General features: G+C 45.5%; 1 protein-coding gene and 1 long non-coding RNA gene across 3 annotated transcripts; both read left to right on the top strand.

Moving 5' to 3' along the window:
- Positions 1-18,569: 18,569 nt before the first annotated feature.
- On the top strand, positions 18,570-83,455 carry PITPNB (phosphatidylinositol transfer protein beta). 2 transcript variants are annotated; one of them, XM_040463940.1, is made up of 12 exons: positions 18,570-18,668; positions 23,393-23,423; positions 26,436-26,581; positions 37,974-38,065; positions 38,709-38,716; positions 39,223-39,297; positions 40,904-40,987; positions 61,654-61,731; positions 74,946-75,056; positions 76,669-76,791; positions 80,110-80,195; positions 81,408-83,455. In XM_040463940.1, the coding sequence occupies exons 1-11, from the start codon at positions 18,649-18,651 to the stop codon at positions 80,155-80,157; spliced, it is 816 nt and encodes a 271-aa protein (XP_040319874.1). In that variant the 5' UTR covers positions 18,570-18,648; the 3' UTR covers positions 80,158-80,195; positions 81,408-83,455. The 2 variants fall into 2 exon arrangements, with proteins under 2 accessions (XP_040319874.1, XP_040319872.1); XM_040463938.1 differs by lacking the exon at positions 80,110-80,195.
- A 1,901-nt stretch (positions 83,456-85,356) lies between these two features.
- Positions 85,357-91,653, top strand: LOC121022613 (uncharacterized). Its single transcript, XR_005787018.1, has 3 exons — positions 85,357-87,658; positions 89,066-89,320; positions 90,694-91,653. It is a non-coding gene; the product is annotated as an uncharacterized LOC121022613 (long non-coding RNA).
- The last annotated feature ends 29,768 nt before the right edge of the window (positions 91,654-121,421 follow it).

The following is a 121,421-nucleotide window of genomic DNA, read 5'->3' on the forward strand; positions in this document are numbered from 1 at the left end:
GGTTTCTATTCTATTCCATTGGTCTATGTGTCTGTTTTTGTGCCATAAAAGACATTAACTTATAAGAAATTCAGAAACCCCCAACAAAGATAAATATAAAGAAAAATATGCCTAGTCACAAATGATGAACACCAAAATTAAATAGAAAAATCTTGAAAGCAGCCAGAGGAAAATACATTATACATAAGGGAATAATGAATGATTCAAAATGCTGATTTCTTATCAGAAACAATAAAGATGGGAAGAGAATCAAGAGAGCAGGATAAGAGAATCCTGAGCTCACCTCCTTCCACAGACACACCAAGACTACAACTATATAGAGAGCAACTCTCTCTGAGGTCAGCCTAAAGACTGGCAGAACAGCTCTCCCACAGCTAGAGATATAAAGTAAATGACACATCGAAAGAGGTATGAAGGGCAGAGACATGGTCTGCTCAGAACCAACAACCCAAGTGGGAGGGATACCCCAGGTACAAAAGCCTTCCCTGCAGAGTGAAGTGTTCAAGCCCCACACTAGGCACCCCTGTCTGGCTTTGAAAATCAGTGGGTCTTAACAGTGGGAGAGCTGGACGTCTACAGGAAACAGAGACTCTGCTCTTAAAGTATCCCACACAAATTCACTAGCTCCGAGACCTAGCACAGAGGCAGCAGTTTGAAAAGCACCTGAGCCTACGTGATGATCTAGTAAGTTTAGGGCATGTGCAGGTGGGACAGGGATCTGTAGGATACCTTTTCTGGGAACAAAAGTGCTGGTGAGAACCATTTTCATTACCCTCCTTCTACCTAGCTGGTCTAGCAATGGTGGGTGCTATTTCTAACACTTTCCATTTACCCGGCTAGAACTGCTCTCCTGCCCTGGTGTCCTCCTGTGGACCCGTGCAGCCAACCCATGCACCCTAGCAGGTGCCCCTCCAATGTGTTCCCATGCTGCTGCACAGTAGGGAGCCTTGGCTGAGACTGCTTCACCCCCCAAGTGGCTCTCACCCACCAGCACACCTGCAATAATTGTGGCGGGCCCTGCGGTCAGCCACACCAGGGGCTAGCCCTGCACACCAATATACCCACAGTAACTGAGGCTGGGCCCCTCAGCCAGCTGTGCCAAGAGCACCCGCCCCCCACTGCCCCCCACCGCCGCAGTGTGCTTGCAGCAGTTGTTGCTGGGCACTGCAGCCAGCAGGACGGTGCACAGAGCCCACACAAGGGCCACTCTTGGAGTACCTGGTTCCGGTGGCCAAAGGGAATTGTCCTTTCGGGCTCCACGGGACACCTTCTATATAGGACCACTCCTTCAAGACCTGGAGTTGTAACTGATCTACCTAACAGATATAATAACAGTAATGGACCAGCCACTTAAAGGGCTAGCATGAAAATTAAAAACTGCAGTAGTAAAAACAACTATAATAATGTATTCACAAATAAAAAAGATGTAAAATGATATAAAAAACATAAGATGGAAGATTAAAATGTAGCACTTTCAGAATGTGTTTGAACTTAAGTGACCATCAAAAAATAGACTGCTGGGGTGCCTGGGTGGCTCAGTCAGTTGAGTGTCTGACTTCTGCTCAGGTCATGATCGCCCGGTTCGTGAGTTCGAGCCCCACATCGGGCTCTGTGCTGACAGCTCAGAGCCTGGAGCCTGCTTCGGATTCTGTGACTCCCTTTCTCTCTCTGCCCCGCCCCTGCTCATGCTCTGTCTCTGTCTGTCTGTCTCTCTCTCTCTCTGTCAAAAACAAACAAACATTTAAAAAATTAAAAAAAAATAGACTGCTATATAGGAGGGTATTATAGATGAACCTTATGGTAACCACAAACCAAAAACCTATAACTGCATGCACGTGCACACACACACAAAGGAATCCAAACATAACACAAAGTCACCAAATCACAAGGAAAGAGAGAAAGAAAAGAACAGAGAAGAGGTACAAAAACAACCAGAAAACAACACAATGGGGAAAGAACAGTCTCTTCAATAAATGGTGCTAGGAAAATTGGACAGCCAAAGCACAAAAGAATGAAACTGGACCACTGCCTTATATATACCAAACACAAAAAATTAACTCAAAATAGATCAAAGCTTTGAAAACAACATCTGAAACCATAAAATTCCTAGAAAAAAACATGCAAGCTCCTTGACTTTGGTCTTGGCAATGATTTTTTGTGTTTGACACCAAAAGCAAAGGCAACAAAAGTGAGACTAAATCAAACGAAAAAGCTTCTGGAGAGCAAAGGAAACCAACAGTGAAATAAAAAGGCAACATACCAAATAGGAGAAATTATTTGTAAATCATATATCTGACAAAGGGTTAATATCCAAAATAAAGAACTCATGGGGCACCTGGGTAGCTCAGTCGGTCAAGCATCTGACTCTGGATTTCAGCTCAGATCATGATCTTCCGGTTAGTGAATTCTAGCCGCACATTGGGCTCTGCGCGGACAACCCAGAGCCAGCTTGAGATTCTCTCTCTCCCTCTCTCTCTGCTCCTCCCCAGCTCACATTCTTTAGCTCTTTCTCTCAAAATAAGTAAATAAATGTTAAAAAAATAAAATAAAATAATTATCTATCCCCATTAACCTCTAAAAAACAAAGAACTCATGCAAAAAACCAAAAAACTTTATTGAAAAACGGGCAGAGGATTTGGGCACCTGGTTGGCTCAGTCAAATAGACATTTTTATAAAGACAACACAGAGATGACTAACAAGTATATGAAAACATGCTCAACATCACTAATCACCAGGGAAATGCAAATCAAAACCACAATGAGGTATCTCCTCACATGTTAGAATGGCTATTATATTAAAAAGACAAGAAATAACAAGCATTGGCAAAGATGTGGAGAAAAGGGAACCCTTGTACAGTTAGTAGCAAAGTAAACTGGTGCAGTCCCTATGGAGGACAATATGGCAGTTCCTCAAAAAATTAAAAACAGAACTATCACATGACCCAGTAACTCTCCTTCTGGGCATTTACCATAGAAAATGAAAACACTGACTCAAAAACACATATGTACCCCCAGGTTTACTGCCAGCATTGTTTACAATAGCCAAGGTTACAATGGAAGCAAACTAAGGGTCTATCGATGGACAAAGAAAATATGGTGTATATATACACAAAGAACTATTACTTGGCTATAAAAATAATGACATCCTGCCATTTGCAACAACATGGATGGATGGATCCTGAGGGCACTATGTTAAGTGAAGGAAGCAAGAGAAAGACAAACAAACATCATATGATCTCTCTTATATGTGGAATCTTAAAAAAATAACAAACAAAAAAACCTAGTTCATGGATACAGAGGACAGACTGGTGGTTGCCAGAGGCAGGGGAAAGAGGGGGAGTCAAACTGGCAAAGGGGATTGAAAAGTACAAACTTCCAGAGGCACCTGGGTGGCTCAGATGATTAAGCATCCAACTCTTGATTTTAGTTCATGGGGTTGGAGCCCCACATTGGGCTCTATGGTGACAGTGAGGGCTTGCTTGGGATTCTCCCTCCCTCCCTCCCTCTCTCTCTCTACCCCTTCCCTGCTCACATATGCTCTTTCTCTCAAAATAAACTTTAAAAAAAAGTACAAACTTCCAGTTATAAAATAAATAAGTCATGGAGATATACAGCATGGTAACTACAGCTAATAGCACTGTATAGCATATTCAAAAGGTGCTAAGACCGTAGATCTTAAAAGTTCTCATCACAAGAAAAAAAAGTTGTTACTGTATATATGGTGACAGATGTTAACTAGAATTACTGTGGTGATCATTTTGCAATCTATACAAATGTCAAATTATTATGTTGTATACCTCAAATTACTATGTTATATGTTGCTGTACCTCAATAAAAAATGGGTAAGAAATTTGAACAGATGCTTCACGAATGAAGATATATGAATGGCCAACAAGCACATTAGTCATCAGAGAAATTCAAATTAAAGCCACAGGGAGATAACATTATCCATCCACCACAATAACTAAGATTAAAAAGATTGAGAACACCGATGCTGATGAGTTTACGGAGCAAGCAGAACTTTCGTATATTTCTGTTAGGAGCATAAAATGACACAACCACTTTTGAAAATAATTTGGCAGTTTCTTACTACAGTAAGCAATTCTATCTATGTATATATACAATAGAATTAGTACAAATGTCACTAAAGAATAGTGTCACTATTTGTAATAGTCAAAAACTGAAAACAACTCAAATGACTATTAACAGTTAAATGGCTAAATGGTATATATTCCTATAATGGAATATTTTACAGCAATGGGAATGAACAGTGGTAGAGGAATCTCACACAGTGCTAAGCCAGACAGACACAAAAGAAAGCTTCTTTTATTATTCCATCTATGTAAAAGTTCAAAATAAGGAAAAACTAATCTATCACGATAAAAGATGAGAGTGATTACCTCTGGATGGTAAATCCTGGGAAGGACTGCAAGAGGGACTTTGGGGCTCTGTTCGATCTAGCTGTGTTTATGTGAGTGGTTGTTAATTATTAAAAACTCACCAAGAGATAGATTTATGATTTTTTGTACTTTTTTGATGCAAGTTACATTTTAATAAAACTTTCCTTAAAAAACTAGAGGGGAAAGGGGCAGCTGGGTGGCTCAGTTGGTTGAGCATCTGACTTCAGCTCAGGTCATGATCTCACGGTTGTGAGTTCAAGCCCCACATCAGACTCGTTTCTGTCAACGTGTAGCCTGCTTCGGATCCTCTGTCCTCCTCTCCCTCAGCCCCTTCCCCGCTTGGGCTCTCTCTCTCCAATAAATAAACATTTCAAAAAATTGAAAAAAAAAAAAAACTAGAGAGGAAAGATGAACCACCTACAAAGGATCAGGAGTTAGATGACAAACATCTTTTACCTCAATAATGAGAGCTAGAGACAGGGCCGTGGTATCTGAAACAAGCCAAAAAAAGGAAAACCAAACTTCCCCCCCAAAACAACAACAAAACTCTGAAATCTCAACCTAGAATTCTACATCAAAGTATTAAGAATGAAGATAGACTATTTTCATTTCAAATACTGTCATTTTCAAGCCAAAAATATGTAATTTACCACCAAGAGATCCTTTAGAACATGACTTTCAGGGAAAAGTAAAATCATCCAAGATTGGGGCACCTGGGTGGCTCAGTGGGTTAAGCGTCCAACTTCAGCTCAGGCCATGATCTCGCGGTCTGTGGGTTCAAGCCCTGCATCGGGCTCTGTGCTGACAGCTCAGAGCCTGAAGCCTGCTTCAGATTCTGTGTCTCCGTCTCTCTGCCCCTCTCCCACTCATGCTCTGTCTCTCAAAAATAAATAAATGTTAGGGGCGCCTGGGTGGTGCGGTCGGTTGGGCGTCCGACTTCAGCCAGGTCATGATCTCGCGGTCCGTGAGTTCGAGCCCCGCGTCAGGCTCTGGGCTGATGGCTCAGAGCCTGGAGCCTGTTTCCGATTCTGTGTCTCCCTCTCTCTCTGACCCTCCCCCGTTCATGCTCTGTCTCTCCCTGTCTCAAAAATAAATAAAACCGTTAAAAAGAAAAAAATTAAAAAAATAAATAAAAAATAAATAAATGTTAAAGAAAAAAATTTTAAATTATCCAAGATAGTAGGGCTGGGATGCAAAAGGAATGACGAGCAGACATACTGATAAATATATAAGCAAATCCAAATAAATGTTGATTGTATGACATGGGTACAAAAATGTTTGATTTGTAAGAGAAAAGAAGGATGGGACCAATATAAAGTCCAGTATAATTGTTCAAACTCTTGTTCAAAGTTAAACTATTCTAAGGTCCTTGTATTATTCATGAGGAGAGTAAAAATACTGCTTAATTTTACTGCTCTCGCTCTCCCTCTCGCTCTCTCCTCTCTCTCTCCCTCGCTTCAAACATTCATGTCATAAAAGCTAGGATAAAAATTGAAATAGACAAAAACATATAAATTCCAAAAAAGTTGGCTGAACAAAACCGAGTAAGAAAAAGGGCAGAAAACTCCTTCAATCCAAAAGATGACAGGGAATACAAAGAGAGAGTAAAATGGAAAAATCCACCATTTGAAAGAGTATTAGAATGTATTAAAAAAAAAATCACAAAATAAAGGCTAACCCAATAATCTGGCTATAATCTGTCAACAAGAGCCACATAGAAGGTAAGGATGAACAGTCAGGAAATGGAAAACAATAACACTTGTAGGAAAAGTACATGATAGCTTGGATTTGCTTTAAAATATCACCGAAGTGTGGGGTGCCTGGGTGGCTCAGTCGGTTAAGCGGCCGACTTCAGCTCAGGTCATGATCTCGCGGTCCTTGAGTTTGAGCCCTGCGTCGGGCTCTGTGCTGACAGCTCAGAGCCTGGAGCCTGTTTCAGATTCTCCGTCTCTCTCTCTCTCTCTTTCTGACCCTCCCCCGTTCATGCTCTGTCTCTCTCTGTCTCAAAAATAAATAAACGTTAAAAAATTAAAATTAAAATTAAAAAAAAATCACCAAAATGAACTGGGGAGGGAGAGTAGATGAAACAAGAATGCCAAATTGATAATTGTTGAAGGTAGGTGATGCACACATGAGAATTCATTCCAGTCTTCCAACTTGGATATTACAAAATTGCTTTTGTAATAACAAACAAGTTTAAAAAGGCACAGAAAAAGATATTCCAAAAGAATGCTAACCTAAAGTAACTTGGCATAGCTATATAAGCATCAGATGAAAGGTAAAAGCATTGCTAGAGGGGTATCACAGATCGTAAGAACATCAATTCACCTAAGAGATGTAAACGTTCTACTTTTTATGCACCTAATCATATGGGCTCAAAAATATATGGAAAAAATTGAAAGAACTACAAGGAAAGAAAAATACATCAATCACTATATTGGGGAAATTTTAACACATCTCTGTCAGCAGTTGTATCTCTCTCTCACACACACACACACACACACACACACACACACACACACACGAGTTAGAAAATATGAACAACACAATGAATAAGTTTAGCCTAATATAGTCCAAAAACTGGAGAAAACCTATTTTTCAAGAATAGTCACACATTTTACAAAAATGTCACACATAAAGAGATCTCGGGAAAAGTTTGATATACATCAGAGTTAGCATATATATTGGAGGAAAGACTATAAATTATGGTAAGATTGTTATCCATGTGGGGAAAGAAAATATTGGATCCTTATACCTCACACCATACACAAAAAATAAGTCCAGGTAGGGCCACCTGGGGGGCTCAGTCAGTTAAATGTCTGATTCTTGGTTTTGGCTCAGGTCGTGATCTCATGGTTTGTGGGTTTGAGCCCCGCATCGGGCTCTGTGCTGACTGTGCGGATCCTGCTTGGGATTCTGTTCTTCCCTCTCTCTACACCTCCCCTGCTTGCTTGCTCATTCTCTCGCTCTTAAAATAAATAAATAAGTAAACATTAAAAAAAAAAAGTCCCAGGTAGATTAATGACCCAAATACAAAATGTGAAGCTTTAAAACTTTTAGAATATCTTTATCATCTCTGGATAGAGAAATGTGGTATTTTTGAATCTATAATAATTCAGGATGGTGACTCTTTGGGTAGAAGGCAAGAAATAAGAAAGGGAGATACAATCATATAGATATACATGAGGGCTTGAACTTTACTGGCAATGATTGCTTCAGTAGCTGGTAGGCATATATTCATTAGATTAGTCTTTTATCTTCATGTCAGAAGTATTTTACAAAGAATTCTTTAAAAAAATTTTTTTAATGCTTATTTCTGAGAGAGACAGAGCATGAGCAGGGAAGGGGCAGAGAGAGAGGGAGACACAGAATCCAAAGCAGGCTCCAGGCTCTGAGCTGTCAGCACAGAGCCTGACACAGGGTTCAAACTCATGAACCACGAGATCATGACCTGAGGTGAAAGTCGGATGCTTAACCGACTGAGCCACCCAGGCACCCATACGAGGAATTCTTAAATGTAAAACAAACACCCTTGTACACCAAGCAAAAGATACTAACCAGTTCAATCATGAGACTAAGGTGAATTAGATAGTATCCATGTAAATGGAAAAGAAAATAATGTGAAAAACTTAAAGGAAATCCTAGTTAGAAGGTAGAGGAAATGGGAGTAATTAAGAACATCTCTTCAGATATGGAGACCAAGAGAATGAGTGGAAATTCAGTCTTTGAATACTGTCCACTCTATTTACTTAAAAAAAAAATCTTCCATTTACCATTTCAAATTATGTATTATTACTATATTACAGATAGGACTAAGATACTATAAATGGTGCAGTTTTCTTGGCTCCAAAGCCAATATTCCCTTCCATTATAACACACTGGCATTAACAGAAATGGTCCAGAGGGGAAGCTAGCACACATGCACATATATGCACGATCATTAAATAGTCTTCAAAAGATGTTTGCATAGAACAAAAATTATATGGTCTTTGAGTACGGTAGTGTTAGTTGCCTCACTGGGATCTAGTTATAGAACCAGCCTCAACGAAACATTCACAAGATTTTGGAGGCTATTCAACCTAGCATAGTTCTAAATGGAAAAAAAATAAAACTTCTCAAGATACACCTTTAGGTATCATTTGCCCCTCTTTCTAAAGTACTGCCTGAATATCATACTACTACTAGTTGTCTTAAACCACATTCTGCCATAAAATATGAAATAGGGAAAATTCAGCATCTGTTTCAATAGTTACGAATATTTCCTTCAATAGAATATTGAGGCATCTGAATCCTTTTTCATGGATATTTGACTATGTCAATAAGTACCGTCAGCTACATGAGGGCCTTAATAAGTGTTAACTCAATGAAAGAATAAAACAGAGCCTGGGTGGCTCAGTCAGTTGAGTGTCTGACTCCTGATTTTGGCTCAGGTCGTGATCCCAGGGCTGTGGGATGGAACTCCACGTTGGGCTCCGTGCTGAGTGTATAGACCGCTTCAGATTCTCTCCCTCTCTCCCCCTCTGCCCCCTCCCCTGCTTGCATGTTCGTTCTTGCTCTCTAAAATAAAAAGGTAAATAAATAAAACAGAAAATGAATGAATGCACATAAAACATCAAAACTGGCCTTCCCACTTTCATTCTAGTTCGCCAAGGTTCCCAGGTAATTCTCAGTGGTACCACTCTTCTACACTGGGAAAACCTTGGGTATGCTCAAGGTCCACTAAAGCTTTTTAAATTCTATGGTTTCTTTTTAAGTCAGTATACCTCAAAATATACACTTAAATCAAATAATTTAGTGACAAAAATTCTGAATCCTTTAAATCATAAAAGTAATAAAACTGAAAGCTAATAGAATTTGGTGGAAGAGAACTGTAAGCAGAACGGGAATGGAGAAATAGAAGATAGTAAGTTCTTCAGTGGGAACCAGGATTTTCAGTGTTGAGGAGATAAAGATACAAAAGAGGTTAAGTAAAAACTCTATAGTCCTGGATTTTAATTAGTATCAAATCATAAGGTACTTTATCTTCAAAAAGCTATTTTCATATTTATATAATTTATAGTTTGTACGCTTGGAAATTCTATCACTTATACATAATACCTATTCCTAACAAAATATGTTAAATTATATTTAGATGATATACAAATCTTATTTACATAATTGCACTAACAAGAATTCATGTTCTATTTTTCTGATTCATACATTTATATGTTATCTATGCTTTCAAATGTACAAAGTCTTTTAGCTATACCTATCAAAAAGGCCAAAAAACAATTACTAGCCCATTAGCCATGACTTACCCAAGCAAAAAGATTACATTCTGGAAATACTATTTGCCATCAAAAGAAACCAAAGTTTCTTGGCAAAATGGGAGATTCCAGTCTGGGGCAGCAGAAAATGTACAAGATTGGTCTTTTCATACCAGATCCTTCCATATGAGATACAGAGAAAGTTATCAAGGACTACCCGGAACACTCAAAAGGACTCAGAGACGACTTGAAGAGGCTCAGCTGGCCCAAGATAGGACAGTGTGGGCAACAATAAAAATAGTATAGAAAGCAGTACTTCAAATGTGTTTAAATCTACACTAAAAAATAGTAATTGATCACTTTTAGGGGAAGATAGAACACAAATTCTCATTTTGAAAAGTGGTTAAAAAAATGGGCAAAAATCAAAGGTTTCTTTCCTGCCTTTCCTACATAAATTGTACCTACCACTAGATGGCCAGTTTCTCTTTATAGAAGCATTCCAGCCAACACATCAAGAAATGATTGAATAAAAAAATCACCATTTTGCAATCCCTGATAAATTAGTGGATCTAAGCATTTAGCAATAATGGAAACGCCTACTATCACTGCAAAAAGAGAAAATATCCATGTTCTTTTAATGGAAGAACACACTACCACCTATGAAGTAAGTTTGCCAAAAAATATCGCAGCTGAACCTGGTCAGCTCTCAGTTTGCCGAGAACAGCAAAATCCAGAGTGGGGGAAATTCTACAGATCAAACACGATTTCCTGAACAAACTGCATGGGGGGGGGAAACAGGATAGGATTACATGCAGATTAAAAGAAGCAATTATTAGACAACAGAATTTGAGGGATGCATACTAAGGTGAGCAAAACTATAAACAAAGGCAAAGAAGTGATTCCTGTAAAAGTCAAGGAGGGAGAAGGGAGTTGTAGCTGGAACAGGTACATGGAGAACTTATGAAGAGACTGGCAAAGTTCTATTTCTTGGTCTGGCAGACATAACCAAGTGTTGTTCTCCTTACAATTTGTAATTAATCTGTTTTGTGTAAAAATTTTTATCTGTACTCTATTTTACAATTAAAAGTTTTTTAAAATGTTTAAAAATACATTGGGAAAATTTGAGGAAATGGGTACTCTCATACACTCCTGGTAGGAGCATAAATTGGTAGTCTTTATGGAGAACTTTTTGGCAGATTCTGTAAAAATTACAAAAGTACATACTCTTGACTTAATTCCACTTTCAGGAATATACCTTACAGTTACTATTCTACATGTGTGATGTTAAAGGCAATTTATTGCAGGACTCTTGTAAAGGGAAACTACTGGATACAACCCAGTGAGGCCAGGTAAGAAATTATAGTGCACTATACAATGGAATTATCATGTACCCACCCATAAAATGAAGCAACCCAAGGTCACCTACACACCCAGTGCAATCTCTATCAAAATGCCAATGCAGAAAAGGAAAAACCTATCCTAAAATTCATACAGAGGGATCCCAAATAGCCAAAACTTGCTACAAAGCTACAGTAATCAAAACAGTGTATTACTGGCATAAAGACAGATAGATGGATGAACAGAAAAGAGCCCAGAAATAAGCCCCTGCATATATGGTCAAATGACTTTTGACAAGGGTACATGACCATCCCATGGAAAAAGGAGTTTTTACAAAAAATGTTGCTGGGAAAATTGGATGCCCACATGGAAAAGAATGAAGTCAGAACTTACTTAACATATAGCAATTAACTCAAAATGAATCAAATATCTAAAGATAAGAGTTAAAACTTAAAAACTCTTAGAAGAAAACACAGGGCAAAAGCCTCATTACCTTGTATTTAGCAATGATTTCTCAGATATGACACCAAAGATACAGGCAATTAAAGAAAAAAAAAGATAAACTGGACATCATGAAAACAAAACTTTGGGCACATGCAGACAATATCAACAAAGTAAAAATGCAGCCCATATTGGGAGAAAATATTTGTAAGTCTTCTATCTGATACGGAATTAATATCCAGAGTATATAAGGAACTCCTAAAACTTAACAGTAATGACAAAAAAACCCAATTTGAAAATAAAGGATGTGAGTAGACATTTCTCAAAAGAGATTCAAATGGTCAACACATACATGGAAAGATGCTCAACATCACTGATCACTAGGGAAATGCAAACCAAAATTACAATGAGATAGCACCTCATACCCATTATAATGGTTACTGTCTAAAAACCCGAAAATAACAAGAGTTGGAGAGGATTGGAATCTTAACACACTAGTGTTGGAAACACACACTAGCACAGCAGCTATGAAAACCAGGACGGTGATTCCTCAAAAAATTAAAAACAGAATTACCATATGATCCAGTAATTTCACTTCTGGGTATATACCCAACAGAATCGAAAACAGGGTCTCTAAGAGGTACTTGTACACCCATGTTCATACTAGCATTATCTACAATAGCCAGAAAGTGAAAGTGACTCAAGTGCCCATCAACAGAAGGATGAATAACCAAAACATGGTCTATACATACAAACATGGAATGTTATTCAGCCTTAGGAAGGAAATTCTGATACATGTTACAATACGAACCTTTTTTCTGTGAAATAACCCAGTCACAAAAGGACAAATACTGAATGATTCCATTTATATGCTATTTACAGTAGTCAAAATCATAGAGACAGAAAGCAGAATGACGGCTGCCAGGGACTAGGGAGAGGGAAGAATGGAGTTATTTAATGGGAATAGAATTTCAGTTTTACAGGATGAAAAGAGCTAAGGGGATGGATGTGTAACATTATGAATGTATTTAATATTACTGAACTGTACCCTTAAAAGTGGTTAAGATGGTAAATTTTATGTGTATTTCACAATAAAAAAATTGAATGAGAAAAACGTGAAATGTATCACAGACCTAAATGTAAAAGACTTTAAAACTTCTAGAAGAAAACATAGTAACATAAAGCCTTTGGGACTTTGGGGGTAGGATAAACAATGATTTCTTCGGCAGGATACAGAAAGCACGGATAATAAAATAAAAAACTTGATTGGGGTACCTGGGTGACTTGGTTGGTTAAGTGCCGCACTTGGGCTCAGGTCATGATCTCATGGTTTGTGAGTTCAAGCCCTGCGTCAGACTCTGCTGTCAGCGCCAGTCTGCTTTGGAACCTCTGTCCCCACTCGCTCTGCCCCTCCCCCCAAAAAATAAACATTAAAAAATGCTTAAAAGAAAAAACAACAAAAAAACTTGATAACCTAGACTTCCCCAAAATTTAAAACTTCTGCTGTTTGAAATATGCCGACAAGAAAATGAAAAGGCAAGCTGCGGACTGGGAGAAACTCTTTGCAACACCTACGTCTGAGAAAGTACTTCTATCTAGAATATGTTAAGAACTATTATGACTCAACAATAAAAAGAAAAACCAATTTAAAAATGGGCAGGGGTACCTGGGTGGCTCAGTCAGTTGAGTGTCCAACTGTTGGTTTTGGCTTAGGTCATGATCTCACGGTTTCATGAGTTCAAGCCCCTCTTCGGGCTCTGAGCTGACCACACAGAGCCTGCTTGGTATTCTCTCTTCCCTGTCTCTCTGCCCCTCCCCCACTTGTGCTGTCTCTCTCTCTCTCTCAAAATAAACTTAAAAAAAATGGGCAAAAGATCTGAACAGATGCTTCACACAGAAGCTACACAAATGACCAATAAGCACACAAAAAAGTGCTCAATGTCATTAGTTTTCAGGGGGATGCAAATTAAACTACAATGAGATACCACAACACATCCACTAGAATGCCTAAAATGTGTTGGTGGGGATGTGGAGGAATCAGACTCATACATTGCTTGTGGGAATGTAAAATAGCACCACCACTTTGCAAATCAATTTGGCAGTTTCTGCTAGAATTAAACATATACTTCCCTTATGATCCAAGAAAAACTTTCCCAAGAGAAATGAAAACCTATCTACAGAAAGACTTCTGCACAAATATTCATAGCAACTTTATTTATAATGGCCAAACACTAGGAAGAACTCTAAAGTCCAACAACAAGTAAATGGATAAACCAAATCTGATCTATCTATACAGAGGAGTATCACTCAGCTGTGCTAAGTAGTGAACTACACACTATGTGATTCAATGATAGGATATGCTAAAAAATGTCTAATTTACAGCAACTGAAAGCAGTTCTACGCATGCCTGGGGCTGCAATTGTGGGGTGACTGACAGGAAAAAGACAAGAGGAAACCTTTTATACAGACTCAAATGTCTTGCACCTTGATTGCCTTAAGGATTATGAAAGCAATTGACAGAATTCTTGAAACTGTGTATTCAAAATGGATGCGTCTTATTGTATGTAAATTACAGCCTAGTATAGTTGGTTAACATTTTCTGCACATTAGAAGACATAAACAAGGTTTCTCCTTTTTAAAATAGGGGTAATAAGAGTACCTATTTTATATATGTGCGACGATGAGTAAACAGGTTAGGGTTAGGTCATGTGAAACATGTAGGGCCTGGAATATAAAAACTCAAAAAAAAATGTTAGTGAGATAAACTTTTGTTAAAGATAAATAACTGCACAAGAGTCACTATAAACCAGTGGTTTTCAACTCGGGCAATTTTGCCCCCTCCCCCCAGATACTGGGCAATGTCTGGAGAAATATTTAATTGTCATGACTGGAGAGGTGCTACCAGCATCTAGTGGATAGAGGCCAGGGATGCTGCTAAACATCCTACAAGGCACAGAACAGTCTCCACAGCAAGGTATAATCTGACCCAAAATGTCAATACTGCAGAGGTTGAGAAGCCCTGCTGTAAACAAAGTGATACAACAAACCCCAGATAGAAAAAGTATATATAAAATGCACCTAATCAACACAAAATTCAAATGCAAAATGACTGTGTATATGAGTATACACACATACACACAAATATATATATCCTCTACAAATCAAGAAGAAAAAAATAGGAAAACAAAAAAAACCCATGAACATGTATAGTAAACAGTGAGATCCACACCCTGCAGGGAATTGCCAAGTGAATAGGTGAGATGGCATTCTAAAACCAATAAAGTGGCAAAAATGAAAAATTCTGACAATGCCAAATGTCTGTGATGATACAGAAATCTGTAGTATGCATTGCAGGTGAAAAGGTTAGAACGACATATGAATATGCAGTGAAAGGGTTATAGCCATATATGAATGTATAAGAATGCATGTATACATACATGCATTTTTATTCATGCATTAGGATCAATAGTGATTAATGATAGTAGCTACCTCCAGGGATGAAAGGAGATGGTTGGGAGGAACTCACAACAAATTACTCCCCACAACAAACCTATGTTGTAGATTTTCCTTTTATAGTATCTCCGAACAATTGAATAATACGCTCAAGGTACAGACACAGCAGCAGAGCCTGGATTCAGGTCAAGGGTTTTCTACTGCAAAGCTCAATCCTGTCACCAACAGTGGTAAAATATTATGACCAATGCCCTAAGGTTTGACAAAATTAAGGCATTCTTGGAAATATTTCTAGTTTTCATAGAGAGTCTCAATCAAGAGAAATCTAAAATGGGAGGGCAGCAAAATGGGACAGACCCAATGCAGAGTAGGCAAGGCGAATGTAAGCTACAGACCTCTCCCCCAGAAAAAAGATGTGAAATTACATATATATTATCAGTGGTTCACAAATTCCCTGAGCACCCGCTAAAAAGCCTTTGGTTAAGAACATCTGGTTTAGGAAGAAAAAAAAAAAAAAAAGAGGGGAAATTCAATTATAATATTTGAAAGACCAAATTTCTTTGACCAGAATTGTACTTTATCAACTACTGCAGAAGTGTTCCAAACATTGCTCATGGTCAGAAATCTGATTTGCCTCAATAAAATCTACCATTATTCTTACTATAATGAGCTCTTTGCTCCAGAACAATACAAGAAATGAGACTGGTGATTATAGGAGGCTTGTACAATTGAATTTAACTAATTCTACATCTTGTGTGTAAAGGTTACCTTTGTTGAGGGCTGAAAGAACAAAGAACAAGAGACATCAGGCTTAAGTTGGATTTTTTTTTCTACATCCAATTAGAAGTTATATCCCGTATCACGCCCATATTTGCAAAATGCATAAGATCTAACATCTTTAGTTTTAAAATAAGACTATGCCACGCAATCTGTTGTTTATTTGTAACATCCTTTTTATTTGTAATTTCTCTGTATGTCCTTTTTCATTTTGGGGTAATGGTTCATGTCTTTGCTGCTTTCTAGTTCTCTTCAATATTCCCTCATTCTCCCACTTTTATCTCTAAAGCAGATATAAAGCACAATATCTTGATTTCATGTATTGTCAACCTAATTTTAATTAGTATGTTTCTTTCCCTCAATAAATACATCTAAACTGGTTACTTTCTTAATTTATCCTTGTGGTCTGTAATTGAATGTTTTAATAGAATCTGAAACAATATGCATAGGATATACTGGTTCAAAGTTATGCTCCATCCAGCACACTTTTACAAACATTTGAGTGCTAACTATGAGCAGCAATTGTGCTAAGCAGACAATAATGGAATTAGCACACACTTGTGGGAAGACTCCAAGAGTTATGCAACATCCTAATTTTCTTAATGATTGATAAAAGCAGGTCAACCACAAATTCATCCACAATTTTTTTTTCAAATATTTATTTTTGAGAGAGAGCGCACAAGTGGGGGAACCGAGAGGGAGGGGGACCGAGAATCCCAAGGTCACACAGACAGCAGTGAGCCCGATGCAGGGCTGGAACCCACAAACTGTGAGATTGAGACCTGAGTCAAAACTAAGAGCTGTAGGCTTAACTGACTGAGCCACCCAGGTGCCCCTCATCCAAATATTTTAAAGCTGTTATGCATATTTTCAGCATGCATAACATTTGGGGAGAAATTACTACATAAAATGATTACTTACAAGTTTGGCAATTAATATTTATCTCCTTGGACATTTTCTAACATATTTCTGTGTGTGTTTGTGTGTAACTCTAATACATATATGTATATATATGTACAGGAGCATACTGTTCAAATTTGTACTTTATTATCATCTCTAAGTATCTTCTAGATTTGGTAACTTTCTTTTTTCCATAACTGAGAACAATGATTTGTTATAAAGATTGTCTGCATGCCCCAACCTCTTACTTTTTTCAAAAAAAAAAAAAAAAAAGAAAAAGAAAAAGTGCAGTGGAAAGACCAGACTTTGAAGGTTTTAACACCTGGATTTGAAAACTAGTTCTGTAAACAAGCTGGCTGAGTGATTTTTGCACAGTTCACTTAATTTGGCGCTCTGTACCTCATTTTCTTTCCTTTCTTAAGCATGCTAAAATACCTATCTTATAACGTTGCTCTAAGGAGGAAATGAGATAAAGCATCTCCATCATCTCGCACAATACTTAGCATATAATAGGTGCGCAATCGATGGAAGCTACTCCCAACTTCTGAACTCCCTGAAAAGGGCAGGTTTCCGTGAACCTTCGCAATCATAGTAACTAGCAAAGGGCTTCATACATCACGAAAATGATCCCCAGATACTGCTTTAGGAGGAAATCTCTAGCTTTTTGGTAAATATTTCACTTCTATTACTTTCAAGACAGCCCTAACTCCATTGAGTGTATTCCAGTATCAGATACTATACTATCCGACATCTATCATATAGATAATAGAACAGTTTTAACGTTCATGTAATTCTTTTGATAACCTTTTAACAGCTTCCCGTGGTTCTTACAATACAATTAAAATTCTTTACTATGGTCCAGTGACCTATTTAGTCCCAGCTTATTTCTGCCCCCTCATTTAAGATGTTCTAGCCACACCTACCCTCCACCAGCCCTGAAATACTCCAAGCTTATTCCAGCCTCAGGGACTTTCTTTCTCCAACTGGAGTGTCTCCTCCACTATCTTCACAGGCTAGGCTATTTATACCATTAGGCTCAACCATAGCCTCCCCAGAGTCCTTCCCTTGATGAGCCTGCCTCCTCCATTACCCTATTTTAGCTTATTTATAGGAAGCCAAATTCTCTCATTTGTTTCCAAGGGAGGTCAGGGGGCGTGTCCTCTGATTTTGTTTCCAGGTGTATCCCCAGCGCCTAGATCAGTGCCTGGCGCGAATGACTCCTGGGGCCACCACTCCTCCTAGGCTTTCGGGCAGAAGGGCGCCTGGGGGGTAGGGGGGGAAGGGGTCACGTGGGCGTTCCCTATGGCCGCGCGACTGTCCTCCCAGCCCAAGTCCCTTTCCTGGGTCTTAAGGGCGAGCACCTCTATTCCCCGCGGGGGCCCTCGCTGCGAGTGGTGGGCACTCCTCCCATCGGGTCACTGGATTCGGGGGTGGATTCGGGCGTTGGGGAGCTCTGTGGCCACACCTGCTGGCCCTGGCTGCACTCACGAAGCTGCTCGTACATGCACGTGAGCAGTGAGCCAGGTGAGCCTCTGTGTGTCCCGCGCAATCCGACGGGGCCCGCGACGGGAACAGAACGCGGTGGCGTCGGCCTCCCCACCGCGTCAGCAAGACTTTCCTGTAGACGTCGGAACGACATGCCAGTCAAGGACAGGGCCTCTTCTCAAAAGCAGCGAGAGAAAGCTTAGCGCTGGTTACCAGAACACGACTTCCAGGGAACTGACTAGAAAACTCACCAGAAACCGTAGGCTGCACACACGACCGGAGGAAACTAGACTGTAGGGAGGAGTGGCACCTAAGGGACGTGCGAGCGCGAGCCCAGTTTGCGCAACCGCAGTAGAAGGTGCACGCTTTCCGACTAGCCGCGCAGCCGCAGTGGAGGCTCCGTGAGCCTAGGGTGGGGCGCGGGACTGGGGCGGAGCTAGCCCCTCGCGCGCGCTGACGCGACGAGTCGCGGCGGAAGGGTGTGGACGCGCAGGCGCCGCAGTGGTTCGGGTGGGGGCAAGGAGGCGGGGCCGCGCAGGCGCCGTGAGGGGCGGTAGCGGCGGCGGCGGCGGCGGTAGCGGCGGCAGCTGTGAGGGGGTTCCGGGAAGATGGTGCTGATCAAGGAATTGTGAGTGGGTCGGTGGGCGCGTGCGGGGCTACGGGACCTCGGTGGTGGGAGACTCATTGACTGAGGAGTGGCGGAAGCGGAATATTCCTAGAAAGGAACGAACCTCGAGGTGGCCGCTCCCTCCCCCCGGCCCGCGCCCCCGGCCCCACTGAAGGCCTTTCCACTGCGCGCCCCCAGACCCGCTCCCTTGAGGTTGCCGTGATAACACCGCCGCCTTCTCCTCTGGGGCGGAGGCGCCTGGGTTCCCGGCCGGAGCGCGTGGCTCGGGAAGGCGAGGCCGGGAGTTTCCGCTGGGACCCGCCTTCTTCCCACCCCCCCACCCCAGTCTCAGTCTGGGCCCACCCGCAGGCCCGCCAGTGGGATCGGGCCGGACCCCGAGGATGGGGAGGCGCGGTGGGTCTGACAGTGATTTGTCGTCTGGGATGGAGCCTACCTGTAACCCGCGGGAGACAGGTCTGCCAGGTGAAGACAGCCCTGGTGCCGCGACTCGAGGTGGGACGTAGGCACCCTGAAGTTCAAGCAGGAGCTGGGAGTTGGCAAAAGTGCGCTCCCCAGGGCAGCTGTGTTGACTTACCAGGAGAGCCATCTCTCTGCTCTGAGTCTCAGTTTTCACATCTTTAAGATGGGGTGATACTCTGGGTTCCACCTACTTCACGGGGTTTAGACGAGGAGTTAACACGTGGTCTGTCAAATGGAATGATTTTCAGGTGCATCAGGACGGGCAAAGTGATTTTGCTGAAAAGTTACGGCATTTCCCACCGACAAGGGCTGTGACTATCACAGGAAATCTGGTTAGGCATGATTGTTGAGCTGTCACAGCTGGTTCGTATCGTCAGCATCCTGTGGGCAACTAGGGATTTCGAGTGTGGCCCGTTCCTTGGCTTTTCAATTGCTCTTCTCTTTATAAATTCTTAAACAAATTTCAGCTTAATTTAGCCATCTCCAGACACTTTATTTTTAATGTTCTCAAACTTCTTTTAAAAAGTCACTCCTGTCATTTCTTTACTTACCCCCCCCCCCCCCCCCCCCATTTCACTGTGTATAAAAAACAAAGCCCTTACAATAGCGCACGGAAGTCTTACACTATTTTCTTTTCTGCTCTCATCACATTTACTACCCTTCCTGTGCCCATTCCAAGCTCGCAAGCGTCCTTATCATTTTCATTAGTTCAGGGAAAACGCTTGGTTCAGGGCCTTTCTGCTTGCTGTTCTCTCTGCCTGAAGTGCTCTTCCCTCATCTCATTAACTAACTTGCCTCCTTCAGGTCTTTGCTTAAGTATCACCTTCTTAGGGAGTCTCTCTCTGAAAACCTAATTGCAATCCCCACCATTTGGTATTTGCTTTTCCTGTGTAATTGTTGTCAGTAGCAATTCTCACTGTCTAACGTGCAACATACTTTTCTAAAATCTATTTTACTACACGTGTTCTTTTACTATATGTAAGCTCCATGAATTTTTCCTTTTTGCTCACTTCCACATCCCCAGCTCTTAGAATAGTCCTTGGAACATAGTAAGGGCTCAATAGTACTTGTTAAATTAATGAAAAATTACAACTTTAATCAGTGACGGGGTCCTGAGAAAAGACACATTTTCACTTAAAGTTTATAGTATTGAATTTTGGATTTATATAAACCTTTTCTTCCAAGTCATTTATACACTGTATCATGAAAGTTTTATTTATTACTCTGACATCTTTGTAATGTAGGTAGGTGGCAGAAATTAAGACAAATGGAGGGAACAAGACAGAAGGAAATTGACTTGGCCCAAGTCACATAGCAAGTGGGTTGCCGAACTGATCTTAGATCACCGATCTCGTCATTTTTATTAGAGTTATTTCCTCTTTCCTAAAATATGAATTAAGTGTTCAGTAGATCCCTTTGACAGTTATGTGAGGAGTATCCACCTAACTCATGGAAAGCAGTTCCCACTGGGAATCTGCACAATACGCTTTTTGTGAACCATTACTTCCATTATAAAAGTTTAAATGCACCGAGGTAATGAATGCTGTAATGTGCCCAAGTGTAATTTTTTTCCTGCGGAGTTATAAATTACATTTGATGTTCACTCTTCATGTGTGTCTCCCTAGACTTTTTTTTTCCTCTTAAACTTTTTGAGAGCAGAGACTGTTCTAAGTATTCCTGGTATCCAGCATAGCATCTAGGCTAGCATACTGTAAGTGCTCAGTGCTGTTAGACGAAGAAAAAATGATTCTTCCTGCTTCCAAGTCAACTTTCTAAAATTGTTTTTGGTCAGGAGCAATGGATAGGTCATTCCTATGTGAAGATGTTGGTAAACCGTAAAATACTTTGGCGAATGTTTGTTTTCTTAAAAAAAATGTCATCTATTTTTGACATGGATTAAAAGTTTAAAAATGACTTCTCAGGGTGGGGAGTTCCCTTCAAGTTGTTACTTGAGCAATGGATGAAGTTGCCGTTCGCGGAAAGGCCTGATTTTAAAGAACTAGTTGTTAGTTTTATTTGGAGTATTATTTTCCTGATGATTTTCAGAGAATTTGGAAATTTCCAAATCACTCTAAGTTTGAATACTACTTTGAGAAGAAGAGAAAATCAGAGCCTATCTATTCCTTTCACTTTTCATTAAGCAAATGTTGAAGAATTTATTTGACTCATCATTCATCCAGAATGTCTTGATCAGTCAACTTAGATTTTGTGAAATAAGTCCCTGAAAGTGCTGTTGTATAAAAATAGGGATCTTCCTACCAGTGAGTAGTTGTTAAAATTACTCAGCAGTGATTCTTTGGTTTTGTGGAAGTTCAGGGAAGTCTTTAACTCTTTCCTCTCTATTCCTTTAATTTCCTCTGCAGCCCATCTTCTTGGTTCAGGCCTTTGTACACCCTTGCCCAGCTTTCCCAAAGATGGCTTTTCCCCCACATCCTGCTTCTTAATGGTTTTTAATTACCTACAGATGGCTTCTTCAGATTAACTGTAGTCATGTCACTTCTCTTTTGGAGCAACCTTCCTGGATTCCTTGTTGCCTAATAAATGTAATAGATTTCTTACCATTGTATTCCAGGTCCTGAAAATATGCTCCCAACCTGTATCTTTGTATTTTTCTCTATCTTTCGAAATATACTCTCCATCTGTATCTTATTTCCCCTCTGACCACTGCACCCGCTTGGCCCTAGTTTATTTTGCGTGACTGAGATAGCAAGCTAGTGTGTACTCTGAAGAGACAGTTAAAAGGATTAGGTATGGAAGGAGTTTTTGTATAACAAGTTTATCCTTGATGAGAATAAGAATTAGTAGTCTTGGTGACTTGTCTTTAGGTGACCATTATCAGAAAGACAAAGAATGCTGAGTGATCCCCTAGTGAAGGAGTGGAGAATAACAGGAGGCATGTTTTATGCTATTGGAAATCAAGGTGATTTGAGCACTCCAGCATAGCTGTTTGAGGAGGATAGGAAGAGGGGTGGGTGGGCAGTGCAGCCAAAGAGAAGTTGGAATGAGGAAGAAGTTGTGAATTTTCTATAAAATGAAAATCGAGGTGACCGCTGTGAGATTTTTCTCTCCTTTTAATAGAGTTAAAAAATTTTTTTAAATGACGTTGCTGTGTCATTTAACGATTAGTAGGGAAAAGTCTGAAAAGGATCAGGCCAAAAAAAAAAAAAAGTTGCTATCTTGGACACCAGCTATTCTCACGAGACAGTTGATACTCAGGGATTTTCAGAGTTTATGCTGGAAATAAGTGAAGATACTTCCATATAAAAATCTGGTGATAAAATGCAATATTCTGACATAAAATAATTCACCCCAGTATTCTTTTTTGGAATATATTTTCAGGAGCATTAGCCTCCTTTTAGGTCCTTTTGTATGTCCAGTAACAAACTCTTGGACAGGATCAAACATCTGTCAACCTTAAACTGAATCTACCCTGGAAAGGTTATATTTATAAAGTTTAAAGTGTTTTCCTTGGTAAAGTTTATTCTTCTTAAGTCTAAAGGACCTTTTTACTTGTTTTTCTCTTAGTAAAACTGAGGAATAGTTGGGTCGTGGGGAACGATTTTTGGAAGTGTTCGTTCAAGTGGTTCAAGACCTATGTCCAATGAGACATACCATGAAAACAAAATTCGTAGTGTAGAGATGGAGAATGAAACCATACCAAAAATTGCCTGGGGGCAACCTGACCACACAGTCCAAAGATAATATATTCGGCACCCTGCAACTTTCAGTGATGAGTTTTCACTTGTTCCTTTTCTCCTCACCAGAATCTCTGCAACTGCATTTGGGGTCCTGGTACAATGAGGACACTAAATGGGAATCATCATTGAGACCCAGAAACAGTAATCTTACTTCCCCAGTTTAAAAATTCTTATTTAAAAAAAAAATTTTTTTTTAATGTTTATTTATTTTTGAGAGACACAGTGAGACAGAGAACAAGCTGGGGAGGACCAGAGAGGGAGACGGAATCGGAAGCAGGCTCCAGGCTCCGAGCTGTCAGCACAGAGCCTGACTTGGGGCTCGAACCACGAACTGTGAGATCATGACCTGAGCTGAAGTCGGGCGCTCAACCAACTGAGCCACCCAGGCGCCCCACCAGTTTAAAAATTCTTATTTAGAGCTGTAAACATCGTGAAGACCCTCTTCTCTAAATGACGTTCTTGTATTGGACGATCTGCTGTCATTGAATTCAAGTAAAAGTTATTGTAAACCTAGAGACCTGTGTTCTCATACATGATAAATATTTTTTTTTTCTTTTGTCGTTTTAGCCGTGTGGTTTTGCCATGTTCTGTTCAGGAGGTAAGTCTCGCTTGTTTTCTGTTTGTCTTGTTGATACATTGTGTTTTGGTACATTAATCTCAAATCATATTCTTGTTGTGTTCGCTTACCTTTACATTCGTACAAGTGAATTATAGTGTATCACAGATGCTTAATTAGAAATGAATTCTGTTACACTGCCTTGTTTCAGAAGGCTCTAGACAATGTGGTTCAGTCTCCTGCCCAGTTCAGGAATTCTGGCTACAATATCCCAGAGAAAGGAGGTTCCGACCTCAGTGTGAGCACTGTAAGGCTAAGAAACTTGCTGCTTAGAGAAACAGTCAGTTTTACTGTTGGATATTTCAAACCTTTGACTTTATGCCCAAATCTGCTTTCCTGTAAGGCTTGTTGTCTACAGTCCCTTCCACTCGTGCAGGGGAAATAAGCCTATTCTGACTGGCATATTGGTAGCCCTTCAGGTTTTCTTTGGGCCATTCTGGCTCCTCCCCTTGAGTTCTTTTGTTCCTTCTCCTCCACATGAGGTCACAGGGTTAACCATTCCCAGTGCGTTCATTTGGCCTGGTCTAACATGACCTCTAGACTTCCTCACCAGCTGCTCCCACTACATGCGTCGTAGTTGTTGCTCTGCTGAAACCACTATTCCAAACACAGCCTGACCGGCACGTAACTGTGAGAGCTTATCGTCTCCCTTGATCTGCACATGGTACAGAAGTACACATCCAGTCCAGAACTCGTACATCCTTCGGCGGTAGCTGTCTGTGGCATAGCTGGGAATGAGGCTAAAAGCGGAGACACATCTGTGTAGCAAACCCCACAAAGCCCGCTGGGTCCTTCTAGAACTCGCATACAGTTTGCACTGGCTCAGTTTTCTTGTTTTCCTAGAGCTGACAGTAGATTAGAAGCAGTGAATTGGAAGTGGGACAAAACAAACTGATAACCTAAGAAGTGACAGCTGACAGAAGACAGAAAGGAAAAAAAAATGCAGAAACAAAAAATGAGTAGCTGCTGGCATAGTTCAAAGCAGTCTTGAACACAGCTGTATACATCTCAGTAGTGCCTCAGGTTTCCCTGTATAAAAATACTCAAGCCAAACACCCCTGTGCTTTACTTGTGCGATTGATTGTTTGAACTTGAATGTGGAAATTGACGTTTGTTTTGGTTAAATTTTTTCTTTTGGTTTCAGTTGGTCAGATCAATTTGTTGAAATCTTTTTGAGTCTTGATGTTGTCATCCAAAATAATCTCGGCTTTTTCCTCTATTCAGATTTACTAAACACCTCTCTTGTCTGTCTTTAAATTACTCTTAAAAATGAGAATGAAAGCCTAGTAGCATGCCATAGAATATCAGTTCATTAATGTATTTTTTTTGGATACTGTTTAGTTGTTTCTGTGTGAAGTTTTGTTACTCTGTTCCTGCCTGAGATTAAATTTATCTTCTGATTTAGAGACATTTTAATCCTCCTTTAAAAATATGACAGTGTTGAGAAGTACATTTTGAAGGACTTAATTAAGGATTGTAACTTACTGGACCAACCCTGGTGGTGTTATTACAAAAACCAGAGAAGAAACATCTCCTCCTGCAGTCTAAAACCCCTATAGAAATTATTTTTGTTGCTCTTAAGAAACGTGTTTGGTTCTAGCTTCCTAAACCCAAATTGAGTGATTGAGTTAGTGTATATTTAAATTAACCTTTAAGACAGTGTCATAACTCCCATGGGCTTTTTAGATAATGAGTGTTTACTGAGCTTACCACTACCCCTATTTTTGTCTCAAATAAAATGTTCATTTTGAATGATTTCATTTTCAGAGATAGCTTTGCTTTGAAAACATACTTAAAAAGAAAAAAACGCTTCTTTAGGCCTTCCTCACCAGGAGGAAGAAATTTAGCCGAATTTGAAGAGATTGGAGATAGCGCCATGGTCTAGTCACTAGAACAAATTAGAACATGAGAACTTTGTTTTTTATTATTTGTTGGAACTGTTAGCAGCTCCAAATTGACACAGAACAATACTCCCCACTCACAGGTATTGGTCCAGGCCATTGAGAATTCTGGTTCACTTTAAAATGCAGTAGGGGCGCCTGGGTGGCTCAGTTGGTTAAGGGTCTGACTTCGGCTCAGGTCATGATCTCACAGCTCATGAGGTCGAGACCTGCGTTGGGCTCTGTGCTAATAGCTCAGAGCCTGGAGCTGCTTCGGATTCTGTGTCTCCCTCTCTCTCTCTGTTCTTCCCCTGCCCTCACTCTGTTTCTCTTTCTCTCAAAAATAAATAAACATTAAAATTTTTTTTAATGAAATAGAAACTACTGTCAGCAGTTCCTTGCCTTTTATAGTAATTCTTGTATATGTGTAATCCTTAAAAAGTATTTCTGTTTACTGGAGAACTTTACAATAAACAGTTTTGATCCTGAGTACCCACCATCGCTTCTGTTTTGGTGGACAAGGGCCAAATTGGGCATGTCAGGCAGAAGTTACGGGGGAAAAAAAGACCCCAGAGGTCCACCAGAATTTGGGCTGTAATGGTTCTCTGCGTTTTCAGGGTTTATTATTATACTTCATGTATCTCCTCTTTATCGTTAAGAATAGTATTTTGGTTGCTGAGCTTTCTTAATTGGCAGAGCAACAATTATATTCCTGTCATTTTCAGAATTTTGTGAAATTAAATGAGATAAAATGGATGTGAAAGTGCTTTGGAAAACACAAATGTATATTATACAAAAAATTGGGCCAAGCATCAAGGTGTTTTTTTGATAAGTGAATGGTACATGTTAAAGCGCCCCAGAGTGTTTGTAACTAGCAGTTTTCTCAAATAATGGAAATCCTATAAAATATTACAGAGTTTCTTAAAGCTGTATGATCATCTAGTGTTTGTCTTCCTAAACATACTGATTGCTAATTTGAGTCCTGTTGTCACATGGAACAAATGCGCTGAGTGCTTTGGATATGCTTTTCAGTATCATATATGGTACTATTTTAGCATAGGAAGTTTCCACAGTTACTACTAGCTTACTGAAATTCTGTGCTCTGAAATTCCAGTATCAGGTTGGACAGCTTTACTCTGTTGCCGAAGCTAGTAAGAATGAAACTGGCGGTGGAGAAGGAATCGAAGTCTTAAAAAATGAACCTTACGAGAAAGATGGAGAAAAGGGACAGTATACACACAAAATCTATCACCTAAAAAGGTAAGCTGATTGTTCACATTTGATGCTTAGTCATTCTATTGAAAATGATGCCTTAACTATCCAGTTTATTGTTGGTCATGTAACCCCTTAACTTCCTGGCAGGTGTGTTGAGGTATTTCTTAAAATTTCACTCCGACAATGCGTTGCATTTTAATTTTTTGAGAGAACCTCCCCATTTATTGGTTATGTTTAAATTATAAAAGTAATGACTGCTTATTAAAAAATTCAGACAACACAGAAGGTTATAAAATAAAAACTTAGTCCTCACCTCTTGCCATCACATATCCGTAACCCCAGGGAGAAACACTAGAAGCAGTTTCTCCTTCCGAATCATTTTCTATACATATGCAAATAAGCCTTTAAAAACAAATATACTGAGAGCTCGGTTACTTGTGTTATTTTTTGTTTTCTACGACAAATGGGATCATACTATACGTACACTTCTGCAGTTGCCTTTTGTGCAGTGACACATCGTGAACGTCCTTAATGTCTGTGGCATTTTTTTTAAGGCTGAGTGAGATTTCCTAGGGTGAACAAAGCATAGTTGACTTACCCATTCTGTAAATGATGAGTCAATATAAGTGCTTTAGGTATTTTCCTTTCTGTGTGTTACATACAAGATTTCTGGGAACGTGGTTGTACATGCCTTCATGCCTTCGGTAACTGTTTCTCTAGGAGAAATGTATAAAAGTGGGATTGCTGCAAGGACATGTTCATTTAAAATTTTGATATTACTGCCAGATTGCCCCCAAAGAATTTGATAGTGTTCATTTTCCATAATTTTCTCTCTTTAGTTTTTTGCCAGTTAGATATACAAAAATAGTTTCTTGTTTCAATTTGCATTTCTTTATTAGCGAAGTTGAATGTTTATATCAGTGGACCATTTGAATTTCTTATGTGACTTGACTGTTCAAATCTTTTTTGTTCATTGTTTTTATCTGTTTGGTTGATAGAAGTTGTTTTCTGCATTCTCCTAAGTTTGGCCATCTGATCTCTATCTTTGGCATAAATATTTTAAAACCGAAAAAGCATACCAGTGTTTGTCCAAGGAAGGCAAAAGATCATCAATGGTTTTTAAGAGTCCGTTTTTTCAGTAGTTCCCCCTTAATTTATTAAAGGTAGGAGAGATCTTTGATCTTTTCTTGCCTTTATTCTTTTCATACTGGAATGAATAACACCCATGTTTTTTGTAGAGCTCCTCAAAGTTGTAGATGAGCTATGATGATCAGTATTTTTCCTGTTGTTTCTTAAGACAGCTGCTTGATTTATACTGACACGTGAATATAAAGAAGGTTATGACTTTATCGAATCTTAAATTTTATTTATTTATTTATTTTCTCCTAGAACACAACATTTCTTTGTTTCTGATGCAGGTTTGAACAATGGCAATAATTCTGATCAATCAGTTGTCCATAGAGACTGCCTTATTCATGGTTCCTGTTAATTTATTAGTGCCCTAAGTATACCTAAAAAAATGTGTCAGTTGAGAGAAAAATGTGGCATTCTAGATGTTATGATCTACATAACATTTGTAATATTGAATAGTCTTATTTTTAGAGTATTGTACACTTCCTCATTAATTGAATTTTACCAACATGTAAAACTTTTTTTTATTGTAAACATTTAACTCTCTGGGGATTCTAAAATTAACCAGAATGTTTGATACATAAAACTTTCTGTTGCTGTATGATATCTATATGTGAATAGTCTTGAAACAGATTCAAAATACCCTTCATTTGAAAACTGAGAGTGGGCAATTGGGGAAATGTTTGATATATCATTACATGGAAAAGATTAGTTGCTAGATATGTATGTAAATATGAATATGCAGTGCATATATTTTTAAAAAACTAATCAGAAAACAGTCTATAAAGAGATTCATTAAAATGTTAAGAATGTTTTTCTCTTGGTGGTGGGATTATGGGTGATTTAAAAAAATTTGTTTTGGGGCGCCTGGGTGGCGCAGTCGGTTAAGCGTCCGACTTCAGCCAGGTCACGATCTCGCGGTCCGTGAGTTTGAGCCCCGCGTCAGGCTCTGGGCTGATGGCTCAGAGCCTGGAGCCTGTTTCCCATTCTGTGTCTCCCTCTCTCTCTGCCCCTCCCCCGTTCATGCTCTGTCTCTCTCTATCCCAAAAATAAATAAACGTTGAAAAAAAAAATTTTTTTTTTAAATTTGTTTTGCTCTCCTATATTGTTTAATTAGGGAAAAAATGATAAGTGTTTTGAAACATCTGATTCAGATGACATTCCAGCCATAAATAGGAAATCTTTTGAGTTGAAGAGGGCCATATAAATACGGGTAGTGCAAGAGTTGTTAATATTCTGAAGAGCTTATTTGGGGGTGACTTTGAGAACTTCTCTCAGGCTTTTAATAGATTAAATAAAGGAAAACCGGCTCTCCGGAGGCCAGCCTCCCAGTGAACTTACGGCTTCTTCATTCCTAGAAAGAGCTAAAATCATTCCACAGTGCCCTTTGGTTTTACCCTGTCACGTATTCATTTACTTCTCACGGCAGTCCTGAAAAATAAGCAATGTACGTGTTGTACATCAGAGGACACTGAAGTGCGTGTTTACCCAAAGTCACACAGCTAGTAGATGGCAGAATGGTGACTGAGACCTGGATTTTCTGGATTCTGATCCCATGGTCTTTTGGTCACAAGTAGGCAGTCCCAAGTCCTGGACAACAAGCGCTCAGGACCTCAAGAGCACAGGTGTCCTGTGAGAAGGGAGGAAGGGGGTCTGATTGGATGGTAAGGGCTATCTGATGCCCATAGAAGGCTGATTTTGTCGCACAAACATAGCAGCTGTGGACAGCAGCATGGAGAGGCCTGAAACAGGAAAGGAAAAGGAAAGAGGGTGGCACTAATGGGTCTCGGTCAGTGTGGCAGGTAATAGCCTCTCTGGCAGTGGTGAAGAACCACTGAAAACCTGTCTGGGAATAAAGACAAAACCAGAACCGATTTTGCTGTAGTCCAAGGGAGAGAATGGTCCAGGGCAAGGCAGTCAGATGTCCACACTCAGAGTCAGCAGTGTCATGCCGATGGCACAGTAGCCACAGGATAATTATTTTATGGAAGGGCAAAGAATCATTTAGCAGTAAGTGCCCGGGCCTTCGCTGGGCCATAGGAAAGAAGGCAGTCACGACACAGGGCTGGCGGCATAGCCTGTCAGACTTGTGTATCCTGTGCGGGCATCCTGCAGGTTTAACATGCTGAAGACCTACCCACAGTTCCTAGAGAGTTTTAGGGTTCCTTCCCTGAGGAAGCTGTGTCCAGTAATCCCTGTTGCCCTTTTTGGCATTTGCTCCACTGGGTAATCTCTAGTGCTATGTGCACTCTCACTTGATAGCATCACTAGAATTGCAAACCTGGCTGGCGAAATTTGTTGCCCAGGGCCGCCAACACCTTATTTTACGTTTGAGATACTTGAAATTTGAGGTTTGCTTTACCCAGTGGAATCAACGTCTCTGGATTCCCTGGCCAGTATGCTTTCCCATTTCAGCAAGACACTTCTTGGTAAGATATGTACACTTCATCTTAACCAGAAGATTGAGAAACAGTCTTGGCAAGGTATTAAAAAACCCATAATTTAGTGACCATTGCAGGGGACTTTTCTTTCCTTGAATCTCAAATAGTAATCTTTTTACAGGATAATGAGATTCTTTCCATGTCCTTTGAAAACTTACAGTAAATAGTTACCCATGGTAATTGTAAGCAGAAGATCTAGAATCTAGCAGAATACTAGATCTTCTTCCTTACTGTATTCTTACTGTGTGCTGGTCACTGTAAGTATTGTAGGTGGGACTTCATTGATTCCCCGTAGCAGCCTTTTCTAGTGAGGAAACGAAAGTCCAGAAAAGTGTAAGTAACTGGCCCCTGCGTCACTACTGTTGGTAGCAGAGACAGGCCATGAGCCCAGGCAGGCATTGTGATTCCAGAACTTACCCTTTTAACCACTTTGCTCTACTGCTGAGTTCTGTGGGAGGGTTAGAATATTTTCCATTTTCTGAAGTGAACACCAAAGGAGTTGACTGAGAAATTCTTCCAAGACGATGGGTTTCACCATATCCCGTGTTCTTGTAACTCTTTAAAGTCTCCAGCCTTCTTTCAGAATAAAGTTAAGCTTAACAAGGTGTACTTCTCCATGCCTCTCAACCGTTACAACTGTCCAGAGTGCAGACTATTGGATCTAAGTAAGCCCGTCTCTTCATTGTCCTTCAGAAGTGCCATGTTCAGCTGGTTAGGTTCTTTTCTTGTGATACGGGCTTGCCCATAACCTCAGTTTCCCACACATAGTCAGCGCTGTCCTTTGCAGAGACATCCCTTGACTACTTTTATTCTTCCCATTACTTTTTGTCACATCTACTCATTTTGACACCCGACCATGTGTTTCATGTGTACGTATTTGTCTTGTACCCCATTTACCATAAAAGTTTTGAGTATGTTTCCTTATGATGTTTAATATACACTTAACAGTGGACGGTGGGGAGGGAGAAAAGACTTTATTGGGCAAAGAATTTTGAAGCAAGGCAAGGAAGTGTGTTGCAACTTTTGAGATGGTTATTTCAGAGAAAAACTTGCAGCTCTCCTGAGACTTTGTAGGAAGGAACACACTGACCAGTCCTTTTGTTTTTTGTTTTCTCTCCCTTCTTGGGGAAGATCAGCTTTACTCTTTTATTCTTCATAGTAAGCATTATGTCTTCACCATCTCCAGTCAGTCCTGGATGATGCAGAATTCTTAAAGTTGTGCCAACTCCTGAATGATCTTATTCCCCAAAGATTGGAACAGCAGAGGTTTAATTGAACATCATTTTAAAATTTCATGTGGTTCCAGTAAAGACCTCATTTTTGTAGGCAAAAAAGAGTCATTTGCCAGGAACTAAAGTTATGTTCATGTTTAAAAATGAGAAGTTTAAAGTCACCTGAGAATACAAAGATCGATTATATGAGATGATTCACATCAGAGAGCATCTTTGAATAAGTATGAGATTGATAAATATCAGGCAAATATAGTAATTCATTCTTGAGTCCAGAATTAGACATCAACACAAAATTTTTTCTTTGTATATAGTTCTAAGTCTTAAATTTTGCACAGCTTGCACTTAAAAAAAATTTTTTTTTAATGTTTACTTTTGAGAAAGAGAGAGAGAGAGTGCACGGGTGATTGGGGGAGGTGTAGAGAGAGAGGGAGACAGGCTCTGAAGCATGCTCCAGGCTCTGAGCCGTCAGCACAGAGGCCAGTGCGGGGCTTGAACCAGTGAACTAACTGTGAGATCATGACTTGAGCTAAAATTGGACGCTTAACTGACTGAGCCACCCAGGCGCCCCTGCACAGTTTTCACACTTCTAAATCAAGAATGATCCTGTTCCAGAAGATTATCAGAAATAACTTCTGTTGTGTATTGTTTCCTCATTGTATGTTAACGTTTCTTATGGCTGTTGTCTTTTGTTATGTGAAAAACACTTCCTTCCCTCTCTCTTTTTGATATTTCTTCAAAACTTTATTTTAGTTATTATTTAAAAAAAAATTTTTTTTTTTTTTTAACGTTTATTTATTTTTTGGGGACAGAGAGAGACAGAGCATGAACGGGGGAGGGGCAGAGAGAGAGGGAGACACAGAATCAGAAACAGGCTCCAGGCTCTGAGCCATCAGCCCAGAGCCCGACGCGGGGCTCGAACTCACGGACCGGGAGATCGTGACCTGGCTGAAGTCGGACGCTCAACCGACTGCGCCACCCAGGCGCCCCTAAAAAAATTTTTTTTAATGTTTGTTTATTTCTGAGACAGAGACAGAGCATGAGTGGGGGAAGGGCAGAGAGAGGGAGACACAGAATCCAAAGCAGGCTCCAGGCTCTGAGCTGTCAGCACAGAGCCCAACACGCGGGGCTCGAACTCACAAACTGTGAGATCATGACCTGAACCAAAGTCGGTCGCTCAACCGACTGAGCCACCCAGGTGCCCCTATATTTCTTCAAAACTTTAAAGCCTTGTTCTACCTCCTGAAAGTTAGCCAATTTGTGTCCGGTGATTTTACTCCTTCCCACAAATCAGGATTTTAACTCATTTTGTAAATTTTCCCCGTTAAATCTACCCATTTTTTTCCATCTCCATCCCCACCACGTTAATGCAAGTTATCATTGTCTGTTTTCTCTTGAACTTTTCCAGTTGCTTCCAGACTGATCTCTTGCTACCCATTTTTTTGGCTCTTATAAATAATGCTGTTGTGAACACTTGGGTACAAGTTTCTGTGTAGCCATATGTTTTTAGGGTGTGTACATACATGCATGCGTGCATTCTCCTACAGTTGAAATTGTTGGGTCATATGTTCACTCCTCACTTTTTGAAAAACTATCAGACTGTTTCCAAAGCCACTGCACCATTTTACATTCCCACCAACAGTGAGTGAAGGTTCCCTTGTCTCCGTATCTTTGATGATATTTGTTATTTTCAGGTTTTGTTTTGGTAATAGCCATCTTAATGGGTGTGAGATGGTGTTTCAAGGTCTTGATTTGCATATCTCTGCTGATTAATGATGTTGAGCATCTTTTCTGTGCTTACTAGTAATTGTAGATTTTCTTTGGAGAAATATCTGTTAAAATATTTTACCTGTTTTCTAATTGCCTGTTTTGTTGTGAGTTTCTTTATATATTATAGAAACTAGCTCCATAAGATATATGATGTGCAGTTTTTTTCTCCCCCATTCTGTGAGTTTTCTTCCCACTTTCTTGATAGTATCCTTTGAAGCATAAAAAGTTGATAATTTTGAAAAAGCCCAGTTTACTTATTTTTTCTTTTGTTGTTATTTGGTGCCATACTTAAGAAACCATCGTCCAACCCAAGGTCCCAAAGATTTCCCATCTACGTTTTCTAATAAGAATTTTATAGCTTTAGCTCTTATGTGTAGATCTTTAATCCGTTTTGAGTTAATTTTTGCCACTCTTGCGCACTCCAGTTAATTTTCATTTACTAACGTGACTCTACTAAAGTGACAAAGTTTTAAGTTCTGAAAATTTAAATCTGGTTTTGTCATTCTCCTTCTTTAAGCCTTCAGTAGCTTCTCATCATACAAGGAATAAAACCCAATGCTTTTAGTCTATAAAATGGGCCTCAGTGTGATCTGTCTGCCCTCTGCTCACCTCACCATCATCATTTTGTGTCCGTCCCTCTCCTATACTATAGGCTAGCCATGCCAGAGGCCTCAGAGGGACCCAAGTAGGCCACGGCTTTTGCTATTTGATGGGATTCTGGGGCTTGTCTCTTCATGTGCTGGCCCTCCTCACCCTCAGATCACTGTTGTAGTGTCACTTCCTCGGGGAGGCCTTGAGCACCCTTACCCCAGTACGTAATTGTCCAGTTCTCTGTTCCTTCACTGCACTTCGGGAGAGGTATTTCACTGCCTTTGGTTATATACTGCTCTGTTTCCTGCTGCTTTCCCTGGAAGGTGAGCTCAGGGTAGGAATTGTTTGTGTACTGTTATTTACATAGCCCCTGATACAATGGACAGTAAATACTTGAGTGAATGAATGAATGAGTGAGGTGCCCAATGTATTTAAGGTATGTTTCAGTTGATTATAAAATGAAAGATTATTTTATTTGTGACACATTAATCTGGTCTTCAGATTTTTTCATAAGGTTTTTTCTACATTTTGGTGTTTATCCACAGTAGGATGTAGGATGGAAAAATAGAAATGAACAGTTTTGCTCATTTTGTTTATAAGTAGGTATAAAACTTTGATGGGAAAAGTGCAGTTTGAAATGATTTGCCAAGGTATTACATATATCAGGAACAAGATTTTTTAAAAAAACTATGCTCCTAGATCAGGAGTTCAGTATACATTATGGTCATTTATTACATATCTTTTAAACCACATAAGCCCTTTGTTTTCCCGTACCACTATGACAGAATTGTCTTAACCACTTAATAGGTTCACAGCCATTGTTATAGTGACGTCAGATCTTAGTATTGTCTCCACAGTTGTCTCCACAATTGTCTCTTAGTGTTGTCAACACAATTGATGACACATTTTGGTTGAATTTTTCCCTGAAGTTGGATATCCTTCGTGTGCATTTAGAATTGGGGTGGGGAAAGGGCTATGTATGACAACGTTTTGTGCTCTTGGACATTATTTTTTGCCTTAATTTTTTTTTTTAATGTTTATTTTAGAGAGAGAACGTGTGTGTGCACGTGCAGGAGGGGCAGAGAGAGAGGGAGACAGAGAATCTGAAGTAGGCTCTGCACTGTCAGCACAAAGCCTGATGTGGGGCTCAAACCCACAAGCCTTGAGATCATGACCTGAGCCGAAGTCAGATGCTCAACTGACTGAGCTACCCAGGCACCTCTATGCCTGACTCTTAAACAGCTGAATCTAGAGGTGTCTGTCTTGAGTTAAGCCCTGTCATGAATGTTGGTTTATCACAAGAGAACATTTCATGATAGTTGGGAAAACAAGAGGAGGAATGTCCTTGTTAATTTGTTTAAGGCCTACCTGCATCTTGGTAATTCAGTAAATATATGTCCCTTTTGTGAGACCCTGAGCTTCCAAAACAAATTACTTGCTAGGTAGGTTGATAAGTGAGGTAGAAAAGCCAATTACATATAAATGGTACGCTTGAACCACCTTGTTAGGAAAATTTTAAAGTTGCCACCAGTGAAGATTTTTCTCCCTTAAAGCAGAATTGAAATTTACTTACCCTGTTTATGTGTTTTCTCTGTTTAGTCCATAATTTTGATTCACTGAGGAAAGATGTTTGTTAGTATTAAATGTAAAAAGCCAGCCAGTTTGAAACAACTGGCTCAAAGGTTTGGTCATTCTTAACCAAGTCAGAACAAAATCTGTTGTTAGAAGTGGTATCGTGGAAAAGTATCCTGGAAATAAGGTAATAGGCATTCGGGAGGAAAATGAAGAAATGTCAAAACTTTCTTGTAGATTTGGTTCTTGCTGGCCTTTCGTGACTACCGATTTTCTTCTGTTTGGGTCAGCAAGTTTTAGAACTTTGGATGAATGTTTAAAGTTTTTAGACTTTTGGGCACTATAGGGATAAATAGGATAGTTAAAATATGTTTCTGAGCAAGTTGACCAAATGAATCCGTGATAGATCTTTTTGTCATACTCAGATGGATAGGTAATCTGGTAGCTGTGTTTAGAAAATCACCCATGTGTGTTACATTATACCCCGAATGGACCTCTCCCACAGTTGAAGGGATTTTGGTACCAGTTCTTCAGCAATGAAAGAAGTAATATGGACTTGTTGACTTTTTAGGTGAAAGTATTTTCGGTTTCTTAGCTTTTTTTTTTATGAAGTCATGCCCCTGTACATGAGTCTTCCCAAGATTTGGAAAGAATGAGTGCTCAAAGAATTAGTTCCTCCTTATTACTATCTTTTCGGGATGTAAAGGCACAGGTAAATCTCTTTATGCCTTTGGAATCTTGCTCTAATGTTGTATGTCATGGTGCTTCAGCTTTTCTTTTCCAGTGGTTTAATGTGCCACAGGAGGGGAAGCTCCAAGTCATATGCACATTCTTATGTACTGAGGAGACAGTGGAAGGGCTGTCCACCTCTTCTGTCACTGCATGGCTCTCTGGCTGGTGGGGTTCCTTTCATTGACCTTGCTTAGCTTCCAGAATTCAACAGGTGTGTGTGGGGGGGTCCTCTGGTCAACTGCTGATTCTTAGGAGACAGAAGTCCTCTCTGGGGCCCAAGTTTCCCTAGTTTGTTCTTTCTCTTACTTTAGGAAATCAAGTTGTGTTTTGAAAGTTCTCAGAGAAGCAACTTGGATGCAGAAGAGAGTGTATAGGACTTCAAGTTGGAGGATATAGTTTTGACCTGCAATTAGCCACTTAAATGCTGGTTATATGAAATAATAAATTAACATGTACCTCACAGCGCTATTGGATATAAGAGAAGAAAGGCATGTTGAAAGTACTCAGCTCCAGGTCAACTGATAATTAAAAAGCAGCACGTCCTGTTAATTGGGCTCTCACTGTACTATGCAATGTGCTGAACACATTACAGGTGTTATCTGATTGGATCCTCCCAATAACCCTGCAAAGTTAGGTAATAGGGACTCTGTTCAACTCATGAGCAAGTTCAGAGAGCCAAGTAATGTGTCCGGTGTCCCACGGCTTCTAAGTGGTGATGTTGGGATTTAAATCCGATCTGGATAAAAAGCCTGTGCCCATAAAACTGCCTTCTTTACAGTAGGCTTGAGCCATTAAGAGTGGTCATTTCAAGGGTGTCTGGATGGCTCAGTCTTGGTTAAGTGTCTGGACTCTTGATTTCAGCTCAGGTCATGATCTCATGGTTTGTGAGTTCAAGCCCCGCATCAGGCTCTATGCTGACAGTGCAGAGCCTGCTTGGGATTCTCTCTCTCCCTCTCTTTCTGCCCCTCCCCTGCTTGTGCTCCCCCCACCCCCTATCTCTCAAAATAAATAAAATAAAAAATAAAAAAGTGGTCGTTTCATGTACATTTCTTTGAGGACTGGAAAGACTGATTTTCCCATTTGTTGGTTAGCCAGTTGTGTTTTTTATTTGTAATGTATCCCTGCGTGTCTTTTGCCCACTTACTGTTGGGATCTTTGCTCACTGTCCTATGAATTGGCACAAACTCCTGTATTATGTACTTAACCTTCTTCCAGCTATACTTGAGGCAGCAAATAACATTCATCTTCCAGACATATAAAATTTTATATTTGATATGCTTTAGATGTTTTTCATTTTGTTTTTGAGAGAGGGAGGGTATCAGCAGGGGAGGGGCAGAGATCAGAAGCAGACTGCACTGACAGCAGCAAGCCCAGTGCGAGGCTCAGACTCACCAACTGTGAGATCATGACCTGAACTGAAGTTGGACGCCTACCTGACTAAGCCATCCAAGCGCCCCTGTACTCGATATGTTTTACTATCACATTTCTACATGGGTCCTTCACATTGTCATTTTTCTTTAGGTTTATTCTGTACAATGTACTTGAAAGCTTTTATTCAGAGACACTCCAATATTCTGGGGGCTGTTTTGTGTTCCACAGTGAGTGTGGTCTATCTAAACCACGTAAGAGAACTTCTGTGCTGTATTATATGCAGGTTGAATAGCCTCAGTTAACTTTTGGATTTCATATCAGGGAGTAGGGCAGAAGCCCAACACAAACTTGTTTCTTTTCTCCCCCCTTAAATCCTGCATACAGTTAAATGTTCCTAATCATTTTGTTGTTTTTACATTAATTTTCCACTTAGTTACTTTGGGATTGAAAATAAAACTGTTGATAACAGTCTTGAACATGGATTATGAAACTCAGAACGTAATCACTGTTGACGATGGTACTCCTTGAACTAGCCCTGTGGATGCCAACAAAGAAGGAATGGTAGTACTGAAAATACATTCACTGTTTCTCTCCTCACAGCAAAGTTCCTGCATTCGTGAGGATGATTGCTCCAGAGGGCTCCTTGGTATTTCACGAGAAAGCCTGGAACGCATACCCCTACTGTAGAACAAGTAAGCCTGGTCCATGGCAGCCGTTCTACCCCTCCGCCCCACTGCTCAGGGGGAGAGGGACTCCCAGTATCGAGGCCTTTGAGAAGGGTGACACCTGAGAAAGCCCTCTGTGGGGTTCTTGGGGAGTCACGGCAGGTGCTGTGGCAGAGGAGAGATTGCACTGCGTTCCTCTCCTGAGACCTTTGTGAGGGGCATTGATTCATTCCCTGCTGACAGCCACCTGGAGGTCCTTGCTGATGGCACTGGCTCCAGGGGTGAGACCTTAAAGGTCATCCGCACTCAAAAATGTCTTTCGGTGTAGTTTCAATAGTATTGTACTCATCTTGCCACATAATAGGGGAGGAATATGGCAGACTTCTGAAACAGTTTCCTGTTGTTTGCTAAATTAGCCTTAAAGTGATGTATTGCTTTTGTGACCTTATTCCTTTTACCATTGTTTTAAAATTATATTATTAATTTCATAACCTAAGGTATCCTGTAGTGTCACTCGTGTAGAAACTTTGCAGACGTGAACTACTAATTGTTCTGTGTTTTCAGGTAGTTTAATCTGCGTGATATTAAGTAATATGACAGATTGTTTTGACTTTGATTAATATTCTGAAATTTTTCCCCTTTTATTGCCTACCTGCCCATTATGACTCAGTTGTAACGGTGAGTAAAACTATTTTCGTGTCACATACTCTGCATCTTTAAATTTTGCTTTACATAGTTTATTTTCAGTCATTGCTTACTTTTCAAATTAAAACTGTCCAACGCTGCATGGCTCCTCTGTGCTCTTTCCACCAGCCCACACTCTCCCGCATGTTCCCAGTTAATGGGTTTTTTTTCCAGCCTTGTCTCAAACTCTCCCCGTTGACTTTATTGTGCTTCTGCTACTTCCTTTGAATGCCGTATTTGCTCACCAAACCTCTCAGCTTCTTTAATATTAGCCCTGTATGCTGCATGACAAGTAGAGTTGTTTAAATTATTTAAAAGCATGCAGCATTTGGTTTGCCTGGTGAGTCTATAAAAATAGGCAGCTAGTGATTCTTTGTCACTTGAGGATCAGTCTTAGAGAGTCAAAGCGCAGATGCTTACGCTGGGGAAGGCTCCCGCAGACAAAAGCCCCAAAGAACCGGTGAAAGATCACTGTTATTTTGCTGTTGTGTTTTCTACAGAATGAATATATGAAAGATGATTTCTTCATTAAAATTGAAACATGGCACAAACCAGACTTGGGAACATTAGAAAATGTAAGTTTCAACTCTGGGCTTTCAGTGCAGAAGCCCCTGGAAATGGGAATAACGTAGTCCATTTTGTCATGGACAGACCATTTGTCACCAGGGTGATCTACCTTAGACCTACCTGGACACACCAGGGTGCGTTCGATTGCGGTGAGGCAGGCAAGCAGCCACCGACAGACGGGCTTTCCCTGTCAGTCCCCTTGCTTTGGTGAGAGAGTGGACTGGTGAGGTTGCCGTTTTTTATCTGGGACAGGGAGAGCAGAGATAAAATTCACAGATCATCCCCAAACCGATTTTAGCCATTAATTTCAGGTTTTTTTCACCTTTTCATCTCTATGTTTGCCAGAGCTACTCTACAAAGCAAATTTGACTGCTTTAATTTTCACCTCTGCTCCACTTGGCTGGGGCTGGGTTGATGTCAGAGAAATGGCCAAAAGGCGAGAGGGAAGAGCAGCTTTCAATATTTTATAAAAATGTTGACAAGCTTCTGGTTTTCACAAGTTGGTGCACATTTATCCCTAAAATAAATTTCAAGAAAATTACTATTTAGGACTCAATGTAATCATTAACTTTTGATGAGGCTTGTCAAAGAATTTGGGGAGGCGTCTGGTATAGATTGATGCCCTTGGCCCAGTGGCTGTCCAAAGTGTGGCCTCTGGACCAGGAGCAGCATCTGGGAGCTTGTTAGAAGTGCACCTTCTCAGCCTCCATCCCATACCTATTGAACTAAAATCCCCGGTTGGGGGGTCCAGCGTCCTCTGTGTTGTGGTGCACGCTCCAGTTTGAGAACTACTGTCCAGCCTTGTGCTGCACTGTTACAGGAGAGAAAGTTCATGTTATGGTAGATTCTGCTTTTATGTGATTGGTGCCAATTAATAGAGCTTTTGAATTATGACTTGTATTTGATTTGAGTTGTTCTTCCTGAAGATGATTTGACATTTCCTGTTGTTTTTTTCATAGTGATTCTAAAATTTCGAGTCTAAATGAGAAGATTTGGTATGCTGCAGTCAGTGTATGAGTTCACGTACCTTTTCCAGCTCTCAAATGGGCGTATCTGTGGCGGTTTTTAAACCGTTCTTAATTGGTTCATAGAGGGAGTTTCAGAAATAAATGATTAATCAACACAAGGAATGGAGGAATTGATGATCCTACTGAAACTGGAAAGCTTTAGGATAATCAGATTCAGGATAGGTTTTAAACCACACAGTGCAGTTTCTTGCAGTCTAATATGTCACCTTATGTTTGTCTAGGACTCAAGGCTTGCAAGAACATTGTTGTGTATCGTTGGGTTGAACATAGGTTCGGTACATTTGGTTATATGGCTCATGTCTAAGGACTACCAGGAAGTAATGGTGATGGGTTTCTGTTAATCAGCAGGATCCTCACACCTCCCCCTTCCCCACACTTATCTTTTAGGGCTACAGGGGGTAAAAGATTTGTAGATCCCTTAAGACTTTAGACAACTAATTTAGTGAGGTAGGAATTTGGGTTTCTTTTATTCTTCATAATGTGCTCCAAAAGGCTCAGATAAAGAATATATATATAACTGTAGTAGTTTTGTCTAGTAAGAATAGTCTACAGTTTGTTGTGTCTCATTTATCTTTGTCATTTTTAGGTACACGGTTTAGATCCGAACACGTGGAAAACTGTTGAAATTGTCCACATAGATATTGCAGATCGAAGTCAAGTTGAACCAGCAGTAAGTACTGCATAGTCCTCCGTGACATTTTAACCTGCTGCCTCTTAAATCTAAAAATGATCTTCACTCTTCCTTTTACGGCCTGCATTTCTACACTGAAATGAGTCTGGAGGTCAGGTGTCGGTCCGTACAACAAAAAGACCAGCGAGTAGGAGAGAAGGTTGTCTTTATTGTGGATTTCACCTTTACACAAATGATCCCTTTGAGAAATGCTGGTATACCTGAGATATATAGAGGTTTGTTTTCATTGGGGGGGAAAGGGACTAACATTATTTTACAAAAGAATTCTCCCTTGAACTTCTATAAATAATGCGGGTCCCTTATACTTTTAAAGTGTGGCTGGGGCGCCTGGGTGGCGCAGTCGGTTAAGCGTCCGACTTCAGCCAGGTCACGATCTCGCGGTCTGTGAGTTCGAGCCCCGCGTCAGGCTCTGGGCTGATGGCTGAGAGCCTGGAGCCTGTTTCCGATTCTGTGTCTCCCTCTCTCTCTGCCCCTCCCCCGTTCATGCTCTGTCTCTCTCCCCAAAATAAATAAAAAACGTTGAAAAAAAAGAAATTTAAAGTGTGGTTAAGAAAGCTTAACAGTTGTACAGCTTCCTAATCTTGATTTTTACTAGATGTAAATATTTGTACTTTAGGCTTTTGACTTAATAAAAACACCCCCCGCCCCCAAAGGTGAAGACCTGCATTCTCCCAAAGTAAGACCCTTGTATTACTCTGCTGCAGCTTGTGAAAATTAACTCAGTTCTTATCTTGGAGTGTGCTGGGTGCTGCTTGGTTTTGCAGGGCACAGTTGTGGACTTTTTATATGTTAAGATAACCAGTGACCCTTTTCCTGCTAGTCCAGAGAGCAGAAGCTTTGAAACAAGAGTGGCAGGCATCCCTTCTTTCTGTCACGGGAAAGCCCAGTGTATTCAGTTAGATTTTTATTTCATGGCCTTTCCGTTTCATTTTCATTGCTTATTGTCTGAACCTGAGCAGCGTTGTAAGTTGAACAGAAATAACCTCAACAAGTGCCTGGATGGCTCAGTTGGTTAAGTGTCTGACTCTTGGTTTTGGCTCAGGTCATGATCTCATTGTTGGTGGCATTGAGCCCTGCATCGGGCTCCGTGCTGACAGCGTGGAGCCTGCTTGGGATTTTCTCCCTCTCCCTCTCCCTCTCCCTCTCCCTCTCCCTCTCCCTCTCCCTCTCCCTCTCCCTCTGCGCTTCCCTGCTCATGCTCTATCAAAATAAATAAGCTTAAAAAACAAACAAACCAACCCCAACACTAAATGTCTGGTTTTGCTGTTGCAACTTAAAAGTAACCCTTCTAAAATAGAGGTCTCCCACCTTTTCTCTGCAATCACTGGGGTCGAGACTGCCAGCAGTGACCTGCTAGACTGGATCCTGTTTTGTTAGGATATCCTCCCTTAATAGAAACGTAAGCACTAATGAGGGACCCTTGTCATAGAACTTCTTAAATTTTAGTTGTGCTATGATTTGAAGTTATTTTCAGTTCTAAGGAGAATTCCACCTTTGAAATGATACAGGATTTTTTTTTTTTTTAATCCTCAGAAGTGAATGTATTTTCTGTTTTAAAAACAATATTCAAGCGTCTGTTTTGCCTTTTTTTCCCTCTGTGTCTTTTCCAGCCACGATTCACTGAGTGTGAAAGAATGGTGGTAGGAGGACAGTGCTTGGGAGTGAGCAGTGCGTGAGTCGGTTAGTGGGCGGGGGCAGGCTGACCTACATGCCTGCACCGACAGATCACCAGATCATGCCGAGCAGCCGTACGGGTGCCCCAGGGAAGGCATTCAGGTGGTATTGTTGGTGTTTGGAAAAGTTGTGCTGGCCAGACAAAATGATCGGATCTTGTGGTTCATGGGTTTGCATTCCAGGTTGTTCTCCTGCAGAATACAAGACACCTTTGGTCTTGCTGGCGTCATAAGAGCGGTTCTTTGTTCTTGTTCTCAGGCTAAAATGGGTGCTCAGTGTTTGCAGGCATGAATGCAAGTGGGAAGAGCAGTGAAGGCTGATTGTGCAAGAACCCTGGAGGCCCTTGGTCTCATGCCTTCGACCCCAGGCCAGCCTTCAGCGAGGAGAGAAAAGGCACTGTTGGCCCCGAGGACACATGACAACAGCACTTGAGATAGCTGCTGCGCTAAGGCTGAGCGGGTGCTTCCCTGTGTGGAATGTTGTTTAGGATGGATCCGTAGGGAAAGAGCTGGATTGGGCCCAAATGAGAAGAGTCTGTATCGTGAGTCCATGGAGCCGTGACTAAAAACATACATTCTGAAACTAGATTGGCTTCAGATTCAAATTTTGAGGTTCTGCCACCTGCTGGCTATTCAGTCTCGGATGGGTTGCTTACTCTCTCTCTCTGCCTAATTATCTCACAGCGTTAAATGTGAGCACTTAGAGCACCACCTAGTTTAATAAATGTTCGCCATTATTGTCCACAGTTGTGCAGGAGTTCTGAGACCTGTGTTCAAACCAAGCATTGTTGGGGAGTAAATAAATATGTATATGTGGTTTTATTACTCAGTGTTCGTAGCTCCTGTTTTCCAAGTTACGTTTTAGAGATTAGTAAGATAGAAATTTATTTTAAATTTTTTTTTTCAACGTTTTTTATTTATTTTTGGGACAGAGAGAGACAGAGCATGAACGGGGGAGGGGCAGAGAGAGAGGGAGACACAGATCGGAAACAGGCTCCAGGCTCTGAGCCATCAGCCCAGTGCCCGACGCGGGGCTCGAACCCACGGACCGCGAGATCGTGACCTGGCTGAAGTCGGACGCTTAACCGACTGCGCCACCCAGGCGCCCCAGAAATTTATTTTAAAGTTTACTGAATTCACAGTACTTTTGAGTTGAAGCACACATAACATTTACCATTTTAACCACTTTAAAATGGACAGTTCAGTGGCATTTTGTACAAGTATATTGTCACCATCGCCATCACCCAGTTTCAGAACGTCTTCATCACTCCGAAAGGACGCCCTGCACCCATTGACGGTCACTCCCTTCTCTGCCTTCTCCCCAGCCGTTGGCTACCACTAATCTGTTTTCTGTTTTCATGGATTTACCTCTGCTGGATAATTCATAGAAGTGGACTTCATAACAGTACATGACCTTCTGTGTCTGGCTTCTGTTACTTCGGCGTGTTTTCATCCTCGTTGTAGGATGTGCCATCACTTCATTTCTTTTTATGGCTGATGACAGTCCAGTCTGTTTATGTGCTCATCTGTGCATGGACATTGGGTTGTTTCCACCTTGTGGCTCTTGTAACTGGTGCTGCTGTGGACATTGTGTCACAGTAGTTGTTTATGTGTTTTGTCAGTTGTGAATACTAAAAATACAGCTGATACCATGTAGGGATGCTCAGACCTTTTGACGTCACAAAAGGAACCCTGACATACACATTTACTGCTGTGAAAGGGGAGAACGGAACTCTGTGCTGGGAGGTGAGGATACTCTGAGCAGTTGTAAACCCAGGGGTGTGTGAAGCCCTGGTGGGCGGGGGGTGAATTGTGGGGCCGGTGCCCATCCCAGCAAGGAGGTAGGGAAGAGACGTAGTGGGGCAGGGGCTCTGGGTCTGCCCTTTTCTTCCACTCTTCTTCTTTCCACACTTCAGGCACAGACATTCACCCTGACACCCTCCCTTCAGCTTCCACCCCATCTATTTGGCCATGAATAGTTAATGTTTGTCCTAGGATTAGCGTCTAATGCAAACATCTGGACCACCTGGCCATCTTTACTTCTTAACCAGATCCACTTTGGTTTTCTGTTTTGATTGGTTCATTTGATTCTGCTCTTTCATGTTCCTTAAAAATTCTGGTCCGTGGTGTTGGGAAAAGTACACATTTGCAGTTCTCAAATGACAGCGTTGTCTTAGCAGTCCACAGGTACTGAGTGCCTGCTCTGTGCTGCTGGACTAGCCCTGCAGTAGCTGTCCAGGGTGGTACAGAACCTCCCAGAGGCTTGCAATCTGACTGAGACCAGCCCAGTGCAGTGAAACGGTGAACAAACGGCAGAGCCTTATGCATGGCCCAAAGTGCTGCAGGATTTCAGAGAGAAGAACAGTGTGTGAGGACGAAAATCTGGGAAGACCGAATGGAGGAGGCGTAACATGAGGAAAAGTACGATTTGATGGGTGGAATAGGCTACTCCCACCCTCGTTACTTTTTTCTCTCTTACCCTCATTACTCTGACATTGTAAGTTTGTTTGTTTTTCTCTTCTCCCTAAGTAGAGATTGCACCGTGGAGGGAAGCGTCTTTTTTACTCTTAACTGTCGTCTTCCCAGCTCCTTGAACAGTGCCTGAGCTATGCTAGGTAGTCAGTGAATGAAGGCATTGTAGGCAAGTGGAGGTGCAGGTGCGTTATCCGACGCGGAGGGGAAAGTTGGAATAGTTTTTAGAGTCGAAGGGGACCTGAGCTACCTCAGCCTCATTGCTTTCAGACCGTGTTTTGTGTAATCCGAAGAATTTCTTGGAGCTCACCAGTTTCTCTGGCTGTCAGGATGGAGTGACTAGAACATGGGGCTGAGGAGTTCCCTCTGTCCCTCTCTCCCAGCATAGTCCTGCCTGTCTGACCTTAGTCTTCACCATAAAACGGACTTTGAACACACACTTCTGCAGCCACAGAAAGTTTGATTTTGGGGCTAACCACCCTGTTTTCCAAGTCAGGAAACTGAAGCCCAGGTAAACGAGTCTTTTCCCAAGATCGTTTACCACTGCCAGCAGTGGAAATTCTGACTCTCAATCCAGAGTTCTTTCCACCCATTTTCCAGTCTTCCGTTTCAGAGCCAAGGCCCCGCTTTGTCACTCGTCGAGCTGCCGGCTTCGTTTCCCCGCTGTTTGTTCTGTTCTGCCTTCCGCTACTCCTTCCTCTCTGTCTGAGGCCTGTGTGTCCTGAGGGTCAGGCAGCATTTCTTCCAGGGAGATTTCGTTCACGTTGGAATCCTCTACCCTTCTGCTCTTACTCGTTTCATTGATGTGTCTTGGTCTCCGTGTTCTCAAACTCATCCCCTTTTCAGAGTGAGGACTTCATCAGCATTTGTTGAGTGAACCCGAGGAGCTTGAGAATGATGATGAAACTAATCTTTGTGAGTCAAGACATTTTATAAAATCAGTTTGATGTTAACTTGACACCTGGGTTGGCAAGGAGGGAGAAGAAACAGGCACCCACTTACATTGCCCCTGGGTGTGTAAATCGGCACAGCCTGTTTCGCGGAATTACAAATGTACACGCCCTTTGACCCAGCAGGATTCCATTTCTAGGAATTGATCCTACTCAGTATGAAGTGACAGAGGTATAAACGTATGACTGGAAACAGTCTGACGTCTAAATGTTTCTCCATCAACAGGGACTAAAAACCTTATGGGTCACCTGTTAGTGGAGTTCAGTTTGATCATTAAGAGGAGTGAGCTCTATTTGTACTGATCAGGAATCCTTCACAAGGTAATGTGGGAGAAAGATAAAAAAGAGTACGTATAGGATGCTTCCATTTGTAAGAGCGTAAAAGGGAGAAAAATAGATCTGTATGCATGTACTTGCTCATGTATGAGACAGTCGGGAAGAAAGTGAAAGGCGGTAGTGATTCCTTCATGAACGGTGGTGAGGGAGCCAGATGGCTGGGGACCGGGGTGGAAGAGTCGAGGTCTGTCGGACGTGTGTGCAGCGAACTGTTGGGGGACGTCTTCTTGCTTAGTGTATCGGTTTTCTGTTGCTGCACGACGCCTCACAAATTTGGCCGCCAGGGAAGGCAACCTCATCGAAGGAGTGCCAGCCTTGTGCCGCACATATGTAGTCTGCTGGTGAGAAGCATGTCATGGGTTCCACCAGTGCTTGGGGGAGGAGCTTGTACAGGAGTGTGACTCGTTGTGGGAGTCCTCTTGGGACACGTCTGCCATGCCATCGGTCAATTTTTAGTACCTAAACCTCGCTCTTCAAGGATTAAAGTGAACACTAGAATCAAGAGTTTAGTAACTATGGACCAACGATGTGGATTTTTAGTAGGGAGACCTTGTGAGGGTGTGGTGATCTCTCAAGAGTTCAGGCTGTGGCACCTTAACCCCTGGAGGTTTTGGTCTCAGTCTGACTGAATCCATGATTTTCATCTGGTTGGTAATGAACTCTGGTTTTTCTTGAATGAGCTAGTTTTTCTAAAAACTTCTTGAATGACTGAATTTCTTTCCTGCCTATTAACACGCTTTAAAAGAAATAAAAGCAGTTAATTAGTAATTTTGAGAGGATTAATAGCCAGGTCTCCTCTCCAATCAGGAGTAATGTGAAATAGTTGGGAGTTCAGGAAACCCAAGAATTTGGGGGGGTGCCTGGGTGGCTCAGTCGGTTAAGCGTTTGACTGGATTTCTGCTCAGGTCATGATCTCAGTTTGTGGAATTGAGCTCCATGTTAGGCTCTGTGCTGCTGGTGTGGAGCCTGCTTAGGATTCTCTCTCTTCTCTCTGCCCCTCCTCACTCACGCATGCATGCTTCTGCACGCTCTCTCAAAAGTAAATAAAATCAGCTTTATTTAAAAAAAAAAACAAAAAAAAACCCAACCCAAGAATTTGCAAGTGAATCTTGACTGTTAACTCCACCTGGTGGGGGGTTTCTGTCACTGCAGGGGGATTTAACACAAATACAGCCCTGGACAGTTTAATTCAGAGTGACTGTTGATTACTTTAAGGATCAACTCTGCTGGGTTGCTGGTGTCAGACAGCTCATATATCACTCTTGTTGTAGACTTTGCTGTTTTTTGCTTGTGCTTATGAACTGTACTCACTGTACACAGAAAGGATGTGATAAGACCCACAGAGTAACTAAATATTTGAGTGGCTCCTTTGACATAATTTACATATTTGAAGAGTGACATTGTCACAATAACTCTAGGAACAAGAATTTGACCCAAGGTCACAGTAATTTGCATATATATACACACACACACACATACTCACATACATATATATAAATATATGGTTTATCCACTTTTTTTTGTTGATTACTTATGGAAAGTCTGTATAGGACTGTTACTATAGCCACCATTCTCTGTAGCTTCCTAGAAGATACATGATTGCCTAATGAAACAAGCTAAGGATTCTGGGATGTCTGCATAAACATCTCCTCTCCGCCCTCCCCGTTTCCTTTGGCCACTATTCAAAACTGGTTTCCTGTTTTGGGGGAAAGAGGCATTGTAGTGAAGTATTAAGGTGTTCCATCCCTTAAGAACGAAGCTACCTTCTGCTTGGCAAGCCATTCCAGGAGAACACATCCCTGAGCCCCCTCCCCTCCTCCATCCCCACACCGTCCCAGCCCCTCTTCCATTTCAGTTCTAACCTTGGCATGGCTCCTGAAAAGCCTTCGTCTATTCCACAGTAAATTGGGTACCCTTTGGGGGCCCAGACTCTGTTGTACCTCATCGTCTCTGTGTTTCCAGGAGATGATGAGGTACGACATCATCTCTTTCTTTCCAGCAAGATGCTCAGTGCATGATACTGAGTGAACTTTTAATAAAGGCTTGGTGAATCAAAAAGAATTTGCAGATTTTTTTCCTTTGTGTTGTCTAAAAAAAAGAAGGGGGAGAAGACAGTTTGGAGGAATTGATGTTTTTATCATTCAAATATTGAATGAACAAAATGCTGCTTTAGTTCCTTCTTTACTAATCTTAGGTGATGAAGTAGGTGATATGCTCTCGGTTCTAAAAATTCATTTCTGAATGAGCAAATACCTTTCTGTCAGATTGAAAAGTGTTTTAGTTAGATCACATTGTAATGAATCAAGGTTTTCTCTATCATACGGAAGATACCAGAATATGTATATGTTTTTTTTTTAATTTTTACAGTTGTTGTTGATACAGAACCACAATAAAAAAAAGTTGAGATTTCTTTAAATGTCCTGATGAAATGCACATGCATATCTTCAACTCATTTCCAAAATATATACAAATGAGTCAGTTGACATCTGCTTCTGCTTTTTTTTTTTTTTTTTTTTTTTTTTAAGGTATAAATGTGAATCTGGCCCCTTTTAATCATCTCCAGCACTTTGTCTAAGTAGCTTTTCATGATTTGTATACAAAAGTCACTTCCCAGGAGAGGAAGACCCTTTAAAGTGTAAGCCGAAGTGTACACACGATTAACATCAGAGAGACCTTCGTTTTTGGAAGTAATTTGAAAGAAAATGAGCACGGTTTAAAAAACAGAAAGAAATTGGAACCACATTTTTAGGTATTTATGTGGAACCAGAAAGGACTGTATCAGCCTTCCTCTGTAGTATCTGCTTCCTCTGTAGTATATGCTGTGACTTTATTGTTATTTCCAAGAATTGATTTAAGTAGAAGTAGTGTTTAAATCAGGATTTTAAGGCTCACAGGTCTCAAAATGACTTAGTTGAACATCTGTTTTTTAAGTGTCAGTAATAAGCGAATACTTGTAGGAAAGCATTGTTTGGAAGACGTAGTATAAAAGTACAGATCTATTCCCTGTTAAAATGCAGCTCATATAAAGAGGGAATGAGTTTTTTTTCCCTCCTATTTCAGCATGTTGGAGTGTATCCACTTGTGGTGAAAGATTTTTCCCAGATGAGGCATTTCAAAACCAAGACGTGCCCAGTTTTGTGACTGTAGTGGTGTTTCACCACACCAGGTTGTGTCTGGGTCACAGAAAGGATGTGGAGGGTGTGCTCCGACTGATGGGGTTCGGGGTTCTTCTCGGGGACTTCCCTAGAGAGCTTGAAGGAGCCCCTTTGAATGTGAGTGACCCAGTAGGCTTGTGCTCCTAAACTAAAGCTCAGATTTCATGCCTCTTCTTTCTTTTGTTCTTTCTGACCTTCCTTTTAACCTCTTGTTACTCATTACCCTCAGTCCCTTCATCCCGACCTGCCTGTGAGTGTAACTGCCCCGTCGGATTTACCCCAACTCTCCGCCTTTTCTCCCAGTCCCTGTCATTTGCAGATGCCCCCCTGGGGGGCGGTGGGGAGGTCGTGACTTGAAGCTGCTCTGCAGCCCTGATGCCTGCCTGACAGAGCTGGACATCCTGAGCTCTGGGCCTTGGGTCCCCACACACTGCTCAAGTCTGGACTGCCCTCTGGGCCACCTCTTGGCAGTAGAACCCTTCTCCCCAGCAGCTTTTCCAGCCTAGCGTCTGGAGTAGCACGTGGCTCCACTCCCTTGTCACAGTGGGGTCCTCCACACTCCAGGGGACCCTGACACTCCCAGGTGAGGGCGTGGGCTGCCAGTCCAGCTCACCCTTCCTGGAAGTTCCTGGAATCCAGCCCATTCGGCCTCACCCCCCTTGTTTGTTTTCCTTTGGAGAAGACCCCCCCCCCCCCCCCCCCCCCCCCACCGTGGCTAGGGGGGCAGGTCTGTACTTGTGGGAGTCCCAGTTGTGGGCTGGATCTGCTCACAGGTCCAGTTCTCTGACCATTGGAAGCAAAGAGGTTCTTTTCAGGGCTTCTGAGGCCTTCTGGGGAGCCTTGTAACTAACTCCCAAGCCTGCCTCTCAGTGCGTTAGCTAGGACTCCAGCCAAAACGCTTAAGTCCCTTTCCTTTCAAGCTTGGTCTGTCCAGGGACAGCTTGTTAGAAATGCAGATTTTTAGCTTCCTCCCCAGTCAGTGTCCAGGTAGCACTCTGGGCTCCACGTAGCTCTCCAGGAGATTTCTGTACATGCTCACACTTGGGACATGCTCAAGTATACACGATACAGAGTGAAGATTGCACAGTGGGCACTCTTTGAGGGTCATGGTCCAAAACATTCACCCCAGCCTTTATTTTCACTGTTAAGGAGTTTGAGCCCAGGAGGAAGTGCTGTAACTTCCCTGAGCCACATAAGCACTGGAAAGAGGAATCTGGACTTAAAAGTGGGGCTGCTGACTTATTTTTGTCTTTCTAGAGCATCTTCTCACCATATGATGTTCCTTCCTTTGCAATATGTTAAGAGCATGCTTAATTTATTTAAAACAAACAATCAACCACCTGTTCTTTCCATCTCCCCTGGTTCCCCAAAATAGCAGTTTCATTAGTGGCCTGGGTCACCTCCTCCCGCAACTGCTAGATGCTGGGATATTTGGAAGTTTGCATCTGTGCAAGAGAACAAAAAAGGATTGGAGCCCCTAAGATGTCTTTTGGTGTGGGCGCTTACAGAGAGCACCATACGTTTTCTCTTATGTGCACTTAGCTAACATCTTTTGGAACTCACTGTTTGCTCTGTGTTGGTATGGTAAATATTTTTCCAGATAAAGAGAAATTGTATCTGTCTGAAGGGAGTGCAAGATTCTTAATCAGCAAACACATTAAAGTGTTCCTAAGTGACTTGGAGTTGGTTGCTTGTGTAGTGAGTGTGGTGGTGCTAAGGGCCCCTGTGCCAAAGGACGCCCCCCTCCCCCCACCCCACCCCCACCCACACAACTGATACAGACCAGCGCTGGGCTCCAGGCTGTAGCCAAAGTCCGAGTTCGAAGGCTGACTAGAGCCTAGAGGTTTGGAGTTTTGTACTTTACTAAAAGAAGAGTTCTGGCCCATTTTAGTTGTACACCAAAAGATTATAATGGAATTGTTGGGCTCTTCTAAACTGCTCCCTTAAGCCATGGTAATCCCTTTAAGGATTGTGATGTTCAGAGAAACAAGTTTGGGCTTTTTGCTTGTTCTTTCTGGCCTTGGCCATTTGTTCTTTGTTTATGATGCATTTATTTGGTATGTTTTGGTAGGCAGTTTTAGTTGAGAGTAGAAATGTGCTAAGCAGTACCTGGTTTTCTGAATCCCATTTGCCTTTGAAAAATGAATATTTAAGACTTGCTTTTCCATGCATTTAGCTCTTTTTACTTTGAATGCACCATTCCCTTGAGTGTGTAACATTCTGACACTTCTAAGTTTATTTTTTTAGAGAGCGGAGCGGGGAGGGCAGAGAGCAGGACAGATAGAATCCCGAGCAGGCTCCATGCTGCCAGCGCAGAGCCCAGTGTGGGGCTCAGTGCCACAAACCGTGAGACCATGACCTGAGCCAAAATCAAGAGTCAGATGCTTAACCAACTGAGCCACCCAGGCACCCTGAACAATGACCCTTTTTAATTGTTTTAAACCACGAGTGTATATTGTGTTTAGTTACTGCCGTTTTTTTTGTTTTTTTGTTTTTTAAAGATACTTTTTCCTGAATGTCAGCCTTGGAAAGCTGATGAAACTTGGTTTGTTTATTTAGGCATGTAAGTTTTGGTCACACCTTAAGCAATGCTTGTTTCTCGTGCTCTAGGAAGGATTTGGGCCTATCTTTTTCTTTGATCAGGCATTCTGTGGGACAGTGCCCAGATGTTACACATTTGAGTGCATAGTCTTGGCAACATATGCTTTACTGTACTGCCTTTAGAAAAAAACTTCATTAATTTTTTTTTTTTTTCAACGTTTATTCATTTTTGGGACAGAGAGAGACAGAGCATGAACGGGGGAGGGGCAGAGAGGGAGGGAGACACAGAATCGGAAACAGGCTCCAGGCTCTGAGCCATCAGCCCAGAGCCCGACGCGGGGCTCGAACTCACGAACCGCGAGATCGTGACCTGGCTGAAGTCGGACGCCTAACCGACTGCGCCACCCAGGCGCCCCAAAAACTTCATTAATTTTAAGGAAATGCAAGAATCATAAATTATGCTTTCTATGTAATCTTTAAAAGATTAAATTTTTTCTAAAAACAGGAAATCTGGCTAGAAAAAGTTAAATATTAGCTCCAACTTTGTGAAATTGTTCATATTTGTCAGCTTTGAGCCACACAAATGACATTTTTGGGGTCAACCTAATAGACCTTCCAAATTAATCTTTGATGGATAATAACCCATAGCAGTCAGCACCGACCATTACTTCACTTCATCGTCTCTCCCGGCTTTTCAAAAAGGTCTGCATTCTAGATGTTGCTTTTGTTTCAGCTGTAGCTGCTTGCTTCCTAAGAAGGGCTTTCTGCTTGTCGGAGCTGTGCAGGGGCTACCTAATTCTTTAGTCCTGAAAAGAGCTTTTGTTTATTAGAAGTTTGTGACTGAGAGCCAGCGAGTCCAAGGAGAGCCTGTGGTTGCCAAATGCGGCTTCAGTTCTCTTTGGCGTGAGCAGACACTCGATCTAGTAGAGTACCTCTTCCTTTTGCTGTTAAAATGAACGTAGACTAAGCGTTAGAAACTTCTCTTTGGTGTATGTGCGAGAGCTCCAAGAGCTCCTTATTAAAGCCTGTGCAGAGTAAGGAGGGGAGACGTGTGACCCAGCTCCTCACTGTAATCGTAGCCCCCTTGAACTCGGGGGGGGGGGAGGGGGAGAAAAAACCAAAACAACTCAAGTATAGCTTTTAAGGTAGCGGTGATTTTGCATTTGCTTAAGAAATTTCCCCTTGTCAAATAAATGCTCGTCTTGTCCCACCTTTTCTATGCTGGGAAGCAAGCCACTGTCGAAATCCTTTTTGTAGTAAGTTATAGAGGTTTACCCCCCATCCTTAAAGGAGATACAAATAAACATAGGCATGGTTTTTATTGAAAAGAAATGTAAAAACGTTCCCTACTTTATTCTGCTCCCTTACATGGTCAACTTTTGGAACTCTTAGAAGATTTACATCCAGCCAGGGATTTGGAGAATGTCCTAGTGTATTTGAAGGCATAGTTGCATGGCAGTGCCCCCTTGTGGGAAAATAACATATTGCTTCGTTCATAAGCTTGGTTAAATCTTAGCAAGGACTTTTAAATTTCCCTTAAAAATCTGCATATACAAGTCTATTTTGCACAAAATGCTTTTTCACTAAAACCTGTTAACTTAACTTAATGTTTACTTCTGATCTCTTCCATATTTTAAAAATAAAAAAGTAGGGGGGCGGTGGAGGTGGTGAGGTGTGAGGTCGAGTTGCTCCAGTTTCTGGATTGGGGGGAAAACGCCATTTTGAGCAGCTGAAAGAAATTCGCATAAATGGCTTCAAATCGAGTTTTTTTTTAAGTGTATTCCTTATAAAAGCCTCCCACCCCCCTTTTTTTTATTAAAAGCAGTGCAACTCTTTTTTTTTTAATTTTTTTTAATGTTTATTTTTGAGAGAGAGAGAGAGCGAGAGCACGCGCACACATGAGCTGGGGAGGGGCAAAGAGTGAGGGAAACAGAATCTGAAGCAGACTCCAGACTCTGGGCTGTTAGCACAGAGCCTGACTTGTGCCTGGCTTGGGGCTCAAACTCACGAGCCGTGAGATCGTGACCTGAACCAAAGTCAGACGCTCAACCGACTGAGGCACCCAGGCACCCCAGCAGTGTAACTCTTTCTTAGGGAGAGGGGAAGCAAAGATCCCTTCATTACTTGAGTACTCTCAGATGATAAAGCGTAAATCACATCACATGTTTGCATTCAAAAGTGTGGTGGTTGGCCAGGCTGTTGACAGAGCTGCCTTGAGTCTTGGCCCGTCTGCTCTGCAAGGGCAAGGGATTTCACTTCTCCACCCCCAGAAATGGTGGGATCACCTGTGTTCCAGCATTGTGACGGTTAGCTGGGAGAATGCATGTGCCTGGCATATAACAAGTTCTCCAAACATAGTAGCAAGAATAGTGCTGGTTATTGGATTTTGCTCTTGCTGTAAAAAAAAAAAAATTGTTTCCCTGCAATTATTTCCTACTTAATGTTTGTTAAATTAGTGCTAATGGGTTAACTGGGGGTCCTGGGGCTTAGGAGCAGCTGTGTCTGAGGTCAGCTCATAAACCAACATGGACGTTTTGCTGGAAAGGGCTCACCTGAATATTCATTAGGGCTTTCCCCTGGTTTTAGTTTAAGGAATTTGACATGATAGGTTTTATGATCTGTTGTCATTTAAGAAATAAATACATTTTGTGTTAAGTAAGACTTTTCCTGAACATATTACGTACATTTCAGGCATTTGCAATTTAATCTTTAAAAATGTAATGTTCAACATTCGTATCAAGAGTATTAAGAGTTATTCATTTTAAAATGCTCTAATCAGTATTTAACTGCAAATAGGTGGTAGTAACAAATATATTGTATATTTGTGCATGAAACATAGGCTTACCCAAACCAGTAGCCCACTTATCTGAGGGCAGGGCTCAGGAGTAGCCCACCAGCCCTGGGCTATCCAGGAATCCCTTTTCCCGCCCGCCAAGGGCTTTACTCCTTTTCCCCCGCACCTCACCTTCCCGAGTCTCATCTAGAACACAACTATCTGGTTCCCCTGCAGGTGTGCAGGAGGAGATGGAGTCTGTCACTTCAGGGTTGTTTTGTTGTTGTTGTTTTTTTTACTTTCATTTTATTTTTATTTATTTTTTTAAGTAGCATGGGGCTCAAATTTAACGGCCGCTAGATCAAGAGTCGCTCGCTCTAACAACTGAGCCAGCCAGGTGTCCCTGTCACATCAGGCTTTTGGTTGCAACTTCTTTTCAGGGCTGAAATTGATTTCTTTCTATTTCTCTATTAATTTGTAGCCTTCCAAAGGCTTTCGGGGTCTGCCTTCATAAGCGTGACAGTGTTGGCGGTCTCTGAAAGAATGGAAGAGGCACCCAGCCCACTGTGCCCCTAGCCTGGCTGTGCCCTAGCCTGACTATTCTAAGCTATGGCCACCTTTTAGCATAGAGCTCTGTTGACAGCCTCTGCCCCCTTCCCATGCTCAGCCCCACCGCTACTCCCACCCCAGATCTCTATGCAGGGTCTCCAGGAGATTAAAAAGATCACAAAAAAAGTGTTCTCTTCAGCCCTGTAGGTTTGACTGCATTTCTCTGTTCTGAGTGCAGTTGTTTAAAAATTAGCCTTTTAGGATTCATTGGTGGGAAGCCGGTAAGGATTAATGAGAAGGCTGAATTAGAGAATATTTTTTAATGCAGTTTTGTTCCTCAGAGGTACATTCAGTAACAGAAACTAGGCCAACAAGTTATTGACAATTAGTGGTCCTTTGGGAATCTGCTTTAATGAATAGATAAGAATGATTTGTAATTAGCATAATAATTATATGCAAATGAATGCTTCTGAATTGCTCTAAAACACTTCTGAACTGTTTAAACAGCCCTCCTGAGATCTTGTTACTCTATTAATTTGTGTAGCAAATCTTTTTTTCATAGATCACGCAAAGATAAACTTCAGTCCAGCCCCTGTCCGAATTATTATAAATTCCAAGGTGGTAGGACCTGAATTAATGAGATTTACTTATACTATATTAATGGTGCTCTGTGGGAACCTGAAAGGGTGAGGGGTCCTTGGGGAGCTGTAATTAAAAATAGGAAAGAAAGCTGCTTATTTGAAAATAACTGTTGAAATGAGTTTCTTAAACAAGTTCGTAAATGTTATTTGTCTTTACACCTCTGTTACTTGCTGTTGCAAAATTTAATGCAAACATTTTTTTTTCATGGGCTTCCCCTCTGGAGTCTGGCTTGGATTTTGTCAGCTCCAATTAGTTATGCGCTGGGGTCAGCGGTGATAGGATCCAGGAACGCCTTGTTTTCCAAGTGCCACAATACGTACTGAAAAATGAAGCGCAGTGCTAATAGATGATGTTTGTTATTTATCTTCATATTTAATTTGGTTTTCTCCCCCTCATCCTGGGCTTTACTTTTAGGATGTGATTAGAGGAAATAAGCTTTGCTAGGTTGAGCGGCGATACCCGTGCATTCTCAACTTCGTGATTATCTTTGAGCTATTTGAATAGACACCTAATTAATCATCTTGTGCTCAAGGAAAGCATTTTACGGCAGGCTGCGGGATCCTAATATCTCTCTCAAGTTTTTTTTTTTTAATTTTTTTTTTCAACGTTTATTTATTTTTGGGACAGAGAGAGACAGAGCATGAACGAGGGAGGGGCAGAGAGAGAGGGAGACACAGAATGGGAAACAGGCTCCAGGCTCTGAGCCATCAGCCCAGAGCCTGACGCGGGGCTCGAACTCACGGACCGCGAGATCGTGACCTGGCTGAAGTCGGACGCTTAACCGACTGCGCCACCCAGGCGCCCCTCAAGTTTTTATTTTTTACCCCGCAGAATGGTTTCTTTGTGCTGGGGGCGGGGCGGGGCGGGGGGAGCGGGGGTTCGCGCAGGGTGCCCTTTTAGGAGCAGGTGCGGAGGCTGCTAATGCTGTGGCTTAGGCCCTCTTCTTAGCCTCCATTTCGCCTCACCTGTGGCAACCCATGCCTGGTTCTCCGAGCAGTTTCTGGCGTGTGGCGCTCATCTCGATTTTTCCACAAGCTGTCAAGAATCTCCTGCCGGTCCCCCCCCTCCTACTCACTTCCCATTCATAATCATGAGTTAAATCTGGGCTCAAGGACATTTAGGTTGGCTCAGCACAGATTTTGTACTTGCATTTGGGGGGACAGCCACTCTGCTAAGAGATTCATAAAACTAATATTCTTTGTCTTCAGAATGAATCTGGTTTCTGTTGAGAGTTTCTGTTGAGAGCTGTAGAGGCTAACAGATGTACACCCAAGAGGTAGCACAACTTTTGTATTCCAGTGACAGAAAACAGCTATTTATAAGAATTTAATGAACGTACTCTGTGGCTCCAGCATGGAGACTCAGTAAGCCATTTATTTCCCATATTATATTTTATTTGTTCTCCAAAGGGTATCTTGACTTTCACTTGCCTCCTTTTTTACTTAAGTGAGAGTTTTCAATTAAATAGAGTTGTATTACCACTAATCCGAATGTACCTTATGCTGATACCATTGTGTTTTTCTGTCGTCGAGGCCCTGGTATTGGTGGAGCGAACCGGTGTCCGGGGACATTACACCTAACTTGATAATGATGGTTTTACCGAGCCCTTATCCTGGCCAGGCCTCTGGGCATCATACAGATAATTAAAATTTGATCTTAAAAATTTTTAAACACAGTGCACCTTTAGCGATAAGATTTTTCTACTTTTAAACGCGATTTTAAACCTCGTTTTAAAAATACACTTCCTTGGCCTGGTGAATTTGCTTGCTTTTTTTTTCCCAAGGATTACAGAAAGTGCATAGCAAATTCAGCCTTCAGAATACCCAGGAGCTGAAGACTCAAGTAGGCTACAGCTGTCTTCACCCACAGTATTCTAAAAGAACTAATGAGATGAGAAGTCTGCAGCTGGTGGCAAGCACAATAAACCATGAGCCAAGGGCTTCTCTTCATCAGAGCCTCCCCTTTCCCCATGGGATCCCGAAGGAGACAGAATACTAACAAAGCCAGCAGGCTGTCTCATTCCACACTATTGCTCATTTGCAGCTATAATTGGTAGCTGAGGTTGCATTCTGTATGCCGAAACTGTCATACATGAAGGAATATATTTGTTCATTGTGATACGGATATGAATCGGCCAGTTTTCAAATGCAGAAAGACCAAACCAGCAATCCAACAATAAAATCGTAGCGAAGAAGGTAGCTGTTCAGAAAAATTAAGTGTTTTGTTATAAAGGTACAAAACCGACGTTGTTAAAACCACACCTGCCTCCTGCTTTGTAATACCTTGGCACTTAATTCAACTGATTAAACATTTACGTATGCAAACTAACATTAAAACACAAAAAATTCCTGGGTTTTGACAAGATGCATTATCCTCATCTGTCAGGGTTAAGGTGCTATTGTTAATAATTGGGTCTTATGACACTTTCAGTGTTACACCTTTAATGTTTGCTGCTTTTTAGTCAAGAGAAAACAGCTGGGAAGACTTACCTTGGGAGATACATGAGTGTGTGTGTGTGTGTGTGTGATATTTTATATGCACACACTCCTGCCTTACAGGCAAATCCACTTTGATGCCTCTGCTGCTGCTGCTTCTTGGTGTTTTTGAAATGGGTTTTGCTTATCTGGCAGTTGTGGACAGCCTTCTGCTGCCTCCTGTGTGGTCCACTAGAATGAGCCGGGGACAGAGGCCCGGAAGGCTGGAGTTAAGTCCTGGGCTAGGAGAGCCATACCACTTGGTCGTTGGGACTGTGGCTTCCTCATCTGTCAAATGAGGCGGCTGGGATGGTCTTCACGGGCGGGTTTCCCTCCGTAATTCTGTGGATCCTTTAGTTCCGAAAGGTGTCGCAGGGTATGTACGTGGTAGTAACGACAAAGGCTCGGAAACAGGCTTTTTCTGCCACAGTGTGACAGGTGCAGAGCAGAGAAGCTCTGAGGCGTTACTCTGCCCTCTTCAGTTAGTATGTCAGACAGGCATCGAAAGGCCCGGAGGTGGGCACCCTGGTACGGAGCTGGGGTCGGGAAGGACCTGAAGGGGTGTCGTCAGCAAAGCCCACCCGATCCGTCTGTTCGTTTTGACCTCCACCGGTGCCATAATCGTACAGAAGTTCGTTCTGTGGGCTCCATTTCATCAGTTCTGAGGCTCCCCTGCCCGCTTTTCCGCCTGTTTTAATACACTGAGAATTAGGGTTTGTCTGCCAGGTATGGCATGTTTTATTGGCTTGAGTGTGTTCCTTCTTCTTGTCACATAAAATGGCAGAGCATGCTCTGACAGTCCCTCGGATTTAGGAAATGTGCGATTTACCATTCAGCCCGTGCCAGGCTCCATCATATCTCACATTTTGCATTAAGAAAAAATTTTGAACGGCATGCCCACAATGAGGTCACATCTGAGATGGTATTTAAAAAAAATAAAAAAGTATTCCCCCCCTCGCCCCCCCGCCCCCCCCACTTAAGTGGGTTGAAATGGTAAACACTGGCCAGGCCTCTGGACGTTATACAGGTAGTTAAAAATGAATCACAAGAATTTTTAACATCTACCTTTGCAGTTAAGGTTTTTCTACCTTTTAAACACGATGTTAAAACTGATTTTAAAAATGCCTTTCCTTGGCTTGTGTCCGTTGATTTCAGTTCTGACTCTCATTCTCTCCATTCTCTGTTGGCGGTTAACCCCTACTGTCTGGGGTTTCGGTTCTTTGTTTGCCTCTTCCTTTCTCCCAGCTCCACTGCGACTTCCTAGGAGCTGGCACCAGGTAGGTGCTGGTTCTCCTTGTGTCCTCAGACCCCTTGGGCTCCCCTCTTAGCATCCTGCACGCTACCTTCTACGTGGTGGCTACTGAATAAATAGATTGGATTGAGGGACATGGTGTCAGAAGTGATTATTTGATAGGATGTTAAATACTTTCAATTTTGGGGAAAAGTAAGCTTGTCTCTAGATTTTAATTCCAAGCCTCAGACTTAGAGAAAACATTTGATGGCGTTACATGATGGTTTATATCGGCTGGTTGCGCACTGTTAACCTTGGTGTTGAGACTGCCTGTACGATGGATTCTTTTCTCAGCAGTGAAGTTGTTAATTTTGAGGGTGCGGCTCTAAATTGGAATTTACGAATTCGCGTTAGTTGACAGAAATTGAACTTTCTGTGATGTGCCCAGACACATGTAACTCCAGAAGTCCTCCGGCCCCTGGCAGGCGGCTTGTTCTGGTCTGTCGTAACTGGATAGTGCTGCCTGACCTAATATCTACTACCACATTGCAGATCTTAAAGCAGTAAGCATCAGTGTAGCCAGCTAAATGTTTGTGTAATAATTTTAGCACACTGTTGGGCCCTTTTTGCATGGTTGTTTTCTACTTGAACCTCACATTTTCCCTTCTTCACACAATTTACGTCTAACTTTCTCTTTAGGAATTACACATCATGTGCATCTACTGAGTAAATGTTGAATCTCAGAGCGGCTGCCTCTCAACATGTTTTCTTTGATTTGTGAAAGTTTGTGTTATACTTAGAGATGTTCAGTGCTTGCCTTTATCTCTAGAACGGTGATGTTTCACATACGACTTGTCTGGGTGTTTTCCTTAAAGTACATGGTCTTTCCATGAATGTTGGGAAGGACCCCAGGCTCAGGGGCTCAGGAATTCTGCGTGACAAGGCAAAGGCTCTCCCTTTGTAGTATTTTCAGCTCACCAGCTGACCTCTGCTCACTGTGGCCATTGAAACTCATTTCTTTTTTTAAATCTGAACTTTACTCTTTAAGGTAGTTTTTTTCCTATCTGTAGATTGTGTGTATATGTGTGTATGTGTAGAGCAGGCAGGTTGAAAAAGATTACTTCTTTCATTTCCTCCATTCTATAAGGAAGAGGATGTTAGGGAAGTAGAATTTACACACGCTAGAACTTTGCATAAAACCAGTCTTCAGGCCGTTCCGCTGTGACGTGATACAACTGAGGTAGTTCTATGATGGGGGCATAAACCCCTCGCTCACCTCCTGTGACGAGGGGCTTCCATTAGCAAGCCGAGGGATTTGCACCCTACGGGTCTCTGAACAAGGGTGTGGACAGGCTGGCCTTGTCATTGAGCCACCCAGCACAGACCCAGCCATGGAAGAGGTCAGGGCCGGGCTGGGGGGGTGCTGCCGCAGGATTGATAGTTCTGATCTGCGTTCCCGGCCACAGTGGTAGCTCTCAGTCATCACCGATGGATATTGTCAAGACCGGGATGGTTTTATTTCTTGAATGTGCCTGTATGTGTATCGACATGTTGAAACTGTTAAAAGACGTGGGAAGGTTTGTGGAGCTCTTCAGTAACCAGTGGCTTGCTCGTCAAGACTTCTGTTACTAAATATTGTGTAGTCATCTTGCCTTAAAGTGTAAAACAGAACCAAACCCAAAAGTTACTATCATAACGAAGTGTTTTCCTACTTTTCCGCAAAGGCACAGTAGTAAGCCTAATCAGTTTCTGTCCTGTGTTTTTTAGTAGCTGCAAAGAACTGTTCTGGCAAGGTTAAAGAAATTTCTCTGGGTTCCTTCTCTGCCTCTGACTTTGTTTTGCTTTGCAGGACTACAAAGCTGATGAAGACCCAGCGTTATTCCAGTCAGTCAAGACCAAGAGAGGCCCTTTGGGACCCAACTGGAAGGTACTGGATGCTGACCTTTCTGACAGGCAGAGTCTTGGCAACAGACCACTTGACAGGTCCCGGGTCTGGGAGAGCTGGTGACGTTTAAGTGAAAAATAGAAATGGCACAGAAATAGTTGTATTTGCGATGCAGTTGGCCAGCACGTCTGTGCTGCATTAACAAACAGAACATAGCCAGACTGTCACTTTCAGCATCATGCTATTCTGATAACTCTTAAAAAGAGACAAGTGATTTAGTCTTAGGGGATTGTAGTGTTCTCTTTTGAGACTTGAAGCAGTACAAAAATCCATGTTAAATGAAGGTTTATAGTTTAAATTTAGTCTTAGTGGAAACCGAACAAGTTCCCTTCACCTGAGCTCGTGTTCCTGGCCTTTTAATAGTTACGTCTTGGAAACCGGAACACCAGAGAACAATTTTGATGGCAAGTAGTCACTTTCTAATAAAGAACACGCTCTTACTTTATTCACGGGAGTGAGAAAAGCAATGTCAATGTAATAATTTAAATTGCTATAGAAGTAGAAGGCATTTTAAAGACATCCACTAAACTAAATGAGAGACCCTTAAAGAGGGCTTACTGTGGTGATGGCAAGTGATTACAGGTAATTTGACAGGAGCAGGGGAACATTAAAACCTAAACGTGCCCAGAGCACATTTCCACCAACACGTTTTATTTGGTAACCAGTCTGTTTATGCCGAAGCCAGTCATCGGTAGAAGACCTCTAGGTGTTAGTTGTTGTTTGCAGATAGGGGATTACTGTGACAGATAGCCCCACAAGTAACCCGTGGAGTGGCTCTTGGTGGGTGTCAGACTGTTGTGTGGACTGTCTTGCACGTCAGCTAAAATGAAGGATGGATCTGACTGTTCTATGAGAAATGATTCAGAATTCTCTTATTTTTACATTTGTTCTCTGGGTGGAGTTCAGTTCAAGATTCTCCCAGTTGAATGGCCATGACCGTAGACTTTTGACTTGAATTCACAGGAAGTGATCTATGTCACTTACAAATCAAGGAACAAATTCAGTATGTGTGATCTAAACTTAGTTCAGTGGGTTTAAGAATTTCCCCCATCCTTGTGCAGATTTCTATATGTGGACCTTAGAACTTATGCTGAGTCAGAGAAGAGGTCTTTCCCCTTTGAGATTTAACCTGGCCTTCCAAAAAGGAGTGCCGTGTTGGAGCAGCAGATGGGTGGCTGCCTCTAAGGCAGCCATATCTTCTCAAAGGCCATCTTGCTCCAGTAAGTACTAACTCTAGCTAATGATGCTTTTACAAGGGAAGAGAGGGGCCCGAAGTTGAGACTCAGGTGAATTAGACATTAAATTTTCTTGAAATTGTCAGCTTTTCAAGTGCACACTTGAAAAGGCGATACTCCATTTTATGCTGGGCTGTCATGCTTGAGCTCCAGTCTCTTCTGTCGGAGCTCCCACCCAGTTTGAGAACAGGCAGCACATGTAGTTTGACACTGTGAGTTTTACCTAATTTCCAACGTTTTAGGAACCTGGAAGATGATTTTTATTCCTTTTTTATTTATGATTTTTGACTGCCATTGCTTTGTCTTTTATTATCAATTAATGATTAAAATTCTAGAATAGGTTTACTTTCTAGAAAGAATGTGAATTTTACATTTTTTTCAGGTTGCATTTTAGCAGTCTTTTCCCCCAGTGTGTGTGTGTGTGTGTGTGTGTGTGTGTGTGTGTGTGTGTGTGTGTGTGAGAGAGAGAGAGAGAGAGAGAGAGAGAGCGAGCGAGCGGGGGAGGGGGGAAACAATAGCTTATTATTTCTCTGGGAGAATGCTCACTGATAGTGATCCCTTTTTACCTATTTAACTCTTGGTTATTAACCTTACCCAAATGATGGTGAGTGTTGCTACCCTTAAAAGTTCAGTTATAGCTTAACTAAGTTACCATGATCCCAGAAATAACTAGTAGTTCCCCCCTGTCTCTGCGGTTTTTCTTTCCACGGTTTCATTTATCCGTGGTCAACTGCATTCTGGAAGCACATGATCCTTCTGATGTCAGAAGGTCAGTAACCTGGCGCTGCATCACAGTGCCTGCGTCATCCCCTCCCTTCATCTCAATGGTCATTTTATCATCTCACATCATACAAGAAGGGTGAGTCCAGCACAAGAAGATATTTGGAGAGAGAGAGAGAAAGACCACATTCATGTAACTTTCATTACAGTTTTTGTTATAATTGTTCTGTTTCGTGATTAGTTGTTGATCTCTCACTGTGCCTAATTTATAGATTACACTTCATCAAAGGTACATATATAGGAAAAAACAGTATATACAGAGTTCGGTACTGTCCATGGTCTCAGGCATCCATTGGGGGTCTTGGAACATATTCCCCGTGGATAAGGGGGGACTACTGTAAGCATGCCATCCACGTATTCCTGTGGAGGAAAGAAAAGTAAAAAGGATGACGGTAGCTGGTAATACAACATATAGAAAAATAGGAACCTGTGGATTGACTTGATCTTATCAGCATCTCCTGTAATTGTGTTCAGCAGGCCCTGGGGTGCCTGGGTGGCTCAGTTGGTTGGGCGTCCGACTCCGGCTCAGGTCGTGATCTCGCGGTTGGTGAATTCGAGCCCCGCGTCGGGCTCTGTGCTGACGGCTCAGAGCCTGGAGCCTGCTTCCGATTCTGTGTCTCCCTCTCTCTCTGCTCCTCCCCTGCTCATGCTCTTTCTTTCTCTCTCTCTCTCCTTCAAAAATAAATAAAAACGTTAAAAAAAAAAATTTAAGTTGTGTTTGGCAGGCCCTGTTTGCCAGTGACGATACCCACCATGGCACTGATGGTAGGGCTGGGTGGTAGTTGGGGATTTCTGTACGTCTGAACTAGGAGCGAAGGGAGGAATACGTGGTAACTAGGTGAAAAGGAAAAAGAAGTCCTGTTCTGGACCCACTTGCCCGAGAGTGTCTGTCAGAATGCGCCTGTGCAAGAGCGCAAGGGCTGCCCGCTCCCCCCGCGGCGGCTCCAGGCCTTCCCTCCGTGCGCCGTCCCATCCTCTCCCTTCAGTCTTCTTTCCCGTCGCCCCTCAGGAGAAACTCCCTTTCACGAGTACAAATTCAAAAGTGCATTCGGCACCAGGTTCAGACTCTGTGATCTCTTGGAAACTCTTCCTTACTTACCCCACGCTGGTGTGTTCCTTCTGAACTCTCACAGTATTTACTGGCTGTCTATGCCGGACTGGAGAGTGGAAAAGACATTTTCCTTGGTGCCAGGCGCTATGCGAGGTCGTGTTTCATCTTCACGACCTTCCTGTGGGGTAAGTACAACTGCTTCATTATATAGATGAGAAACTTGGCCGGAGAAACACAGGTAATAGTTGTAGGAGAAACAGCAGGATGTCTGACATCTCTATGGCACCTGATTCAGTGCCAGTCACAGAGATGCGTAGTGGGTGGAGACGTGACGCTTTCTTACCCCCACATCACCCCACATCTTTCTGACCCCCACATCACCCCACATCTTACGCCCTGTTGCATCAGGCCACGTGTGTGTCTGTACTCATGGTATTTGCTAGAATTTGATAATTGCTGTTAACATTTGTACGTTTCTAATGGTCAGGGAATCTGTAGGTGACAGTGGCACTGAGGGAAATCCATTTCCTTATCGCTTGTGGTATAGGCTGTGACTTCGTTAACTTAATCCTAGTTCTGGGCCTGGGTTTCCACATCTCTAGAATGGGAAGGACATTGTCACTGCCTTAGAAGGTTGTTGCCAGGACTGAATGAAGTAGTGAGTGTTACGTTCCCAATGCGGAGGAAGCTTTGGTCTTTGGAAATGAAAAGCCACATCATCTCTGGGGGTTGGTGAGATCTATTAATGACACAGTTATCCCTTTTCTGTGTCTGGTATCCAGGGGTTCTCTTGTCTTAATAGCTGGGAGTCGTCAAGCCCATCTTGACTCGCTTGTCTGTACCCTTTGTCTTTAACGTGTGTGTGTTACGAGTGCTTAATGTGGGTCAGCCGAAGAGCAGAGGCCATATGAATGCTAGAGAACCTTTGCTAGTAAGTGGTCCTGAGGGTGCCAGGGGAGCGCCAGTGAGTAGATTTTCATATTTTCCAACTGGATTAGAGTATGGACTTTTTTTTTTTTTTTTTTTTGGCCTGTGGTATGATACATACCTTTTATTTTTTAAAAACTACAAACCCAGGGATGCAGGCTTTAGTTATGGATTCATCTTCCTTCTGAAAAGAGAATTTTTTAAATCTGAGCACATGAGTTATATTTTGTTATTTAGGGGTCAACACTTAAGTGATTCTGTACATACTGATAGGGGAGGGATTTATAACCTGGTAAAGATTTTTGCTTCAAGGTAGATTGGTGCATGTCTTACGGATGTAAATGTTTATTTCTTTATAGCACTGCATGCACATGTATGTGTGCACATGTTTTGGTTTCTTCCATGTTTTGAAGGCTTTGTGTGTTCTATGACATTGGTATGGCTGCCTGTTCTAATGGTTTATCACAAACCGTGTACGTGTGGATGCCTTTAGCTTTCAAGTGTACCTCTTCCGATCTGAAGGGCTGTCATCTTAACAAATTGAACCACCATCTTTGAAGATTATGGTGTCATTTGCATCCTATGGCAAGGCCGGATTTCTTTCTTCATTTAATGCTGACGCTTCCTGAAGACTTAAAGTTCTTTGTCTCTATGTATAAGATAGTTAAGAATTAGGCCTATAAAGGTCTTTTGTAGGAGACTTTGCCAGAGTATCTGGCCCTTAGAGTGCTTGACGGGTCTCGGAACCATCCAGTGTCTGAACATTGCGGTATAAGGTGATCAGGTCAAATAAAGAAGTTGATCTAGAAATTGGGATTCTTTAATGTTATCTTTGTGTGCGTACATATGCTTTTTCTAGCCATAAAGGCACGTCCTGTTTATGTTCGAACTCCAGTCTGGAGCGAAAGTTCTGGCAGCTGGAGCTTTCACAACAGTATGTCGTGCTGTTTACCTGCTCAGTCCTGCTTTAGACTCATTTTAGAATTACCCGTGAAGCTGATCTGGATCCTTCAAGCTAGTGGAGGGCAGCCATCTGTGGATTGTAGGGACGCTGATTTGTTCCCTGCCACACTACCAAGACTCCTTTCTCCTCCCGCCTCTCATCTGTGGAAAGAAGGTGGGAGCCTTGTCAGTGGCCTGAAGTGAAGATACCACAAGGTTCTGTTGGCCAGGGATGGGAAGAAGGGAAGCAGGGGTGAGGGAGAGCTCAGAGCCCAGCTGTGGAAATCTCTTTGAGATAGAGCCTTGCGAGAAGGCAGCCCAGAGCCCTCGAGAGGCTAATGAGCACCTGATAGCCTCTCGAGGAGAGAGACCGAGGGTCCTTTCCTGTCTTCATCTAGACATGGCTCTCAGTCCTGGGAAAGATGTGAAGACATTAAAACATGTTCCCTCCCTATCATCTCATTTTCAAAAACCTATAGTGGGTGGCATACAGAGACTTAATAATTAGTGTCTGGTTAGACCACATTGTAGCTTACGTATAATAAAGCCGACCTGAAAACATGGCTAGGTTTTTTTGGTTTTGTTTTTGTTTTCTTGAGCACCTGGTTTGCAAATGAGGTTTTTAATTCAGTATAAAAATAAGTAGCGCTTGGTCTGTGTGAATTACCCAATTCCTACAGAGGACAGCAAGAAATCTGTCCCATGTCTTCAAGAAGCTAAGTGCCCCGGGAGTGATACACGAGTAGTTCTAGCCTTATCGTGGATACTGAATGCCTCTGTTCTCAGGCAGCACCAACGGACGCAGGCAGGGAGACAGATGGAGTGTCTTACTTGGGTTCGAGAGGCGATCTGACAGGATGGGCCCCTTGCAGGGTTCTTACTGACACTGTCAGGGACAGTGTTTTCTTCACGAGCATTATCTGAAGAGTGAACCTGTGGTTTCCCTTGCACATGGTGTCACTCCTAGAGTAATTGGACACAAGCACGAAGCACATGTCATAGTTCTGATTAGGAAAATGGGTGTGAGCTCCACAAACACTAAGTTTGGAGACATGGAAAATGTGACTGATTATCCTGTCACAGGCAGTAAGCTTTCCTGTCTTCACTTCATTTTGCCTGTTTTCATGAAATTAGTTTAGTCTGTGATTAGTTTAGTCTTTTGAACTTCTTTTTCGCATTTGCTTACTCTCTTTAACATTTCCCATTTGCCAAGTCAGATAAGAATCTTCCAGCCCTGGACTCTGCTGCAGTCCTCTGTTGATGACCTTCTCATGGCACTTGGTGTGTCCCCTGTCAGAGCGGGGGTCTGTGTGCTTACTGGGCCTCCTTCCCCACCCCCTTCGTCCCTGTTACAACACTGGGTTTTCGGCCATGGGCTCTGTGTCTGACCTACTTAACGTGGGGCACTGCCCAGCACCGAGGTTCGTGCCTGGGAGAGGCTTAGTAAGTATTTTCTGGATTCAAGTTAACTGCCTTAAACCAAATAAAAAGCAACCAAACGTTGGACTTGCTGTGTACTTACAGAGAATATGATGTCCACTGTAGATCTGTCTAAATGGCTGCCAAAAAAAAAAAAAAAAAAAAAAATCCGAACAAAACTGAGGGAATGGTGAGGCTGAGTTGGGGAATTGGGTTTTGCTTGAGAGTTAAGTACACATACTTCACATATATTCTGTAATCCTCTGTTGATATTTACTGATGCGTGCACTGGCAACAGCCCCAGCAGTGCATTTATTTTTAACTTTCTTAGTGAAATCTGGGTTGGAAACTTACATTATGAAATCAACAGCTGAAATTGAGCATTCAGATTGCCTAAAATTGAGAAATTAAAATATGAAGGCAGTGTGAGCCTTCCAGAACCTGCCGCGTACTTCCAGAGTATTAATCTGGTGATCTGTAGCACATACCAATTCCTTCTCCATCCCCACGCATTTTGACCAGGAAGGAGCGTGTGTGGAGTTGACGTGTAGTGTGGCATTGTGAGAGGACTACGTTTTTAGGAAATGAGTTTCCATAATGCCTTTGGGCTTGTTTCATTTATTTTTCCTAATTGTCTTGTACGTTTGTTTATATTTGTTTGTCACAGATACAAGAAACTAGTTCTTGTGGATAACTCGGGCTGATTGCTCGCCATTCCGGTTAAACACGCTGCGTTTTGTTTAGTTATGCTGCGTGGCTCCAGTATACATTTCTCTCCCTTAGGCCTCGTCCACATACCTCAGAGTAACCTAATATGCGTTGTTAAATTAAAAACATGATTTGCGTTTGGGGGTTTCATTTATGGTTAGAAACATGAAATGTAAGGAATTCAGTGAACACACAAACGAAATACAATTTTAGAAACGTTTTCTCCACTAGCTTGTGCTTGCTGCATTACAGATGAAATTTAAATTCTGTAAAGATGAGTCATAATTTAGGGTTCTTCTGTTAGCCTGTGGTTTTCATTTTATAGAACTCCTGACTGTTCTTGTCTTTTGGTAACCAACCAGTCTTTACCTTTTATTTTCAATTGTTCTTTTAAATTTTCGTGCTTTCATCTATATAAAACTCATATTTATCAGCAAAGTAATTTTATTTACAACTAGATTTAGGAAAGAGTTAATCCTGTTTTTGCTTTAGGTTAGCAAATGTGAAGTTTGAGCTGAGTCGGAATTAATGTGTGAATGATCTGAATTTTGATTTTGGCTTTATTTGCCTTGGGCTTATTTTTCTACCTGATGAAGAGGAAAACGTTTGTATTGTTCAAGGCGAGAGAGGAAGCTTTGCTTTGCCCCAGTGAACATCCTGAGAACTGGACAGACAAGCTGGAACTCTTTTGGGTTCTGTGGATCCTAGAACAGTCCTCTGAATGTGGAATGCCAAATATTTGCCCCATTGAGATTTTTCACGTTTTGAAAGTCACACATTTTTTCACAAGAATATTTCTGATGACTCTGAAGAGTATGTCATATTTTACTTTGCCTGTGTACCTCATTTTTACTTTAGAAGTTTAAGATTAGGAAAAATGTAATATGGACTGGACTAAGGTTATCTATTTAAGATCTTAATTCAGCTTTTAGCTTGATTTTGTTTAGCTTTTATGTATTAAATCTCAAAACCAAAGGCAGGAAAACATTTAGATTATTTATAGTCAAAAGAAGAGTGAAGATTTGAAATAGTACCCAGATAATTTAGGGCAAAGGAATTCATTGTCCTAAAATAGTCACCTTCGGGCAAAAACTCTTGTATCGTCGAAGCGTATTGGGTTTTTTTTCTGATTACGAAAGATGTGTACTTCTTAAGTTTCAGAAATAAAGAATTGTACACAGAAGAAAGTAAAAATCCATTACATTCTCACGATTTAATTCTTGTTATCTGTTACATATCCTGATTTATGTACTGTATTTTGTTAATAATTGTTTATACCATGGATAGATACCTGTTTATGTTCATATTGTGCCTTTAAAAAATTTTTACATTATTAAGCATTCTTTGAAAAGATGGTTTTTCATGTCTATGTGTGTAGCAGCCCATTGTTTGGAAGGCTTGTAAAATACTTCACCATTAAGTCCAGGTTGTTGCTGTTATAAGTAAATATGTAGTGTTTTCTGATGAATTGGGATATGTTTCTGGAAGTGGAATTACATGGTTAAAGGGTTATACATAGGATATGGACAACTTTAAGGCTTTTTAATGACAGAGGGTCACATTCCCTTCCGAGAAGATGGTGCCACAAGGATTGTTTCAGCTTTTACTTAACTATGTCTAGGCAGTCTCCCTATTTTCTGTTTCATTACATGTGGAGACTTTTTCTAAATGTTTATTTATTTTCATTGTGTATGGAGACCTTTTTTTTTTTTTTTTTTTTTTTTTTTTTTAATGTTTGCTTATTTATTTTGAGAGAGAGCAGAGGAGGGGCAGAGAGAGAATCCCATGCGGGCTCCGCACTGTTGGTGCAGAGCCTGACCTGGCGATAGATCTCACAAACTGTGAGGTCACGACCTGAGCCGAAATCAAGTGTCAGATGCTTAACTGACTGAGCCACCCAAGGCTCCCCTGGAGACTCGTTTGTTTGTTTAATCTCCACACCCAACACATGGGACTTGAACTCAGTACCCGGAAATCAAGAGTCACATGCTTTTCCGACTGAGTCAGCCAGATGCCCCTAGGTATAGACACTTTTTAAGCCATTTCTTAACTTAACCACTAGTCTTAAGGTCATACATAGCTCAAATTAAGAGGCAAATTGCATAAGTCATTGTAAGAACTGAATGAGACCTTAAATATTGCATATGTTTAAAAAAATTTTTTTTGAGAGATGGAGGGGCAGAGAGAGAATCTTAAGCAGGCTCTATGCCCAGTGTGAGCCTGACGCGGGGCTCCATCTCACAACCGTGAGATAATGACCTGAGCCAAAATCAAGAGTTGGACACCTAACCAACTGAGCCACCCAAAACGCCCCAGATTTCACATATATATTAATAATATATAATATATATTAAAAATAGGTAGCTTCCACGTTCTCCGTTTATTTCTGTGGTTGACATTATGTTTCTGTAAGTCCCCTCACCTCACACTGAGGTGCTGATACTGTAAAGAATTACGCTAAGAAATAAAGGCAGCAGGCTCTTCATTGACTTGTTTTTTAACTTGTACATATTCTTTGAATTTTTTTTTTTAATCACTTGTAAGTTGTACGGAAAAACAAAAAAAGCAGATGAGACTGGAATGTATATTTTAGGTCTGAGGAAGATAGTTTGGAGAACGGGTTCATTTTGTCCCATGACTTAAACTAAATATTATAGATCACTGTTTGTAAATTACCACTATTCCTTTAATTGATTTGAGCAGACTGCCAGAGTCACTAGAAAGCGTGTGAGAAACAAACTTAGGTAATTGTTGGAGTCATGTGTGTATGCTCTGCTCTTGGAGCCCAAGTGTGGTATAAGCATATTTGTGTTAAATTCCGCTTACCCTTTAATTAGAACCATGCTTCCTCCTGCCGTTTTTATAAAATGGTAGAATTCTGAGGAGTCGGTGTTCTCCTGGAAACATGCAAGGTTTTCATTTAGCACACTAAGGTGTCCAGTGATTTGGAGTTTGCGAACGAAGCTATCAGCAGCCCATAATTAATAGGGCCTTGGAATGTTCCGTCTGGAAGGTATCTTAGGGCTAATCAGTGGTGCATCAGAGGTTCTTAGCCGCAGAGGCGATTCAGCCCAAGTGCATAGGCAGGAGGATATTTTGCTAAGCCCATTATGGAGTAAAATGCAAAATTATAGGAAGTCTTAAGCCACTGAATGCCAAGGACATGTGCCGTCCCTGACCCTGGAGGAACTAAGTTCACTGACCCTTTTAGCGTTGCATCAGTGGAAGACGAAAAGTTGAGCCCAGTGTTTCCTTTTACTGGCAGAAGCAAGGCCCAGAGAGGTTAAGGATCCTACCCACCTAACATAGGAGGTTACTTTGCATAATGGGAACAGCACCCACATCCCCTTACTTCTAGTCTAAGGCTACTGTTTAGCAGGTGTATTTCATAATTTTAAATACTATATTCTTCATGTTTTCTTCAAATTGTGTTTCATCATGAAGGCTTTCAGTGATGCTCGTTGAATGAGAGAGTACCTCAATACTGGCTCATTGCTTACTGAAAAAAAAAAAACGATCTGTGAAAGACCAGCCATGTGATAGTCTCGGTGAGGCTGGGCACTCAGAAGCTAGTTATGTCTTGTGGAAGGCTGCTGGGCTAGTTCCACACACAGGAGCCCAGCTGAAGTGCGTGGGGTCTGCAGGCTAGGGAGGGGGAACTGCAAATATGTTTCAGGCCGGGGCCACAGCGACAGAAGGGTGTCCCTCTGGCAGAGATCCTTAGCACCAAGGATAGTGGTTTTGTCGTTATTTGTGCACACGTAATCACTCTCCTCTCTCCCGGCCGCTTTTGTGTCCTCTTACAACACCTAGCACAGATGCGGTTGTAAGTGGCACCCTCTTAATACTTGCCGAATTAAACCTGTTCATAAAGTGTATGGGATCGGATACGTGTGGGTGTGTACATACGCATCCCTGCTGAATTATGATGTTATTGCTCTGTTTTATGGGAGGGAAGTCATGGGGAAGTAGAGCTCAGCCAGCCAAGTTCTTCTGTTGACATAGAATTCACCCACACCAGGACAGTTTGCTGTATTACGTGTTTTTATTTAAACGCTTGTGGTGGTACCTTACTGATTTAACCCCTGTACCAGCTCATTAATGAGATGAAATGTTACAACTGAAGGGATTTTCTGAGAGAGGTTGCTCAATCACGCAGGACTCTGTAGAACTTTGGAGTCATATTAATAATACCAAGATAGAATTTTTCCATCTATCCTGTTTTTAGAATGCATTTGAGACTGGAACGTTAACTGAGGATCTGGGGGGAAATGTGGTCTGGTGCTGTGATTGCTTAAATGAAGAATCATTTTGAGGTTTTAGAATATGACCTAGGAATTCGTCATTTTTCGAATTTGTGTACATGATGGCTGCATGGAACGAATACTGGCTACACACAGTGGACGTACTGAAAGTGGGATGTACGAATGGGTTGCAGCTGACAAGAAGGGACCGTGGCACACGGTGTGACCGATGCTGGCGTCGTGATGTCCTGAATGTGGTGTGAAGCTGAGAGCAGTGGTGAATGAGGGGGAGGAACCCCTAAAAGACTGCTTCATCTCTTCACCTGGCCGTCCCGTTTTTATAAAAAGGGCCCCCACGGTGTTCCACATGACCTTGTACTCTTTGGAGAAACATTATCTAAAGTTGTTTTGCAAATTGAAACCGGTAATCCCTACTCTATGAAAGAATAAGAGAGTGAAGTAATATGTGGTAAGCCCTTGAGTTCCCCCAGCTAAGCACGGGGCTCGCACCACCTGATTGAGTCCCCACAGGGGTCCTGAGACGTAGCGTTTGTCTTGCAGGTGCACCAGCCCTGGCCCGAGAGTTTACAGAATGGCCCTTTCCCCTGTCCGTGCCTGCAGTCTGTGATTCTTTGATACCTGCCTGCTTTCCATACAGACTGGGAGCCCCAGAGCCGGGACCGTGTCTGCTTTTGCTCGCTACCGTGAGCCCGTCCCAGGCGCTCTTCTGGGTCGGCCCAGGACTGTCTCGGGCTTCTGCACACACACACACCTTGGGAGACCCACATGAGCTCCTGGCTCACCCACTACTTAACCCTTCCCCCCGAAAAAAACACGCGAGCATCCTGAACTTGCTAAGGCAGAAGCCTGTGCTAAGTTTCACAGAAACGGGCAGTAGTAACCATAGATTGCAATCCCCTGACTTATTTTTACAATGAAAATTTCAAAATTAGCCGAAAAACCGAAAGTGTCTAACAGTGAGCACCTCTACCTAGGTTCGGCCGTTGTTGATGCTTCACCATCTTTGTGTTCCCTCTCTTCCCCTCCTTCCCTCTCCCCCTCTCTCGACACAAGTACATATTTAAAAGTTTTTTGGCTCCACCTAGGGTGACATAATCTAAGGTTCCAAATTCTAATTGCTTTTTAACGTTGTTTTCTGAAAGTAAATTATAGACATTATATACTTCTTTAGTCTCTTTCCATCCAGATAGCCCCTCATTTCTTTCCCTTGCTCCTTTAAAAAAAAAAAAAATACCCCCTCCCCCCACCTTTTTACCCTAACAACTCTTGATTTGATTCCCTGACTGTGCCATTTCAACTATGAGGTGTGACCGTTTGTACCAATTCAAGCCGGGATGTCAAACACTTGGTAATTGTAGACCGTTTTTCCTGCTTGCCGCGTCCCTTTTCAGATCCCCCTTGTAGTGAGAATACCTCAGTTAATAAACAGTGCCACTCCACATGCCAGCGTTAGAAAGACACAGAAGACGGCTAAACTTCCTGATCGTTCTTTATTGTGCCTCACCACATCCATGGGGACGGTGCAGTAATGGCGTTAGGTGAACCCTTATGTATTAAAGCTCACTACTGATATGACGTGGATAGAATTTGGTATTTAATAGAAAATCTGAACAGTGTAATTTGAGGCAGAACAGTGCACCTATTAAACTGTAGAGCCAAGAAGTAACTTCATCTGTGGAAGGAGGGTTTGCAGCAGGGGAATACTGCTGCTTTTGCTAAAATGATTTCGAATTTCCAAATACCTAAACTAAACCCATGTGAGATTGTACTTTTCTTCACCTGTGTCTGTGATGTCACTCCACAACGGTCACTTTTCATCAAAACAAATATTGAAGTCACGATTTCTCCTTTTCAATTTTCGTCATCTAGAAGGAGCTGGCAAACAACTCTGACTGCCCTCAGATGTGTGCCTATAAGCTGGTGACCATCAAATTCAAGTGGTGGGGACTGCAAAGCAAAGTAGAAAACTTCATTCAGAAGGTAACGTCTGTTCAAAATGCGGAGACTTAAATTTAGGTAGCTATTAGTGGGATATTTTCTGTTACCATGTCTTTTTCTCGCTTATTAGGTAACAGTTATTGTCTCTGTATAATTCCTTTCTACCCTTTTCTGCCTAGAAACAGCAGACAGATACCAGCAGGTTTTAAGGAGCTTTCTTTGGGGAGGAGCGTAGCCGTGTTTTGTTCAACATGCTTTCCCGATGGTTTGCCCAGCTGTTTTCACAGAGAGCCCTCTCCGTGTACAGCATGTCCCCAAGGGTTCCTGGGGTCTTGGCACTGGCTGGAGGGAGAGGCCAGGCCTTGCCTGCTGAGGGCCTCCTCTGTCCGACCTCAGTTGGCTCCCCGCTCACATCCTCCACAACCTCTCTCTCTCTCTCGACACACATTTCTTACGTACTTGGCACTTTCTCGTGGGAAGTCTTCTTAGAGGTCCTTACTGAGAATAGTTACACTCTGAACCTAGGATGACAGAATCTGAGGACCCGAATCCTAATTACCTCTTTCGTATGTTGTCTTTATTAAAGGGAAAGTAACATGGGCACTTTGATCTAGAAGGAGGAGAAAATTGCAGCTGTATAAAGAAACACACATGTTGTAAACACATAAGAAATATGGAAAGTTTCTTTGGTGTTTACTTTTCCTGTTAGTGTGACTATTTCTTCTATTATCATTATAAAGAAACCCTGTTATACCTTTGAATCCACAAATGGTTGTATCTGTCCTACCATAATTTTTCTACTTTTTAGCTGTAACCACTCTGACATTTTTTTTTTTTAAAAAGGGTCCTAATGTGCTGGACACTGTGATTACTGTTGGGCCTGCTTGCAGCTGGCCCATGGTAGGCACTCTGTAAATACTGGCTTCCTTCCTTCCTCTTGGATCATAGTAATAGATTAACAATCTAGTTCGTCACACATGTAATTGATGAAGTCCTTCTGTTCATGGAAAGAAATTTTAAAGTTGAAGATTGTCCAAAAGTATTAAAGTACTGTTTTTGAGTGAGCTTTTCTCTCTTCTTGGGAAATTTTAGTAACATTTAAATAACGTAGCAATTAAAACCACTCATTAAATGTATGGTTTTTTTATAGAGAGTGAGAGTAACGTTAGAGTAGAAAAATTGATGGAGAGTATGTAATAATCCTTAATTTAAATAAATGTCTTATTCCAAAGAACCCAAGATTCTTTTGTTTCCGTACACATTATATTCAACCTCACAATATTCTTTGAATCACAGAGAAGTTAAGAATGACCATGTATTGTTTTATAGTGGAAGACATTGAGTTGACCCTTGGTCACCAGATTTAGAAAAAGGTACAAATAGACCACGTCTAGCGGGAGTTTATGTTGGATCACAAGGTGCACATCACATTTTTTTCAGTTCCTGACATGTTGTGCTGCCTTTGCAGGGAGAGATTTCACATTTCACAGGGAGATTTTTCTTTTTCTTTTGTTTTACAAAATGATACAAAAGACACAGTGGTCTTTTCCAAGTATATGTAGATTGCATGGGTTAATTGGGATGTAAAAGTTAATATGTTACTAATCTTCTATTTTTTGCCATCTTATACTACTTTTCTTCTTTGTTTTAAAAGCAAGAAAAAAGGATATTTACGAACTTTCATCGCCAACTTTTTTGTTGGATTGACAAGTGGATTGATCTGACGATGGAAGACATTAGGAGAATGGAGGATGAAACTCAGAAAGAACTAGAAACAGTAAGACTTCCCACTCTGTGGAAACTCTCATTTCCCCTTTCTAACTCTGTATGTGCTTCTTAGTAAGTGTAGACTCAGAATTAAGAAGAGTGTCATTACAGGCCATTTTTAAATATATACCTCCATCAGAATTGGGTTTCTTAGACACTAACATCCTTTTGCATGTTCTGATTTCTCTTTATTTGAGCATCTTCCATGAAAGTAGACTAGAGCTTTATGGACTTGGAGTTTGTACCTGTAAAATGCCCAGTGGTTTCATACTTTGTCATGCATCAGCTCTCTGTGATGGGACCTGGTTCATAGTCCTTTTAGACACTCACTTTATCAGACCAAGTTGCCTTTGGCTCATTTTGTTATCACTGTCAGTTAGATAAGGCTAGCCATATTGTCACACATTCCAGAGATTCCCTCCCACAGCTAGCACTTAATCCTTAGCTCTTTAGCAAGCTTTAGGCAGAAATTCGGGTGATGCTTGGGCTGGAGGTCAGCCAGCCCTGTTTGGCAGTTAAAGCCTGCCCCAGCTCCTGCCCAGCCCCAGCGGGCAGGGCAGACCCTGCAGCGCGTGAGCGCCCCCTTTCTGCCAGGGATGGGTTCTTCCCACTTCCTCTTAGAAGTGTCTGGTTCTGCTTTTGCTCTGGGCCACACTGCTTTTCAGTTAGTTGAAAGTAAGGTCCTCTTGGGGGACGTGAGCCCAAGGAATGTCCGGGATGGGCTGGTGGTTTCTATGCAGTCGTCCAGAGTCCCGCCAGCAGTCCTAGTTTTGGAAGCCCTGAAGGCGGGAGCGTTTGACAGACACTTGTCTGTGAGGCAGGACCTCCACTTAATCACAGGAGAGTGGCAGCAAATCAGGTTCTTTGGCACAGAAGGAAATCTATTTGGCACACAGCATCATAAAGAATCTGTGTTTAAAATTGCTTACTTTTGGTGATTACAGCAGATCTGCTTCTAATTAGCTTTATACAAACCTTCTGAGAGGACTAGGACATATTTTCTTTATAAGGCAATAAAATGTTTTAACCTTATCTTATACAGAAAGTAAACTTTCAGCAGTCTCCAGTTTATGAATGGATTTTGTTCCAAAAGTTTTTAAGTTGATTTTTTGGAATTTGGAACCTGTTTTGCCATGGAGACAACATTGTAAATTGGAGTTCGGTTTCTAGGCCAGACAATAGAAACCTCTTTTGCCTCCGTTTCTCACACTGAGAGTATGACTTTCAGTTCTGGGTCTTGGAAGTAGGGTGATAGAATGGCAAGTGTGGAGGACTCTCCCTCACCCCCTTATTTTTAGGCTGGTCCCTAAATATTTAAACAGCCAAGAGTAAACCATGGTTTACTTGCCCCCCTTTTTTTCCCCATGCCCTTCTCCCACTTCTGTCTTCCCGTTTTCAAGAGTCCAGTGCCCTTCTCTAAGAAGCACTCCTACCAGCACCCAGTTTTGGTCCTTCCTCCCCTGCCTTGGTTGGCTCTGCTCCCTCCATGTGCTCCAGAGACACCTGCCAGCCCTGTCTCCAGCCCCTCTGGGCAGCTAGACTCAGCTGAACGTTAAAAAAGAAAGCCACATGATTACATTCATTCTCACTAAGCTCATGGCACAGCCTTGGTATCTTCAAAAAGGATTTACCAGCGCTCAGATAAAACCTGTTTTTCTTAATTTGAGCCCTTAAGACGGAGGTTCGCTTTTGGTTTTCATTTTTATGTTGCAAGGACTGTCCAGAACATGAGGAGAAGAGGTCATGGTTGAAGGGTGAGGGATGAAGCCCTCTGTAGTCTGAGCTCTGAACCCCAAGACAGAACTTGGCAGGGACCTCTTCCCTTCCTTGCCAAGTTCAGTGTCAGGACAGCAGGAATCAGAGCAGTCCCAGTGTACTCACAGTGAGCGCCCTGACCAGGAGGTAGAGGTGCCCGCTCCCACCTCTTGCCATGGGCCTTGCAGGCTCAGCTTCTTGCTTCTCCAAGCGGGTCCATAAGGTAGATGCGTAGTTACACAGAAGCCCCATTTATCCGAAGATACCATTGTCGTGCCTGTACGGCTCAGACTGACGGATTCCCACATGACGTCGGTAGAAGTCTCTTGCTGGTTCAGGGCTTGGGGGGACGTGGCAGTTTCTTTGTTAAATATTGCAAAAACGTTTTAAGGCAATTTCAGCATTATATGCTGATCATCATCACGTAAAATCCCATTTAAGTTATTTTGCTGTGGGTCATCGGGGAATGCTTTATTCCGCATCACGTTGCTGTTGCTTTGAGCCCTACGGTTGGTTTGTGAGCGTCTTCAGGCTCTGGGGCGGCATCATGCCTGCAGGCCAAAGCGCCTACCCAGAAAGCACCTGCCTCACGGTGGGGCTTGAGGTTGCCGAGTCCTCATCACCACAGAGGGATTTCCCCTTTTCTTGACGTCTTGTTTCCCTGACACCTGACGATGGAGTTTGATACATTATAATTCTCTTCTTAATTCACAAATATTTTAAGACCTGGATTTCTTTCAAATGGGTTTTGGCCCGGGAGAAGAGGAACTGCATCTTGAGAGCTTAGGCATGACAGGAATGCCCCTGCCTGGAATCCTGAAGAGAAGTGCGGGGTTAGGCTTAGCTGCTGAAGAAGTGCTGGGGGTGAACTTTGTGCTTGTATTTCACAACTGGCACTTCTGGGGGTCGGGGAGAAGTGTTGACTTACTTGCAGAAGTGTGTTTATTACATCTGTTCCTTTTCTGTCCGCTCTTTTCTGATTCTCTCATTGAGTTTTTTAAAAATTGTCCGTAGGCTACTGTAATGAATGCCTGTCCTTTCTGATGTGTCCTTATGTCCTTCTTTGTTTCTCATACATTGTGCCCATGCTCACTTGTTCTTCCTCTTGTCCTCCCTCTTATAAATAAACTTCCCATAAAGAACTCCTGTCAGAGACTCTGGTCTCAGAAGCAGCAGAGGTGGCCACCCCTCATGGCTTCCTGTCTGGTCTAGGGACTATGAACATATGACTCAGACCGTCGGGGCATTTTCTCACATTGTATTGGTGAACAGTTCATTTACCCTTGGCCGTCTTTGATAATTCCACATCATCAGTCTGCAGGCTTCCGTTTCCTAGATTCAAGAATAGATACACATTTTGTGTGTGTGTGCTGTTACAAGAAAAGCCTTTTGCAGGATTTTCCTTAGATCAGTGTTACTGGAGGGGCCTCAGAACTTCATTCTCAATGTGGATGTGGTTATAAATAGGCAGTGGTCATTCACAATCTTTCCTAGATCTTTTTTCCTCCCCCTGCTTACTAACCCAATTTAGAGTCTGTGATTTTGGCAGCTCATGATTTTATTTTACGTTTAGATGCGTAAGAAGGGTACCGTCCGAGGCACGTCGGCTGCTGATGTCTAGATGAGTCCCCTGTAGGGTCAGAGACAATATCAAACTGTGTAAGTGAAGACCCGGGTAAAAAGAATGTTTAAAAACCAATACCTTTTTGGTAATGGGTAGTTAACTTGCTGAGCAGAGACTAAGTGTTCAATGTGGTTTAATTTTTAGAATTGAAAGAGATACATATGTTCGAGATTGACATGGAACACTTGAGTTATTCTTCTGTAAGAGTTTTATCTGTGGGAGCAGGTTGAATGTAGTCCTCTCCAGTTCTTAGTGTTAGGATCAGACACACACCAGCTGCCCGGCATACCGTAGTGTTATCCTAGAAGCCAGCTGATTTTTCATTGATGGCCACTTAATTGACCTATTTCTCAATAGGATCATATGTGGTTAGTAAGGAAATATGTAAAAACATCTTAAACCAGAGCTCCTTCGTCCCATACCATAAAGGCCAACCTCGGTGATTCCTTGTAGCTGAAATTTTTTCTGAACATCTGGATGTCTTCCATCATGTTGAATCTTTAGTTAACCTTTATAGTTAGCTTTAATATGTATAAATACACTTTGGTTTTCACTGTAATGTAAAATATTTCTACGGCCTTATTTCCCTAACACAAATCTATACACCCAGAGAAGAGATTTTCCTCAAGGGGGAGAAAAGAGCCTCAAAATCTCCCCCACGTACTGAAACTAGTGTGAGTAAACACAAATCATCAGTTGTTACTATTGAACTATAATGTTCATTGAGGAAAAGAACAAGATTAAAACACTCTCCTCACTCACTGTGGCTCTTTGCTGCCCCCTCACATGGGCTCCCTGCTCTCGAATTATCGAGTTATTGAACACGGGAGAAACGAAGTATTCAGTCATGAACAGAAGTAGTCGTACAAATAAGAATGAATGAACTCTGCCAGGATTCCTCCAGAGCCCTTTGTTTAAATTCAGTGTTCATTAAAAAAAAAAAAAAAAAAAAAAAAAAAATTTAAGTTATGGTTACTTTTGTTAAGTTCTAAGTTCTGTGACTTATTTCCACTTGCAATTTATTTTCCCTCTGATGAAACAAGATGTTATACCATTAGTAAGACCTAAATCTTCAAGAGATTAAAGTTTTAAAATGTAGTATATGGGGTACATTTTCTGCCAGAAGTTTTGCCATGTTGAGGATCGCGGGGGGGGGGGGGGCGGGGGGGGGGTGGGACAGGATGATAACATTTTTTTGTGTCTCTCTGTATTTTAACACATGGCACTGTCTTTCGCTTTTCTTACAGTTACGTAATCAAGGTCAAGTGAGGGGAACAAGTGCAGCCAGTGATGAGTGAAGAAGAATCTGACCGGTATCTTGCAGTGTTGACATTTCCCAGACGTGTGCTTGTGATTATGTACTCACGTGCACAGATTCCCAACCACGTGTGTATATATGTTTGTGTGTGTGTGTGTCTGTAGCTGTATATAAGACGCATGTAGAGCTACAGATCAAAACACACACACGTGTATATATGTACATACAAACATACTGAAGGGATTAGTACAATTTCTCCAAAGTACTGTACCTATCTTCAGCAAGAATGCAAAAGAAAATATTTTCAATATATATACCTGGAACAGATTTTAATAATTATCAGAGTAATACCATTAATGGACAAATTGACTGCAATGTAATACTAGCTGGTATGTTTCATAAATGTCGAATTGTGGACCAATATATGTGTGTGTGTGTGTGTGTGTGTGTGTGTGTGTGTGTGTGTGTGTGTATACACACACACAACATAGCCTTTTATTACTTTTCTGTTCTTTTAAATCCATCTCTTATAAAATTTTATTTTAGTCTCATAAGCAACAGACTCCCACAGAAAAATGTATTCAACATCTTTTGGTATTCCAATGAATCTGGAATGTAAACTCTGAATGTATTTATACCGATTTATTTCTGGATGGTTATTATCTTAAATTCAAATTGGACAATGTCTATTAGTAAGGAGTGTAGTTACCTACCAATTTTTAACTTGTTTGCCCTGAGGGAAAAATCGTTTAAAAAAAAAAAAGTTCCGGTTTTTATTGGATTTTTGTATTTTAAATTTCAAGTATTTTTCTACGTCAAACCTAGCAAAAATGGAGATGACGGCTTGTGATTTATAATAAACACTATACAATTTTCAGGCTGCTGTTAGGCAAGCAAAGAAATTGATGAAGAAATTAATAGCATTGTAGGCTGCAGGAAAACTTGGAAGTAGAGCATTTCCGCAGAGTCTTGTTTCTGGAATGACTATTTTCTGAAATTAGAGCTTGGAAACTATGCAAATGATCTCGATTCCTCACAGCTTACGAGGTAGAACACAGATAGTGATGACGGTTTGCTCTTTTCATATTGAAATACACCCTAAGAGAGAAGGCGCCTTTGAGACAGCAGGGAGGGAGGGAGGAATTGGGGGGGCAGCACTGGCCTGTCCGCACACCTTCCTAGGCCGAGGCCCTGCTGAGGGCCTAGCCCTCACTAGAGGTGCTGTCTAGTAGGGCGCCACTGGAACCCGTCACGAGTAAGCGTCACGAACATGCTGGTTAGCAGCCGCGGCCACCTTGTCTTCTTCCTTCTTCCTTCTTCAAAAAAGGAAACGAAGCTAGGTAAGATCTTTATCAGCTTTCTCTGTCCAAACCCGTTTTCTCCTGTCAGTCCTGGAAGCTTGACTAGAATGATATTGTTGAAGCCTTCCGGTCACAAACCGTCTTCTTTAACCTCTCGTCCCTCCTACAGCACACCGGCCCCTGTGGTCATATCAGTTTGTAATCTGATTTGCTGACAGTCCTGCCCGCCCCGCTTCTCGTTTGCCCACACGCCCTGTGTCCCCACCGAGGCGGTGGCAGTGACTCGGACCAGGGTGTTTAGGATCACTGCCGCACCCACGATGCCCTGTTAGCCTTGGCTACGGACCCCACGTTGCATATGTCCTCCGTGTACTCAGGATCAAGACTGATGTTTACTCTCTGGGCACTGTTGTAAGATAGGTGTTATCAAAGCATAATCATTTTTGTCTGCAAAGTGTTTGGTGCAAGGAAGATTATTGCTAATTTTGTGAAATAAAGAGTCTCGCCCTCTCCTTTTAACGGACTTAACTCTCTGTAGCATCACCAGGAGCTGGGGCGCACATGGAAATGAGAGCCCAGCGCATGGATTCTAATGTTTTTCTAACAACTGTGGAGATTTGAGGGAATGCGTGGTGAATGTGAAATATCTAGTTTACTTGGCAGTCTCTTGTGTAAATTACAGTAAAACAAAGTAAATGAAATTTAAACAAAAAATAAATTTGATCACAAAATGCCACTTGTGTGCTTGAGTGGTGGTTTCCCTGATGCCCCGTCTGGTTCAGACCACCTCGGACCACTTCTCTGCCGTTTTCTCAACAGTTCTCTAATTTGCGGCACTACCACTCTGGGAAAAATAAAGAAAAGATGTGGGTTTTTTTTTTTAATTTTTCACTGCAAACTCGTTCTTGAAATGTGCCTGTGCCACATTGAACTGTTAGGTTTGGTTTCTTAATTTTCTGCCTTTAAAAGCTAAGCAGTAAACTGAAGAACGGTTATTATTGGTCTCCGAGGTTCTTTAAAAATTACATTTCAAGGGGATAAATACGGAGAACGTGTAGTATTTCCAAAAGCACTCAGTAAAGATTTTGTCATCAGTCTGATGGTTTCAAGATGGCGGCTTTTTGGTTTGGGGCAGTGCTTCGCAAACTCTCTTAGGACTTCGCCATTTCCACTCTCCTGTTTCTGGACGCCACGCAGCTATTTTCCTGTGGTGTCGCCTTACACTCTAGAGCCGCTCAGCGTCAGCAGAGGTGGCCGGCCACACGCGTGGATGCATGTAGAGTGTTATGTTTCCGAATGTTCTTTTCCGAGGTGATCTTCTTAGTGTGTTATCTCAGACTTCGTGTCTGCACTCGTGGGGCCGGTCTGCCGTTCAGGATGCTGAGCGGCAGGGCTCAGTGAAGGCACCCAGGGGAGTAAATGCCACAGCCCGGCGTGGGAGATAGGCGCGTGCACAGCTGATTACAGCTCGGTGCAATAACGGAGAGAGCGCTTAGACCTCGCCCGCTTCGTGCAGACGACAAAGCAGACGTTCGGGTTCAAGGCAGCTGAGCAGGTGCCCGGGGCCCAAGGAGCCCAGGGTGCCGCTCTCGGGCCAGTGCTGCCAACAGCGGGCCTGGGGTCAGGCGCACCCCTCCCGGCCGCTCGCTGAGCCCTGGAGCGCTCAGCTGCAGAGTGCTGAGGGTCAGCTGAGGCGTCGCATCCCCGAGCGTGTGGTGCGCCCTCTTCAGTGTGATCGCTCCCTTCTTCTTCCGTTCATTTCCCTCCTGGTTGATCTGAAATCACTGTGGACCCAACACCTGGCTTTTCCAAAGCTCACCTCTCTCTCCCCTTGCCAACTTGCTAAGCTGGATGGTTTCGCAGCCCAGCCTCCTCCTGACGTCTCTGAGGAAGGAAGAGACACTTCACTGACAGTTGCTCTGTTCATCTCTCAGCAGCTGCACCGATGGGGTCAGTGTGGGATTCCCTGTTCTTGACCATTTGGAAGGAGAACGTTCTGCCTGTTCTTAGACCCTGAGATCTGATATCATGAGAGCCACCGAATGTTACAGTGTTGTAGGACTTCTGAGTTTTTTCAGGTTGTCCACACTGGCAAGTGTAGTTTTGGAGACTACCGAGGTCGGGGGAGGGAGGGAAGGTGCTAGGGGACAGGTTGAAGATTGTCCCTCCGAGCTCGGGGCATCTATTGCCGACAGAGTGCTTCCCGGGAAGCCCGCCAGTGTCACTTGAGGTTATGTCCTCTGACTTGGAAATGTTAAGCAACAGCCGGTCTCTTCAAAACCAGTTCTTCAACCAGATTGGATGGGGAAAAAGTAGAAATTGCAGTTATTCCAGAGCTGCCTCTCACAAGGCCGTGTCATCTGAGGCCACGCTGAGCATTTGAAGCCGTGCTCGGCAGCTGGAGGCCCCTGGTGCTCTGATGCCCGGCCCTTTCTTCCTTCTGGAAGTGCCATGTTGTCAGTCTGTTGTTTAAGGAATTCAGAACTGCTTGCCTCCACTGCTTCCTGGCTTCCTCGTGTATGTAAACCAGGGGTTCCCAGCCCTGGCGGCCCGAGAGTCACGGACGCCTTGAAAAGCGTCGGCTGCCCACCGGTCGCCTTTCTCTGGCTTGGCTCCGGTGTGTCCCGTATTGAAGATGCCCACTCTCTTCCTGGGGTACCACTGAGAAAACCACTTGGTCTCCGTGCAGCCAGCCTTCACTCTGGTGTGGTCTCCGCAGCAGTCCTCACCCCTCGCTTGGCACCTGCAGGCTCCACGCTGCCCTAATCGGGGAATTGACGCTTCATCTTCTGTGCCTGGATGGTTTGCATCCCGGGTTAGCTCATGACCTCAGCCCGGGCAGGGGCCACAGCCATCCCCCGCCCCACCCTGTCCCTTGTTGCCTCCTTCCCTGTGAGAACTTGGACTCTGAGACTTCCCAGTCTGCCCACAGCAGATACCTGCCCGCCCTGTGCAAGGGTCCCTTTGGAGCCCTTGGGGGGAGGGGAGCGCAGCCCCCAAACCCGTACGCTCCGGTTCCTGCCCTCGGAGAATGAAAGTGTGGCAGCTAGCTGCCACAGGAGGTGGTGGTTCTGGAAGCTGACGGTAGTGAGTGTGGCAAGAGGACAGAGGAGGGAGCTCCAGGCCCACGTTTCCTCCTTTCTTCGGACCTCTAAACCGGAGTTTTGGTCGACTCTTGCACTTCCAGGAGTCTTCGGCTAAATCCGCGTCTGTCCTCCTCTTCCCAGATGTATGCTCTTCTGTCCGTGACCTGCATCACTGACGGCGCTGCCCGAGCCAGGGACCCTAGTTGGTCACCGAGTCTCAAAAGTGCTCACAGACGCCTGTGAAATCCTGCTCCTCTCATTCATACGGCCTAGTCCAGGCTGTGCTCTGATGAGCCACCCTCTTATCTAGCGCAGGGGTCCGTCAGCTTTCTGCAAAAGGCTGGGTGGTGACCATTTTAGGCGTTACAGGGTCATGCGGCGTATCACAGCCATTCTCCTCTGCCCTGGCAACGCAGAAACAGCCACGGGCAGTCTGTAAACAAATCTGTGTGTCTGTTCTGACAAAACTTTACTTACACAAATAGGCAGCCGGCTGGATTTGGCCGCTGACACGGTAGTTTGCCAAGCTCTGGTCTAGAGCACGGACGCATACCCTTAATCAGGCTGTGCTGGACGTGACTTTTCTAGAAGACCCCGGACGGTGCCGCACCCCTGCTCTGACACCCGCGTGGCTCCCAGAGGCCCAGGAGACCAGTGCAGCCAAAGCCCATGACCAGCGAGAGGCTCATTCTGCTGTTGGTAAAGTGGGGCCCACGATACTGCTCTGCCTCGTGGCCGTTGGATGGTCAGGCACGGGTGGAAGGGACTGAGCTGCTGTCTGCTCTGCATAGTGTGGATGTCGTCCACAGAAAGAACTCAGCCTGGGAAGACAGTTGCTGTTGTTTGCCATCAGACTCCCAACCGGTACCAACTGAAAGTTGAAGGGCAGAGCTGTGACGCGCTAACAAAAGCTGTTGGTGTTCGGGATACAGTGAAGATAATGCTGCTTAGCTAAACTTCTCAACTGGCATGTTTTAACATCACTGTCTGTCGTCTGTCGTCCAGGAAATACCATCTGTGGCCGCTAAGCTAAATGCTACACCCCTGGAAAAGCTCACAGATGCCCTCCACGTTTTCCGTGATTGAGATTTGGCTCTCTGGATACCACTGCGGACAGGTTAACCAGAGCTTGGCTTCGTGACCCCCTAATGGGGCGCGGTAAAGCCGGGCCCTTGCCCAGAAAATCAGCCCTGTTTCCCAGAGTCCGTGACACTCGACCTTGGGTCGACTCTGTTTACTCCTGGAATTTCTGAGAAGCAGTAAAGCACCGTGACATGCCTCTGCCTCGTTGATCCCTTATATATTCTGACACCACCTGCTAATCAGTCGATGGCGGAATTGCCTTGCGATGCAGACTGAGGGAGGTTCATGAAGTGGAACGGAGGAGTGGCTTACAGTGTTTATTAATGTATGTGCTAAACAAAAGCTTCGCCTCTGGGCATCCCGTTGCACGCTGGCTCCCTGCAGCCTGGAATACTGATGGCATGTTGTCGCAACACTGACTCCATTTTCCCATGGCCTGGGAAGCCCTGAAACAACTCAGCCTTACCAAGAGGTTCTGTGAGTGTTTTGTAGTCGTCGCTCCAAAATGTCATTCCCAGAGAGGCACCATGTAGGACAAGAGACTTCTCCCAAGCAAGGCCGGAGGGAGGCTTAGAATCGGGCCCCGAACAGCCACGCACAGACCACGCACAGGCCCCCTCATTCCTTTCTTTAGATGAGGCGTTGGCAAACCTTCTCCCTAAAGGGCCGTATGGTAAATACGTTGGACTTTTGGGGTCACGCAGACTCTGTCGCAGCTCCTCAAGTCTGCCTTTGTAGCACGGAGGTAGCCTTAGACGTGATGTAAACGGGTGAGTGTGGTGGGGTTCCAATAAAACTTTATTTACACAAACAGGTGGGGGGCTGGGGGTGGCCGGCAGAGCCGGGGTTCTAACCCAGGGGGCTGCACCAGAGTCACTCCTAACCGCTGCCCGTCCTGCCCCCTGTCTTTCAGGACCCGCTGAGTCCCATGCCTGTGGCATTTACCAAAGGTCGAGGGAAGGAGCCGCCATAATGATAGAAATTCTGTTGAGGACCCTTTGTTCTTAAACACCACTTAGGAGCACCCTTCCATAACTGATTCTTCCCAGAGCCCAGAGCCAAGAAAACGTTTTTTCCTAGACCGTGTCCGGTTTCCCCCTCGGTCTGGGGTGTCAGGCAGCTCCCATGTTGCACCTTATGTCCAACGGAGGCAGCCTCTTTAGGCAGGGCTTCCTGGTTATAACTCCTTCACCCCCATCCCCCGCCCCCCCCCCCGCCCCCCCCCCCCCCCCCCCCCCCCCCGCTCTCAGCCCTCCTGCTTGGTTTCTGTGACGGTGCTGTGAAAATTGAGGGTTTGTGGTTCTCCATACCCATGCCACCTCCGAGTGCTCGGGGGGCGAGGAGGGGGGGAAGAGATTTAGTGATAATTCTGAAATGCGTGTGGAAACACAAACAATGTCTGCAACGTGGAGGTGAGAAATCAGAGCTGCAATCACTCCTCAGCTGCAGGAAATCTCTCGGCCTGTGAACATCTGGAAGGGAGCCACCGGGGTTGTTTTGTTAACGTGGTGGGATTGTGGGTAGCTCTCCCCCACCCCGACCCCCTGAACCGTCTTCAGTGTTTCACTTCACAGGAGAACCTTACTGAAAACTCTTTTTGTAATGCGCGAGGCCTCGAGAACACTTCCCCGTCCGCGAATGCCCAGCAGTGCCTTCTATCACTGGGGATAAGATCATCTGGTGGCCCATGAGCTCACTGCTCTTCCGAGGCGTGTGCCAGAAAGCCGTCTGGGGGGGTGGGGGAGGATTTCAGGATTCCTCCCGGCCCCTTCCGAGCCCGACAGGCTCAGATTTTCCACTTGTGCGATTGAGGTCAGCGCCTGCATTCCGGCTGGCGGTCTCCCCGCACATGCGAGCCCCAGGCTTCCAACGGGGGGCTTCTCCCACTCGCCCTGGAATTCACCCTCCCCCCACCTCCCCCACCCCGGTCGGTCCTCTCGATCCCCAGGCTGTGTGTGTGTGTGTCTGGGGGTGCTCTACCGGTGACTGAGGACAGCCTGGCCCAGCCCTGGCTCTGGGCCACCAGGATGCAGTGCTGGTTTGCTCAGGCCTTTTGGCCAGGATGCAGCCCCTGTGTTTGCTCAGGCCTTTGTGTGAGTCGGCAAGAGTCGTCTGGCCAGGCGAGGAACAGGGGGATTACTGTTGCTTGCGAAGAACTTTGTTCCCTTCCTTGTCAGCCTCCCCAGAGAACGTGGAGCTTGGCAACCACGACCGCTGCCATTGGGTTTTACTAATGGTCGCTGCTGCTGTCTCTCCGAGAGGCCACGCCGGACAGGGGTTTCGGCGTCCGACGACTGTGTTCCGAGTCGGCCACGTCCGCTTACTGCAACGGGCCAGTGAGTGAGTCTCGGCCCCCCTGAGCCTCTGCGTCCTGCCCGTGAAGGTTGGGGTACTAACACCAGCGTGGAGTGTGGCCATGAGACAGGAAATGTGTAAGTAATGGGTGAAAGTCTCTGCAGCATCGGATTTACCCCTTCATTGGTCTCCTACTAGTATTTGAGGGCAACCAGCCCATCCCAGTTCACCCAGGAGAGAGGAGTTTCCTGGGAGGCTGGACTGGGACAGTCCTGGGCTTAGTTTGGCCAGGACTTCGTTTGCCCTGTGCTTTAGTTAGGACAATTGGTCACCTTATTTTCAGCCCCAAATGTCCACATTCTTTAAGCCAGCAGCACTCATTTAAAAGCAAGTACAAAAGCTGAACTAACATTTTTTAGGAGACAAGCAACTTCCTTTTGTAGCCTGATGTGCCCCCAAACCAGCCGCCTAATCCTTTCTCCAGCCTTCATTAGGGCACAAAAGTTTCCCATGTAAGGGGTGCTGATTGGGTGGAGGTTGGTCTCTGATCAGGTGCCGGCCGGGAGGGCCCGGCAGCATTTTGCCCAGGCAGGGCCATTCGTGGGGGAGAGAGCGGGTCTCTCCTCCACCCGCACATTCCCTGCTGCGGCCCACACTTGCACCCTGACACCGCCCCTGGGGAGAGTGGGGCGTTCTCACATTTCCCGATCCTTGAGGACACTAGGGCACACACAGGTCAAGAAGCTGCCCTCAGCTGAAAAGAGACGGGGCTTCCTGCAGGAAGGGCTCGCTCCAAAAGGAAGGTCGATTGAGTCATTCCATCTTTGCTTTGAGGACAGAGCCAAACCTCCTCCCTGTGCCCGAGAGGCCCTGAGTGTCGGGCCTGGCCACCCCATCCATCCTGGCCCCTCGCCTCTGTGATCCGGCATCTCGTGAGCAAAGCCCACGGTGTCCTCTAGGCCTGGAGTCCCTTCCCCTCCCCCCTTCCTTCTTCCACCTCAGCTGGGGGTCCAGGTCCTCAAAGACACTTCCCCTGACCGCCCGATGAGGCCAGCATCCCTAAGGGCAGGTGCCAGGAGCACCCGCCACTGTTGTGGTCTCAGGGCCTGCCCACCACGCAGCCCCATGCTCCACAGATCTGTTTGGAGTGAATGGAGCCGAGGAGCCCCGATTCAACCGCTCTCCTCCCTTGCCTTTTGTGTGGAGCAGCCACACCGTCTCCCTTAACCACTGACCGTCCACCGTTCCCCTGCCCCTGCCCGCAGCACGACTGAGGCCCCTTCCACCCCGATCCCCTCCCATCCTTGGCGAGGAAATATTTCTGTTTTATGACTAACTCTGCTCCTCATTTCTCTCGCGTTATCTTAATGAATTAACTGGGTCCCCATCGTTCCCCCGGCCCCCCGTGGTTTATGTGCCGTACGACGATATCTGCGATCTTAGTCAACCCCACGCAGTTGTTGTGCTGGTTCCTATTACAGTAATTGGCATAAACTTTATTCTTTTGCAGAGAGATTTTTTGGCCCGCTGAGACTGCATAACCATCTGCCATAAATTGAGACTAGTACGGCTTATTTTGGTGAATGCAAAATTGGATCCCATTCTTTACCCTGTGGCTCGATTCAACTTCCAGATGGTTGATCCACATGAAGTAATAGGAATGCACCGCAACTCTGCTTAGCTGAAGATGGAGACGTAATATTTATTTGCCGATGTGGAGGCCTCCGAACGCTGCCCTGTCGGGATGTCGATACATAACACAGCAGCACAGAAATGTCAGCTTGTTTCATAGGAGCGACAGCCTTCCTCCGAGTTGCCATGGGGGGACCCCCGGATGTCTTTTTTTTTTTTTTTTTGGTCTGCCCTTGACCTAATCTCAAGAGGTTTTGTTCTCTCCTGGGCTGTTTCTTATCAGCTCTGTCTGCTCGTGTAGCCGGCTTCGCATCTGCTTTGACTTTAGTGCCTGTGACGTTTTCATTAATACTTCTCCAAGGTTGAGCCTTTACTTCAAATATCCTGCAGCTCACGGAAGCCGTAGCTCAGCTGTGCCCAGCTAGGGGCCGCCGGGAAATTTGGCTCCGCTTCATCGACAAGCTCGGTCTTCTCCGCCCAGTTGGGCTCGTCAATCCATTTTCATCTTTGCTTCTCCCCAACATTAGCCTGAAGGGGATCGAGGTCAGCAGATTCGGGGTGCCTAGACCCAACTGGCACTTTTACACCCAAGACCGGCTCCTGTGCCTGGATTACCTGCCCCCGGGCCAGCCAACCTTGCCCGCGCAAACTCCCCACCTACCTCAGGGATGACTGGGGCTCAGGGCCTCCGGTCAGCTCCCACGAGACCCTGTGGACCGCCTACATCTCAATCACCTGGGGTTGCGTTTTAAAAATGCAGACTCCTGGGGCACCTGGGTGGCTCAGTCGGTTGAGCGTCCGACTTCGGCTCGGGTCATGATCTCATGTGGGTTGGAGCCCCGCGTCGGGCTCTGTGCTGACAGCTCAGGGCCTGGAGCCTGCTTCCGATTCTGTGTCTCCCTCTCTCTGCACCTCACCTGCTCGTGCTCTGTCTCTCTCTGACTCTCAAAAAATAAATAAATGTTAATGAAAAAAATTAAAAACAAAAATAAAATAAAAATGCAGACTCCTGGGGGCGCCTGGGTGGCTCAGTCGGTTGAGCGTCTGACTTCTGCTCAGGTCACGATCTCACGGTCTGTGGGTTCAAGCCCCGCGTCGGGCTCTGTGCTGTCAGCTCAGAGCCTAGAGCCTGTTTTGGATTCTGTGTCTCCTCCTCTCTCTGCCCCTCCCCCACTTGCACTCTGTCTGTCTCTGTCTCTCAAAAATAAAAACTTCAAAAAAAAAAAAAAAAGATTTAAAAATGCAGACTCCTGGGCCGAGGGAGACCAACCGTGCCAGTTTGCTCAGAATTATGCTGGTTTAGTGCTGGAGTCCTGCGTCCCGGGGAAAACCCTCAAGTCTGGGCAAATGGGGACAGTCACCTTACGTGGGCCGTACCCCGGCCCTGCAGAATGAGAACCTTTGAGGTCTCAGGCCCAGGGTTCTGCATTTGCATCAGTTTCCAGCAGTGATTCTGGTGCGCACCTGAACTTGGGGACCAGGGCAGGGAGCCACAAGTGCCCGCAGAGCCCATGTTTTCTCACTTGTGTGCCTGGCACAGAGTGGATTATAGGACATTTTGCATGAATTTAGCACCAGATACCATCATCGTTTACTTCTGTGGAGTGTTTGCCTCCCTGCCGGCCGTGAGACCCTCAGGAGAAGAGGTTCTGCCCCGTTCACTTGTGCATTCTTAGTTCCCAGCTCTGTGCCTGGCCTATAGTCGACACTCCAAACAAACTGGAGGAATAATTAGATACAAGCAAATAGCCATGGTAGGGAAAGTGACCCAGACCTGTTTCCCACGTACTTTTCCAAAGTTCTGGGATGGACTTGATTAGAAATGAGATCAAGGACATTCTAGTTAGGGCAGGAATTAGATCTAGGATTTTTTTTTTTTTTTTTTTAAGGGAATGAAAACCTTAGAAGTCCCAAGATGGAACAAATAAGGAATTAGATCTAAGAAATTCTAAAATGGAATGGAGTGGAACTGTGAACGTTCTAAGACGGGATTGCTGTTTCTTCCTTGATCGTCCTGGGAGCTTCTGTAGGCAGAATGAACAAGAGGCCGGATGCCTTGTACCTGATTGTCCCAGCTTGACATCCCTGAGTGCCTTCAAATGTTTTAAGTCTGCGTCTCCCCAGATAATCACAGCTGTGCACGAAGACTTACTCATGTGTGAGATCTCCAGGCTGGGGAGCCGGGTGGGGGTTGTGGGGAGCAGGGACCAGGGAGCCCAGAAAATAAGCTGAGCCAAGGGGAAAGGAGTGGATCTCAGCACCAGGATCCTTCACTCCTCCACGGGCAGAGCCCAGCCACGTGACCTCCCCATCACCTGAGCGCCACCCCCGGTGTGACTCCAAGTTGCCCGGGTGCCTCAGGGTAACAGACCTGCCACCTCCTCTGTCTGATAAAGATGGAAAGGCTCTCCTCTTCTCTGGATTGTGGTGCAAACACAAAGGATTGTTTGCATGGGGTTTTGTCTGTGAGCACTCCGCCCTAGCCTCAGGATCCTGGTCCCACAGCCTGCTCGGGATCAAGCTGGCAAGAGGGAGCAGATGCAAAGAGTAGAGTCTGCGACTCTAGGAGCCAGGCGATCACCTTCCGGGATTGAACCCGCCTGTGCGAACCCACTGGATTTAGTGGCCGTCAGCGTGCTTGTTCAAGTGCATCAAGGCCCCAGCGACAGGCTGCAGTGGAAAGAAGCTAGAAGCTGGAACAGCCAAAGAGGAGACCTGGCTCAACGCCCCACTCCCTGACTGGGTCAAGTGCGTCTCTCCCTCTCCACTTCAGATTGTGTGGGCTCCACCTTCAAAATAGGTCCAGAATCCCGACCCTTCTGAACCTTGTCCATCACGACGACGCTGACCTGGCCCAGCCACCATCCTTTCTTCCTGGGAGGTTGCTCCAGACCTTCCTACCTGGCCCCTTCCCCTCCCACAGAGGAGCCAGAGGGCTTCTTTAAGTATCAAACAGGTCACATCCCTCCTCTGCTCAAAGCCCTGCCATGTAACTCAGACGGAAGTACAGATTCCCTCTACTCTGACCCTCTTTCTGCCCTCACCCCTCCTAGGCCTCTCCCTCACTCCACTCCAGCCACACTGGCCTCCTGCTGCCTGCTTCTCCAACACTCCAGGCAACTCACCTCAGGGCCTTTGCACTGGCTGCTTCTGCTGTCTGGAACACTCTTCCACTCCCACAGCTCATGTTCCCTTTTCAAGGGGGCTTTCCCAGGCTAACTCATATAAAACCAGTCCCTGTGCCTATGTGTCATAGTTCTTTATCCTTCACAGCACTTATGCGTGTGTGTGTATACTGCTCGTCTCTCCCAGCTGGACTAGAAGTTCCACGAGCGTCCATTTTTCCCTATCCTCAGTTCCCGGAGCCAGGTGTGGTTTGTATAAGGTTCTCAGGACGCATTTGCAAATGCAAACGTTTCTCCCATGTTACACTAGGCTGGCGACTCTCGGTGAACCACACGGTGGTTGCAAAGATCACAATATAACCGAACAGGGCTGTCCAAATGTAATGACGGCCATTAGCATCTCTCTACCCCAGAGCAGCGATTCTGGAGCGTTCTGTGCAATCGGAGCGCAATTAAGCATATGGCACTGCTTCTTCCAGGCCATACATCCGATCCCGAGCTTCCTCGACGGCTCTGGTTTCTTTCTTTTTCCCCTGTAACAACAAACCTGGATCCACCATCGGGCAGGCCCCGTGGTCTGGATCCCAGGGGAGTGCTGGGGAATGAGATTCATACTAACAGGATTTAATCCTGAGACATTGGGCTATATATCCAGTGGCGATTTCCTGGATTTTGCAGCCAACATAAATAACAAGGAGAGGACTCCCGCTGCGTGATGTGCGATGCGTCCTGCTAGTCTGGGGCAGGAAGTTGCCCAGCCTGGGCTGTTATTGACGGACCAGGCGGGGCCTCCCTACGAAATCAGCGGCGCTGCACCCCACCCCACTCCACCCCCACCCAGTGCCAGACCACTCACTGGCCTTGTTCGTTCTTCCAGGAGGGCTGGGCACCGTGGAAAGCTTTCTCAGGGTGGGAAGAAGTTTAGAGACCGACGGCAGAGACGAGAATTAAGACACGTATTTGGCACCCTGTTCCGCTGTGCAGTGAAATTCCTTTTTCGTATGTACAAGTCTGCAAGTCCCATCGGACTGTGAACTTTCGAGAGGTGAGGTCTGTGCTGCAGGCGGCCAGCTCGTGGAAAGTTGGAAGTCATCTGTGGTACCTCACTTTTATAGAACAGATAACTAAAGAAAGAAACCGAAGTGTCTAGCAAGGCAGGCTTAGAAATAACCTACACGTCCATCCGTGGGGAAATGGACAGATAACATAGGGGGTGGTCACGCGATGGAATATCATACAGTAGTTAAAAGGAGGGAGCTGCCTCTGTACTTACCAGCAAGGATGAGTCTTGAAAATTAGTACTGATGGAGAAAAAAAATGCAACAATGATGAGAAGATGATGTCTCTTACGTTCATTTAAAAACTACCTACTCAAGGCATCCTTCTTTGTTCTTGGATACATAAACATGGACATAAACGGGTGACAGGTGTCCTGGGAGGTGGCCCATTTCTGTGGTAGCAGGAAGGGGAATGGATTGGTGGGGAAGTTCTGTCCAGACTGATGATAATGTTGAGTACTCCTGGATGAGTGTCCTTGAGGGAGTCCATTAATTCCTGTGCACCTGTCAATCAAAAATAAGTCAGTGAGTTGAGCCCCGCATTGGGTATAGAGATTACTTAAAGAAAAATGTTCAAAAGGGGCGCCCGGGGGGCTCAGTCGGTTCAGCACCCAGCTCTTGATATCGGCTCGGGCTCTGTGATGACAGCATGGAGCCTGCTTGGGATTCTCTCTCCCTCCCTCTCTCTCTGCCCCTCCCCGCCTCTCAAAATAAATCAACAGACATTTAAAAAAATATATATTCAAAAATAAGTCAGGCTCCCAATGTCCCCCAGCCTACGGTGGCACAGTCCGGGCCTGGCTTCCATGAGCCTCAATCTGCCTCCTCTGTGGGAATTGAATACCTGTTCAATTCCCAAGACTTGTGCATTCATAAAACCAATGTAGGGGAGTTTTCTTGGCCAAAAAAAAAAAAAAAAAAGATGCTTTACGGAATCCTGAATATAAAAACCCACCTCCTAGTGGGTCCTCCTGTCTCCCTGTGGGATTCTGCTGATCCCTTAATTTGCATGTGTCTGTTGCTTTTGCTGTTCCGTCTGCTACAGGAATCTGGTCAGCTGTAGCACCCCATTCCTTGGAGGTCTCCTTTTCCCTGGCCATGACTCAGGTTTCCCCTTGGTTCTTGGTTGGGTTTTTGTTTTTGTTTTTTTTCCTTCTCTTTATCGACCCACGTCTCTCGAAAATAGCTTCTCCGTGCCACTAGCTCTGCTGGGTGGGATCCAAACGTCAATGCAAGATCATCCCTCCCCTGAGGGGGGATTCAAATCGAACGCTCCCCCTTCCTTAGGCAGGTCACCAAACGTAAGGCAAGGGTCAGGGGTGGAGAAGCGGGGATGCCCGAAGGGAGAGGTCCTCTGTTCCAAGCAGGAACTCTCATAAAGGCCCCTGACACCCAGGCACGCATGCAGAGGGGTGGGTGGACGGAAGGCAGAGGGAAGCGAAAACCGACTGCGTTTGTAAGAACGCTGGAAGGGCCTGGAAGTCCACATTCCATTTCGGAGACGGCAGATCTTTCCTCCTGTCTGCAGCCCTCAAGGACTGGCTCTGTGCGTTTGGGGGAAGGAGGGCCCCAGCTGGGAGTCCACACAGGTTGAGACAATTAGGAGGATAATTCGGGCTGAGTCATCTCGGCAGAGGCCAGGAGGAGAGTGTCGGGTGGGTGGGGTCCCCAATCAGCGTAATTGCTCCAGACTCCTGCTTCTCTTTGACACAGCAGTAAAATAAGTTAATCCACGGCTTGCAAAGGGTTGAGTCGGCTCATGCAACGTGGCATTAACGGCGAAATCTGCCTGAACCTGACACCCGGGTGGCCTGGCGGGGACCCCATCCTGGGCCAGGAAGCGGGGAACGTAGCGGGGAAAACAGGCGTATTCTATCCCTGCCCCGAGTCTCCGTGCCCAGATAGGGAAAACGGGAATAAGGCTGTCTTCTGTCAGTTCTAAGAAATCCCACCACCACCCCCCCCCCGACCCCCGCCGCCAACTCTGCATTTTAATAGCTGTAAAACTGGGATGTGGTTTACAACCGATCATGTCCCAGATTTGGTGAAATACGGTGCTAAGAAGAAACAAAAAAGAAAAAGAAGCATCAGTACAGGTGACGGCGTGCTGCCTCTGTGCCTCCAGGAACTCTCCAGTGTAATCGTCTCAACACCCCTATGAAACGAACGCTGATTTCGTGCCCGTTTTATGGATGGAAGAACTGAGGTTCCGAGGTGATTCTCACACCCGAGTTTCCAAGGCCAGCAAGCAAGGGATGTAAAATCTGGCGAAGTGGGTTTTTTGGATGCTTACGCGTGCACCCGTTAATTTGAAGATAGCGCGTTTGAATTTTCAGCTTGGTGCCTGATGCATGGTGGGCACTTGATGGTTTCTACCGTACCAGGCTGGCGAGCATAGCACCGCCAGGCACATGGAGGTCCGAGAAACGTTTGCTGCCTGCCGGACTAGATGGCCATAATCCATGACTCAGGTTTCCGGAAGTTTACAGAAGTTTCAAGTTTACAGAAACTTACGATTCCTGTAATCGACGCCCTGCCAACGTGTCCTGGCCCACCCGGGAGGTCACCTGCACACGGCGGCTGCACTCTCTGGCCAGGTGGGCGAGCAGGCTGGCTGGACACGCTGCGCAGTTAACCACCCGCCCTGGCCCCACCCCAGGAGCAGCCTTCGTCAGAGCAGGATGGGCCTTGGAGGATAAATACCCCAGCTCCCTCGTCTCTCAGGCGGGGCACCGCGAGTGTCATCTGTACAACCTCCCAGAGGGGCCCCCCCACAGTGGTACCCCACGCCGTAACGCATCGTTCATCGGCTTTCCTCTTCTCTCACGTCCCCGCTCCCCGCTCCTGTTCTACTTCCTGGACCACCTGCCAGACAAGGTGCTGACCCCCAGATCCCTGCCTCGGGGTCTGCTTTTGGGGGAACCCAGACTGAGAATGTCTAGCGGCTGGTCAGCGTTGGGGGGTGTCAAAGGAATCGAATGATAATCCAGGAGACCCACCGGGAGGACGAGAGGGGGGCCAGGCCCTGAGACAACCATCGGCAGACCACTGCACAGGATGGCCGGTTCTGGAGCGGGGGTGCCGCTCAGCCCAAGGATCTGCCGAGGGTGCAGACACGGCCACAGTGGCCAAAAGACGAGGAATCCAGTGTGCATCTGTCACCGGCTTCTGTGTGCAGGGCTGGGGCTGACGTCGGGGTGAGGCCCGTGCCGGCCCTCACAGACACTTAGAAGTTACTGCAACCCTGCTCGGGGCTCAGCTCACCTGGGTTTGGATCCCGGCTCTGTACCTTCCCGCTCTGTGACCTTGGACGGGTCCCGGACATGCCCTGTCTGAGCCTCACTTGTCTCATCTGCGCGATGGGGGTGATAAAGGCCTCTGTGTCACGGGTTGCTGAAAGGAGGCATCGAAATAATGTATAATAAATAAAATACCTCCCACAGAGCCGAGTACGGAATAACCCCCCCCCCCAACTATGCGGGCTGAGGATGCAGGTGGGGTCGAAGGCCAGCTTTGGAGACTCTCGGTGTCTGAGTTTCCATTTCCCTTTATCTGAAAGATAGGAGGGAAATACCCTCCCCATGGAAGTGTTGTAAAGATTTAAAGGGATTAGGTACAGGAAGCTCAGGGTCAGTGTGCAGTGGCCCCATAGCAAACGTTAGCTGGAACCACTGGTGTTAGGAGCTAATCAAAACTTACTCATTAATTAAGTACTTAATTAAATGTTTGTTTATTTTGAGAGAGACAGGGAGTGAGAGAATCCCAAGTAGGCTTCATGCTATCGGCGCAGGGCTCCAACTCATGAACTGCAAGATCATGACCTGAGCCAAAATCAAGAGTCAGACGCTTAACTGACTGAGCCACCCAGGTGCCCTTAGTCAAAATTAATTTTATTTCCTTGACATTTTCTATGCTCCTATGACACTGACCTTTTGGATCCTACCACGGGGCCTTTGCACATACCGTTTCTACTGCCTACAGTACTGTTTTCTCCTTTCTTTATCACCTCCCAGGACCTTTAGCTCTTAGCCCATGTGGCACTTCCTCAGGGAAGCCCTCTGTGGCCCCACATTCTCATGGCGTAATGTCCCCTCCTTGCCATGTGCTTGGCTGACTGCCAGCTCCTTGTGCTTGTTGAATGTTGCCTCTCCGTTTAGTCTGTGAACCCCATGAAGGCAGAGGCTGTCTCTCTTACTCACACCGCCTTCCTTACCTCTGTGCAGACTCTGGCAGTACAGTCATCGTTCCACGGATGTACGTTGAGTGTCTGAGGAGGGGGCTTATGTCTAAAGAAAGGTCCTGAAAGAGTGACTCAAAAGCAAAGAGCTTGGGGCTGAGAGGGGTGAGAGAAGTGAGTTGTGTTCCTTTCTGCCGTGCAGCTCAGAGCTGGAGGGAAGGGTCATGTTTGGGGCTGGTGCGGGAGGAAGGGGGGGGGGCGGGGGCGGGGCACTCATTCAAAGCCCAGCTCTGACTCTTACCGGTCTGGTGACACTGCCCACACGCTGTTTTTCAGTTTCCTCCTGTGTGAAACGGAGACCACCACGCATCGCGAGGAGCTGTCAGGGAGGGTAAATAGGATTATCTGAGTGCATAGCCTGGCAAAGCCAGCCCTGTCTGCAGACAGAAGTTACTTCTTCCCCTTAGAAGAAGGGTCTCTTTGCCTAGCTGGCGGGTGACACCCTAGAATTCCCCGCTGAGCCTGGTGCCCGGGGACGCGCCACGGTTCTGAGGCCGTCGCCGCCCTCAGAGTCATAATTGCCGGGTCAGATTTAATTGTGTACTAGAGAGCAGATGGCCACCCCGGGCGGCTCTGACACTTTGCTCCGTCTGCTCGCCTGGCGGCGCGGCCCAAGTGGGCACAGGGGCCTTTGTTCTCGAGATTCATGCAGAAGTCAGGCCGCGGCGGTGTGGACATTTTCCAGGCCAGTCTTGCCTGTTGCAGAGCCTTCTCCGGCCATGCTCTGTGTGGTCTGCCATGGGAGACTTGGGACCGAGTCTCGGGGCAGGGGGGTGCAGGGCGGAGGGTGGGGGGGGGGGTGGAGCGAGGGTGCAGGAATGGTCGGCAAGGAGAAGAGAAGGCGCCCAGAGGCAAGAGTTTTGTCTTCAGCTCTCAGGAGGGCTGCAGAAGGGGCTGGCCCGGGCCCCGGGGATGGCTCAAGGTCCCCACTCAGGGTCAGTTGCTCAGTCCGTCCCTGCAGCACCACGTGCAGAATGGCTTCTCCTCCCTGGCCTCAGTTTCCTCATCTCTGAAATGGGAATAACAGTACCTATGGGATGAGGGAATGTAATCGTAAAGAAACTTTATTTATTTATTTTTAAACGTTCGTTTATTTTCGAGAGAGACAGAGACAGAATGCGAGTGGGTCAGGGGCAGAGAGAGAGGGAGACACAGAATCCGAAGCAGGCTCCAGGGCTCCGAGCTGTCAGCACAGAGCCGGACGCGAGGCTCGAACTCCCGAGCTGTGAGATCGTGACCTGAGCCGAAATCAGGAGCCAGACGCTTAACCGACGGAGCCGCCCAGGCGCCCCTTGTGGCTCACGTTTTTTCATGGTTACTAGTGGTTCCTTTGCGGTGGTGTTTCAGGAGTAACTAAAGCACACACACTCACCCACACATGCTCATCCATATACGCACACTCACACATATACACCCGCGTACTCTCTCACACACACACACACACACACACTCATGCATGCACACAATCTTTGCCACCAGTGAGGTGTTCGTAGACTCCTGCCATGACGCCACCACCGGAACGAGTATCTTCATGTGGATCGTTTGTCTTTGCTACATTCGAATTCTCTCCTGAGGAGCAAATCCAAAGTGGGAGATCCCTGAATCTTGCTCTCATTTTGCCGGGGGGGGTTGAGGGTGGCGTTTCTAGCAGCGCTGTTCAACCAAGGGACAGACTGTCTCGTGTGGCAGTGAGCCTCCCGTGCCTGAGGTGTACAAGACCATTAGGGCAGGCGCCCGTTGATCTGACAACTATTCTTTGGGCCTCACGGTGCGCCGGGCGCGTGCTGAGGACACAGGCGACACGGTCCCTGCCTTCCTGGAGCTCACAGCCCAAGGGAGGGGGCCCAGGGGTCAGGGGCAACGACCTCGCAGTGCATGTCATGCTGTGCTGGGCCGTGAGGAGGCGCCCAGCGCTGTTTTGCTCCCCTGCTCCTGTCGCGCGGACCCCACAGCTCTGCGGGTCGTGGTGCATCTGTGCCTGGGCCGCCAGTCCCTCGGGTATCACATGCTTCCCAGCACCTCAGCTCCACCGACCTGTGGCCCTTTCCTTCATGTCTCCCACACGAAGCCATTTGTTCTGGGGGCTTCCAGGCGCTGTTCAAACCCGGCTCTAGGCCAGAGGTGGCTTGAGGCTTTACCTCTCTGTTTCCACTTCACGGAAATGGGGATGGTGATCCAGTGGGATCCATTTCTAGCCCCTCATAGGTCATGATCGAGGTTCCTGGAAAACAGAATCCAGATTTTCCTCTGGGGACCAGTCTCCCTCCCATCCCAGACTGTGGATTTGGGGTGGGGCCGATCCCACTCCCTCACTCCAAGTGTGGGCCTTTGTGTAGACCTGGCCAATGAGATACCACTGTGATTGGTTGAAAAATGGGCCTATGAGAGCCAGCAAATGGTAACACTACTATGACTTAGGCTGAAAGTACTATGGGACAGACACACTCTTTCTGGTGGGGTGGCTAAGCCACAGGAGGCAAGCCTTGAGCTTCTGGGGGATCTCGTATTGTCAAAGAGAGAGGGTCTATCTGGAAAGACACCGGAACGGAGGCAAGACAGGGAGAGAGACTGGTTTCTAAATTGAGCACCTGGATGCAGCCATGCCTGAAGCTAATGCAATGGTGTAAGTCAATGCATTTCCAAGCCAGTTTGAGCACGGTTTCTTTACTTCCTTCCTAACTGTTCTCTTGACCCCAGTCACAACCCCTTCCAGTGTAACTCCTGCATAGGAGCTGGAATCATCTTCCCAAAGTACAAATTTGACCTCGTTACTACTCTTTAAACCCTCTCGTGGCTCTTAATGCCTTCAGGATAAAGTCCAGATTCCTTAGCCTGGTGCTCAAGGACCTGGGTCTGTCAACAGCAGTCTCCTCTCCTGCTCTGTCCCTCAAGGGCATTATATTCAGATACACACTCATCAGTCCCCACAACTTTATGTTCTTCCTCATGCTGTTCCCTTGGCTTGAATACTTGTCCCTATTGAACTTACCTTTCTGTGTTCAGTTCCAAGGCCATTCCCAGGGGAGCTTCGTCGAGCTTTGCACATTGAAATTACTTGCTTGTAAAATCATTAGGAGGGTGTGTTATAAATGGAGATTCCCCCAACCACTGAGCTGGATTCTCTAGGGGTGGGGCCCAGGGATCTCTGATTTTAATAAAAGCTCCTGAGGATCTTCCACTCTCTTGCTGTTTGACTTCCCCCTCTGAGTCTCAGTTGCCTGGTCTGTAAAATGGGCATAATCTACCTGAAGAGGTAGCTGAGGGAATGAAGTGCAACAATGTTTTTATAAAGCCTTAGCAGGACAAGGGCACTTAGAAGATACTCTATGCTGGTCATGGTTATTACTCCCTCTTGTAGGGTGACCACCGGCCCCCGGCTACCCCGGATTGAGGGGTTTCCTTAAAGGTGAGCCTTTCAGTATTTTTTTTTTTTAATTTTAAAGTTTATTTCCTTTTGAGGGAAAGAGACAGAGTGTGAGCGGAGGAGGGACAGAGAGAGAGAGAGAGAGAGAGAGAGGGGGACGCAGAATCCGAGCAGGCTCCAGGCTCCAAGCGGTCAGCACCGAGCCCAGCGTGGGGCTCGAACTCACGAACCGCGAGGTCATGACCTGAGCCGAAGTCGGACGCTTCACCGGCTGAGCCAGCCAGGCGCCCAAGCCTTTCAGTTTTAAAACAGGGCAGGTCTCGGGCAAATCAGGATGAGTCGGGCACCCCACATCCCTTGCTTTCCCCCGACTGGATGAAAGATCTTGCTTACTTGCCTTGGTGTCACCGGCCAGTAGGAATCACTACATCTGGGGCCCCGACAGAAGGGATGTAAACTTAGTGAACAAAGGCACAGGTTTTGAAAATACTAAGGATTGGTGTTTGCCTTCCAGGAGTACCGGGGTCCCACTGAAGGGGTCACATTATGACCCCACCCCACACCGCACTCCCTGGCCTCTTACTGTCAGGCATGCTCATGATGGGGCAGAGAAAGCCACATTGGCCAAACTCCGGCCCGAGTTTGCGGAGTTCTTGACGCTCCAAACTATACATCTGAATATTCCCTCGATTAGAGTCTTGAGGACTTTTTTTTTTTTCCCCCTGCATTGAGTTCCTGGATTTATTTTGAGCCAAATGGCTCTTCACCCAAACTCCTCTGCCTCCTTTTAAAACCCAAGGCCACGTCCAACCTCGCAGGCCCAAACCGCGCTTACATAACCTGCAGTGACACTAAGTGTTTGTGAGGCCAGCCGGAGCGGGGCTGGGGCCGCCCGCTCTGGAGCACAGGGGACATTTTGTCCTGCAAAACGATGCTGTTTGGTGTGTGTATGTGTGCGCGTGTGTTTTTCCCCTCCCGAAATTCAAAAACAGCTCCTTTTGCTCAAGCTGTCAAAAAAGGAGGAGGAGGAGAAGAAAAAAGTCTGCAATAATTTCAGTGTTGGGCCCAGATCAAGAATTGCAAATGCTAAGAGAATATTTTCCAAAGTTGTGAGGTGAGTAGGAGTCGCCAAGCTACGGGAAATCAGAGACTGACCTTGTGTAATTTCCAGGGGCCCTGTCTCCTGGCTCGCCCCTCAGTGGTGACTGGGGGTTTTTCTCTGCTCATCATCGCTCGCAAGGATCTGGTCCTTTCCAGACCAGACCACGTGCCTGGCGCTTCTCCCTTATCTCATTTCTCCCTCGCAGGCAGGTCCTCTTGTCCCCAAATCAAGTTCGGAGAAGTCGATGGGACTCGCCCAAGGTCAGCAAATCATTGATTACGGGAGAGCGGCGATCTGAATCCGGTTCTACGTGACTCCCAAGTCCAGACTCTCCCCTGAGCACATGCTGTGGATGTAAGCACCCACTGTGTGCAGATAGATAGGGTTTCATCTTTCATGCATCTTTCTTTACATTTATTTATGTTTGAGAAACAGAGTGAGACGAAGCGTGAGCGGGCGAGGGGCAGAGGGAGAAGGAGACACAGAATCGGAAGGAGGCTCCAGGCTCCGAGCCGTCAGCACAGAGCCCCACGCAGGGCTCGAACCCACAAACTGTGAGATCATGACCCGAGCCGAAGTCGGACGCTCAACCAACTGAGCCACCCAGGCGCCCCTCAGGCGTCTTGCTTGCTGCATATCCAGCGAAGACGTGGCCTTCAAGCTTGCAACCGGTCTTCTGAAAGTGGGCATTTGGTGCTTCTGTTGGGGGAGTTATGGTCAGGGGGGTGGCACCTGCAACCACCTAGCTGTGGCCGTGATGAATGCCCCTGTGACCTGCTTCTTTGATGGAGAAATCTGAGGCCTGGGATCCATCCCAAACGGTCACCTAACTCAGAATCCGCCTCCGTAGCACAAGACAACGACACAAAGAAACTGTTGAACACCTACTGTGTGCAGGATGAACCTCGTCTGGTTTAATTCTTGCAACAACGCCTGAAGCCAGGTGCTGCTGTGTATAGCCACTTTAGAAATGGCAAAACTGGGCTGAGACAGGCAAAGGGATTGTCCAAGATCACACAGCCAGGAAGCAGTGAAGCCGGGATGAAGCCCAGGTTCCCCCATTCAACTCATGTGTCCTCAGTGCCCGCTCTGCGCCAGACGGGGGCCCTGGCACTACGGAAGTGAATGAGACACACTCCCTGACCTTAAGGAATCCAGTTGAAGAGATGGGCTGTTGACTTTACAAGATGATGGTACTGGGCTAGGGGGAGCACAGAGACCTAGGAGCCCCTTGGATAGTCAGGGAGGGCTTCCTGGAGGCAGTGATCGTCTATACTGAGACCCACCAGTCTGGGAGGTCCACTTGGCAGAGGCTGCGTTTGTCCTGGTCGCCACTGTGTTCCCCAGTACGGTGGCACCCCAAATGTACTCAATAAATCACTGAATGAGTGGGAGAGGTCAAGGTAAGAGGACGCAGTCATCATAGACAGAATAATGGCTCCCCAAGATGTGCAAGTTCTAAGCCCCAAAACCCGTGACTACGTTTCCTCGCGTGGCACAAGGGACTTTGCAGATGCGATTAAGGTTAAGAATCTCCAGACGGGGGATTATCCCCGTTTATCTGGGGGTAGTCGGTAAGGACGCTATAACCACATGGGCCCCTCAAAGCAGAGCGTCTTTCTGGCCGTTCAGAGGGAGATGTGACTACGGAAAGAGGGCCAGAGAGATGCAGCGTTACTGGCTCCGAAGGTGAGGGAAGAAGGCCTCTAGAAGCTGAAAGAGCCCAGAACCCAGATCTCGCCTCCAGCCTCCAGAAGGAAATGCCTTAATTTTAGCCTAGTGAGACCCTGACCTCCAGAACCGGAAAGTAATAAATGCATGTCATTTTAAGCCATGAGGCCTGTAGCAGTTTGTTACAGCAGTAACAGGAAGCTAACACAGTGGAAGAGGGTTGCAGGCACGGGGAACAGTATGTGCAAAGTCTGCAGGTGGGAAGGGACACGCTGAGTCAGCAGGTGCCCCGGGCCTGCCACCCCTCCCCTTACTTACCAAGACACATTGCCAGTGAGACAGGGGGGCATTTACCCGCACGGGCAGGCTCCAGAAGCCTCCCCTCGTGTGTGCACCCATAAGGGCACGTTCTCGAAAGCAGACCCCCCGGCAGGTCACACGCAGAGAACACCCCTCACCTCTGGCCTCCCTTCTTTCCAGGGATTTTGTGGGCACAAGGTGAAATAGCACCCTTTGGAAAAAGGAAGAAGGCTTGACCAACCTAAGGGGGGTCAACTGTCTGCACGGAGCTCTGTTTTGCTCTCATGGTCACAATACAATGACCACAATGTGAAACATTATGCGGTCTCCTGCCTGAGCTTCCCCTGAGCCCTGTGAGGTCAGCGGGGCCGAGAGCAACATGAAGGAGGACAAAGATGCTCAGAGAGGTTCGCCGGCCTGCCCAAGGGAGCCCAGCGTGTTGGGCAAGAGCTCAGCTCCGATCTGTGTCCTCTGATGCTCTTTTCTGTCCCCCGCACCACCTCTTGCCTGAAAGGGGAGTGATATGCCAGTGTTCTCTTTTCTTTTTTTTAAGTTTATTTGTTTATTATGAGAGCGAGCGAGAACAAGTGGGCGAGTGAGTGCACAGCGGGGGAAGAACAGAGAGAAGGAGAGACAGGATCCCGAGCAGTTTCCGCACCAGCAGCGCAGAGCCGGATGCGGGGCTTGAACTCACGGACTGTGAGCTCATGACCTGAGCCGAGGTCACGAGCCCGACGCTGAACCAACTGCACCACCCAGGCGCCCCCAAGTGCTTTTTTTCTTTTTTAATTGTGGTAAAGTACATATAAAATGATAATTTTGGCCATTAACATTTTTTTTTAATTTATTCATTTTTGAGAGACAGACGACCAGTTGGGGGAGGGACACAGAGAGAAAGGGAGACACAGAATCTGAAGCAGGCTCTAGGCTGTCAGCCCAGAGCCTGATGCGAGCCTCGAACTCACAAACCAGGAGATCATGACTTGAGCCGACAGAGCCACCCAGGTGCCCCTCGACCACTTTAAAGGGAACGATTCAGTGGCGTTGAGTATATTTACGAAGCTGTGCAACCCTTGCTTCTTTTTTTTTAAAATTTTTAATGTTTATTTTCGAGAAAAGGAGAGAGACAGAGTGTGAGTGGGGGAGGGGCAGAGAGCAGGGAGACACAGAATCCCAAGCAGGCTCGGGGCTCCGAGCTGTCAGCACAGGGCCTGACGTGGGGCTTGAACTCATGAGCTGCGAGATCATGACCGGAGCCGAAGTCAGACATGCAACCAACTGAGCCACCCCCCGGGCACCCCTATGCAACCCTCACTTCTAACTAGTTCTGGAACATTTTCACATCCAAAGGAAACCTTGAATCCCTTATAACAGTCACTCCTTCCTCCCTTCCTCCCCGAGCTCCTGGCAACCACTAATCTATACTCTCTGTTTCTATAGATTTGCCTGTTCTGGACCACCCCACACAAGCAGAATCGCACAACACGCGGTCTTTTGTGACTCGCTCCTTTCACGGACGCGTAATGATGTCAGGCTTCATCCAGGCGATAACATGTGTCTCTGCTTCATTCCTTTTTAAGGCTGAGTAATATTCCGCTGTGCGGATAGACCACGCTCTGTCCGTTCATCTGTCGAGGGACGTTGTGTTCCTTCCACTGAGCACTTGGGTACGAGTTTTTGCTGGAGCACCTGTTTTCAGTTCTTTGGGGCCTATACGTAGGCGTGCGCTCGCTGGGTCGTAGGCACGACTCTATGTTTAAGTTAACCGAGGAGGCTACAGGTTGAACTTGGGGCAGCACAGATTCTGGGGCACCAGTGAAGGTCAATAAACGAATGCGGACACTTACGCCTCCTCGTTAACTTGCACGCTGTCTGGGCACTTCCGTTGGGGCTGCGGCAGCTACCAAGGCAGACGTGTCCTTCAGCCACATGGACAATGGGGACTGTGATGTGTCCCCTGAGGGAGCACGGAGACATGTAACATCGGGGCTTCCACTGGGAGGTGAGGTTCAGGTGATGTGTAACAGGTGAGGCAGAGCCATCGGCTGGCAAACAGGGATGAGGAGAGAATTTTGGGCAGAGGGGGCAGCACCGCAAAGACAGGTAAGCTGGGTGTCGCCCAAACTCACCTTTTGTAAAGAGGGGGAGACTGACGTCAGCCCCAGGGAGGGGAAGGGACTGGCCCAAAGCTTGTTATGGCTAAAATCCAAACGATAACCAGTGTCCACACCTGAGACTGATCCCAGCTTGGGACAGCGGGGCGCTGGGTGGCTCAGTCCATTAAGCCTCCGACTCTTGATTTCGGCTCAGGTCACAATCTCCCGGTCTGTGAGTTTGAGGCCCGCGTCGGGTTCTGTGCTGACAGCTCGGAGCCCGGAGCCTGCTTCCAATTCTGTGTCTCCCTCGCTCTCTGCCCCTCCCCCACTCGTGCTCTGTCTCCTTCTCAAAAATAAATAACCTTTCCTAAAAATTAAAAAAAACATAAGCTGAGGTCCGGACCGAGCTGGATTAGAGTCCTGCCGCAGCCCCTGCCTAATTGTGTGACTTCTGCCAAGCCCCCTCCCCTCCGAATCTCGGCACAGGGGCGGAAGAGTGGTGTTTGGGGACTAAAGTAAAATGAGTGGCCGCTATTGTTTATGGGGTATGAAGCTCCTTAAATGCGCCATTTGGCCGTGTTCTCAAAAGAGCCTTGTGAAGGGAGGAGGGGACGCGGAGGCACAGAGAGATGACATCAATTTTTTTTTTTTTTTTTATTGTGGTGACATTCCCGTAACCTAAAACCCACCGTTTTAACCATGTTAAAATGTATCATTCATTGGCGTTTAGTACATATACACTGTTGTATAACCACCACCTCCGGGGTAGTTCCAAAATGTTTACGTCACCCCTAAAGAAGACCCTGGACCCATTAGCGGGAACTACCCCCCCTCCCCTCTCCTCTGAGCACCTGGCAAACCACTAATCTGCTCGCTGTGTCCATGGATCCGCCTATTCTGGATGTTTCGCGGCAACGGAATTGTAACAATATGTGACCTTTTGTGTCTGGCTTTTCGTTTAGCGGAATGTTTTCAGGGCTCCTCCATACTGTAGCGTGTGTCTGTCGTTCGCTCTCTTTTCACTGCTGAATGATACTCGATCACACGAATTCACCACATTTTGTTTATGCATTTGTCCGTTGGCAGACGCCAGGTCCCCCCCCCCCCCCCACCTTTCAGCTGTTAGGAATAGCGTTGTTACGTACATTCGTGTCTTAAGTTTTTGTTGGAACAGACATCTGTGGTTTTTTTTAAGTTTATTTATTTATTCGGGGGGCGGGGCAGAGAGAGGAAGAGAGAGAATCCCAAGCAGCCTCCGCATGGTCGGCACAGAGCCCGATTCGGGGCTCGATCCCGCAAACTGCGAGATCACGACCTGAGCCAAAATCCAGAGTCGGGCGCTTAACGGACGGAGCCACCCAGGCGCCCCCAAATATCTGTTTTTTCGTTTCCTCGGGTATCTACCGAGGAGTGGGCTTGCTGGGTCATCTGGCAATTCTAAAGTTGAACTTACTGAGGAGCAGGAATCTACTTTTAGCCTCTCCTCAGCCACGCAGCCTGTGAAGCTCAAGGTAGAGCTGGTGTTTCCGATTCGAATCCAAGTTGTCCTCCACAGCGCTCTCCTGGTGCTGAGGAGTCCTGAGGTGTCTGTGTGTGTTAGGGCATGACACAGCCTTGGAGAACCGTCACGGTCCTCGATTAAGAACTCAGAGGAGGCATGGTCTGGAGCCAGTGGAATTGCCTCGGAGGAGGTGAGACGGTCATCAGGAGAGGTGCTCACGTGTGAACTTGAAGGAATAAGGTGTGTGAGGGTCCGAGCGGGTGTCAGAAGTCCTTGCGGATGACCGGTGGGGTTTAAAGCTCAGAGGTGGGGATGTATTCCACATCTGTGACCGTCAACAGGATGTGGAGGGGGCTGGAAATAGCTTAGAAGGTCCCAGAGACCCCGTTCAAGCCCGGCTGTGTCACGCGGGCCAACACATCCCTCCACCTTGGTTTTCCCATCCACAGAATGGTACTGCCAGTCGAACTCTCTCTAAGAGCTGAGGGATGGAAATAACATGTGTAGGCGGCTGGCACCTGTTAAAGGTTCCGTGAATCACAGCTGGCACCGCTGTGCTGATGGCTGTTAGGATTATTTCACCTTAGAGACTTCCCAGCCCGGGTCCAAGGCCCACGTCTGCCCTGAGCTAATCTTGTTCCCAAAAAAGCACGGGGCAGATTCCATTCGAATGAACACCCTCGCATTCGAAATACATTCCTTACACAATTTCTGCAGCGTTTTCGCAGTGTGATCTCCCCTTCTAACATCTTTAGGGATTTAAAGAGTATATTTGCAACAAAGAGGCCTTTGTCTGCTGGCCTGGGCAGTCTGGTGGGGATATTACTCGAAATCTGATCGGCGGTCGCCGGCCACAAACCTGCCGTATTGTGCTCCCGCCGTGGTAGTGGTGACTGCCGCTGGGTTAAATCGGGCCTTTTGTCAGGGCAGGAAGGGCCAGCAGATACGTGATACAGCAGGGCCTTACCCTTGCAGGGGCCAACAATCCCTTCCCTGAAGTGGCCCGGCCGTGGTGATCCGTCACAGCAGCCTCAGGAGGGGCAAGAGGTCCAGCCCAGCTTTCCGGATGAGGAGGAGGCGAAGGACTTGGTCAAGGCCACCCGACACGTGAATGGCACAGCTGGGATTTGAACTGCGATCTGAACGTAAGCCCCATGCTTCTCTGTGGGACCAGACACTGGGTTTTGGGTCCAATCATTTAGCAAACATACGTGGAATACTTACTACGTGTGGCCCCTGTTCCAGGCACTGGGGATCCAGTAGTGAGTTAGACAAAAACATTGGTTCATTCATTCATTCATTTGTTCATTCACTCAACTAATATTGATTGAGCTCCTACTATGTGCCAGGAGCTGCAGAACCAAAAGAGGAACTGTCCAGCAGGAGATCCGCTTTATAATTTCACACACCTCGTCATCTCATGCTGTGTGGCACAGACCCAGAGCTCAAGGGAACAGCCATGTTCCTAGCTTTTTCCCTGTCGCTTTCCCGATGCCCATTACCACGCCTGGCACCCAGTCAGTTGCTTCGACAAGAAGCAACTTGATGAGCACAGCTGTCTGCCGAAGTACCATCCACAACAACCAAAAGGTAGAAATAACCCAAGTGTCCGTCAATGGACGAATGAACACACAACACGTGGTCTATCCGTGCAATGGAATATTCTTCAGTCATGAAAAGGGATGAGGTACGGACACCTGAATGAACCTCAAAGACCTTACGCTGCGTGAAGCAAGCCTCGCGCAGAGCTCATATGTTGTACGGTCCCGTCGACATGAAATATCCAGAACAGGCAAGTCGGGAGAGACAGAACACACAGCCTGGCGGTTACCGGAGGCCGGGGGAAGACGGTACAGGGAATGACCGCTTCATGGGAATGAGATTTCCTTTAGAGGGGTTGAAAAAGTGGTTGAAAAAGTGTCAAGCCCCTCTGGGTGGTTTCCCAAATGGCCGGAGGTCAGGGTGGGTGTGGGGTTCTGTCCGGAACTCGTCTTAGAAATGCGGCCCCCAGAGAGGTCTCGGGGTAGGGGGCTTGTCAAACCAAGTTGAAGGGTCTGTTGTTACTGATACGTATTGCCGTGAAGCAGCGTGAGCAGGGCTCACCGTCTCGCCTTCACTCGCTCCTCGAACTGCCAGGAGGCACCCAAATGTCTGCGCCTGGGGGGCTGAGGCTTCCCTGGGCCTCTGAGGTGTGGTGGAGACGCTTCAGCTTCGAGATGTGCAGGAGAGCGGAGCCCTTTCTTGGGCTCCAGCCTGGGTTCTCCGGGAGACTGTGGAATTCACCTCGGAGTTCTGGGTGCCTCCAGGGTGAAATTCGACTCCACAGAGCTACAAGGCCTTCTCAAGTAGCTGTCTTTGGTTGGAGGAGTTGTGCAGACCTTAGTCCTTCTGGGGGTTGAGGGAGGGGTTCTGATTTCCTGGGTCTAAGGAATTTCACAAGCGAGGGTCAGGAAAGCTGGTTCTAGCCCAGGGTGGAGACTGGTTTTGAACTTGCTGGCTGATCCCCGGAGGGCCTCTCGACTCTAAACTGGATCTTCCTCACTGTGCCACGTCTTGGCAGAAGCAGAAGGGTCCAGAAACATGACCAGGATCTCAGTGGGTTAGCCCATGAAATATTACTGTAGAAATATTACTGTCACCACCCAGACTCAGTCCTCACTGTTGTCTCCAGGCCAAACTATTACACACAGATTATTTAGTTATTATTTTTATTTATTTAATTTTTTATTTGAGAGCGAGAGAGAAAGAGAAAGAGAGAGCACAAGTGGGGGAGGGGGCAGAGAGAGGGAGAGAGAGAATCCTAAGCAGGCTCCCAGCTGTCAGCACAGAGCCTAATGAGGGCCTGAACCCACACACCATGAGATATGACCTGAGCCAAAATCGAGAGTTGGACGCTTACTGATTGAGCCACCCAGACGCCCCTGCACACAGATTATCTATTTGTTTGTTTATTTGTTTATTTTTATTTGAATTTATTTATTGTTTTTGAGAGAGAGGGAGAAAGAAAGCACGAGTGGGGGAGGGGCAGAGAGCGGGAGAGAGAATCCCAAGCAGGTTCCAGGTTCAGTGCAGAGCCCAACTCAGGGCTTGATCCCATGACCGATATCAAGAGTTGGATACTCAACCCACTGAGCCACCCAGGTGCCCCTGCACGCAGAGTTTTAACATTTCAAAATATTTGTCTCATTTTCTGTTGACTATGAAGCTCTAAGGGTTAAAGTATTTTGTTTTTTCTGTTATCTGATTTTGAGTTATCATTACAGTTATCAGTGGCATACAGTTGACCAAAGTAACAGAAATTGATTATACGTTTTTAATAAAATTATTATAAAATCGTTACTATAATGATATAATTGTTATAAAATACTTGTCATAATAACATAATTATAAAAACAATTCCATTTTAGGAAATAATTATTAACTGTTTGGGGGAACCTGTCCCGTAATTAAAGACTACAAGGAGAATCACTATCAAACTCTTCCTCTGCCTAGAGGACAAGCTAATGTGTATGTTGCTCAAACCCAATGGGTTGGCAGCTAGCTTCTTTTAAAAAATTTTGTTGTTGTTGTTAATTATTGGCCGAACCTATTACATGTCACGTGAGATGAAATGTGGATTGACTGTAATAGAATGAAATGCTATTATTTATGTGTTTGTTTGTTCGTTTAGAGAAAGAACAGGGGAGGGTAAGAGAGAGAGGATCCCAAGCAGGCTCTGCCTTGTCAGCAGAGCCCAACGCAGGGCTTGAACTTGTAGACGTCATCAAGTTAGAATGTGGCAGGCACTGGATTAGGGTGGGCCCTACCTTCAGTATGACCGGTGTCCTTGTAGGACAAGGAAAGGGACATTTGGATACAGAGACACAGGAGGAGGAGGCCACATGGGGATGGAGGCAGAGACTAGAGGGAAGGCCAAGCATGGCTGGTGGCCACAGAAGCTGGAAGAGGCAAGGAAGGACCCTCCCCTAGAGCCTTTGGAGGGGGCACGGCCCTCCAACACCTTGATTTTGGACTTTTATCCTCCAGGACTCTGAGAGAATACATTCCTGTTGTTTGAAGCCACGCAGTTTGTGGTGCTTTCTTATGGGAGCCCTATGACATTACTGCACGGGGTCACTACCCATCTAGCGGCTGCTGGAAGATGGTTTTCCTCCCGCTGGTGACATGACACAAGGGTGAGCAGTGAGACCCTTGGGGAGGGAGGGAAGAAAGAAGCAGGAATGGAAGAAGGAAGGAAGGAAGGAAGGAAGGAAGGAAGGAAGGAAGGAAGGAAAAAGATGGTTTATGCAATATCACAAATCTGGTCTCGAAGGGGTCAGCTCTGCGAGGGGTGGGATCTTGTCAGTCTTATTCAGTATTGTTTCTCCAGGGCCTAGAACAGAGCCGTACAAAAGGCAGGCCCACAGTAGATGCTAAATGCCCAGAGAGGCGGTGACTCACCCAAGCTCACACAGCGTAACAGTGGTGGGGCTGGGACCTAAAGTCAGGGTGAATCCCGACTTTGGACTGTTGGCCTCACCTACATCTTGGTCACGTGTCGGCACCTAGCCTGGCGTCTTGAGGGCATGGAGATAAATGTGACACAGGCCTGGGCCCTCATGAGCTTGTGCTCCAGTTCTGGTGACTGACAGAGACACGTGAGGCTCGACCACAGGGATGCTTGCTGAGCGCTGAGACTCGGTGCAAAAGGGCCTGAGAACAGACAGCGGGGAGCTGGTCACTGTCCCCAAGGTCAGGGCAGGCTTCTGAGGATCCGTGCCCCACCTGCCCCAAAGGCAGTGTTTTTCAAAATTACTTGATGTTGACCCAAAGTAAGAAACATATTTTATACAAATACACTAATAAACACACAAATGAAACAAAAGTTTCACCAGATAAATCTTACTTGGGTACTTACCTGGGTAGTTTAAGGCTTTTATGATTGTTTATTATTAACATACATAATGTACAGTTACCATGTTAACCGTTTATAAGTGTAAGGTTCAGCGACGTTAAGTATATTCACATTGTTGTGCGACTATCACCACTGCTCATTTCTAGAACCTTTTCATCACTCCGAACAGAAACTTTGTACCCATAAAATGGTGACTCCCCACTGCCCCCTACCCCAGCTCCTGGTGACCTCCAGCCCACTTTCTTTTTTCTAATTTTTAATTTTTTAGAAAGAGAGAGTGAGCGCACAAGGGGGAGAGAGGGGCAGGGGGGTGGGGGGAGAGAGAGAGAGAGAGAGAGAGAGAGAGAGAGAATCTTAAGCAGGCTCCATACTCAGTGTGGAGGCCGACACAGGGCTCAATCCCACGACCCTGGGTTCTTGACCTAAGCTGAAATCAAGAGTCAGATGCTTAAGTGACTGAGCCACCCAGGCACACCCCCACCCCTAGATGGATTTTTAACGTATCAATCGGTCACAACCCTCCCATGAAGTGGGGTCTTGCAGGATGAATAGGAGTTTGCCGGGCCCAGAAAGACAAGTAACAATGAGACCAGGGGAAGGCCCCAGAGCCGGAGGGACTGAACAAGGAAGACTGAACTGCAAGGGCCCTTGCTGGTTGGCAAAACTGTTGGGCTTAATCTATTGAGTTTTAGAAATGTTCTGGACCCCCAACCTTGCCACTTTCTCTGGATGGCACAACGTCTTCATTCATTCATTCGTTCATTCATTCATTCATTCAGCAAATGTATGTTGAGCAGTCCCTACCTGGGGCCAGCAAACAGTAGGGACCCAGAACCAGGGAGAGTCCCTCCCTGCCCGGCACTCACTATTGAGTGGGGTGGACAGAGAGTCGTCGAACGATCCCACGAGCTAAAGCTGGATGGATGTCCACCGTCACGGATGTCACGCTACCCAGGCCTGGGATGAAGAGAACATTCTGAAGTCATCTTTTGGGGAAGACTTCCCTAAGGATGCGGTAGCTGAGCTGAGGGAGACTATGCCTCACCTGGGGGAAAGGGGGCAGGGGCGGCAAAGAGCCCCCCAGCTGTGGGCATTGCACCTGCAAATTCTGCGAAACACAAAAACAAGGTGTGGCTGGCAGACCGTGGCGAGGAACTTGATCGTCATTACCCAACACTGGGATCCACTGTGCATGTTAAGGGTGTGGGGAGGGTGGGGGTGGGGCAGGGGAGGGGTGTGTGTGATCTGATCTGATCAGATTTCGATCCTGACTGCGGTCGGGGTGTTGGGCGGGGGGTGGTGGTCAGAACCTGGGAAGGGAAGGAGCCAGGAGACGCGTCGACAGGGCCTGGGGATGTGGATGTGAGAGAGTGCGTGCGTGTGAGTGCGTGTGCGCGTGTGCATGGTCACGGCTGGGTGAGCCCCTCCAGGCCTCGCTTCCTCCACCTGACATCCCTCCAAAGGAGGCGTAGGCAGGACATCGGTGGCAGGAGGAGGAGGTCCAGTGCCTGGAGAGAGTCCCTCCGTCGTGGCCCCATACCCGGGGTGTCATGAGGTCCTTGCTCTCGCCCGAATCCCTGTGATTTAAGAGGTGTTCTCCTTTTGGGTGATATAGATTCCAAAATGCGGCGTTCATCTCCTTGGCCCGGTGAAGCCAGCCTGTCTGAGTTATAGCAGCTTCTGCTCTTTCTGCTCCCCGGGCCTGGAACATTTGAGCAAACATTCCTGGCGGCCTTGGAAGTTACCAAACCCCGATGAGCTCATCCGAGCCAGAGGTGGGGGCAGCTGGCGCCCGGGAGCCTGCCCGGAGCTCACCAGGTGGCCTGGTGGCAAATGTCAGAGGTGGCTGGGCCCCAGCTGGGGGGCAGCCAGGGGAGGGTGGGCCCCGTGCAGCTGGGGCCTGGCCCAGAGGACCCGGGGTGGGGACGCCCGGCCTGCTGCCCCTCCTCGGAGCCGGCGGCGTGCTGGTCTCCGGTCTGGATGCAAGCTCGGAGCCTCGAACCGCACAGCCAGGGTCTGAGAGGGAGCAAAAGTGTGACACAGGCACCTCATCAATCCTTCTCAGGGCCGCCCTGTGGGAGCCGGGCCCGCCCTGCAGGGGCCTCGCTCCACGCAGTAGCACTGCCGTTTATTGAGTGTTAACTACGTGCTAAGTACTCCGTGCAGGGTTCGCCCCCCCTGACAACCTAACCAACTGCTATTCTCCCCATTTGACGGATGGGGAAACCGAGGCTCAGAGAGTTAAAGCGACTGTGAGCGGCCGTGCTCGAGGCTGATCCCTGCACCTCTAGACTGTCCGGGCCTCCCTCTCAGAGGGAGAGCTGTTCGAACTGTCACGGGCCAGACAGCGATAATTTGTGAACTTTTCCAAGGATCTGACTCCAATAAGCACATTACTGACTCTCTCTGGGCTCTATTGCCTCACTAGAGTGGGAAGGGCATTCAAAACCCACCAGCCCCTGGTCCACTCCACAGCCTGAGGGGTCGGGTGGGCTGGGGGAGTCTGAGCCTTCCCCAGGGAGTTCTGTTTATTTCCTGCCTCGGTCTTTTGCCTGAATAGGCGAAGGCGCCTGTTTCAAAGCAATTCTCCCCAGGCTCCTTCCCAAAACGCCACACCTTCCTCTAAGGTCCCTGTATAAAATGGGCACATACACAACCCTGTGTCCTCTTGCCTTAGGAATTAGAAACAACCTACGGAGGGGACTCAGTGCGGAGGCTGGCACAAGTGAGCACTCAGAACTGGAGACCGTGTTCCTCCTGTTGTGAGTTGCCAGGCCCCGCCCCCCCCGCCTCCAGTTTTCTGCACTGGCTCCCACTTACCTCCTAGGGGAGGTTCGAGACATCATTTCATCTTTTTCACACAAACACCATTTGCTGTAGGGATGCTGGGATCTGCTTTTACAGATGAGGAAACTGAGGCACAGGGGGCGAATGACCTGTCCAAGGTCACAGATCTCACATCTGTGGGATGCTCTGAGCCACACCAGCCCGCCCCTTCCCTTCGCAGTGGAAAGCTAAGGGGATCCAGCTGGCAAACCCCAGCGGCTGTCGCTGCCACTGACCCACGGGACAAGGCTGCAGACTCCAGGTCCTTGCAGGAATCGTCCCTGGAAGGAGTCCTCGGCTCCAGGCGCTGCAGGACCAAGTCTGGGTGACCTTCTCCCTGCCTTGGAGTGGTTTCCCCAGTGCCCCAACTCCCAACCCCAATGGAGACCCCACCATGTTGCAGTCTTCCCCAGCGGGGGTGAGGGAACAGACAAAGTAATGTGAAAGGCTTTGGCTAACGACGGGCTGGTCCAAAGTTTTCCCGTCGTATGTATATGCTTGTTTGACTCCGTTTACGAAGCTGGTTTGCCAGCTAGATTCTCAGTGGTAATGAGCTCGCCCTGCTGACTGCTGCAGGGAGGGAATGAAGGCGGTGGGGGCTGGGAGGGGGGGGGATCATGCTAAACAGGTTTGTTGCATAATTATGAACGCTGCCGACCTTTCGCATTTTCTGACTCACCGTGTGGTGCGTGACGCCTCGTGCGTGGTCTCTGTTGTTTTGCTGCGGGAGAGAGAACTTTTTCGGAGGGAGGCTGGACCAGGCAATGGCGTTGCCGGGACTTCGGTTCCAGCCCATGGAGCTGGTTTGAGTTATTTTGGGACTGGGGCCTGGGTTCAGCACACTCCGCTTAGAGAATGGAGAATAGAAGCTCAGAACTGGATGCCGTCTGGGGGAAGAGAAAACCTCGGAGATGGAGAGATTGGCCGGATAGCTTGGGGATCCTATGGACCACGGTTTGAGACAAGGCCCTGCCGTGTGGGCTCCAGCGAGTTCGCAGGGATGGTGGAGGGACCCGGCTCCTAGGATCTCTTTCAAGATAAAATGAAGCCTAGGCGGGTTTCTGTGCTCAGAAGAGAGGCATCTCTTATCAGTGTTCATACCTTCAAGCAGTGGGCCTGCTTCTGGTCTGCCAGGTCACAGCTAAGCCTGCGTGCGGGTACTGGCTCTGAGCTAGACTCATGGGAGGGGAGCATGTGCCAGGGATGGCTGGGCTTCAAGGACGGCCCAGTGCTGGAAGCAGGTCACAGATTCGGCCCCCGGGTGCCTGGGTCCCCGGGAAGCTGCAACGCTTTCTGGCGGCAAGAGCTCTTTTCCCGTATAGGTGGCCCTGCCCCGCCCTGTGAGCAGCAAAGCGGCCAGTTCTCCAGGTCTGGTTCAAGGGGAAGGTCACTGGCTCTGTCATACTGACGTGCTGTGATTGGGCCCTACAGGCCTCTGGGAGCAGGGGCTGGGCAGGAAGGAGAAGAGAAGGAGGGGGCCCTCAACCCAGGCTGGGGGTCCCCAAGGGCAGGGGAAGGAGGAGTTTCTCTGGCTGGGCCAATTCCCCCTCCTGCCTCTGGGGGGCTCAGACCCGGGGGCGGGGGCCGAGGCTGCATAGATTGCGGACAGGTATAGAGGCCGATGGGGGGGGGGGGGCCAAGCCAGGTCTGGTGTGAGTCCTGCTGTGCCTCTTACTTGCTGGGTGATCTGGGACAAATCCCTTCACCTCTCTGTGCCTCAGTTTCCTCCTTTATAAAATAGGAAAAATCATAGAACTCACCTCACAGGTTAGCTATATAATATAATATAATATAATATAATATATATAATATAATATATAGCTACATAATATAATATAATATATGAGGCACTATAACGTAATATAATAATTATATATAATATATATTCCATTGTGTGACCTGGGTGCTTTCAGCCTCCCTGACACCCTTGGAGACAGGTATGATTCCAGATTCGGAAATTGGAGCTCCAGTCCAGATCTTGCCTATGGTCGTGCGGTCAGGGGTGGGGGAACTGGGCTTTGAACCTAGGACACCTTGTAAATGTCCCTAGGCCTCCTCCAGCTGAGGGCCAGGTGGGAAGTCCTAATCAACAGGTGACAGCATCTGTAGTCACTGAAGTGAGGGGGCCCCTGTCCGTGCAAACAACCCCGACATGGGGAAGCCGGCTTGTACTGCCTGACTCTGTGCTGGCTGCCTGGGGACAAGCACGTCACTCTCCCCATCCCAGGCTCTGTTTTCCAGGGAAAGCAGTGAGGATGGCTTTTGGGTCCACCTTGGAAAGCCAAGAAAGGAGAGACCCTCAGGGTCTCCAAGGATCTTTTATTTAAAAAAAAAAAATTTTTTTTTAAGTTTATTTATTGGGGCACCTGGCTGGCTCAGTCGGTTAAGCATCCGACTCTTGATTTTGGCTCAGGTCACGATCTCACGGATCCATGAGTTCGAGCCCCGCATCAGGCTCTGCACTGACAGTGTGGAGCCTGCTTGGGATTCTCTCTCTGTCTCAAAATAAATAAATAAACAGTTTGTTTTGAAAGAGCAAGAGAGAGAGAGCGTGGGGAAGGGGCAGAGAGAGAGAGGGAGAGAGAGAAACCCAAGCGGGTTCCACACTGTCAGTGCAGAGCCTGATGTGGGGCTTGAAGTCATGAACTATGAGATTGTGACCTGAGCCGATAACCAACTGAGCCACCCAGGCACCTTCCAAAGATCTTTTAAAACTCACCTCTGACTGTGTCACTTGGCTTTGCTTAACACCCTTTCATCATTCCCCAGAACGATGTGCAAACTTTCCCAGATGCCTTTGTGGTCTTCTCAGCCCAGACCCTCCTGATCTCTTGACCTCTAGACAAGCCTCTCCCTCAGCCAGCCCTGAACAAAGTGCTGCCCAAACCTCCCCCGCGTACCGTAATCAGATGTCTCTGCTTCGAAAGTCCCTTGACTCTGTGCTGGTCGTTGAAGTTTTATTCTACCTTCCAAACCCACCTCTGGGAATCCCTCTCTGTCGTCCCTCCCTCCCACCACAGTTATTTTGCCCCTTCTAGCGTGTAATGTAGTCCCTTTTGCTTATGCTACGAGGCGGTTTCTTTGGTCTGACTTCAGAGCTGGGGCTGCAACTTCCACTTTTTCCTGAGCCCTGGCACATAGTAGGCACTCGATATACATTTATTCAATGGACAGATGGAGGAGAGGACCCCCCCCCCCCCAAATATCGGGCATCGTGCATAGAGAGAGGGAGGAGATGTGGTTGCTTAGCAACCGGCAGCCTGTGGCTCCTTGAGGGTCTCATCCCTTCCAACCTTTAGCGAGCTACTGTACTCTGCCCTGGCCATACCTGGGCCCTCCTGGAGGCCTCAGCCCTGGGTCCTCCCTGGACAGGTGCTGGGCCTGCCCCCAGTTACACCAGCACAGTGGGTGAAGTCAGGGACGTTGAGGCGACCACCTAACAGAGTCATCCTTTCCCTCAAAGACTGGCTGGTGAGGCAAGACTGATTTGTCAGATAAATCCGATTTCTCTGGGATCACTGTTTTGCCTTCCGCCTCCCCGGATCCAAACACAGAAGAAATAATAATGACAATAATGGTAATAAGAGAGGGCATCTCTCAGGCTCTGGGCCACTTTTTAAACGTTGCCTCCAAACCTTACGATCCACCCGCACTGGCCGTCATTCGTTCCCCTTTTCACCAGGGGAAACTGAGGCCAGGAAGAGGGAAGTATGTGGTCCAAGGTTGCCCAGCTCAAAAGTGGGGAAGACAAGATCTGAATCTGGGTATGGAATGCCAAAACTCATGCCCTTTCCACCGCTGACTCAGGAGAGGGAGTCATTCCGTGGACGCTCTACCCTTGGCCTCCGGGAAAGTAGGTTCCCATCCGGGGCTCCTGGGAGACTAGCTGCAAGAGAGACTTGGGCCCGCTGGGAGTCATGCGCGCTCCCAGGCTCTAAAGGGCAAGGCGGTTAGGGCAGAAAAGGCTGAGGATGTATGTGGGCGTGGGCGCTGTTTTCTCATGTTTGTGTGGGAGAGAGGGACCCACAGAGACTGCTAATACTCGTCACGGCCACAATAATTCGAATAGTGATAGTAGTGGAGTTGTGATAAAGGTAGCCAACATTTCTTGGCACTTACCTGTGTTCCTGACACGTGCTAAGTGCTGGACCTGAACGTTGAGGCAGCGGTTAAGCGCCGGGACTCAGGGGCAGGTGGACTGGTGCAGAATCCCAGCTTTGCCACTGGTTGACTTTGGGAGACTCACCTGGCTGGTGTGAGGCTCCATGTCCTCATCTGTAAAATGGGTTCAGAGCCCCCGTCTCGTGGGCCCCTTCTGAGGAGGAAGTGGTACCCTGGACGTAAAGCAATTAGCACTGAGCCTTCCGTCCCCAGTAGCCATTATGGTGTACAGACACGTCCACTACGGAGGTGTGTGTGAATGCACACGTGT

Source organism: Herpailurus yagouaroundi, unplaced genomic scaffold (genome assembly GCF_014898765.1).
Source record: "Herpailurus yagouaroundi ecotype Mexico unplaced genomic scaffold, PumYag 428, whole genome shotgun sequence".
NCBI classification, from domain to species: domain Eukaryota; kingdom Metazoa; phylum Chordata; class Mammalia; order Carnivora; family Felidae; genus Herpailurus; species Herpailurus yagouaroundi.

Coding starts and splice junctions, on each gene's coding strand:
- PITPNB (XM_040463938.1), top strand. CDS start 18,649: ATGGTGCTGATCAAGGAATT. Junction 75,057..76,668: donor TAGAAAACTTCATTCAGAAG/GTAACGTCTGTT, acceptor TTGTTTTAAAAG/CAAGAAAAAAGGATATTTAC. Junction 76,792..81,407: donor CTCAGAAAGAACTAGAAACA/GTAAGACTTCCC, acceptor CTTTTCTTACAG/TTACGTAATCAAGGTCAAGT.